The 144,179-nt window shown below is 42.7% G+C and overlaps 6 protein-coding genes across 6 annotated transcripts in view; 2 read left to right on the top strand and 4 right to left on the bottom strand.

The window, feature by feature from the left end:
* Window positions 1-4,248, top strand: part of hnf4b (hepatic nuclear factor 4, beta) — a gene marked incomplete at both ends in the record, with an annotated part of 10,703 nt that extends 6,455 nt beyond the window's left edge. The window contains 6 exons of the mRNA XM_079997260.1: window positions 813-968; window positions 1,073-1,160; window positions 1,771-1,923; window positions 3,229-3,486; window positions 3,635-3,754; window positions 4,136-4,248. Of these exons, the coding sequence (XP_079853386.1) occupies window positions 813-968; window positions 1,073-1,160; window positions 1,771-1,923; window positions 3,229-3,486; window positions 3,635-3,754; window positions 4,136-4,248 (888 nt within the window). The remainder of the gene's footprint in view (window positions 1-812; window positions 969-1,072; window positions 1,161-1,770; window positions 1,924-3,228; window positions 3,487-3,634; window positions 3,755-4,135) is intronic.
* Window positions 4,249-34,241: 29,993 nt separating this feature from the next.
* crispld2 (cysteine-rich secretory protein LCCL domain containing 2) lies at window positions 34,242-46,496 on the bottom strand. Its single transcript, XM_079997902.1, has 15 exons — window positions 46,358-46,496; window positions 44,304-44,689; window positions 43,256-43,374; window positions 42,574-42,706; window positions 40,732-40,847; window positions 40,144-40,244; window positions 39,831-40,025; window positions 39,656-39,716; window positions 39,487-39,553; window positions 39,255-39,385; window positions 39,064-39,107; window positions 38,896-38,968; window positions 38,579-38,654; window positions 37,246-37,376; window positions 34,242-35,827 (listed from the first exon to the last, which is right to left on the bottom strand). The coding sequence occupies exons 2-15, from the start codon at window positions 44,601-44,603 to the stop codon at window positions 35,776-35,778; spliced, it is 1,599 nt and encodes a 532-aa protein (XP_079854028.1). The 5' UTR covers window positions 44,604-44,689; window positions 46,358-46,496; the 3' UTR covers window positions 34,242-35,775.
* Window positions 46,497-52,143: 5,647 nt separating this feature from the next.
* On the bottom strand, window positions 52,144-79,788 carry usp10 (ubiquitin specific peptidase 10). Its single transcript, XM_079998180.1, has 15 exons — window positions 79,618-79,788; window positions 65,939-66,007; window positions 65,448-65,493; window positions 65,011-65,070; window positions 62,277-63,491; window positions 59,772-59,863; window positions 58,768-58,877; window positions 57,871-57,929; window positions 57,682-57,785; window positions 57,191-57,290; window positions 56,608-56,788; window positions 54,245-54,410; window positions 53,314-53,458; window positions 53,082-53,147; window positions 52,144-52,813 (listed from the first exon to the last, which is right to left on the bottom strand). The coding sequence occupies exons 1-15, from the start codon at window positions 79,636-79,638 to the stop codon at window positions 52,626-52,628; spliced, it is 2,622 nt and encodes an 873-aa protein (XP_079854306.1). The 5' UTR covers window positions 79,639-79,788; the 3' UTR covers window positions 52,144-52,625.
* A 1,501-nt stretch (window positions 79,789-81,289) lies between these two features.
* On the top strand, window positions 81,290-83,432 carry marveld3 (MARVEL domain containing 3; the record flags this gene model as incomplete). The annotated part of the gene is made up of 3 exons (XM_079997259.1): window positions 81,290-81,546; window positions 81,994-82,091; window positions 82,297-83,432. 3 exons carry the CDS (start codon window positions 81,290-81,292, stop codon window positions 82,887-82,889), a joined length of 948 nt encoding a protein of 315 aa, XP_079853385.1. The 3' UTR covers window positions 82,890-83,432.
* A 5,106-nt stretch (window positions 83,433-88,538) lies between these two features.
* Window positions 88,539-127,398, bottom strand: phlpp2 (PH domain and leucine rich repeat protein phosphatase 2; the record flags this gene model as incomplete). The annotated part of the gene is made up of 19 exons (XM_079997559.1): window positions 127,390-127,398; window positions 124,727-125,007; window positions 123,614-123,747; window positions 112,972-113,162; window positions 112,247-112,372; window positions 110,373-110,527; window positions 99,807-99,953; window positions 99,208-99,438; window positions 97,241-97,443; window positions 97,062-97,122; window positions 94,565-94,660; window positions 93,497-93,652; window positions 92,571-92,771; window positions 92,197-92,359; window positions 91,981-92,111; window positions 91,230-91,343; window positions 90,349-90,543; window positions 89,982-90,213; window positions 88,539-89,825 (listed from the first exon to the last, which is right to left on the bottom strand). The coding sequence occupies exons 2-19, from the start codon at window positions 124,999-125,001 to the stop codon at window positions 88,539-88,541; spliced, it is 4,098 nt and encodes a 1,365-aa protein (XP_079853685.1). The 5' UTR covers window positions 125,002-125,007; window positions 127,390-127,398.
* Window positions 127,399-133,149: 5,751 nt separating this feature from the next.
* The window catches only part of ap1g1 (adaptor related protein complex 1 subunit gamma 1), a 36,937-nt gene continuing 25,907 nt past the window's right edge, over window positions 133,150-144,179 (bottom strand). The window contains exons 6-23 of the mRNA XM_079998154.1: window positions 143,944-144,020; window positions 142,464-142,559; window positions 142,266-142,346; window positions 142,077-142,175; window positions 141,910-141,965; window positions 141,675-141,788; window positions 141,439-141,579; window positions 141,072-141,126; window positions 140,697-140,819; window positions 140,514-140,603; window positions 137,176-137,300; window positions 136,880-136,984; window positions 136,603-136,747; window positions 136,150-136,276; window positions 135,845-135,949; window positions 135,283-135,443; window positions 134,771-134,869; window positions 133,150-134,334 (exon numbers count right to left, since the gene is read on the bottom strand). Of these exons, the coding sequence (XP_079854280.1) occupies window positions 134,233-134,334; window positions 134,771-134,869; window positions 135,283-135,443; window positions 135,845-135,949; window positions 136,150-136,276; window positions 136,603-136,747; window positions 136,880-136,984; window positions 137,176-137,300; window positions 140,514-140,603; window positions 140,697-140,819; window positions 141,072-141,126; window positions 141,439-141,579; window positions 141,675-141,788; window positions 141,910-141,965; window positions 142,077-142,175; window positions 142,266-142,346; window positions 142,464-142,559; window positions 143,944-144,020 (1,901 nt within the window). The 3' untranslated portion in view covers window positions 133,150-134,232. The remainder of the gene's footprint in view (window positions 134,335-134,770; window positions 134,870-135,282; window positions 135,444-135,844; window positions 135,950-136,149; window positions 136,277-136,602; window positions 136,748-136,879; window positions 136,985-137,175; window positions 137,301-140,513; window positions 140,604-140,696; window positions 140,820-141,071; window positions 141,127-141,438; window positions 141,580-141,674; window positions 141,789-141,909; window positions 141,966-142,076; window positions 142,176-142,265; window positions 142,347-142,463; window positions 142,560-143,943; window positions 144,021-144,179) is intronic.

Here is a 144,179-nt window from a genome sequence, read left to right as displayed (position 1 = left end):
ATATCAAGTCATTTAATACTTGAATGTTGAATGGAGGATCGTGACTTTTTGATACATTTCCTTAGGGAATTTATACTTTCTACTACCAAAAAAAAAAAAAAAAAAATGCCTCGTCTGCTTCATAAAAGCGCTCAGAGGAGAGAGATGGTAATGATAAAGGCTGCACTTTAAATAGGCGGCTATTAAATCCCACTGAGATGCTGGCTGTAGGCTAGATTCAGTTACTCCTTAGAAACTACTGGATCGCCGAGGGACCCCATCTAATCATAGACTATTTAATTGAAGCACCGGGTCTGGGATTGTCTGCCCATCTTCAATTACCTTCGAATGCTTAATAACAACCATATTCCATTCCGCTCGGGAACGAATATGCACAGAAATGAATGAGTGACAAGCGGACGACCGATTGAGGTTGGAATGTTTTCCGTCTCGGTTTTTGGTACATTCTATCCTGATGGCTGCCGTGGACGAGGGTAGCCTGACCGTCCGTCCGTCCGTCCGTCCGTCCGTCCGTCTGTCCGTGTGTGCATTCGATTTGGTCTCTGGGAATGTTGCCTGTCTCGTCCTGCTCACCCCTACTTTTTAAGACTCGCGTGTGCTGCAAAGGCTCCATACGCATACTGCGATCGCAACTTTTCACCTTTCCCGTCTCTGGTTCATCTCCGGTATCTGACCTCCGCCCCCCGCACTCTCATCACACACACACACACATACGCACACACACGCGCCAACACCTTTTCTTGAATTCATTTCCACACTACTGTCGCACCTATATGAGCTGTCATCCCCTTCTTTTGCTTTGCCACGCTCAGTTCCTAACCCTGGTCTCGCCTGCGAGTTGTGACATCAACGCCAAGAAGATCGCCTGCGTCGGCGACGTCTTCCAGTCCATGAAGCAGCAACTCCTTCTGCTGGTGGAATGGGCAAAGCGCATCCCGGAGTTCTGCAACCTTCCCTTAGATGACAGGGTACGGACGGAGACTCGCTGACCAAAATGATAGTTTGGGTTTAGCTTTTTTCGCCAGCTGCATTGGACTCACTCTTTCTCTTGCCTCCGTCCGTGTCCGCGCAGGTCGCTCTGCTACGGGCTCACTCGGCAGAACATCTCATCCTGGGCGTGGCGCGGCGCTCTCTACCTTACAGCGATCTCATCCTTCTAGGTTAAATACACTCATTCCTGTTCCGCTGTACAAGCCACTTGTCCTCATTGTTTATGCACATGGCAAAGACCTCCTCTATGGGTAGAAAACATTTTAGCCTACAGATTAATGAGCTCACAAAGCTCCCCATATGAACTGATGGAAGAGAAGCAGCCCCCAAACCACTGCTGTTCCTACGAGCTATTCGTAAAAAAGTGAAGAAGATAAGCTCAGACTTCATTGGTTATAGCGCCACCTGTCAGGAGTTTAAAGGTCTCATATTTTCTTTCCAATCCCGGCCACTTTACATGATTCAACAGAGTTCATTTTGATATGAAACATGCCATTTTTTTGATATGCAATATTCATAGTGACTTTTCAAAGTTGGGGCCGAATGCCATTGAAATTTTGTTTCATTCCAATGTAACTTCATTGTCGTCGCGACACGGCGAAACGTGCATGTACGACAGATTTTACATTATTTCCAACGCCATCATGGCCAAGCATTTGGATACACTAGAACCAAATAATATAGGACCTTGAATGCTGCACTGTTTCTAACGTTGCTGTTTTCCTTATCTGCCGTGTATCTCAAACACATGTCCTTTCTTTTCTTTTTTTTTTCTACCAGGTAATGACTTTGTGATTCCAGTAAGAGGTGCCGAGTTGGAGGTGTCCAGAGTGGCTTTCCGTATTCAGGAGGAGCTGGTCAGGCCTCTCAGGGAGCTGGACATCACAGACACCGAGCTGACCTGCCTCAGAAGCATCGTCTTCTTCGCTCCGGGTCCGCAAGCTCCGTCTTTTGTTTCTCTCCTCCCGAACACCTCTCTCCTCTCAGACAAAAACACAAACATCGCCAGGAACATTTTACCTCATGGTTCTCCCCTTTGGTCATTTTCTCCTGCTCGGCCTTGGCACTTGACGGTTAGTCTGGCCAGTCTGGTCTCACCGTGTCGAGGAGAAAACTATTATTAATACCAGGGTGTGGTGAGGTGGTGGCTGGCAGGGAGAGGTGTCTGTCTGCCCTACTTGAGTCGCGCTGTGATTATAGCTGCGGAGCCAGGCTGGACGGCCACAGGGTCCAGGAAGTGGAGGAGTGAACCGACTCTGCAGATGCCGCAGACCCACCCAGGCACGTGACCGAGATAGAAACGCGCCAAGCTTTCTATGACAAATGGACAGAGGGAGCTCAGGAGAAAACCAGGGGCTTTAATCTGTTTTTTAATTCGATATGTCAGGTACAGGGCGTGTCTGTAGGTAATGCACGTAAATGTATGAGCGAAATAGTGTAGAGTCAAGTGGGGCTCAGGGATAGAGCTGCTACTTCAGCGTTGGGTGAAACAGATGCTGCAGAAAACCCTACGTGACATTTCGTGTTGTAATACATTGTGGTTTTTTATTTATGTTTTGTATTTTCGACACAAACGAATGGGCGGGCGTCATTGATATACGGAGATAAAATATGACAGGATAATCGGTTGACGAAGGACAACACTGTGCTCACCAGCCCCCTGCTGGTTGGCAGCATGTAATAAATGAAGCTGCAGACAGCACGGCACATGGGGACACATGATCTGACCATCACCCTGACTAGAGTACGAGGTGAGCAAGATGTGAGCCCTATCTGCTAGAGCAATGCAGGAAGAAGAAAAAAGATGGTGGAACCCTTTTGCAAAAGTGACTACCGCATAACGAACACACCATCAGGTAAATGCCGTACAAACACTGTTTGGTTTGTTAGGACGCTTTATAGATCCCTTTTCTATCGTTCAGCACTGATGCACAGACTGGTAATAAGGGTTGTGTTGCATTCAGGCAGGTTGTCTTCAAAGTGAAGGCGGTCTTTAAGGTCTTTCAAAGGTCTTTCAAGGCGTTTAAAGTATATGGAAAAGGTGTTGTATGTCCTGCTAAGTGGGGTCATACTGTCTGGGTATGGGGAGAAGAAACTTGTTGAGATACAGGTTCAGATACAGATTCCCTTAAATCCGGCTAGACTGTCTATATCCACCAATACATCCTCAGTTGAATTGTGCTGAAATCCTATGAATTCTCTTTATTTCTCTTCTCTGCTTCACGTTTCCCCTCCCAGACTGCCCGGGCTTGGAGGGCCCTCAGATTGTGCGGCATCTGCGGTTCCAGGCCCACGTGCTGCTAGAGGGGGCAACCTGCGACCAGAGGGGTCGTTTTGGGGAGATCCTGCTGATGCTGACCCCCCTGCAGAGCGTCGCCTGGCAGATGGTGGAGACGCTCCACTTCGCACGTCTCCTGGGGGAGGCCCAGGTGGACAGCCTCCTGCTGGAGATGCTGCTGGGGGAGAGGGTCGCGGCGGGCCAGGAGTCAGACACGGGTAGGAGTCAAGCAAATGGAAAAGCAAATGGTTTTTGTTTTTTTCTTGTTTGTTTGATAGTCTCATTTGTAGCCTGACTGGCAACCACGTTATATGTGCTTATCCTTCCAGTTAAATAAAAAGGTGTCTACGTGCTGACTCTCCACAGGCTCTCATGCTGACTTCCTGCTTCCTCCAGACATTACCCTGACTCCAGAGCAGCTGTGTGCAGACGCTGCTCTGACCAGCAGCTACACCTCTGTCATCCTGCCAGTCCCAGTCCCCGCATGTCAGCATCACTAAAATAATAAACTACCTTGCATCTTTATTTGAGTTACAAAGTGCGAAATGTTATTGCAACACATGAGGAACATCTGCGTCCTACTCATTAATAAACTATGTGGCTTCTAGAGATGCTGAGTTAATAATAGTCTTATTAGACTCATTCTAACCCAGTCTCTCTCAATTTGAGTTAATCTTGACCTTATGTTGATGTCTGCCCAACCCTAAAATAAATATAATCTCTTCAATATGAAAAAATGTTGAAAAAAAAAAAATGACTCACGCGCCGATGTTGCTTACTCGCTCGATTTTCTTCCTTTTGACTAATCTAATTGAATGCATTGAATGAGTCGGACCTGGAGCCAGTGCTAACATCTGTCTCCAATAGATCTTCCAGAGGCTTCTCTGGTGCCCACGCAGACTGGCACCGGTGCCAAGCTGACCACAGTCCCCGTCCACTACATGCCAGCGGCACCTGTAGGCCTACCCACCTGCCTCTGAGAGAAACCATCCAAGCGACCACAGCGCTGCGTCGGGTGCACAGAGCAAGCATTCAGCGACAACAGCAACAAAACACATCCAGACCTGTGGATTTAGCAACCGTTACATTAAACTGTAAATACGTTATACGTTTGGATCACCTTGTTTTGTGTGTTTGGATGTTAAAAGTCAATGTAGTGGATGTACAGATGAACTAATGAATGCATAGATCATCTTCATAATGAGAGCACAATTAGAATTGCATTATATTCATATACATTCTGTTGTGATTGTCATTTTAAATGTGAATAAAGAGCTAGATCAAATTTTAGGTAGTTAATGTGGTACGGGTCATGTTATTGATGGTGTCTGAATTAAAAAATAATAATAATTTGCGAAAAAAAGAAAAAAAATCATATAAATGTCGGTTTTTAATCTAACGTCATTGCGAACCTGGCAGCGGAGACAAGGGTTCAGTAAAGTTGTTTCTACTTTTTATTTTTATTTTTTTAAACTATGCAGGAAATCAGTCAGCAGGGGGCGCCAGAGGTCTGTTTATAAACTGGCCCTGTCTGCTTTCTCTCAGGAAGCACACCCCCAGAGCAAGGTCCAAATTAGGATCTGGTCAGAGCACGATCACATTCCAGTTGTTTAGGTGGAGATGGTGGAGTAAATCCAAATCATGTCTGACAGATCCGGACGGAGGATATTGATTTGAGGTAAATGATAGACCGCCGCTCACACGGGAGCCCCGGGGGGATCTGTTGAAATATGTGTCGGTGAAGCCACAGTGCCATCCAGGGCCTTTGGAAGTGCAGCTGTGGCAGGGTTGTGTATCACAAAATAAATAAATATCACAATAGTTTTGACCTAATAACTCAACATTTACAATTAACATTTGATATTTACAGACAATAAATATTTGAGAAACAGTCATTGGTTATGTGGACATTATGACCAAGCAGGTGGAGGCATTGAGTAAGAACAGTCTGAAGTTCAGAAAATGGCATCGTGATGAATATTATATCGACGTATCATCCAGCTCTAACTGCCTCTGTCGGTGGTGGGCTTCCTACAGAGCTGAAGAAATGAACAGCCATGTGGACGCCCACTGAGGGATGAAGCGCCGCAGGGTTTTCTATGACTCAGAGCTGGAAGAGAAGGGGTTTCCTGCATTAAGAAACTCTCTCTCTACCTCTCTCTACCTCTACCTCTCTCTCTCTACCTCTCTCTCTCTCTCTCTCTATCTCTCTCTACCTCTCTCTCTCTTTCCCCACCTCTTTCTACCTCGGGGCCCGTGGGGTGGAGAAGCTCCATTCCTTGACGTTGTCCGGCCAGGATTTTCTGCGTCCGCCTCTTTCGCCTCTCCTGTTCTGCAGCACGGGTGGTGATTAGCTGTCTTACATATATCGTTGTCCTACGTTCCACGTGCGAGATGTGGAGCATCCATCGGTCGCACTTGTATTTTTGCATCTGCTGCGAGTGTCCAGTCTTAGAACGCGGCGGCTCTCCGCACGCCCGTCATTGTTCACAGTCTGCGTGGACAGCAAAAGGGCGCAACCCGTCGGCCAGTCGCGGACGTCGTCTCTTCTCCAACTCCATTCTTGGCCCTGGCTACGCCGGAACCCCAGAAATCTTGGCCGTTGTCGCCAGAGGCATCGTCGTCAGAAGTCTTGAGATTGCCGAGCGTCCAACTCTCACATCCATAAACAAGAGTGGAGACGACCGGTGACTCGTCGGGCCTGATCTTCCCAGGGAAGCCGACGGTATCGCTTCTCCAGATGCGGCTTAGCCTTGTCATGGCCGAGGTTGCGATGCCAATTCCCGCTTTGATTTCTTTTGTAGAGCCGCCGTCATTACTCACGAAGGACCCGAGGTATTTGAGTTCCTTCGCCTCTCCCAGTTTCTGCCCATTCATCTTGATGTTGACTGTGTTTGTTGACTGTGGCTGTTGACTAGAATGTCCTAAGTGCTAAGTTCCTGGAGTTCTATTCCATCTGTTTCCAATGTCGTCAGGGAAACGGAGGCTGCGTACAGGTCTTCCTCCAATGGATACGGAGGTATGGAAGTCCGGGGAGAGGAGACACCCTCGACGAACTCCGACGCCGGTCTTGAAAAGTTCACCCTGGCTGTTTTCGACGATAACTGCAGTGCTTGAATCTTTATACAAGTGCTGGAATGACTTGTATGATGTTATTGTCTGGTGATTAACCTATTTTTAACCCCCGTACTGCCTCCTCCACTTCGGTTTGAAATATTTGGTTTTGATGGTGTTGGCCAGTATATTGGGGTCTGGTTTATCTCAAAATTATACATCCTTGTCTTCAATTATTGTGGCTGTAGATTGCACACGTGTTTATTTTCACACTCAAAAATACCAGATCCATACACAAATAGAGCATGCTATATATACCCTTTCTTCCTCTCAGAGTGCCGGAGAATGTATCCACAGCAGCGTCCATAATCTAAGCAACGTGTTCTCTGTTCCGTCATCTTTTCTTTTAATTTAGGAAAAACAAAAAGGTCCACATCCGCATGCACAGAGGCTCTCACGACGCCGTGTTATCTTCCTATCAAAGAGCAGCAACACGAGAGACCATTCTGCGACCAATGGTGGAATCGCATGTCAGGCGTTATATAATATGACATTATGTAATAAAGTAACCTTAAATCTCTGGTCGCTAAGTGGCACATTGTAATTGGACGCATATGAGCCCATTCCCTACTGTACGCACGGCTCGAGCCTTTCCACAGTTCACATTTCATTTACACGGCAAGTGTGTCGGTGGGCCGGTGCTTGGATCCCCGCAGACCCTCATACCTCTCACTGGAAACGGAAACATCACAATAATAATAGTGGACGTGAGGCTCCCAGAGCACAGAGCGGACCATTGTACTTAAAAACACAAAGAACTTATCCAGGGAACATCGGAAATGATCAGAAATGAGCGAAGTGTGAATAAATAAAGAGAGTTGGTTGAGTGCGGTGCTTGGACTTGTGACGCATTTCAAGAGAACATCCAATCTTTCTTTTTTTTTTTTTTTTTGCAGAGCCTCCTCCTCCCATCACCTCAGCTTGTCTCCAGATCTCTGGTATTTCTACTCCTTTCCAAGTCACTTCTACCCCCCCCCCCCCCTCACACATGTCCCAAACTTATAAACGCCAAGAGAAATAGTTTAAATGTCACCTTTAACTGAATATGACGCTCGTGTTCTGCCAAAAACAAAAAGTCGAGTCTTTCAGCTTAGCTGTAACAGGAAGTGAGCAGCTGCTGTAGAGACACGTGCACATGCACTGGTGGAAGAAGTACCGATGTACAATATATACATTATGTATATATAATACATAGCCAATACTTCATATAATACATACGTACATGTAATCCTTAATATAATACATATCCAATGCCTAATATAATACATAACCAATACTTCATATAATACATTTATTTATTTATTTAATGGGTCATATAATGCATCTAATACTAATACTCCTTAGTAGTAATACTAAGTAGAACTATGAATAAAAGATAAAGGCAAAATTCTTTCATTCATTATTCTTCTGAGGTCAAGAGTAATAAAGTAGTTATTTTAAATGAGGATCCGTGACGTATGCTTAATACCCTAACCTTGGTTGTGCCTATTGCGTGTATTTAGAGCTGTCCAAATAATAATAATAATAATAATAATAATTATTATTATTATTATTATTATTATTATTATAATTTTGCTCAATCATTAGTTTCCATATGTATACGTTTTCATCCAAACTCAAGGGGAATTTTGTGAAAGAAACTATAGAAACTGCCCATTTGCCGAGTTTCCATCAGTTGAGTTGAGGAAAATGAACGGTCTATCCCAATCTTTATATTCCAATATCCAATGCCAATTTACGGCTGTTCTTCATGACGTGTTTGTACTACTACACCATCAAAGATTTACACTAAGATAGTGGCATAAAATAAAAAGTACATAAAATTGTTAATCCAAATGATCTGTATGACAATTACTCATTAACTAAAATGTCATGATCAGAACAACTTTAATTGCATTGCTTATATGAAAATAAAGTCATTAGTCCCCTAAAATGGAATTCGTCAAGTACAATGATTTATTCAAAGTACTGCGTCTTACACTTTTGTGTGAGGTGTGAGTCTAAATATCGTTATTTGTCTTTAGTATGAGAGAGAGGGAGGGGTGCTGAGTGAAATTTATTCACTATTTCCACTTGTAGAAGGACACATGAGCCCAGCTGGAAGACTTTGGGCGGGCCTTCTGTAAACAGATTTATTGCTCTGTTTACACAAATCTGTGTTTGATCCAGAAAGAGAAAAGGCCTCTCTAAAAATCACATGTATTAAATTAAGCTCTTGTAGGCCTCAAAACGACATTTTGCAACCTTTTTAAAGTGGAGAGGTGTTTTTAACTATGTAGGGCTTGGTGTGAATACATTACATTAAAGGAGAAAAACGGTAAAAGCAACAAACAGGCCACTACAGCACTCACAAGCAGGCAAAACATCCATTTTTTTTTTTAAAGAATGAATGTCTCAGGAACAAACTTTAAAAATTCACAAATAAATAATTGAGTCAGAGTCAAGCCCTCACGCATTCACTCATTCATTAAGTAGAAGAAAGAAAGACTCTCATACATTAAGCAAATAATTTGCAATGGATAGACCATAGTTTTCCCGCTGGTTGTCCTGTGCTTCCAGCGATAAATCTTGATTTATTTTTTTTTGTTCCCCCCAGAATGGGAAAATGCTTAAATTTTGTTTTATATTTCAACTTTTTTTTTTCAATTTTGTGTAGAAAGGGATGACTAATATGGTGTGTTTTGTGGAAGAGATTAGGAAAGGAAAGTTCACTCTGAGGAGCAGGGAAGGACTTTTTGTCTTTGAGCAGCCACTCACTCACTCACTCACTCACTCACTCACTCTCTCAACCACACACACACACACACACGCGCACACACACACACACACACACACGCACACACACACACACACACACACACACACACACACACACACACAGACACACACACACACACACCCACGCACACGCGCACACACACACACACACACACGCACCTGTATTAATTCAGACTGAAGCAGCTTTGTAACGCTGCTTATTTACGGCCGCCGTGCTCCTCCAGTATCAGTTTGGAGTTCCAAGAGAGCATCTGTGCTGCGGTGGGTCCGCTTTCCTTCCCCGGATTGATCCGTCGGACCCGGTAGAGGGAGAAGGCAGCGACGCGTGCCGAAGTGTGCGCGCCCTCTCAACAGTCAATATCCTCCTCGGCATGCTGATGGCGGGCGGCTCAGAGCCACAGATCCTATCTTCACAGAGCCCGGCAGACGGCCTGTGGGCCACGGATTATCTCAGGACGCATCATGAATCAAAGCAAAGATTTCTCTCTTTTCGCAGTCAAATGTCGGGCAACCACCGCACTGTTTTGGCCTCGGTGAGAGGTGGAGTGAAGAGTGTGTCTTGGTCCGGATGTTAAGGTGCTGGTGCTGGTGGTGATGGTGTGTGTGTGTGTGTGTGCGTGCGTGTGTGTGTATGTGTGTGTGTCCCCGTTCTGCTTTGCCACAGTATACACACACACACAGCCCTCTTATCAGTTCTCCTCTTCACAGCGCAGGCCGGTTGCCAATTTTGAGGGTTTGGACTCAGTTGCTGCCAAACAATTCCAAGTGTCTTGGCCTGTGATGGTGCTGGCGTGAAACTTTACAATTGCATAATGTTTGAAAAGGACTGGTAGCTGCCAGACTTTGTTTTAGGCTCTATTCAAAAACGTAAACTCATGAGAATGTGTCCGGGTGGAACATGCAGTCTAAAATATGTGACACGTCACCAAGACGACGTGATTTAAACCGTTACCGTTGTCATTCACCGGGTGGGAAATTATTCAAATCGGACACAAATCTCCGACTTGAAAGCCTTTTTTCAGCAACATGTTATTAGTAACGTGGAAACCTCTCAACCTTGTATTTTTCTATTAGTCGCAACCAAAAATAACATTTGAAACGGCATTTACGACAAATTACCGAAAAACCTACGAGGCGCCTTTTTATAACTTCTCAGATACAAATGAAAGAGCAAAATTGCGGTCGGCCCAATTTTCTAATCATGGGGATAGTATGGGCACATCCCCGCAGCCCACAATAACAACAGTAAACATCTCAGAGTCGGTGGCGGGGGATAATTGCCGTCCTTGCAGACCCTCGGAAAGAATGACAGAGCGATGAGGAGCAGGCGGAGAAAATAAGACGAGCGTGAAGATGTAAAGAGAGAAAAAATAAAACGGGATGGTCGACGGTTTTGAGCCAGAAGACTGAAATCCACATAAACCGAGTGGGTATCGAGTGGGTTTGCTGATGTAACGGCTCTGCGCTGGCGGCTGGAAACACAAGAAACAGGCGGTGGGACAGAACCAAACACTGCTGAACCGGGTTCAGCACCGCCAGGCTGCTCCAGCTCTTCTTACCAGGGGATTTCCACCACAACCCCTGGCCTTCTGACTGGCTGCCTGATAGAAAGCTATTCCTATTACGCTCACCGACTCAGAACGGATGTGAACCCATAAGCACGACAACTAAAACAATCGGGTAAGAAGTCAAGGTCCACAAGGTTTATTCCAAAAACAAACAAAAAAAAAAAACAGGCAGGGGTTGAAACCAGGAGATCAGTCAGAGAAGGCAAACTTATCTGGCAGAGAATCAGAGTCCAGGAAAAGAGGCAGAGGTTCGGACGGCAGGTACAGGAAACAGGTTGTGGAGCAGCAAAGCCCAGCATAATGCAAGAGACAATCTGGCAGAGAACAAAGGGAAGTGGACTGGTATTCATACTGGAAACCAGGTGAAGGGAAGGGAGTGGCAGCAAAGCAAAAGGGAGTGGGCAGATCCGAAATGACATGTTGGTTAGTGACATGGCATGAGGAAATGACTAGAAGTAAATAAAACATGAAAACAAATACAAATACTGGGAGAACAGGGAGGATTCGCGACAATTCCAGCACTCAGTTGTAAAGATTTTGAGTGATGGTGAATATCTATGGTAAACATTTAGAATGACGGTGACCATTTAGAGTGATCCCTTTATTTGTTTGCTATTTGTTTCTTTGTTATGCGAGTATCTTACCAACACAAGTTGTAGTGAGCACTCTTAACTATAATTTGTATTTCATGTTGTTTAAAGTGGTATTCCATTAGATCCTCTATGTTGGGTAGATTCCACTGCAAGTCCCAGAATACCATCGATCCAATCAAATATGGGATCTTTTGACCAAATCTTTCGGATTACCACTTTAATAAAACAGGAATGCAGAGATTTGCCATTCTCAGTAATTTAGCAAGGTATCTTGACATTTTTGTACTACAATCAAGGATTTCTTTAAAAAGAAAGATCGTTTCTGAAGACCTGCTGGCATCGGGCGGGGAGGGGTTGACGTCCGGGTGCCCTGCGCTGAGCACACCCGGCTACGTGGATGGGCGCTTGGGGTTGCCTCTTGAAATTTTAGCTCGGCTTTTTTCCGGTTTGGCGCCTCATACTACTCACTACGTCACACTGCTATATCCCACCACTGGTGAGGAGGGCAGGCAGCACGCACGTCAAAAGTCCAACCACCGCGCCCAGAAGATAATATATGGTTCCAAAGACACCAGGGTTTCTTCAGCTCTCCTTCAGACTCTGGTTGTCTGGGTCTGATTTATAAACAACACACACACACACACACACACACACACACACACACACACACACACACACACACACACACACACACACACACACACACACACACACACACACACACACCACCACCACCAGCACCTGCTTTGAACACCCTCCTGGTTGCATTCCTCTCCTTTCCTCCTTCATTTACTGCCATAACTATGACAGGAAGAGGCCACGTGACCAGCTGCTGTTCCAGTTTCCCTGGACATAATTGACTCTGTTTTTTGATACATGTTGTTGTAGGATGTTTATGTTTTTCCATGTATATGTCGTTTGTTTCTATGTTAATTTGTCTCACCCGTGGTGATTCTTCCCCGCTTGGAGTAGTAATTGATGATGATTAGTTGTTTATAGACCAAAACCTGGTAAAATAGTTCTCCAAAGAGGGGGCTTGGTGGTGGTTCTGTGTAACAAAAACTGTGCTCTTGTCATCCTGCACGTCATCCACATGACAGAGTTATTGCAGCAGTTCTTGATGATTTAAGAATTAATAAAGAGTTGCATTGCAGTTTGAGAACTTGAACTCCACTTTCAGACTAACTCTGTCCTCTATGCAATGCCATACAAATACTGTTGTATGTCTAGCATGCTGACAGCACATATTAATAACAATGATAACAATGAATTAACAAATTGCTTAATTAATAAAAAAAACTGTAAAGGCAACTAAACATACATATATATATATATATATATATATATATATATATATATATATATATATATATATATATATATATATATATATATATACTGTATATAGTAAGTTTGTATCCACTATCACAAATGTAATACAAGAGAACAATAAAAATAAGTTATCGGGGCATTTTGATGGGAAAAAAGAAACGAAAAAACATTAAATATGGAATTTAAAAATAAATATACTTATGGATTACCACTTTAATTATAATAAACTTTGTGGATTACCACTTTAATTTAAATATTGATATTTTGATAATATAAATATTGGTTTAATGAATGGAGAAGAGCGTGCATGCACTAGTTCTTCAAGATGATTTGACTGCTCAAGCAGCACATACCAACGGTGTTCCCTTCATTTCAATGAGGGACCGTGTCTATTTTGGTTTCACAAAATCATCTCTGTAACATTAAAACCAGCAGCCAGAAACTGCAAAACTTCAAGCCAGAACAAACCAAAGGTGTGCTCCTATTTCAGCCTTTAAAACTTATTCAGGAACAAAAAGGAATATCATATTGTTCTTTGCATCAACCCTTTACACCCATTCAGCCAAAAAATAAACAATTATCCTGTGTCAGACCGAGATGTTGAGTTTTCTGCTTTTTAAACTCATTTTTCTGAAGCTGGAATCTTCTCCCAGTGAACTGTAACCTGACATAATTTTACCTAGAACTTTGGAGAACGCTTAGTAGCTCAAGTGGAATGTGATTTAAAGGGCCCCTTATCTACAGCAACTAATCACTATCACTAAAATCACTAATAAGCAATTCCACACCCACTTTATGCGTGGAGCCTACAGTATGTGTGATATTCCTTTACTCACTATTTTGAAGTTTCACAAGGTTTGGACAATCATACCTCAGGTTTAATAACTAATTTGTTTTGCAAAACAAACTAAGGTTTGTTTTGCATCACCCCAGTTTGGCATTTTAGGAGGAGAGATGTGTTTGGTGTCCAAACAATTACGCAGCATAGACAGTATTTGTAAAAATAAGATTAAAAAAAAACCACCTTATTAAGCTAGATCATATAATTATTTTATATAATATTATGACTTAATATTTATTATTATGAATATTATAATATTCATCATAATTTATTATTATAAATCGTATTATTAGGGGTCTAGCCCGTAGATGTAAGTGAATCAATCCACATGTAATGAGCAGGTTCAATACAAGTTCATCGGGTTTGTTGCACAGTGAACGCACATTAGACAGGAATATTCCGGTAACTGTGAAAAGTCCGCATCGGCGGAAACTCACGACACATCGACGCACCGACGCACCGACGCACCGACGCACTGACGCACCGACGCTTCTCCCTCTCCTTCGGTGTTTTACTGTGTACAAGGGACAGAATGTTCAGTAATTCCACAGATGTAGAGATGAAAGTGGGAAATAAACCCGACCTTCACCGACGAAATGTCATTCAGCGAGCGCAGAGGTTCCCAAAAACTGGGCCGTGGACCACACCGGGCCAAGGGCCATTTCACACTGGGCCGCGAGAACGTGGGCGATCTGCTCAGCAGCAGCTGGAAACGGAGTAAATTAAATAGATGTAGGGTTTTTATTTGATTTCTTTGGAGAAAAATCTCTGTGTGTAAGTGTTAAGTGTGAGGTATTGACAAGTTCTTCCATAATAATTCTGATGCCAAATTAATGTTAAAGTTCCATAAATGTTGTCTGCATTACAATGAAGACAAGTAATCTATTCAACTAAATTTTCCAATTGAAGATTATTAACAGAAAAAACACAATGAAGTACTAATCAAAACTAACATTTACTTATTACATTTATAAAATGAAATGTATTTATTGTTATTGTTATGTAAAGTAATTACAAAGTTTGTTTTGTTATTGTTCCAGATGCCAAAATATAGCCGAAAGTTGGCATTGGCGTATTTGAGAATACATAACAAGTGGTATAAGGATGCCGAATTTAACAATGAATGGAATAATCCACTTTCCAAAATGAAAGAAGATCCAAAAACCACAAACAACAATAATGAATCCATGTGCATTGATAATATTGAAAATGCAGATTTTGGTTCAGAAGATGAAAATAGTGATGAAACATTAACTGAGAAATAACAACATGAAATGCGTGCGGACACATGTTTCCAACCAGATATTGTACAGTAGGTATTAGAGCAGCACTTGGATGAAGTTGCGTCTGTAGCACCAGCAGAAGGGAACAACCCTGCACCATTATTGGAGATGAAGCCAATGAAGCAAAATGTTTCCCTTCTTTTCCCAAACAACAATAGGAGCATTTCATATCTGTTATCATCCAAACTCTCCAAACTCAGCGAACAATGAAGAACATTGGCGTGACATTGAGAACACAGTCACTCTGTAACATCATGAACCAATACTTTATAAATCCAAGGTTCGTCTCTGAGTGGTCGTAAAAATTGAAAAATTGTAACTCCTGCTACATTGCACGGAATCCGGAGAACTGTAATACGTGTCGTGTATGACTAAACTGGACCCTGTGTATTGCTGCCTGCAGCTATATATATATTATTATTATTATTATATATTTTTTTCAATGTATTTTAATAATAGGTTAAATATGTTTCCTAAAGACAAGAGGCCACAATTAGTGCTTTCAGATGATCGGATCAGGTCCAAAATGTGGCCCCTGTCTGGGCTGCAGGTGGGCTCACATATTATCAGAGAATGAACGATGATGACTTCATAGTTTCCTCCTCCAATCAATCAGGAATTACACAACGTGCAGCTGCAGCTCCTGAGATCATGAATTACTTCTGTGACCGAAAAAAAAAGGTGTTGAAATATCTTCATCAAAACGCAAACTGCAATAGTAGTGTAAAACAGATTGATCATGAAATTGCAAATTTAAAACGCCATAAAAAATGTTTAGGAGAGGTGTAAATGTGGAGCGCACTCCCTTTGTCGGACGATGCATTGTTATAAATAAGTGCTACAATGGAAGCCATGATAACGAACTAAATTCCTCGACAACTCCAGGCCATCATCGGTAACACTGCAGGCTCATTACCGCCCCTGTTAGACCTTCTACGTTTAAATGCCGTGCCCTCTATTTTTCAAAGCAAAGCCCTCGATGGAAAGTTGGATTTGGCCCAATGCCAACCTATTATAATTTTAACTTTTCACATCAGTCATCAAAATCCTCTTTGAACTGCGAAAGCCTTCCTCAGTGGGGCTGACTGCTGCTTCTGTGGTTTCTGTACGATCCTGCAAACCTTTCTCCACCTGGATGGGGGATATGTATTTTTCATTATTTTTTTGTTGTTTTTGTGCAATCTCAGCAAAATAAGCCAAAGCAGCGTTGAGACTGGACAGGGTGATTTGGGGACGCGGAGGCAGCTGTGTTTACCTGAACACGGCTGGATGGATCGTGCTGAGCTTCCTCCTTATTTTCCTGTTTGTCCAGAATCCACAATATACAGTTTTGGAGAGAAGAGACACTAGAAAACACACGCACACACACGCACACACACACACACACACACACACACACACACACACACACACACACACACACACACACACACCGTGGGGAGGTTGGATGGGAGGCAGCGGGCGTATGCCAGGGCTGTTTTTTGGCAGGAGAGCGCACGTGGGGGGGGATTAGTGGGATGGACCACCTGATTACATAGACACTCCAGTGGGACGAACCCACAGAAACCCCCCCCCACTACTCCTACTCCACTACCCATCGCAGGGTTTTTCCACTGCAGGTGAAAAACACATTGGTTCACTGAAAATCTGCGGGGTTTTTTTTATGGGATATGCTCTCATGGGGTTTTTTTGAAGGGACAAATCTTCCAATATGTTCATCAGTTTCCTCAAATCAAGGCAATGTGTTCTGCTTCAGGGATTGGGCTTTAATAACAAAATATGAAGGAGCAAGCTTTAAAATGTTGTGCTCTGTTGTTTTTGGAGAGCAGTAATTTTTTAGTTTTTTAACCAAGTATTTTCCCATCTCTAAAGAGTTGAATAAATATGCACGGCCAAGTCGATTGTTTGTTTGCCATTTGAAAATGTCTGGGGTTAGTGTAGAGGTACAAAAACAACAGGTACATGATGTATTTTAATAAAGTTTTAATTCATGAGAAAGAAATCAATGGTGTGGGAGCCAATCAAATAGTGTGGGAGCTAAAGATTGGACTTTCACTCCAATATTACGTCAAACTGGCAAAGAAACTTCCAAACTCTTCAGAAAATTCTCACTTCAACACATAGAGGAATTCTCAGAACGCCGTAGCGCTGCCAGTCCGCTGCCACCTCCTCTCAACACGTACAGACGCCAAGCAGCACGGGAACTTACACCTCAGGGAAATTCACTGGGAGAAATTCCACTGAGGCCCTACTACATGAAATCCCTATTACACAGCTACAATGTATTTCAATTATAATACTATTTTACAATTATAGTACAAGTACTACTACTGTTACTTCTACTACTGCCACTATTTTGCAAATATATTCCTACTGTATTACAGTTATACTACTACTACTTGTCATGAATCCTCCCTGATCTCCCAGTATTTATATTTGTTTTCCGGTTTGCCATGTCATTAACCTCCACGTCATGTCGGATCCGCCAACCCCCTTTTGCTGTGCTTTGCTGTCAGTCCCTTCACTTGATTTCCTTGATTTCTCCGTCCATCCGTCCGTCCGTCCGTCCGTCCGTCCATGAATGGCGCGTCATGGATCACAAGTTGCGTTCTCTTTCAGTTAGAAAACTGAGGAACATAAAAACATGATCTTAAATAAAAATACAGTTTTGGAGAAGCGGCTTAGAGAAGAAGGGAAGCGACGCAAATTGGCGGAGGTGGAGACGTCACACTTATAGTGTGACATTGTTTTGTGTCTATAATTAGCACAATTGCTTTCAATGCATATTATTATATTATTTAAAATTATATAGTTATGTTTATAATGATATATTGAGGAGGACAACTTTCTATTTTTCCAAAGAAGTGGGGGTCCGGATCCCCATCTCCCCTGTGATTTAACACATTCACTTTTGAAATGCAAATCCTGACATATCCCACCGAGAGGTCACAAGTGGCTTTCATGGTAACCCAGCTCACGGGATGGGCTCAAGACTGGGGTACCGCCAAGTGGGAGATACAGCCGATGAGTTTTCCCATCGACTTTCGGACCCTCGCAGCACAGAGCGATTGGAATTTCTGACGCCTTTTACCACGGACTTTCTGATGTCACCAAGGAATAGCATGCGGCTTTGGGCCCGCCAGCAGATCTGAACACTCTCATCACCACGGCCATCCGCATGGACGGACGTCTCCTGGAGCGAAGGTGTGAGAGGAGCAGTCCTGACTAGTGATTCCCGAGGTCTTCTAGGACCACCAGCATCGCCTCCTCCTTCCTCCTACCTCGAGCACCCCTAGTGACTTAGCAGACCCCATGCAGCTCAGCAGGACCGAGCTGTCATCAGTGGAATGACAGTGCCGCTGGAGGGAGATCTACTGTCTGTACTGCCAGGAGGGCCATTACGTGTCCAACTGTCCGCTAAAAGGAGAGGTTCATCTGTCAACCAGAGGGCACTGGTGAGCCATGCAATCCAATCCGAAAGAGCCTCTTGTCCCCCGTTCCTTGCTCAGCTGGGATTGTCCGAGCCATCTCACACAGTGTCTGTTCTCATTGACTCTGGAGCTGACTCTTGGACGCCCTCCTGGCAGAGCAATTGGGCATTCCCCGGGAGCCTCTGTCGAAACCCATCGACTCCAGAGCTCTCGATCGTCACCTTCTCTGCTACATCACTCATCGTACTGTTCCTGTACATCTTGGCCTGTCAGGTAACCGTCATGAAACTCTTACATTCCACCTGATAGCCTTTCATCAACTACCATTGAGCTTGGGTTTCCCCTGGCTCCCTTGGTTTCCCTTGGACACATAATCCACAGATTGACCTGGGAACATTTTACATTCTACAATGGAGTTCATATTGCCACTCAGTACAGTATGACTCAGATCTCCTGTCAGTAGTTCTCCTCCTCCCACAGAATTCCCTGACCTCTCTAGCGTTCCTCTTGAGTATTTGCTGCTGAAGAAAGAGTTCAACAATGCTCAGGCCATCTAGCTTCCACCTCATCGTCCCTACGACTGCAATATTGAGCTTCTTCCTGGTACTATGCCCCTGAGGAGTGGACTATACTCCCTGTCTATCCCCGAGACAAAGGCCATGGAAGCCTTCGTCCAGGAGTCGTTGGCAGTGGATATTATTCATCCCCTTCATCTCCAGCCAGATCGGTGTGGGGAAGGACAAGTCACTGCGACCCTGCATCGACTACCGTGGTCTGAACAATATAATGGTGAAGAACAGGGACCGCCTTCCATTCAAATCTTCTGCTTACGACCTCCTGCACTCCAAGGTCTCCTTCTTGGGCTTTGTGGTTGCTGAAGGGAACATGCAGATGGGCCCAGCCAAGCTTCAGGTGGTCGTCAATTGGCAGAAGCAAGAAGTTGCAGCAGTTCTTGGGGTTTTCCAACTTCGACAGAAGGTTCATCCAGAACTATAGTCTGGTGGCGGCACCAGTCATTGCATTGACCTCCCCAAGTTCGGTGAGTTAAAGAGACAGTTCACCTCCTCACACATTCTCAACCTGCCTGACCCCTCCCGTCAGTTTGTGGTCGAGGTGGATGCCTCAGATGTTGGCATAGGGGCCATAATCTCCCAGAAATCTGCTGTCAACCAAAAACACCCCTGTGCTTTCCTCTCGTAAGTTATCCCCTGCAGAGCGAAATTATGACATTGGGAACTGGGAGTTGTTGGCAGTTAAGATGGCGGAGGAGTGGATGCACTGGTCTGAGGGGGCAGAGCAACCATTCATTGTCTGGACTGACCACAAGAACCTTGAATAAATCCGGTGAGCCAAGCGGCTGAATCCCAGACAGGCCAGGTGGGCACTGTGTTTTCTTTTGTTTTTTGTTTTTTGTTTTTTTTTAATAATCGCTTTGACCTTTCTCTTTCATACTGCCTGCGGTCAAAGAGCACCAAACCTGACGCCCTTTCTCGCATCTACCAAGTGGAGGGTCATGCTTCACAGCCAGAGGAGATTCTGCCCTTGACCCTGCATATGCAGTGTGGTTACCTGGGAGCAGCAGAAGGTAAAGGACTGTTTCTAACCGCACATCTCCCAGCACTTGCCCTGATAACGGCCATTTTGTGCCAGGTTCTGCGGTGGGGACACTCATCCTGGTTAGCTTTCCATCCAGGGGAAGCTAGGACTCTCTTCTCCGACAACATTTCTGGTGGGAATCCATGAATCGGGACACTAGGGAGTTGGTGGCCGAATGGCCTGGATGCTCACAGAACAAGAACTCCTGTCAAGCTCAAGCTGGTCTCCTCCAGCCTCTTCCCATTCCTCATCGTCCATGGTCCCACGTCTCTCTGGATTCCCCGCATCAGAAGGTAACACTACAATCCTCACTGTGGTGGATAGGTTTTCCAAGGCTGCTGACTTTATTCTGCTGCCTAAATTCCCTACAACCAGAGAGACAGCCAAAGTCATGCTAAATCAAGTGTTTAGAGTGCAAGGCCTCCCGAGAGAGAGTCACTGATGGGGGGCCTCAACTCATTTCTGGACTGAGTTTTGTAGTCTGGTGGGGACCACAGTCAGCCTCTCTTCAGGTTTCCATCCCCAGCCCAATGGCCAGATGGAGAGGATGAACCAAGAGCGGGATACCACACTGCTCTGCATGGTTTCATGGAATCCAACCTCATGGTCCAGGCAACTGTTCTGCGTAGAATATGCCCATAACACCTTGCCCAGCTCTGCTACTGGCCTCTCTCCATTCCAGTGTTCCCAGGGCTATCGCTCTCCTCTGTTTCCCAAGCAGGAGCGCAAGGCCAGCGTCCCATCTGTTCAAGTCTTCATCTGGTGGTGCCAATGTACCTGGCGGCTGGCCCGTGCCACTCTAGTACGTACCTCTGACCGCTATCGGAGGTCAGCCAACCATGACCGCACCCCAGCTCCCGCCTACACTCTGGGACAGAAGGTCTGGCTCTCTACGTGGGACTTTCCCCACCGGGTTGAGTCCAGAAAGCTGGCCGCATGCTTTTTAGCGCCATTCCCAATAGCCAAGATCATCAACCCAGCAGCTGTTTGCCTGCATCTTCCTCACTATCTCCGCATCCATCCCAGCTTCCATGTCTCTCGACTCAAGCAGTATGAATTCAAGACCGAGCTTAGCACTACTATTATTACTATACTACTGCTACTATATTACAATTAAACAACTACTGGTACTATTTTACAATTATACTACTATATTACAAATATACTATGACTACTACTATTACTACTATATTACAATCTACTATTATGACTGCTATACTAGTCAGTGGCCTAAGTACTGCTTTAACATGGCGGTGCACATTCGGTGGTCTGGGGGTCCTCCCCCAGTAGATTTTGAGCATCTCACTTCATTTCCTGCATTCTCATGACATTTTCTGCACCAATTTGTGCCTTTTCTGCATCAATTTATGGTGGGAATGTATTTGTTTCAAAGTAAAAGTCCCCTGCTTCAGAATGCAACTCCTTCTGACCTCTATACTTCATCAACATTCTCTAAGCAAACATTGCATCTGTAGTGCTCTTTCTTGGAATGAAACCATACTGCTGCTCCCTTAATAACACCTCTCCTCTTATAAGTTCCTGCTGTGGCTTATCAACTTTATACCTCTCAAGTTACTACAGCTCTGCACCTTATTCTCAGCCTTGTTCTTGAAAATCTACCCTTCTGTACTCCTCAGGCAACCTCTCACTTTCCAAGATTGTGTTAAACAATCTTCTACTACTCCTATATTACAATTATACTGTTGTATTATAATTATTCTACTACTAATACATTGCAATTACACTACTACTACTACATTACAATTAAACTACTACTTTTACATTACAAATATACGACTATATTACAATTATACTACTACATTACAATTATACTATATTACAATTACACTACTGCTACATTGTAAATATACTTCTGCTATATTACAATTATACTACTACATTACAATTATACTATATTACAATTACACTACTGCTACATTGTAAATATACTTCTGCTATATTACAATTATACTTCTACTACTACATTACAATTACAGTACTACAACTATATTACAATTATACTACTACTATTATATTACTACTGCTATTATTACTACTACTACTATTACTACTACTACTATTACCACTATATTACTTCTAGTACTACTACTGCTACTATTAATTAACCGAACCTTGTTCATTTCAAAATCAACATTCCAATGGTTACTACCACTACAGTGGTACCTCGACTTACGACTGCATCTACTTACGACTAATCCAAGATACGAGTAGAGATAGTCGCGAAAATTTGTATCGACTTGCGACCAACTGCTCCAAGATACGGGCGTGGAAATTTGCAGTTGGCGCGTCGGTCAGACAGTCAGCAGTCAGTCAGCGGGCGACCTACATCGTGTGTGCATGTAGTTGGTGGCTTATCGATATTTTTTTCATATTTACTGTGTTTGTGCTGTGTATTTTGTTTATTTTCACCCTTCATGATTTCATAAGTCATATGGGAAAAATGGCTTCAACATACGACTGTTTTAACATACGACCGGTCTTATAGAACGAGTCACAGTCGTAAGTCGAGGTACAAACGTATTATATTACAGAACAAATATACTACCACTATATTACAATTATACCACTACTATTATTATTATTAATTAACCAAACATGGATTAATTTCAGAATCAACATTTCAATGGTTACTTCTACTATTATATTACATTACAATTATAATACTACTTCTACATTACAATTACACCACTACTACTATGTTACAATTACATCACTACTACTACTACTACTATATTACAATTACACTACAACACCTACTACATTACAATTACACTACTACTACATTACAATTGCACTACTACTACTACATTACAATTGCACTACTACTACTACATTTCACTACTACTACTACTACTACTACTACTACATTCAAATTACACTACTACTACCACATTAAAATTATCCTACTACATTACAATTACCCTATATTACAATTACACTACTACTACATTGCAATTATGTGTTATGCAGATGTTTTACTGTCAGTAAAGTACTATGTAACATTCAGAAAGTGTAGTAATAGTATTAATAGTAGAAGTAGTAGTAATAGTAGTAGTAGCACCACAATATTCCTCATGCAAATTGTTCTTAGAACAAATAAAAATTGATATTCTTAAAAACTCCAAGACAATATTTAATCAGCAGAGAATTAAGAGACGTCCCTCCCCGTCGCCTTACGTAACAGTCTGAGAGACTCATTAATTTGGGAGAATGATCGATGGCACGAAAACAGAGCAGAGCATCAAGGAAAAATTCACAGAAGCGCCGAAGCTGCCAATGTCGAATAAAAAATGTTTTTTCCTCTGAAGGGAGAGTAGAGCCACGGAAAGAAGCAAGAAGGAGTGAGGAGGAAGACAGTGACAGATGGTGAGATGTGATGCACCTACAGGAAAGACTTCTTCATCAAATCACATGTGGAATGTGCTCACTCTTCATATACGTAGGATTCCCGTACGTTACGTCAGTATTTCCATGTCAATAGATTGTATACATTGTCTTAGGCCATTTTTAGGACAAACAAATACTCCTTAGCAATGTACTTGCCCCCATTTTTTAACCATCTGCAGCTTTTTCCCACCAGAACAAATAATGCAAGGTTTCGAAATCTGGGGAATTACGTCGGGTCAGCCAACAGAATAGTCAGACATGGGGGACGATGGTGCAGCGTAGCAGCAGTAGGTCTATAAACAACTGAACTATCACACCACTTTGAGGGGAATACCGTATATTCGACCTTAAGTGTCTTGTACGTCACGGCGATGATAATATTTCTTTCCCAATTGAGTAATACCAGAGAGAAAAAACAGAGATCATACGGGATTTCACTTCATATCACTCAATATTTGTTGAGGTTTTAGAAAATGGACTGGCATCAAGTTCTAGTCTGTGTTTTATGATGTAAAATCAATTTTATTAAAAGGAAAATACACTATGTTCTGACTCTGCCAGAGTCTTTCCATTTGTTTTCCAATGAGATATTTTGGAAGATATTGTATTGTGCTGCGCTGACACAAGCTTGCAGATCTATCACCCGGAGAGACGTCCAGACAGCTGACGAGAAACAGAATACTCCGAACGACCAGTCGAATCGCTCCAGTCAAACAGTCAAAATGGGAGCAGCTGTTACCGGCGGCGTTTTTTGGCGAGAAGCGGGCCGACGCCTGACCCGTGGCAGCGGAATGACTGGAAAACCTCGATAACCGCGCAGGCGTCCAAATCCTCCTCGCCGCGTACCGTACTACGAGGCGCCCGCCCGACAAAAAAGCCCAGCGAAGATCGCGAGCGGGAACACATGCACGTGAGGGACGTTGAAGGAGCGTCCAGGTGCACGAGAGAGAAGGAGTTCTTGTTGTTGCAACGAGAGAGGATGGGCTCCGCCACGTGAGAACGTTGCGCGAGGGAGAAGGGGCTCCGCGCAAGGGAGGTCGAAGGCACGTTTAGTTCTCGTGAAGGGGTGGAACAGCTGAGCCCTTGAGGGGGCTCTGTTTACTCGTTCTGATTCTGTTTCGCAATGACAAAACGCGGTGATTTGAAGCAGTACTTCACTGAAATTAAAACCCGTGTGCCGCTTGCTGAAGAGATCGTGCAAACACAAATTATAATGACCTTAAGCACAGCCGTCGTTTCTTGCAGCGACACATTGAAATGCTATCAAGAATGAGGGACACTATAGACAAGGGATTACCTTTAGTCTTAACCAAGTTCAGGTTCAAGCTCACCGGCTGTACGACACCCATATTCACATATACAGATGCACAGTCACTGCACTGAGTCACTGAGTCCAGAAACACACATACACACACTAATCCATAAGATTAATAATAATAATACAAATAAAGTGCCCAAATGGGCAAATTGCGCGTTCTTGTTCGTTAACGTTGCTCTGTGTCAAACTGGGATCATTCCTCAGGGAACTGACTCGTCCTTTCTCGCGCGGTAACTCGGTCTCTCTCGTGCTCAAGTGTGTATCACCGTTTCCTCTTTTAGCTCGGCTTTTGTCGGGTTTGGCGCCTCATACTACTCACTACAACATCCCACCACTGGTGAGGAGGACAGGCAGCACGCACGTCAAAAGTCCAACCACCGTGCCCAGAAGATAATATATGGTTCCAAAGACACCAGGGTTTCTTCAGCTCTCCCTCAGACTCTGGTTGTCTGGGTCTGATTTATAAACAACACACACACACACACACACACACACACACACACACACACACACACACACACACACACACACACACACACACACACACACACACACACACACACACACACACACACACACCTCATTAGTGACAGTGGAGTGCAGGGGGGAAGAAAAACCTTCGGTTCATGTTTTACACCACGATAACATATTATGGCTCTCGTAACAAGAACCAGCGCACGTCAAAAATGAAAATCCTGATAGGGAGGGAAATCAAACATAACCACACTGAAAAGGTAAACACGGCAAAAATTCATCACAATTCCCCGGTGTTCAGGCGCAAATTAGGATAAGCTTTTAAATAATTAGAACCTGGCATTTTAGGCACGCATCCGGTCGTAAACCACGTTGTCTGAGCTGGTGTGTTCGCACAGGCCCCGGGGAACTTCAGCGTTCTTGTGAAAGAGACACATTGTGGGAATTCTTTCAGAACCACCAACACAGTGGGCTCTCTCTCCCGGTATCTACCTACTGACGGACGGTTCCGGATGCAGGACGACGAAGGGGTGCAGGAAAACCTGTGCTACACCCAGCCGTCTCCGTCTGGGAACCAAACCTTTCTCAGGGACCGCACCGGGCCAGAGAGCATGTGACTTCCCAAAGCATCGGACAACAAATCCATCGTCGGCTCGGAAGGAATTCCATTGGGGCATTGAGAGCGCCCTCTGCCCAGACCGGGTGACATTTATTTTGGCGCGAGCGCTCTGTGCCATGGCATCGTGACATGGACAGAGCATCATGGGAAAATTGGCCCCGGTGCTTCCACTCTTGCGGACTACCATCAGCCAAGGTCAATAACTGCACTCGCATGGATGACGCTAGAATGACGATGAACGGATGAGGAGCTACGTAACCGATGGAGCCAATGAGTAAAAAACGGATTACATTCAAGTGATACGATGAATGCTGCCATACCGAATACTGTCACGTTTAAATGGAAACACGTCCCGTTTGTTTTGCGTCCACAGACCCTATGAGAAGCTTGGAGAAGCGGCAGCGTTTCCTGGAATAGAGATGGAATAATTTGCCACAAGCATAATGGGCGACTGACTCTCTGGGGGTGCATGAAATTGTTTTGAAGTGAAAAGAGGAGTATTTGACTGTGGTTCTATGAAAAACAGCTGCTTTCAGGATGATGGTTATGATTATTTTGTTCTTCGTTGTGGTTCTCTGGTTAAATTGCTCAGAGTTTACAGTTGGAACATTTGAAAACCTTCTAAAAATATTAACGACTATTAACCACCTTCTAGCCCATGGCCATGATTGCTTATAGTGCTTAAATAGATGCATCAAAGTTACTTTGACGAAGTCATTGTAGTCTGTCACATTGTAATGTATAGATTATAATATGACAGCGCATGCAAACTACAGAGGACACAGAGTATTCATATTCAAGCTGAAAACATGGAGCGAAAAGGGAGATACTTTTAGACACTGGACTACCCAAATGCTTAACAATAAATAGCTTCATAAATTATCCACTTTTTGGCTTTGTCATTTGAAGATCATCATTTCAAGATTCATAAATGTTCCTTGGCGAACATTAGACCTGTGGTGGTAAATCACGTTGATGCAGAACACAACTGATGATGCCCTCATTCAACCCCACACACAGTAGATGCACCGGGAGCCCAGTCTGATCCCAAATATATCAAACCACTCTAATAAAAGACAGCACAGGGTTCTAAAATAATAAATCCTATCAACCCTAACCAGGTCTTTGCCATTTCTCCAATGGAAACTTGGGGCAAAATTTACGACCAGATTCAAGGGAATGTCACGGTTATCCCTGCGCCAGCGCCCTGAGATTTAGGCCCTACGCCGTGTGTGCATCAACACATCTCTTGCGGCGTCTGTTACGTAAAATATGGATTCTTTATCACTCGGCTCCTCTCCTTCGCCGACGGTGATGGATGCGTCACATCTGCGCCGCGAGCTTCTCCGAGTGGCCTCGTAATTAATGGCGGTTATGTAAACTGGAGGTTCCGAGTTACCGCTGAGGACACTGTTTTTCTCGGAATGAGGAGAAGGTCAAAGGCGTAGGGGTGAGTTTCCATACCTGCTGGAGTGATAGCTACCGGGGCTCTTCAATTTGAAGGCGTTTGTCTTCATCTCTTGGAAAGAGCCTGACGGAGACACCGGGTGCCAGAGGGGCCAGATTTATCGTCAAACCTCCCTGATCCGGCTCATATTGTACTCCAAATGACAAGGCCTTTGAGAAAGTGTTGTTATATAATGTAATATGCTGTATTTACTCACTAATGTTGTAGGACAGTGGAAAAACAATAAAGGATGTGGTGCCGCGTCGAAGTGAGGGTTAGAAATCCTTGAGAAATACTGTATTCGTATTTTATTCCCCTCCAAACTTTTTTTTTTTTTCGTCGCGAGGCCGTGATTCACCCTCGTCGAGTCAGCCGTTGTAAGCCCCATCCTCTGCCCATAACGCCCGTGTTTACGCATTGTTTTAGAGCTTCCAGTCAGAACATCGGACTTGAGCCGAAGGAGCCGGAGTCCTTAGAAGGCCGGGGTCAGCCCCGTCCCAAACCCTCAGAGCCGCTCATGGACACAAAACTTCAACAAACCAGCGTTTCCCCCTGAGAGAGCCACTCCGCTCTACTTCAGTCGCTCCAATAAAGCCGTGCTGTTTAAACACACAATAACATTCCCCCCGCACAGTTTGTTTACTTCTGTGTAACTTTCCACTGTTCGGTCATCGCCGGACAGAAGAAAGAGAGAGAAAATACACACAGGAACGAAACTGCAGGGTTAAGAGTTGTATCGGCTTTAAATGTCCAGTAAAAAAAAAAAAAAAAAAAAAACGGGGGGCAGCGGCCAGCGGAGTGTTTACAGAAAAACACTCTAAAAGCTTTGATCCCATGAATGTGCTGCTGCATGTGATCCTGAAAAGAAACACTGGCTCAATTATCTGTCCCTTCTTTTTGTCCTCTGTAATGAGGCTCCCCGTGTTGCCTCATGTTTAGGCTGCTTTATCCCGGAGCGGCTTTATGTAACTGTTGTGTATGGAGCCAAATATTCCATTGACGGGTTACGGGGTATACCATAGCCTACATACCATGTGCAAAGCCATGTGTGAGGAGATAATGAGGATTCTGTCCCTAGGGAGCACATTATGAAAATATTAATAAGAGCAAACACTTAGGACAATGTGTGTATATTAAAATAGTAAAATACATTATAATGATGAAAAAAGATACAAGAAAAACACACAAAAATGTCCACTCCATTTTACTACCAAGAAACAGCCGGCATGGACAGTAATAGAGCCAAGGAAGTCTATTCCATCAATTTGTCATTTACTATCTATGATGTTTTCCAATGTTATCTATTTCTTGATTCAGACTAATTTCATTTTAACTTTATCTGCAGCGCAAACTAAATAAAACCGCCTCTGCCAAATAATTACAACTAAATTGCACTCAATCTGGATGCCAGTTCCTAGTTGACGGGATGTTTGTTTTTCCTAACTTTCCTAATGTGTTTTTTATCTGAATCACAGCAACACAGTTTTGTTCCTCAGCTTGGAAAACTTGTGTATGACACAGCAGTATGTTTTACTAGTGTATATGACATTGAAACAAATTCATCCATAGACATTAACTGTATTCATACTGGTTAAATTAAATTTATGTCGTGCTTACACCAAAAACGTGGGAGTGCTTAACGGGGGGAAAAAACACCGAGGAGACAACGTGTCCTCGTCTCCACTCATCAGACCGTGGGTCCTAATCGCAGCATTTCCGAGAACAAGAGAGCTTCATGAGGGAGCAATAAAGGCCGACCAAGTCAGCGTCTGCGTGATAAACAATGAATAATAAAAGGGGGGATCTCTTACAAACGTATGGAGTGAATGGGAGAAGGTCACGGAGGTATGACTTTGTTTAGTTGTTCCAGTCAAGATCGGTTGAGTAACCAGCATCAACAGAGATTCCTCATCGTCCGGTGAAGAGAGGCCTTTGTTCTCATGTTGAGGGCTGGCGGGGGGTTACCCTCATCTGGGCCATTATTTCAAACCATCTCTTCCGGGGAAAACAGTCAGTTATGAGGAGCGGCTGCTATGATGGGAAGCACCATATACAAACAAATACTGCAGCTTACAGGAAAAACGTTAAGAAACAGCATCAGGAAATACGTCGCTCAGTGTTTTTAATGCATTAAAATCAAATCTATGCTTACTTACAAGGTTTCAATATTTTATCAATCTGCTGTAATTGCAAACTTTGCATATCAGATATTTGCATGCTGTGTCAGGCTTACAAAGCCAGAGTTAAATGAAGATATATTATAAATACATAGGGAATGTTCAACAGATGTTTACCCGAAATTCCATTCTGGTTGTCTGTTAGTTTTCAATTTTAATGTTCATTTGTAATTGTATGTGTGGATGCATTTTTCTGTATGTAGAATCTGTATTTTGAAAATTATGTATTCTTGTACGAATAAAAAAGGCAAATAAATGTGTCCATAAGTTAAAACCAGTCTGTCATATCACCTCAAAAGGCTTACTTATCTGGAAAACAAATGGAAACATTTCTGGAGCACGGCTCACTATTTGTCATGGTCTGTCATTGAGAAAAGCTCTCCTACTGAACCCCAAAAAATAATTTATCTTTGCCTTCCTGTTTTTTTTTTGTGTTGCTAAGATACATCTACAGCCTGAGCAAATCTATAGACCACCATAAAACGGAACATATGATGTGATTCTAGGGGTTTTTTTTTCCACACAAATCAACAAAGTTTATCCGCCACTAATGCCTAACAAATGTAACACATCATCAGGACATATTGCATAACACAGTAAATCATCTATAATGAACAGCGGCGTAACCCCGATTTTTACTCTGTTCTGGTCCTAATATCTCTACTATTTTACATTAAAACACCATAGGCTGTCTTTAATCAGTTTTGGGGGAAAGAATACAAAGTTTAAGTATGCATCTGCCAGTCATGAAGTCATACGAATGTCACATAGTCAAGGTGACGCAAATTCAATGTGATGTTTCATCTTAAGATTCAGATAATGTTAACATTGAGATAGGATTGTATGTCAATTTTAACTGTTCATTTTGAGATTTTATCTTATTTGATGTGTGCAATGAGCATTCCCTGTGCTCCTGTGCAACTGTGACACTGGATGCCACGGATAATATTTAGAAAGCTTGCACTACAAATGTATGTAATGAACAGTTGGAAAACCTCTGTTTTGTGGGCTGGTAAAGGTCAGGACAGCTGAAGAAGCAAGTGGCGGACAGTCACCATGATCCTCACTTCATCATCCCTACTGCGGTCCATGAGTCATGACCAGACCATAGACCAGACCATCATACTCCACAGCACTTATCACCACTTACCATAATTACAAATGCATAAAAAAAAAACATTTAAAATGCGGTAATAAGTCAAGACTTTGTGGATTGTGATGGTCGAGGATTCTGGCTGAAAAAACACACAAGAAGATGATGAGGAAATTCTGTAAAAGAATATCTTTCTGCAAACTATTGATGAAGAACCGATAAGAGATGCCCCACTTTGTTTAACACAGGAATTAAAGTCCGCCTAGGCTGATGTGCTTACCATGTGAGGTGATTTTATTGCCTGCACAACAGGCATTACACATGTACATAAAATAGTTTTTGCTTTTGGTAGTTCGCTACAAATAATCTAACAAGAATGAGGTTTAAATATACTTGCACGGTAAAACTGTAACACAAGCAGGTTCAAATTATTTACCAATAGCTCCCATAATGGTACACAACCATATGGTTGAAAGTGAAATTCCCAAGGTATCCGTAAACCGAGGAATGAGTTTAAGAGTAAAAGGGTGTAAGACTCATAAACTGCAGCCTGACCTTGAGCTTTCCGAATTACCACCTCCTACACAGGCCCTGGAAAGTAATAAAATAAAGGAGTATGATTAAAAACACAACTTGAAAGTTATGTGTTAAAGACACAAACATTTCACAACTTGATTGCACATCAGCGCACATTGCATTCATTGCTCCTCTGATGGATGAATCGTTCAGCACTATCGCCAACGGACAGCAGGTCCAATCCAAAGTCACGCCAAATGCTGTATTCTCTACGATACATGTACAGCCCACTGCACAAAACACAGCTTCATCCAAACATACAGAGCGACCACAACACCAACGGTATAGGCTAGAAATTCATAGACTAAATAACGCATGGTGGGCAATAGCGCCAGTTGAGGTTAAGTACAAACACAGTGAATTACAGTAAAAATGAAAAACAAAAAAAGAAAAAAAGAAAAGTAGATCCAGTGGCCTCTGGTTTCAGATTTTTTTTTTTTTTAATAAGTAGACATTGCGGTCCATGGCAAGGGTTCCCAAAATAAACTTCTGTGTGGTTTAACATTTAAACTGACGAAAAATGGCAAATCCAGAACAATAAATGTGCAATCAGTCGTGGAGTTGAGTAAATATATTTTCTAGGAAAAAAATTTAAACAGGAAATAGATCAAATATATTTATAATAAATTACAATACATTTTGCTGGGAACCCCCTGCAATTCCTCCGAGTCCCCCTAGGGGGCTGCGAATGCCACTTTGGCAACCCCGGGTCTATGGTTACAGAAGAAGAAAAAAGACAGTAGACACGGCGGTCCAACTTCACAAGTAGGCCACAAAATGGCATGAGCACATAGACACATGTTTGAGTCACCCAGTTGGATGATCTCTTGCCTTGGCTGGTTGCATATTTACAGAATAGGGACAGCCCGAACAGTCTTTGAATAAAACGTCCACATCAAGTTCCCAATCTGAAACTTCATCCTCCCTCATGCTGGCAGACTGGCCTTGGATCAATTGGGGCTTAGTTTTCCAATAAAGGCCCCGGAGTTAGGTGGGTTTTCCACGTGCGATCTGACGAGGGCTCTTTCATTCGGGAACATGTTTGCAGAAGCAGCTCTCACAGGAGGAAACGGCGCAGCGCAGATGCTTCCATGTTAGTTTATCCTTTGGCGAATGAAGCTTTCCTGCCGGGTTTCTCAAAGTGCGCGCAGAACATGTTTGAACTCGTCACCGGGTCTTCACCTGAAGCAGACGGACTTCCCTTTCTGTCCTGAAACCTCTTGGTTCGTAACCTGCAGGCTCTAAGTCCCTGAACCGGCTGTGTTTCCTCATTTCATCAGAGTTTGAACATCTACAAAGTACAGACTCTCAGGTGTCTTGGCCGGAGCTGACACGGTGTCTTTAAGAGCAGACCAGAGTAGCATCAAAGCGGAGCAGATCCTTATTTCCGAAGTTTGGCAGGAAGACACTCGATACTGTATCACCGCCTCGTTTGTTGGTGGTGTTTTCTGGCTGGGTTAAGAAGCAGAGTCGGGTTGGCTCGTACCACAAACCCGGTCGCAAAAATGGTGCAGAATCGAGCTTTCACACACCCAGGATCAGACGGAATATGGTCAGCGCCGGGTAATCCAATTCTAAGCAACAAGGTACCCGTCCTAGCGTGAGGCTGCAGCAGGTTTGTTTTCTGTGTGTTCTGAGGCGTAGTGCGATGGGTCGAGCACATCCTCAGGACATTGGAAGCATTGCGGTAAAAGGATTCCCAAAGTGACACTGTGTGAGTAATGTTGGGTTGTATTTTACCATCTACAGTACCGCAGCGTTAAAATGTCTCCAAGTTGTAAGGGAGCGAGAGGGGCTGATGGATCCTGGAGGCTTTGGAGTTCCTCTCTACTTGTACCAGTGGCACGCTAGCACTGAGCCAAAAAAAAGAAAAAAACAATCTGTTGACTACAGTAGATACCGAGAAATAGAGAGGAGCAGACACGTATCAGACAAGGGGGCAAAGTTCATTCAAGGACAGGCGAACTGTATGTTGGACTTATTCCCCAACCCTTCCAACCGCTCGTTTTCTGTTCTCACAGCATTGTGTGGTTGAGTGTAAATCTTTAATCTCCATCTAAGATGGGAGTAAAACAGTCATCACAACGGCCGGTTGTTTATCAGTAAAGGTGGCCAAGGCCTGCTCCAACAAGGCCTCAACTGAAACTCAGCATCTGTCCCTAATAAAAGCCCTTCAAGTGTGCAGTGAGTTACGGCTGTTTAGTACATTGCTTTCTATCCTTTTCTTTCCCTCTGTCGCTTCTTTTTTTTCCCCCCCTTGGAACTTGGCTCTTGTAAAAGTATAAAGTAGTCAACAACTTTATTATGAGCTAGAGACATGAGGTTCTGCAATGTCGACTGGGGAATAGAGTTTCTCAAAACATGCGCGACGCACGCAGCGGGATGGTTGATATGCTCCAAAGGCTGTTCAATTGGAACATCACGACTCGGGTTCCTTTAAGGAAGTTATTGTTTTAACTCTGCAAAGATGTTTTTCAGCCCCCGGTCCCATCGTTTGCGTACCCGCGAGAAGCCGAAAGCGGGTTCAGAGCATGTTCATGGTCAGGAACTCCTTCCAAAGATAATGAACCGAGACTGGGTGGCCTGGATCTCCATTTCATTCATAATGTTCAGGGTTGGATACTTACTCCAGACGCTTGGTAGTCTCTCTTATCTCTTCTAATGAACATCTAAGTCGCTCACCATTAGATGCCGTTATCTTCTTAGGTTGGACAGTGAGATGTTATTTGATACTTTTGCCTCGCGCCTAGGACTCTGGATGGGTTACAGCCTTTCCCGGCACCATTTTCCCAGTGTTTTCAATACTCAGGATTGGGAGCCGTGTGTGTGTGCTACGATGTTTAAAAAAAAGAAAATGATGAGCCCGCCCAGACAAAAATATGGGTGCCAATAGGACAGAAACGTTACTTTTGGCCAAATACTTTTGATCATCAATGATATTTACGGACTAACACTTTAAAATCAATATACTTCTGGAGCACCAATTGCAGGTGCAACGCCAAACCTTTCTGGGTTCGGGAAATTATAGCTGAGTTCAAAAGGAATACTGTTGTCAAACACAATATAGTAAATAGTGAGTTGTGAAGTTGTGTACAGTAAATAGAAAAATAGTCTTTGGAATTCTGCATTTCCCTTTTGTTTCTAGTGATTAATACTTCTAGTTGAGCTCTATGTGGACAATAGCTCAACAACGGGATTTCTATGCTCACGTTGAAGTTATGGGGAGCAACATGATACGAGACACCAGATAATAACAGTGATATTATGATGTAATGCTCACAGTGACTTATCGCTTTGTCATTCAATTCACACAAATATGTTTGGAGACGTGTAACTTAACTTTATTTTCAAATTGTGCAAAAAAAAAGTGAATCTATTTCATACCTCTATCAAAGCCGTACAAACACACTCACTCATTTTAATTATCTTACAATAAACAAATGAAAGTATTTACAAACCATGTCCAGAACTGTACAAATCTTTTTTTTTTTTTATATGAATTCCCATACAAGACAAAACAAAATACTACCATAGCAATGGGACTGAGGTAGCATACAAAATAAATGATTAAATATGCTTATGGGTACAATAGGAAGTTTTTTTTTTTTGGGGGGGGGGGGGGGGGACTAAAGTCTTGAAGTTGACATTGAAAACAGCGTGTTAGTCTTAAAAGGATTCCACCTTAAACCCACCCAGGACTGAGTAAATGTCCATGGTAATACAGTATCATACAGGGTCACATGCTGATATCATTGTCCCTTTCAAGCCCCTGAACCAACAAAATAACCGTGACTTCATCATAGCATTGCTTGAAATGCAGGTACAGACAAAAATATTGCATCGGTTTTTGGTAGAACGACCATACAGAGGACCATTTCTTTTCTGATTGGAACTAAAATTTAAAAATGTGAAAAATGCTTTGACAAAAACATGAACAATGGTTGTACCAATAACGTCGGCTTATAAAACATCTGGTGTAATGGAACACATTGCAGGTACACCGAATATTTCACAAATCACTCCTGTGCATGACCCGCAACTGAAGCCCGCTGACAATAACACATTTGGATGTTTCAAACAACTGTCCACTCTCCATGCAAAAACAATGAAACTTAAAAACAAAAAACAAAACAAAAAAAACAAAAACATTCGTTTGTCTTAGGTGAGGACACATTTTTACATTTCCCATAAATTGAATTTAGCCAAACACTGATCCTTGCAGGCTGCAACAGAGCCCCGTTGCTGACACAATAACATGGGTGTAACTCTAAAAATTATAAATACAATGTAGATCTTGATCAAGACTCACATTCTGAATCTGCACGGTGTAGAAAACCAAAGAATAGCAGATGGCTATGAAATACAACATGAACAACAAAGAAAACTGTTAATGTAAGAAAGTCAGATTAAAAAAGAAAAAAACAAAAATATATATCAAATACATTCTGTACAACATGATTAAATACAGTGTGATCAGTATACATTCCTGTGTATGAAGACCAAAGGTTTAATGTGGAAAGACCATGAATGTAAACATAATATCTACAACCATTTCTGATTTTAAACCAAGACATCGATTCAGCACCAGCTGTCCAATGGACCTTGATATAATACGACATTCTGCATTCACATTAGGAGTCTCGAAAAAAAAAAAAAAGATGTCGGGATCTGCATCTGGATTTACGGGGGAAACAAAAGTAGAGGAGTCCACTGTGACTTCGAGTGGATGGCTGCTGTTCAAAACGCAGGGACAGATGTGTTAGTGACGTTGCCTTGGTTTCCAACCTGCGGGCACTTCCTGCTCTTTAAGAGCAAACGGCGGGGGAACGTCCGGTCTTTGGACTCGTAGGTTCGGAGACTCACACTCGAACTGTGAAGACTCGGAAGGACGCTCCCTCTGTGTTGCTCTTACTGCAGTGAGAGAGGATTCATACAGTGGAAGTTACTCTTGAGGAACGGCGGGAAAATGCGTCCATTCGTCGAGTGAGATGCATTAACTTATTACCGAGATGACATTGTTTTCCAAGCCTGTGGAGACGGTAATTATTCAAACGATATTATCATGCACCATTTGTGTATTCCTGTACAACTGTCCAATTTATACAACTGTTTAAAGCGCGAATGGCGTCAGAGATCTTTCTGAAAATAAAGATAGGATTCAAGAAATATGCAAACACACTCAAAAAGGGTGTTTTCTATGACTAATACGAAGTTTAATGCAATCTCGGTGTCTTCTTTGGATTAAGAAATCTTCCAAATGGCATATTTTGTATTAAGTAATTCTCCCATGTGTGGGCCAGCAGTGGGGAAATTACAGGAGGGATATTGAGAAACTCAGACATTGGCTCATTGTTACCATGGTGCTTGCTCTGACCTTTCCAGCTTCCATTCCGGACTCCTGTGCTGAGCTACATGACTTTGTTATTAGTTCATTAATGGAAAGACCTTGAAGCTTGGCCATGCCCAGTAATGTCAGGATGGGCCAGTCATCTCGGTTTCAGATCACAGGTAATTATCTTCATGGGGAAACATTGACTCAGTGGCTGACAGCTTTTCCATCCCCGAGTAATTGGATAGGCTGTGATTACCACCGAGCTGGACTCAGGTCCAAAATGCCCGTCCCGCTGCCCCCCGTACATATTGGCAGATGCCACGGTCTCGGCTCTCCACTGACCTCCTACGTTTGGAATCTGAGTGGACCTTTTGGAGTTTTACATTCGATTTTTGCAGCGCTCAAACTAAGATGATTTTGGACACTCAGCAAATTTCACACTGAAATGCCTCGGTAAAGTAAGCAAGGGTTCCGTGTGTGGCCCAGTCCGCAGACCAAACCACACTATTACTTCTAGGACCCTACGTGCCAATGGATGTGGCCATAAGAGCTTTCATGACTAAGATCTGGTCTAAACCCGACCACAGCACTGAGGGCGATGCGAGACCTTGGTGTGAGGGGAGCGCACCAGCCACGGTCAACCATGGTCAAATCAGGATATATCGATTAAAATCACAAGAACTATATTAAATATATTAATATATTAGTGCATCGTTTGTCGAGTAAGTTTTGATATTTTAAGTGGCTCTTATTATATCCAATTTATAAGGACAACATTACATCTGATATGAAGTAAAACCCAAAGATAGCCTTTACTTTGCTGCACTTCACTAAATTATTCTGAGAATTATTATCGAATTTTGGGAATAATTGGCAATCATTGAACTACTAAACTTCATGAAAAACAATGGGGTGATGAAGATAAAAATTCTCATCTGAGCCACAAAGCAATGAGATACTGAGTATATATTGATCTGCAGTTTGATATAAGCAGTACCTTTCAGACTGGACGCCGTTTTTCAGGACTCCAACGTAGTTATTTTTCTTCTCCAGGGGCAGAACGTCCACGTAGCCCCCGACCGCTTTGATCACCCCTGCATGGATAGCAGCTCTACAGATACTGGAGCCCTGTGGGAGAGAGCGCAGCAGTAGGAGTAAAGAAGGTTTTTTTTAATTACTATTATTATGATTGTAATTCAATGTTAATTGGAATTCTTTCATTTATCAAGGAGCAAATATATTCCAAACATACAACTGCAGTTACATTTGTCTCTAATTATGGCTCTGTAGTAACATGCCGTCACACAACTTCATACTGTTGGCCCCCACCAGACGACCAGATAATAAAAACATAGCACAGTTCCCACATAGTCACACACACACACACACACACACACACACACACACACACACACACACACACACACACACACACACACACACACACACACACACACACACACACACACACACACACACACACACACACCTCCAGGCACGACAGACCATAAGCTCTTATCAGTCGTCTGGAGCGGCCTCATTCATTTCTCCCGTCTAAACACTTGTCCAACTTCCACTTCCACATCCACCCAGCCAAACACCTCAGCCTGATAATCACACTGAACCTGTCGATCACCACTCAACTTATACAAAACTGAGGAGGAACACCTGAGTCAATCGGAAAGCCTCGCTCTCCTGCGTGCACTTGCCCCTATGAGCCATAGTGATCCCTCGCCATGCTCTGAAAGGCCTCTTAATTCAAACCACAAAACTGTTATCTTGTTGGAAATCTCTGCAAAATGGTGGTGTTTTTTTTTTGTCTCGAACTGACATTGAAAATAACTGAGGTGACATCTCAACAGTGACGGAGTGGAGACTTGGGGTTTCTTTGTTTAGGAACCCGCCCTACTGAGGTCTTCCCTTTCTCTTGTCTCTTGCTTCATCGTGGCTCAGCCATTATGTGTGGTCAGGCGCTGTAATGGCAGACACATTGTTGGCATCGTGTGCTCGTCTCCAGCATTACTGCCATCCTTCGCCAAACCATGTTTATACAGTTAAGAAACTATCCATGGCTGCTTTGCACCACAAAGCCTGCGTGGTCTCTTCAAAACTGCATGGGGCACGGACCGCACTCGTCTCTCCAACATAAATCATGTCATGGATCCAGAGATAACTCCCTAGAGAGCGGATGCACGGAGGCCGTTCTGTTGGGACAGGATGAACCTGTTGACCTCTCACCGCGGTGACCTCTCACCCCGCAGCGCCTTCATTGACCAACACAGGGTTCCTTTTGGAATTTACTCAGTGTGGGAATAAGGGGGGTTACTTACATCTGCGTAGATGCTATTCCCAATAACAGGTGCCCAGTATGAAGGCTGGCTCTTGCAGTTCTCCGGACAGAAGACTCTGGGACAGAATATGGACCATCATTAATATGGACCAATAACGAAGCGTGTGTGTTTCGGGCAGATAAGCTGTTTCAAATAAACCTTGTCATATTGTTAGGATAATGAAGCACATAGGTGCTATGTAATTGCCTTAAAGTTGATTCATGGATATATTCTTCTTCCTACAGAGAACACTAACAATGGGGCTATTTACTACATTTTTATAGCAACAGTTCAACAGTGCAGATGGGAGGAGGCACCTTGGGCAGGTGGAGGACGATTTTTTGAAGGGACAGATTTCAGCCACCGTGGTGTAGCAGTCGACGGACATTTCTGACGGAGAGAAAAAACAAACACTCGTAGCGTAAATACAAATACACAGATGAGACCGAAATACAGGTGAAGTTAGATTCGGTCCACGCTCATACCTTCCACTTTGGCCACCACAAATGCATTGCCCGGTTTATGTTTGCTGTAAAAGAAACAGAATACAATTCATCAAAAAAAATCTATGCTTGTACAAAGATCAATCCTCATAGGAATTGTGAGCCACTAATATTGCAAATGAGATGCATGACGCTGTGTTTGGGACTGCTTGAGATCACGCGGGGCTGTCTACCTGAGAGATTCAACGCCATTTTTCGCCGCTCTGACAAAGAACGGAAACTTGTCCATTCTCGTGATGTCCACCAGACCGCCGTCGTTATCAATGACGCCAAAATGGATGGCGGAGCGGCAAATACTTGATTGCTGCGACGGGAAAAGTTGACATTAATTCAAAAACATAAAAATAAATGATTGTATGCTGTAATGTGTTTGTGTAATGTGTTGAATGCAAAAGACGGACTTACCACATCGTAAAAGAGAGTCCCCCAAACCTTCCCTTTCTTATTCAAGCAGTTCGCAGGACAGTTGTATCTGTAGGTTCACAGAAAAAAAGGATGTACATTTGAGAGGTGAGTGAGGTGCAAGGAAACAATGTACAAATCTAACAATGAACCGCTGCCAATATAAACAGACCTGTTGCAGGTTGCTCCTCTGCATTTATCTCTCACTCTGGTCTCACACTTAATGTTCTGAGCTGCAGAGAGAAATATTATAAACTTATTTTAAAAAAGCATAATAGAAAAGTGTGAAAAACAGAAGGAGGATGGCCTAAAACCATGAAGGAGTAGCTCCATATCCCTAAAGATACCTAGGAAGGTGTTGCTGGGGGTCTTAGTGGAGGGAGCTCGGGAGGGCTTGGGTTTCGGGGTGGAGGGCTTGGGCGTTGGCTTCTTTGGCACGGACGGTTTGGGTTTAGGGGCCGGTTTGGTGGTCGTGCGAGGGGGCAGAGGAACCTGAGGCTTCTCCACCTCATTCAAGTCCTCAGACTCTGAACGCTGAGTGTCTGGAGAGGAGAACGAGAAGGGATCACGGCAAGTTCGGAACCGAGCGAATAACCACGACGAATAAAAAAAAAGTGACTTTTACGATGAAGTGTATAGTCCAGAGGCCTTGTTCCCTACCCTTGTAGCAGAGGTTGTTCCTGCATCCTCCTCCGAAGCTGGGAGGGCACTGGGAGCAAGGTCGCCCATGTTGGTACGGAGCCTCCCCAATCCAGTTGCCCCTGGAGAAGTACACAATGGACAGCTTGAGTAAATGGAAATTAATCATCGCTCAAGCGTTGCCGCACCCTCGGTCATGCAATTATTCCAGCGCTCTTGCATATGATCGACACTTAATGCTCATTAGTCCCAAAAGCTAATAAAAATACTCCCCGTTGCCTCTCTGGTAATAACATGCGAAGGGCCGTCTGGAATACAAGCGCCTGTTCAGCTTGTATTTTTCTTTCCCCTTCTTTCATTATTTTTCTATTCTTACTTCTTGAGGAATGCTTAATGGTCTCAATATGTCATGCATACTTCTTAGGCAAACACTTGACATTAACACTGGACATACAGAACTATTCTCCCTCACCACATATCTGTACCGGCGCTATACCGGTTAGAAACTGTAGCACATGTTGGTACAGTTAGCACGGAGAATGTAAACAAGACTCGGGAGAGCGTGGATGTTGTTGAATGGTGGAATGTGAGAGGGAATATTGATCTTACTTGGGGGAGTAGTTGCACACGAGGTAAACGGAGTTCTCCCAAATGTCTCCCCACACATTCATCCTTGGACACACATGCACGGCACACCCAACTCGGCTCGTGGTTGCCCAGACCAGCTATAAAGAGAAGAATGTGAAAAAAGTCCCTGTGTTAGCAGAACACAGTTGCTGATTAAGGCGGTTCTACAAATGGGAGAGGAGAGCCAAGAGCGGCAGGCAGCAGAGTGCGGACATCTTTCCCCTCGCCGTCACGCCTGACCTCTGGCGGCCCTTCGCCGGGTCGTACGAAAGGAAGTGGCTGCCACACAAGAGTGGCAATCGGATTAATGGGGCCGCAGGGGCCAGAAGAAGTATCTGCTCCCTCGCTTTGCTCCAGTTAAACGGCCACATCATGTGTGAGCGCTTTGTTTCTCTTGAAACCACTGAAGATTATCATCAAATAGGAAGCAACGTTGTTTATCTTTTTGGGCAGATTTTTAATTGAAACATTGCATTTCTACTTTAGGTAAAGATCTTCTCCCTAGAGGGCACTCTAGAGACACAGAATCATCACTGAATAATAGCAAACCACCGTGGCACGGTGGCGCAGTGCATTGCACTGCTGCCTCACAGCAAGAAGGTCCTGGGTTCGATTCCCGCCTGGGGCGCTGTTGGCACCGTGCTCCGGCGGGTTATCTTCCAAAACAGGAGCCTTTCTGTGTGGAGTTTGCATGTTCTCCCCAAAAGCAGAGGAGCCATTTCACCGGCCACCATCAAAGCATGTGCGTGTGTGTGTGTGTGTGCAAGCATGTGTTGTGGAGTGTCGTGTGACGATTAAAGACTGTTTCTTCTACCATTAGGGTCCAGAACGCTCCGCCACGAGATCTTTTCGCTTTCTAAGGCGCGTGCACCCCTTTCCTGGCAATACCATGCGTGCAGAGTTCTGATGGTTAAAGCAGCGTGACCCGTAAGTCCAGAAGGACGCTGCCGAGCCCACCAGAGGTATCTGAGAGTCAGACTGAACTTATGCAGTGTGCGGAAATCAAAGACAGACAGCGGGCGAGGATGCTCCAATGTGGCACCGCACTCTGCCCAGCCTCTTCAAAGGAAATTAGGTCAAGCAGCGAGAAGACTGGTATGTCTGGGAATGGCTCCCAGATGCGGGTGACTGGGGTCTCAGGGTGGAGGCGGAGCTTCCCTGCGCCTGGTGGAGGTTTGTTTTGGAAACGCTCATCTCCAAATAAAACGTTAATGCCGAGGAGAACCGGTCCTTCTTTTCCTCGAGGTCTAGTCTCTTTACTTTGTTATTTTCTGATGTTCCCCCTGTATCCTTTCCCGTTCATCTCTTTGTGTCATGCTCACATACTGGCTTTCACTTGTTCCACCACCTACTATTTATACTATCAATATGCTTTTTTATAAGGACCCCTTGCTGGCCATATTTCAGCAGTACAGCCTCCTGGATGACAACAAACGTCAACATTAAAGGCTGTTGTCCACGTGGCGTTGTCAGCCCCACAGCAACACCTGTGAGGCTTCATATGTCTTGGATGAAGAAACACCCCATGAGCTGATACTGAGCAGTTACCATAATCAACATTCAATTTGATACTCGATATAATTGTAAAAAATAGATACATTTATTCAAATAGCGAAAAAAAGGTCTCCACTTGGCAGCGAACGTGTTTCTTCCCTCCCACTGTGTGAATCTGATGCATACGTTTGAGTATTCTAATTATTGACACACAGCTCTCAAAACCTTATAAGTTGTTAAGTCCTTTGCAAAAAAAATAAAAAATAACATATATATATATATTTTATTTTTTTTGTTGTATTTCTTTCATTTTTCAAGCCTTTGTCACACCTGGGTATAATGGGTGCACATGGGCCCAGAGCAGCGATCGGGACACCAGGGGTTGCACTCCTGAGGGTAGGGGTAGGTGTAGTCCTTCACCTCATCATACCAGGCCTGGACGTGGTAGGCTGGGGAACGGTATCTGCAAACACAGAAACAAATGATGTACACAAATGGACCATCACACACACACACACACACACACACACACTCACTCACTCACTCCGAAAGAGCTTGCAATGCACTACTCCAGCCTCCCTTGTCCTCCCCCTCTCTCAAACAATCACTCTGGACTTGACTTGCTACAGCTTGTTCTCCCCCATAACAGGGTGAATCTGATCAGGCTGAGATGTTGTAAACATCTCTTTTTACGGTATTGAAAGGTGCTGAGAATATAAATGGCCAATGGCTAGGCGGTATGAGAAAAAAACAAAACATGGCAAGGTCTCTGCAAACGAAAGACGGGAAGAAGATACTAGAAAATCTGCCGAGGGACACAGAGTTCTACTGTCAAGGAGAAATATGCAGGATACACCGAGAGGCACACACATGCACACACACTCACAATCACCCAGTCATTCACACATTTTCCTGGATAGAAATGACTAACACAGGCTGACATCATTGCCTGCTGCATGCAAACATACCGTATGCTCATACATCGTGAGGGGACCCTGTAGGAGAGCCTTACCTGCCCCAGTGAACAGCCAGGTTCTGCCCGATGGACATCAGAAGGTCCTGGGGTCCATGTTCCCACTGGCACTCCTCGGACCAGTGCGTAGCAGAGCGCTCCAGCTCATCATCCCATACCTGAAGAGGACACAAACACTTAGAAACCAAAAGGCCCATTCGAGGGCTCCGCTCTGCCCATCTTCCTTCCACGGAGAGGAACCAGAGCTGGATACAAGAGCATTCAATTTAGCCTGTGTTATCTGGAGGGGAGCAGCTGCCGTCTGGCCTCGGTCCACTACAAACCACCGCCAAGTTGTCAAAGTTTCCCGAGAAGGTTTCATAGCAGTGATGAGTGAAAAGAGTGTGTCGCTCCCACTACAGGTGGGATGAGTAAAAAAAAAAAAGAAGGAAGAGGAGATTCTGTGTACGTGTGTGTGTGGTTCATCACAGTGGGGCTCCACAAAGTGCATCTCCTCAGTAAATTTCCAGCGCTTTTGGTGGTCAGCAAATGAAGCGACACACAAACACAAATATTAACACATGCACAAGAACATGCACACACACATACATACGCTGTTATAGAGTAAGTTTGTTCACTGAAGCATGGAAAACCACAAGGAAGAGTGAAACCCCAGACCCTTTCCTATCCCAACCAACCTTGAGACACACAGACCACCACTGTCCCACTCAGGAACACCTAGTGACTTTGGGACCCGGTGGGTTTCCATCTTGCTCCCTGAATCCTACCCCCAGATTCTGAATGTACTGTGAGTCAGGTGGAGGTTTTTTTTAGAGGTCATTGATGAAATTATCATCCCCTAAACCTTGATCATGACAATGACGGGAATCAAAATCCCATACTTTTATCGACTCAATCAAATTGCATCAACACCAAAATATTCTGTGGTATTCAACGAGGAAATTTCGATTTCCAACTAGTTCATCTCTCCACCACCAGGGTGGAAAAGATTAAACTGAGACATGATCATTTAATGGAGAAATATTTCCAGTATAAACTCAAGGCGTCGGTATCAGTCGGAAACAGGCCCGTCCCACAGTGCACTCACCATGTACTCCATGTTGGAGGCGGTGGGGTACACTCCTCCCCTCAGCTTGTTGTGCAGCTGCAGGATCTCCTCGCGGTCTGACCAGCGGATAGCCCGCCGGGTCCTGCCGCCGGCCGAGTCGCCGGTGCTGTTCCGATCGGCCGCCGCCTCCTCCTCCTGGTAGCGGCTGAGCAGCTGCCTCAGCTCCTGGGAGTCAGGCAGGAAGAGGCCGGCCGAGTCCCTGGCGCACAGCAGCAGCAGCAGCAGGGACAGCGAGAGGGAGAAGGCGGGAAGTCGGGTCATGGTTGCAGAGGAGGTCATCTCCGCTCCTCCGCGTGGATGTGTGTAAGTGCACACGAGTAAACTCTGGAAATCTTTTGGATGGCTCGGCTTCCTCCAGACACGATCTGTGGGGAGGAAACATTCTTTGAGTCCCTGGCTTGCTCTGTGGGCCAACAAGGCAGGGTGCAGACTGTAACACAAGGCCTAATGTAGTACGCTCCTGCTCAAACATGCAAAGCCACAGGGACACACAGTTTGGAGCATTTTTGGGTCATAAAATGTAACCAAGACATAATATACGGCCCCATATCATTCAAGTCTCAATCATTTGTTTCATCAGCTCAATCTTGTGAATTTGGGTGGATGATGACAATTATTTTTACTCGCATGGAACCACTGTATTATTCATCAGAAGGCAATACAGTAAACCAGTGTGGATGCACTCGCCATTACGAAATGCCATCATCATGATGTAGATAACAAAATGATTGTGCACATTGTAAGGATCAATTACCCAATTTGATCATCGTAAAATGGCTTCTCACTCAGAAAATTCACTTCTCACAGAATGTGAGATTCATATCCTGATTAGATCAGGGAACATGCCTAAAAAAACATATCTTTGTATTAAAAGTTGGTAATTGTTTTCTGCCATATTTCGTGTATTTGGGTGAACAATGTAAGTTAAATAGAAAATTGATTGTACTCAGAATTGACAGCACTACAGATGAGATACAGCCTTGGAAACTGTCCATATTAAATGTTATCGTAGAAGAAAGGCCGTGACAATCCAGAGGAGAGAGAGAGAAACAGAGAGCCATGATATCGGTAAAAAAAACAAAACAGAGCAGTCCTCACACCGGCGTCTCTATCCCAGGATCCTTCTTCTCTCTCCTCTCTCCCCTCTCCCTCTCCCTGGCTGCAGGCAGCCTGAGGTCTGGCTCCGGCTCTGAGTCAACATGCTGTGCCAGCTCTGGGCACCGTGAGGCCGCCACGCCCTGCTCCCTCTGCCCCTTTTCACACTTAAACTCAACCACCTCTCTCTCACCGGGGCCTTCTCAGGGCTTTCATGAATTTTGTACCCGAGTGACAGACGGCACAGAAGATAGACACTCTTTAAATATACAAACGCTTTAATGTCCTCCTCTGGCAGGGACGGTGCATTCTGCTCTCATCAGGTAGAAGGAGAGGGACTGAGCTATGTTTACCCAATGATGCAGCTCACTTAAAAAGCCAACTCATATCTACTGCAAACTATAGTCCTGAAGTCATACATTATTAAATGTATTTTACTTGTTGGCTTTTTCATTATTATTAACAATATTATTTGATTGCCTTCTCTTCATGTAAAACACTTGATTTGCATGGTGTGCATGGAAGGTGCTAAAGAAATAAAATGTATAATAATAATAATAATAATCAGAATTATACATTATGATTATTATTATGAGCCACACTCACAGGGATTTTGCCCAATTATTTTTTATATACAATTCTGTAGTGCAGAATAAACATGTAAAACTGTCAAGGCAAATGTTTTTATATAGCCTTTAATCACAGAATAGTCCTAAAGTCAAAGCCCATTTCATTCTAAGTGCATGGCAGTTTATTCAAGTATTATTTAAAGTGCAATATCACCCGGAGGAGTCTCAACACACTTCACAAAAACAGAACAAGATTGCCTGCGAGGGATTCACTTTAGAGGGTTGCATGCGGTATCACCCTTCCCACGGCAGTTCTACAGGATTATTAATCAAGAGACGACAACATAAATACTGCATCAACTTTCTTACCCGATGTCTCGTGTTATTATCCAGTGGCTTTGAAGTTCCAGCCTTAGGTCCCCCCCCCCTGTTCAGGTGTTAGGTGGAGTTAGACGGTGTTCGGATGGAGTTCCCGGAGGGCAGGAGAGCTTATCTATGCCCTCACTTGGTCTACAACAGAGCCTTATATAGAGAAGGGGGAGAAGGAAGATCCCTTCCTGAGGAAAGTTCCTCCTTCTCCCCACTCCCACTCCCCTCTGCAGCCTCCCACAGCAGACTGTTCCTGGCAGCAGCAGCACTCCACGCAGCCCCAGTGACGCTGGAAGGAAAAGTCACAGAATGTGAAACTGTAAATCCCAGAATAAACGTGCCTTGCCGTTTTATTTGCGTTGGGGCGGCTGACAGTGATTATTACTCAGACCAACATAATGAAAAGTCACTTGGCACCCAGTGCCAATGGAGAACACTGACGCACTGAGCAATGTGACACGTTGTAGTAACCGAGCTGCGGGATCGACAGCGGTAGCTCGACTTACGAGTGCGTCTGCTTACGACTAATCCAAGGTACGAGTAGAGAGTCGCGAAAATTGGTATCGACTTGCGACCGACCGCTCCAAGATACGAGCAGTCAGCAGTCAGTCAGTCAGTCAGCAGTCAGTCAGCGGGCGACCTACATCGTGCGTGCACTTAGTTGGTGGCTTATCGATATTTTGTTTTTCATATTAACTGTGTTTGTGCTGTGTATTTTGTTTATTTTCACCCTTCATGATTTCATAATTCATATGTGAAAAAAATTGCTTCGACATACGACTGTTTTAACATACGACCGGTCTTATAGAACGAATCGTAAGTCGAGGCACCATCCATAAGAATGTTGTTTTTTGTTTTTTTTTTCCCTGGCACTTTTTAGGAAATAGCCATTCAATGTATTTGCGTTCCTCGCGTTCCTCTATAGTATGGTTATTTCCATTGTTTCCCCAGCAAGAATGCACAGATGGGGCAGATCCAAGAAGCGAAAGGCAGCTGTGGTGAATTTGATAAACCAGCAGCCAGTTGTGGTCAGTGGGCGCCAATATCAACGTTCCCCAAATGAGTGACTGTACAGTTAGACTGCAAAGGGCAGTCTAATGCAGTGATTCTTAACCCGGGGTGCAAGAGCCCGCAGAGATCTGGCGGCGAACCAGGTTTGATTTTGGAAAGTTGGGAACCCATGGTCTAATAGATGGACGCCCAATAATCCTTCAAAGAGCATGAGGTCCAGGACATATATTTGGGATGAGTAAACGGGGTGTAGTTTTGATGCAATTGAAAGCATTCCCATGGCCAATTAAAGCCAGACGCCATGTCAAAAGACGCGGTTGCGAACGCACTGACTCGCCGATCAGTGGCAAAAGGTGAGAGTCTGGGAAATATTTTTCCAAATAATTTCCTGACAAAAGCCATTTTCGGGGTGAATTCCACATACCATTAGACTCACCGATAAGTGAACGAAAACCTGTAATTTAGAAGATTAGACATTCCTTTGTGTTGAATCACCTCAGGTTGTATTTACACAGCCAATAAACTAGCCAATAAACTAAACATATAATTACTGGTATGATTATCATGATCATTTTCAAGTCCGGTCTGTGTATATTTGATGGTTATATTGTGTTTGCCCAGATGAAGGTGTTGTTTTTCCTCGACCTTATCTTCATATTCACCAAAGCATTATTTGGTCCAAAATATGAAATAGGAACATGCATAACAAAGTTGTTGCATAAATTGTACATCCCTTTTACCCTTCTATTCGTTTTGAGGAAAATGTGTGCAGACCCCGTGTACAGAAGAGGAAGTATAACACTGCTTATAAAAGAAAGCAGGTGAAAAAGAGGAAATTAGTAAAAAAAACAACAAAAAAAAACCATGTGCTGCTGCAGCCCGGTTACTCTGGCAGCAGGTAAACTCACACATAAAGCTGTGGAAAGACGTGGATAGACTGATTGATGGTTCTGGGAACATCTTGAATGGCAGACTGGCACGAGGGGGAGATGCCTGGCATGCAAGGGCATCAAGATAAAATGATTCTCGTCAGCGAGCATAGCTAAAAGAACCACATAAGCAAAAAAAAAAAAAAAAAAGACGTGTTTTGAGTGTGCCCGGCCTTCTGCTTCATTCCTTGCACCTTTTAGAACCGGGTGCTGCAAGCTCAAAATGAACATCTCCAGTTGCATAGTTTGCTTGGGCCAAAATAAATAGCTCTGAACATAAGAAAACATGGTGCCTGTGTTAAGTTGATACGGGAGCAGACTATTTATGTTCATACAACATGATTCAGTCACAAATAAAAAAAGAAAAGCTACCGTTGCAAGCCAACTCCAGGACTATTTTGGATGACCATCTCAATTCCAAATTGTTTTCATTTTTTCTGCAAATGCCTGATGCACAAAAGCATAGTGCTGAGGCACAATAACACATGAATGGCAATTAAACTAATTTGTTTGCCATTTACTTGCTCCATGCCATGCTTGAAACCACTAGAATATAGACGTTCCAATAACAGGTTTCCGCTCAAAACAATGTTCAACATGGTAAGAACCAACCACTCAAAGCCTAAAAAAAAGGGTTGGAGCCCAGGCAACTATAAACATATATAATTTGTGAGAGGTTGAGAAAGGCACTTCGGAGTGTAGGTGGTCTATCAGTGGGTGTCCAGTGTTGTAATTTCCTCCATGCCGTGGGCCCACAAGAAGATGATCTTTTAACTGTGTTTTAAAATTAACAAGAGCATTTCTACTGTATTCAAGTTCGCGAGCAAAACCACACTGCATCTCTGCAGATGGCCAAAGTGCAGTTTGGTAAGAATTACTGCAGGGGAGAAAACCTGACTTGGCGGATTCTTCAATAATGGGCCAGCTTCCTGAGAATGAAACCCTCACAAGTTTATCCACTGCGTCCAATACAGCATTCAGGGCACCAAGGCAATCCACCAGACCAAATGAAGTGGTAGGGGGGTTACATTTCGGAAATATTACACTAACCGTATGCTGGCGGGAGAAGCTATACTTGAGTAATGTTGGGATTTATGCACATTTAAAACGGAAGCTTGCAAATTATAAAAATAAGCAAAGACGTCAAGTATCAGTTTCTCCTTTATTTCATTTGTTTTGGTTAATTGTGCACAATGTTCCGTAGGCCAGTTCAAGGTGTAGAGACTGCAGATGTATTATAAGAAAGCCAAGTAATTGTCTGACTATGCTTCATTAGCAAACTGCGTTTCGCACAATCTTTTATTTGAACAATAAAAATAGTAGAACGCTGGAGGTTTGAAATAAACTGACAGATTGACTGATGATTTTGTTTTTCAGGTCAATACCCCCAACAAATTCTGGCAGACAACAGTGTTAGGAGCACACATTGAACAGAACATCATCGAAGCATTTTACCAGCACGTTACATGACCAGTCATAGGACCAAGATAAAATTGTGTACAACAGAAAGTGAACATACTTGGGCGCCTGGTTTTAAGAAATCTGACAAGGAATCTATGCAAACCAACAATGTCAATCAGTGAGAGCATTAAAAACGACAGTATTGGATCCAAAATGTTTGAGCCAAAGTTAAGCCATCACATATTCATAAACAGAACATTTTCTGTATGGAATGAATCATGCAGATTTTATAGAGAGTCTTGGCAAGATTGAGTGAAGGACAAAATAAAAGTTCTCATGAACGATTGGAAAGCAGCAGGGTCATTATGTCCTTTGGTTCATCTGGTAAACTTTTTGAAATTAAAATACACAATAAAATCATATAGCGCTAAATTTGTATTCAAGCCAATTCAAGTTAAACATAGGCTATACATTTAAATCTATGTAAGGAACTGACCAAATTTTGAAGGAAGTTTGTTTTAAGTAGTCTGTAGTTATACTATACAATGAAAGATATGGTGTCTTAAATTATTCACTATTTTGAGCAAATTAATTATTGGGTTGTTAAGATATGTTCATACACCTGTAACAATGCATGACGGCGATCAAGAAGAGGTAAAAGTGACCGCCAACTCTTCTGCTTGTGGCTACACCCCAGAACACCCCAATACAATGAAATACCTATTGAACGTTTTGTACCTCGTTTCATTTCAATGTTTACTAAATGCAAAGAGGGACAAATCCCCAGAAACAAAGTTATTGTGGGTTGAGGAAAATATGCAGAGATCTTCTCTTTGGAAACAAGTTCACATGGTCAAGGACATTGAGCAGACAGGCTTACCTGTGGAGAAGCTCACTAAGAGTTAATACTGAGTCCGACACCGGATGGAATGAAATGGCTCATTAGCAAAAAGATCAAAATATTAAATATGGGTATTAAGGAAAAGAATATCAAGCAAAAGTGTTAAATTTTATTATTTTTTTGTGCTTTAGCTCAGGTAACTGTTTCCAAATAGCAATTCCAATGCAAATATATTTCAATCTGTAAGGGGCGCAATGACAAAAGCAACATTTCTAGCAACTCAAAAACAAACGACAAAGTAGAAGAAAAAAAAACAATCAATGATGATGCAATATCAATGTATTGTACAAAAGCCATCATAAGCTACTTTTGTGCACATTTTGGGGAGACTATTTAGAGCTGAACACTGGTGTAATCCCACTTCCAACAGTATCCAACTGCGTCTTGGATTCATAAAGTTGAGCTCCAAAACAGTAAATCTAGAGGCCAGGTGAGTTCCCCAACACGTTACAGACATTAGACCTTCAGATGCTGCCTCTGATGGGATCAGAATCAGACACAGAGCGGAAAAACAATACAGAATGAACCTAAGGCAGCCCCCTGTTTCTGCTGAGCGGGGGGTAAAGGAGCAATGTGGCTCATAACTACATTAATAGGTCACCTACACAGATGGAGCTAGAATTACAACCGGGGAAAATAAGGGCAAATGAATAAAGGGATAAGGAAATGTTAAGTCATCTAGGGCGGGTTTTTCACAAACGGAATCTGTCTTTCCCTGGTCGCCTTCTGTTCAGTGCTAAAACTCCAGGAGCTAAACAAGATGTCAGTCACCCCGGTTAGACTTTCAGTTTAAACTTTTAATTCTTTAAATATCTGCAATAATGTGCATTTGCATGTCCATATCTTTAATTATATATCAGTTATAGTTTGTCCGCAGAAGCTTTATTTTTAATTCATCTTTTTTTTTTTTTTTAAACGACGTAAATTCTAAAGAGCGTTGAAGAATTTTAGACTTCTAATTCTAAACGGGAGAAACGAGTTCCTCTTGAGCAAGGAATCTGTTAGGTTTCTCATTTCAATCTCGAACCTTAACTCTTGGTTTCCTCTTTTCGGTGGTTCGAGTCTTACCAAGGACCGGAAGCTTCAGAGAAGTGAGGAAATGGGGACGAAAGAGGAGTTGGTGGCCGGAGGAGGATCTTGCCTTGGGAGCAGAGACTGGTGATAACGCAGTGTAGTTTGCTGGTGCTGGGCCTTTCTCAATGCACTACGGCACATTCCAACAGGCTGTTAAAACTGCTGAAAATACATTAGGCCAACAGTTCTCCCCACTAATAGGCAAAACTCTGATAATTCTAAGCAATTTCCTTTTCCAAAAAAGACAAAAAGAACAAAAAAAAAAAAAAAAAAAAAAAAAGAGGAAGGTTATCCAAGACAAAAGAACTCCCAGCCGTCCAACCGCAGCCTGGTGTGATATAGTTCTTCCTGTGTGTAAATACACCGTTCCTCTTCTGAGCCAAGTAGCGGACTCAAGAGGTGATTCTCAGGTCCCAACCTACCACCCCCCTCCCTCCCTCCCTCCCTCCCTCCCTCCCTCCCTCCCCAGATCCATACCAAAGCAGTCCCTCCTTTCGGAGTCATTTAAAAAGAAAAAAAACAGCAGTGGTGCACAGAGAAAGAAAGCAGTCACTGGGAACTCTCAACTCTTTGAATGCAGCTTGCTTCTCACCGTCAAGAAAAATAAAAATAACGGGGGAGACAAGGAACTATGTGAAGGAAAAGCTGGTTCTCTGGAAAGCAGGGACAAGTAGGGGAGAGAAAAAAAATCTTGCAAGAGCAGTTGGGCAGTGTTCCTGTTCATTAGTTTGGTGTGTGTGTGTGTGTGTGTGTGTGTGTGTGTGTATGTATGTATGTATGTGTGTATATGAAAATGTACATCTGTGAGTGTCGTCGAGTGCATTTTTTCGTGTGTGTGCGCGCGCGTGTGTGTGTGTGTGTGTGGGTGTGTGTCTTTGTGACTGTAGAAAGGTGACCATTCTTATGTATGCACATGTATACGTGGGCATTTTTTCGTGTGTGTGTGTGACATCTACAGCAGGTCCACCCGGCGGTAGTACAGCAAGTAGGCGGTGCGCTCGGCGGTCTGCTTCACCACGTGGTACTGGTTGATGACCTTCACTGCCTGGTCGTCGATGCGCAGCCAGCCGTTTAGACCAATGTGGAAGACATCCGTAGTGTAATGGCCGCCTGTCGCGCTGTTTCCGTGGTGATAGACAACTGTCGAGGTCACAGCGATTGAATAGAGAATCAAAACGAGCTCTTATGCGTTTTTGGTTGCAACAATCGCAAAAATGGTGTGCAAAATCCCGGTATACATCCAAGGTCAAATATTATACAATATGAAGTCAGTCATGTTCAACTACATGGTCAGTTTAAGTATATATCAGACTTGGAATCACATATCTCATACCATACATCATGAGACATTTCACAAGATAAATACTAAGTCAGCCCTTAAGGTAACCATGCAGATTTCCAAACATACCTGCAAACAGCCTGTAAGTTCTTTGGCCTTTCACAACTTTGCTCCTCACTCCAGTGGACAAGAGGTCTAAAACAAAATTGATCGTGAGAATGAAAATCAGAATTGACCTAAATTGGTCTAGTTAACAAAAGTGACAGCCATGGAGTGACGAGTACGTACGCCATGGAGTGAAGAGTACGTACTTAAAATAAACTGAAAATATTAAATACACTCAACTTGAAGGGGTCCATACCTTTGCTGATTTCCAGGTCAACAGGGTAGTCAATGTTCTTGACCAGTTTCTGGCAGCCTCCAGTCTTTTCAAACACAAACCTCTTGAGGTGGAGCACCAGCACTGGGGGCAGCTCTTCCAGAGTCACTCTCCGACTGATCTCGATCTGGGGAAAAAACAACATTGCAATGGAATTACAGCGGGACAAAGATGTTGCCCTTAAAAGCAGGCAAATTAATCTTTAAAGTTGATCTTCGATAGAAACAAAAGAAGAGAGAAAGAAAGAATATAACAGGAACAGAACAGACATTTCAACAAGCACTCAACATTCTGAAACCCAGAAGCCGCTTTAAGGGAAGACTCAAATTTGATTGGGGCCTGTGATTCGAGTGCTTAAGACAAAGTTGACTGCGCTCCCAACTTCGCCATGTCTGAAACACTGTGGATAAACTCAACTAGAAAAATGGGTCCATCTGTAACAAAACCCAGTGCAGACACTCAGCTGTAGAGCAGATGTTCTGACCCACAAGAGTTGTCAAAACACTGGAAGCATTTTCTCACTCGATGCACTCAACAACTTGCACTTCGAACAACATATAGATTTATTGGAACACGTGTTCAAAGTTACTGATCAATGCATAACAAACTACGTAGCTGGAATCAGCAACTGTTGAAAATATAAATCAATGCGATGTAGAAAAGGACCAACGATGGTTTCAACTTATTTACTTTTATGTTTTTACACTTCAAAGTCACAGCAGTTTACAATACTTATTCTTCCGATGACCATAATTTGCTGCAGCAGGCAAAAATGTTATTTTATTGTGTTGATCTGTTTTTCATTGAGGGTTTTTTTTTTTCTGGTAATCAACAAAGTTATAAACACAGAATGAAAATCACACCGATAAACATGACAATCTAAATGGTATCTTAAGAGCAGACACACACACACCTCCTGCTTAGTTTTTGAAGTGTAGCCCTGGACCGACTCTCGCGCCACCAAGGTTTCCAGCGCCTCCTGAACAGTGCGAATCTTCTCTGACTGGATGTCCAGCTGAAGGGTGAAGAAGGGCTGTAGAGTGGCTGACTCCTTAGAGTTCTGTTGATAAACCACCGATCTGGGGGGGGGGGGGGGGCGGGGGGGGAGAGACAACAAAAAGGTTGTCATGTTGAGGTGGTAATCCATACGACCGTCTGTTAAAGTTGACATTAAAGAAGATCCACACCCACGGCAAGTAGTCTTGACATTCTGTACTCTAATTGATTAAGGAGAGATCCTTTAAAAAACAGTTCAGATCCACCATGACTAATTCAATTTAAGACCAATAAAAAAAAAAAAAAAGTATGTTTCATCCTATAGACAGGAGATGTGATTCCATGGATAAAGATCCATGGAATGTAGTTCACCAAAAATTTATTTTATTATTACTTTTTTTTTTTTTTTATTTGGGCCATCCTCTGTCCGATGACTGTCTTGATAGTTTTAGATAGAATAATTAGGAAAGGGAAAATGTGTTATATAATATATTGTGTATATAAATGTTGGATTTTGTTTGATGTTCTTGATAGTAAATAGTGTACTTCTTGGGGTCGACACACAGTAGTGATTTGGCATATTGTTATAGGAGTTTTGTTAAAATAGTGGTGCTGCCATTTTCAAAGATACAGCAAGTGCTTCCTGTGGTTTAGAAGTCATACTAAACTAATTTGTGATTCATGATGATCGGCATCATTAAGAAACAAAAGGGCTGAAACTAAAAGTATCCTGACCACATCTAGCCAACGATACTGGCAGCCTATTTCAAACTCATTCAGGACTGATTAGTTTTTGGCAGTTGAAGGAAGAACAACTTGCTTACTCTTTGCCTGAAGTCACTCAGGGGAGGCAGACCAGACCCCTAAAATCAGCTGGGTCTTATTGAGAATTTGTGGGAGCAGCTGGGAGGGGAACAGATTGAGGCCTAACATTTTGAACATAGACTACATTTATGTCAGCATTCCAATCAAAACATGAAGTGTGAAAGCAGAAACTAGAGGCATTAAGTTATGATAAAAACCGAATGCGTTCAATGAAAATTAACTTTAGAAGAACACATTTGTTATTTATGGTGGGGAAATGCACTATAGAGAAATATGAATGTTTCATTACACATGTCTATTAGCCTATTTCCAAAACGATAAATTGAAAGATTTCATAATTGAAAGACAGTTATGACACATTGCCCCCTCAACAAAAGGGATTCCTCTCCAAGGCATACCTTTTCTTTTATTAATTCCATGTTAATCTGATTGCATCACTTGATAAAAAACACCCCGGTACTTCATATCCCCGCAGGTGGCTGGCAAAAATAGAGAAAATATGGGCAACCAGTGCTGCCCTGGAGCATGCCAGACTAGAACCTCACGGAGCATGTTATTTAGGCTGGCTACTCCCTCGCAAGTTCTTAACTTTCAGCTACTTTTGTGATTATTTGTGAACGTCTGCCCTGTGCCCTGCTGTTGAGGCTGCTGACCCAAGGCGAAGCACAGTGTGTTATTCCAGAGGAGCTGCGGTGCTGGAGGCACCGTGGAGCAGCGCTGTTTGTGATAGCACCGTAAACAGAGGTTGAAAGCTGGAACCAGAGGCTGTACCACAAAGACAGTCAGCCTACTAGGATAATAATGGCACTGTGATGGTCTTGTTCCTATGCATTACCCTGCGCTATTGTGACGCTGCCAACGAAAAGAGAAGCAAGGTCGGAACTGCAACCATAGTTCTGAGATTTAGAATTGAGGAAAAGAAGCTGAGCGGCGAAGGAAAAAAATACTCAGTGGCTTGTCAACAGACTGGTTAAAGGAGCACTGTGTAAGATTCTCCAGTGTTGCACCTCCAGCTGTTTACACGGTGAGTGAACAGCCCTTGAATTGTAATAACTTTCTTAATCCATCTCCCTTTTACCAAACACTGAGATGCAAGTGCTACATATGCAGAGGTCAATTGATAACTGATAAAACAAAAATTATGATTCAAATGAATAGTGATAAATAGGAATAGATGTTATCCTGACCAGGCCTCATTCTCTGCAGGTGAATTTAAGTGGTTCCAACAGTGAATTGGACTCAAGGGTTAGCCTCATACGCTTGCAGGGAGGGGAAATTTATATATTTATTGCAATTTAAGGTTGTTTAATCACTGTAAACAGCAAGAAACGCTAGAGAATCTGACAAAATCCTCCTTTAATGGAGAAAAAAAAATGGTGGGTGTCAACAACCATGGCCATTTTTAAGATTTAGATTGAATAACAAAACCTTAGTCACTGAAAACTGTTTGCATACCTAATGTGTCCACCAAATATGTCAGTGATGGGTGTGCGGATAAAGTCTGCCTGGCGTGTGATGGAGGTCTTGTTTCGGGGGCCAACCTGCTCCCACTCATCATCACTCCCCTCATCCTCCTTATCAGCAGCATCTTCCTCCGGACCTGGCTGAGCCTCGGGGCCATTGGGCGTGGGAGCTTCTGTTAAATTCAAACAGTAAACGGTTTAAGACTCTAGAGTACTTATGTGTTATGTAGTTAAATATGGGTGAAAGTTTATATTCATACATTTGGAGACTTTTATTTCTTTGTTTGCATTTATGTGTCAATATTTAATTTGTGGAGAATGGGGTGGATATGAAAGTAGCACATTGTATCCATAAAGATTGTATTTGTATTGTTCTCAAGGATTATTGATCAGTCTTTTAAAACAGCTAAACTTTTGACAGTATTGCTTTTAATTGAATTGTGACCCCTGTATTGCTGTAGCACATATCGTATTGCCATCTCCATTAGCATAAATCAAGGCAAGGAAAGCCAATGGAGCTGTTAACAGTCTAGATCCTGATCCTTGTATTCTCAACGGCAACACAAAGTGCTTACTCTCTTCCTGAGGCAAGATTAATCTTTTCAATGCTAGCATCTCCTCGTGCAGTCCGTTGAGGGTAAAGCCAAGGTACTCCTCTGCATCTTCTTGTCGGCCCTGAGAGCACAGCACACAGTCATCATCACCAATTAAAATATGTTGTCCATAGTGCATGGTCTGACTCGTATGCAAAACACACAGACACAAGAGAGAGAGAGAGAGATAATAAGACTCATTCTTGACAGGTGAGATAAGATAAAACCCCTTGAAAAATGCTCAAAAACTAATTTTCTTAATATTAAGTCTAATTTCATTTTTACCATGATTCAGGTTTTGGTCAGTGTGTCTCATGAGGTTTTCTGTGTATATTGACAAATACCTGCACTGGGGGGCACATACTGTTCAGCGACTAAATGTTCCCGAACACAACTTGAAACGGTTTGCAGATAAGAATTGCTGTTTGCAGCGATTCTGTCATTGCCGAGACATAACTTCAACAACAACATACCTTCTCAGAAAGACTTGATTTGATGAGAGTGAGGAGTCTGTAGATGTACGTTGGCTCGAAGGGAACACCTGGTCGAATGTCTTTCATCACCTTGTCACCGGCAGCTGCGGATGTAGAGGTTAAACAGGACATCCTAACGACACCAGCAGAAATCGCAATTTTACTACTGCATGCAGTCAACATTCTTACCTTGTTGTTTCGCTTTAGATGGTACTGGCATGTTGTTGAACTCGTTTACCAGCCTCACACTGGAAGGTACAGAGAAAACAAAATGAGGCAAGGTTGTTGACAAACAGTTAGATTAACAGTTGTGAGAATTTGCACTAGGGATGCAGGTGATTAACACATTACTCTTTGGTGATTATCACATTGAACCATCTGCCTGAAGACAAAAGTAATTTCACTTGGAAAGAAGAAAATACATAAAAACCCACAAAGGCCTACAGTACATCCTTGTTCTTAGAACTTGAGTGGAGACAATAAACAGCACTGAAAATTTGGCAAAATCCTGAAAGAGGGGCTGAAAGGGAAAACAAACAAACAAAAAAAAAAAAAACTACAGGCCCCAGAGCATGTTATGGACATTTCATATATAAAAAAAAAAATCATTAAATGGTGAAAATTATGAGATGAATTAACACTGCTTTCTAGGCTTTGGCATTTTATATTCACTCAATTTCAGAGAGTGCTAGTCTAAAGTTTCTGCTTGAAGAAATAATTTCTGATAACATCTATTTGTTTGCTGTGAAAATAAAAATATTGGTGTTGACCTGCAAAATAAATTGTAATCTTTATTCACTTATCAAGTGGTGGTATGGTTTATTTTGAAAACCAAATATAACCTATCCTTTTATATTCTATGTAGTACTTTGTTAAAATGCCTTTACTGTGGGAGACAAATACTTACATAGTAATAGTAACATAGCAATAGCATCTATTTTGCTATATTACCAATAACTATTCATTATTTGCGAAGTGCAAAGTATAATAATTTAACAAGATACTTGATCAAAGTTAAAAGTAGAAAAATGTGCATCCCTAATCTGCAAAAAATACCGATAGCCAATCAGTGAGCTTGGTACTTACAAGTTGTCTATCATGGGTGTGGAGGTGCATGGTCTCTGTGTTTCATTATGCAGAGGAATGGACTTCATGAGGTGATACATTGGGGGACATGCAATCAGAGCCTGCAGGGTCTGAGCACTCCAGAGTTAAGAGGAAATGTTTGTTTACAGTATTAAAACAAAGAAAAAAAAAACATGTTAAATCACATTCTCCCCAAACAATGATTAGAGTGCATCAAAAGTAATGTACAATCTTTAGACCTTGCATTAGGAAAAAATATACATTTTTTTTAAGTGTATCTAAAAAAAGTGTATCTGACATTCTGTCATGATTGTATCACAGCAAAATGCAAAATTATTCCTGACAATTACATTTTTCCACGTTGCCATCACACTGGGGTAAAAGTCTTTTTAATTATCTCTGTGTAAAATGGCTTGATTAAACATAATCATGAATAGCAAAGGTCTGTGGCATTTTCCTGGCTTCCCCTTATGCCGCGTGATTAAAACCTAGCAATGAAAATTTCAGTCAGTACAGTATCGTTTTACTCTCAACTCTTGTCAAACAGCATGAGACCTGGCATCATGAAACAATGTAAACCATATTTCCAACAAATTGGATATTTGTACAGAAACAAAGCTAATTTTCCTATATTCAGTAGAAAGCGGGTAATTGAAGGCTGTCTTGTCTGTTTTGGATTATGGTGATGTTTTCTATAGACACGCCTCTCCCTCCACTCTTAAACCTCTAGATTGAGTTTTATACCACCCTAAGAATTATTACTAGTGACAGTTATTTTTGACTGTTCTGTTGTTTGTGTTTGTGTGTGTATTTAACAGTTTATTCTGATGTACTCCTGTCATCACTGTAAATGAGGGCATGCCCTCAATAATTTGAGAATGAATAAAGGTTGAATGAATGAATTTCAAATATAACAATGGAAAAAAAAAAGTACGCTAGCCTAGACACATAATACAGAGTGTTAACAATAAGCCATTTGGGATGATTACTGAATAAAAGGATACAGCGTTGATATAGCACCAGTTTCCCTTGTTGATCAGTCCTCTCGGTTGCAAAGACACTGGTTTGTGTATCAACTTCACATTCTCAATAAGTTCTGGGGATTAAAACAGTTTCCTTTAACATGTATCATACATGTGTCCAACATTGTACATCTGTGCCTTAAGTATCAGTGAATGCATAGGAAAAAAAATATTGGTTAATTTCCCACATTGATTTTGTGCAATTGTGTTCGTGAACGTTAAAAACAACAAAATTAACTAAATCACACCAGCCCCTTTTACACAGCCTGTTCAAGGTGCGAATGTTGCGCCATTATTCCACCTGACCACTCTGTATAAAAGGTACGAAGACGGAACGTGGGGGGCATTTGATCCAGTGCTGAGCCGGCAGCGGAGGTGGTCACAGAGCCTAAATGACGTCTTTGTTCAAGTTCAAGAGATTATTTGTCACATACATATGTGAAAGGGCAGCCAGCATGCCCGGACAAGGGTGTGATATTTTGATGACTTGTTATGTGTGTGCCACCGTGACTGCTGCATCCACATGGACATGGATGATGGCAAAACGTAAGTCATGTGAGTGGACGACAGCGTGACAGCAGCCAGGCAGAGAACACTGGTAACGGTACGCGGCATTAGCCGCGTGCCGTCCTGCGCGATGGAATAACAGCCAGATGTTTTGTAGGAGCTGAGCCGACTCGGCTGTGCATGTTTGCTGCGGCTGCCTGTCGGTCTTGAGTTTTGCACTGCAGTGACAGAGCCAGCAGTATTCTTTGGATTATCGCACTCAAATGGCTTAAATAAAAACAGTGGCTTGATATAAAAGTATTTTTTTCTGTTTATTTATTCCATGGAGGCTGTTGGTGCTTGTCGTGAGGAAGCAGATGGAGGATTTGGACGTGGTGGTGCATGTAACGCAGATGGTCCGGTGATTTAGTTGCGGCTCTTAAGGTTATTGTAACTTAAAAAAAGGATTAAATATGAAAAATTAATAACGGTAATAAAAGAAGGGCTTCTACTGCTAGTGGAAACCAGGTGATGAGCTATTGATCACTCCAGGTTGATGTCCTCTCCCTGACGCGTCACACTAGAGGCCAGCGCTGGTGTGTTACACGTCTTGCCCCAAGATCCATGTCTGAGAGTCCGGGAAAGCCGGCATGCTATCTAAACTCACACATGGGGGCAGCATTATGACGCCTTTGTTCGGTTCAGTGTAAAAAGCAAAACCGTGATATTGACGGGTCATGTTTACGGCAGAATTGCGGGATCAACATATAAAAGCGGCTACAGCTCACAAATGCCCCTTTGCTCATTGTGCCTCATGGGACAGTGGCACCACCAGCTGGGAAGAGCAAGGAGATGTGCCACGCCTGTCAAGTGAGGCAGTCATTCAAAATAGAACCTAGTATGCCCATCTACTGGCCAGGTTTACATAAACAGAGAAAACCCCAACAAGATTATTTATGTATACTGTGTAAGTGTACTCAAATACTCAAGTACAGCTTGTAAGATCCAGAGTGCAAAGAAGCCTCCAGGGACAAGCATAATTAATAGGTCGTCTTAGCCAAGCCAACTGCATTTCTTTACCTTCTGTTCAAATTAAACAGATAAACCCAAAACTCCACTGCCACTCCACTTAAAGAGCACATTGTGGAGGACTGGAATAAATCTCCAATTTAATGCAGACCTCAGCTGACATGGTTGGGTTGAACAAAAGATTGTAGTTTATTTTGGGCCATTTGACCTAGCGGAATCAGTCTTATGTCTAGATTCGGGACTTCCTGTGGAAACTTGACTCTTTCCACTGTAAGGAAATTTATTCCCTTGAACTGTATATAAGATGCGGAACAGACACTAAGAGCTGAGATACAGTAATGGACCAACCATTTTACATAAAAAATAAATAAACATTTAGCTTTTCACTTTTATAGGCCTCACCTGAAAACCTTGTTTTCAATGCACTTTCATTCAACTGCCCATCCCACATGATGGGTATATCCTTTTATTTATAAGTAGTAAGGAAATTCAGATATGTCTATTTTTCAAGATTAGTAGTATTTCAGGGGGGTACAGCGGCACATAAACATTTGTAAACCATTAAATGGCTATTATGCTACCAACACCTAGTGTCAAATAGTTCTTATTAAAATGAATGCATAATGCAAAATAGAAGGTAAGGAGTTCATGACACAACAATAAACTGCAAAAATCAAGCTAAACTGTTACAGCTAAGCTTTGCTCCACTTAAAATGGCATAGAAGTAAAACTTGTGTACAACTTTGGTCATAGGTTGTACAGGGAATAGACAGCCCATAACTATTGCAATGCTGCCACCTAGTGGTTAGAGAGGGAAGGAAAGTAGACAAAACAAATCAATAGCAGATAAAGCAATGATGTATGTAGCTACAAGCGCAACAAACACAGAAGTTAGCCCAAACAACGTTAAACCATCCCTTTAAATTTTTTGTATTTTGTTTTAGAAGGGACACTGCAAGTACAATATATTACCTGCGAGTTTGGGGGCCATAGGATCCTCTGACACATGGACAGGGCTTTCTTTGACTTCGCGACCCTTTTCAGGTTGCTCTGGCACAGCAGGGGAGGGGGGCACAACTTCCACAACATTCTTCACCTCCACAAATGCCTGAGGGCCCCCAGGCAGAGGCTTGGATTTGTGAAAAAGACTAGCCCAGGATTTGAGGAGGTTGGTAGGAGGGGCAGCTGCAAGGACAGGAGTGAGTGACAGCTCTACTGTCGCTGGCTGGGCCGGGGAGTCAGGCTGAACGAGTTCCCCGGTCTCACAGTCATCTTTGTGTCCATCTGCACTGACAGCAGAATCAGATTCAGCTAGCCCATTGGCCACACCAATATCTACGGCCTCCTCCACCTCCTGTTCAGTAGTTGCAGTAGCTGAGGGGGTCTGAAGGCTGGCCACAGACAAGGGAGGAAGAGGGGATTTGGGGCATGGGCTGTGTGTACCTCCGCCCAGAACTACAGGACTCGCCAAATGATCTGGATGCTGATCTGCAGTACTGGGCCCTTCTGTTACTCCACTGCTTTGTGAAGAGGATGAAGAAGAGGAAGTAGCATTGTTACCATCTGATAAAGAGGCAGCTCTGCTCATTAAGTCCAAAGAAGAAACATCAGGGCTAACACAAGTCCTCTGATTGACTGTAGTTGTGGAGGCAAAATTGGCCGGGGCAACTGCAGTCGTTACCAAGGAGAGAAGGCCAGGGTTGGAAAGTTCAGGCCCTGATATCGCCTTGCCAACCACATCATCAACACTGTGGTTTGGGGCACCCAGTGCATGTCCATTCACTAGCCCCGTCACAGGCATCCCATCTGCAATTGTGCCGCCACCACTGTTGTTCCCCGCTGACCCTTCCAGGTAGTTGTAGTATCCTGGTGGTCGTTTTTTCTTTTTCTTCCGTTCTCGCGGTCCAAGGCTGCCGGCGACCCCATCCATGTCCTGACAAGCCTGGTGATCGTCAACAGCTGAGGCCTCAGAGTCAGGACAATCCAGCGAGTTGAAGTGCACTCCATCAGGTATGTCAGCTGCTTTAGTGGATTGCTGGGTCTTCTGGGCCGACTGGCAGCCCAAGATGAACTCTGGAGCCTGGGGATTGAGGGTGCTCGATACCTTGTATAAAGAATCCTTTACCCCGACAGGATCAGACGCCATCACCTCATCCACACCAAACTCAATGTGCTGGTAGTCTTCTCCTGTGGGTAACATCAGCTTAGTCAGTTAGTTTGCCGTGGTTTGACAGGCGGCATGGGTACATCATTCGGTGTCTCAAGGAATCAATAAAGTGGAATGTAATTTGAGTGGTTCCAGATACAAAAAAGTAGTGTTTATAAAGATGTGATTTGCTTAGGAATCTCAAAAAGATTAGGTTGGAATTTTTATCATTCAGAGAGGTCCATGAAAAAAAAAAAAGGAAAAGTTGTGTTATCTAGGCCTAGAAATACGACATCTATCTGTATTTAGGAGTGTCAATTTTCAAAAGCATTACCATTCTATACTTATCAGTAGTGAAAATGTTCTTGTTTTGTAGAAGTACACCATTGTAAACCTGTTGGTTCCTGATGAGTTTTAATACTTGACGTAATTGCTGCCATTGTTTCCCAATCAACTTAATTTATCATTTGTTCTACAGGAAATTCACTCAGGTCAAGCAAAACCATCAATTAAATTGTAAAAACTCATATCAGAACCAACTCAACAATGGTGTACATTAGGTGGAAAGTCTACTAAAGCATTTTAAATACAGATACCCATAGACCGTTATTGCTTATGAAAATTGACATTTCTAAATATAGATGTACATCACTTAACCAAAAGTAAGAAATATTCTGGAGTTCTGGCACAAGCAATCAGCCCAAGTGCACTCAGAACAATGACTTAATAAACAATTTTAAAGCATTAACATGATAAAATGTAAGTAATGAGACAATATATTTACCTGTGGGTGTGGAGTGGGTGTATGAAGATTTAGACAAACTTATAAAATTGATTCATCTTGATTTTTTTAATAAAATACATTAACAAAAAAGGGACATGGAGGGCCCAAACAACATAAAACCATCCCTTTAAATGTATCTTATCACATAGTAACAATATGTTGCATATTGGATTAAAACAGCGAAAATGTATGCATTAGGTAGAGCCCAGTAGAGAGTGAACAAAAGGAAAACATTAGTAAGTGCAAGACTGTTAAAAATCATCCAAGTGCACTTCACTATGATGCAGCTAAGTGGTCATACTTCACAGCCGAGGTATTGCCAGCCATAGTTAGACAGTATGATTACTTCCTCTATGGTATTAGAAGCCCCACTGTTAGTGTTCAATAATAGGAATAGCAGTTCAAGTCTGTATGTAGAATGCATTAAAAAAAAAACAAAAAAAACCTAAACTATATAAGTTTAAATCTGTGCATAAATGTTAGCAACCACACAACTATGCCCTTGTCAGTCTGGTTAAGACAGGGCTGCTTAGCTTTCATAAAGGAATCACTGACTTCAAATTACAGCCCTGCAGTGGGGGCAAAGGAGTTTGAACAAGAGAATGAAATGTACTTTACAGTGTCAGAGCATGCAAAGCTCTATGGATTGTACAAACAGGCAAGAGACAGAAAATATGGGCAAAGTTTAGAAAGCCACCAGTTAAAAACTGAATTTGAGTTTATAAGCAGAAGTACGACACCTAATCAAGCCACAGAGCGTCAGACCCCAAACTCACCGCAAACCTGCCGTCTCATAGACTCCATAATGTAAGGTACAGCAGGAGTGCAGTGACTTCCTAAATAACCAATACAAATCAAGGTAAGGATTAAGTGTCATATGCAAGAGGTTGCCACTGAAAAGGCGGCATATCGGGTGGCTTTAATATATCTGAAAGACGATATTATCTTTGGATATTACCTTTACAAACACTCAGAACCAGTTTATCCTGGCCTCAATTCCAACTAACTCAGGCTTCAAGTTATTTTTTGAAACGCAAATGTGAAATGAGTATTAAATTAAGGAACACATTTATTTAGCACCTCAGAGTAGGCAGTGTCGTCTTTAGTTAGAAGATATTTTATGTTTCCTGAGACACAAAACTATATAGCAAAAAAACAAACAAACAAACAAAAAAAAAAGTAGAGCAAAATAATGTGCATGCAGTGGACTTACCGGAAGACTGACTGACACAGGGGACTTTGTCATTGAACGGAGGAAGCTATAAGAATATTAGAAATAAAAATAAATGACCGCTTCAGACATGAATTGCAGTTCTTGGAATTACATTTTCTTTTGAATGACTTCCTAAATTTCTCAGAATTCAATTGTTCGTTCATAATTCAAAATCGTTAAAAAAAAAAAATTGTCAACTTTGAATATGTAACATGTATATCGTTTCCCTGAAATCTGTTTTTGAAGACACTTTAAAAGAGATTTAAAATCTTATGCAAAAGGAGATTAATAGAAAATGGCTGTCAAATATCTATGGTATAAAACTAAATACATGGGAAAAAAGTTTTCTCAAGAACAGTATTTTAAATGTAACTGCCGATATTGACACACACGCACGCACGCACGCACGCACGCACGCACGCACGCACAGATTCAATTTAAAGCACACGTTCTAAAATGTCAAAGTTAATGAATGACTTTCTTAACCTTACCTCAACATAACATCGTGGAGTTACAAAGAACTGATTGATTTCATCAGGGCTAAACTCCCCGAAGATGTACTGTGGGAAGAAATGACAAAAATAAGATAAGTGAACCAAAGTTTAAATAGGAAACTTAAAAGCAATTTTAAACAAGCTGTGGCATAGAAAACAATAAAAAAATAAATCCTGAAATCAAATATAACATTTAGATAAAATAATCAAGCAAAGAGGCTAAAAATCGAACTACATTTTAAACCACTTGAGGCTGTAGGAACTCCCAAGTGCCAAAACTCACAAAAAAAAGTTTCTTCAGTGAGACAAAAATGAACAATTAGTTTGCATTAAGTAACAGTGATGTTTGTATGGGCGGATATTGGTATGTATCAGCCTCTCACTTACACATTCATTCACCATCCGTTTTCATGAGGCAACAGAAGCCTGCAGTCAGATTATATCTGACCGGCATTTATCAAGCATCCCACGGTCCTCAGTGGGAGGCACACACATAATAAACCAAAGGCCAGGCAATTTTATCCCGTCGCCACAATGTTAAATATCGAGCCGACAAAAGCTATACATTTTGAACAGCTACAAATGTTGCCCAAAAACTAAGCGCAACAAATAAATCTAATCTTTGTGATGTCACAATTCAAATTAAGAGCAGCAAAGCAATCCAGTCACAGATAAACAGAGCTCAACTGTGAGTTTCCGGATGTGAAACTCAGATTCCTATTCTGAATCAAGGATTTTGACTATTAGCCATAATGTCCTAACCAGCCATGGTAGACTTACCACGAGGGTATGAGAGTCGCAGAAAAGTGTCCACATTACGCACAGGTTCGTTCCATATGCATTTGTTTCCGTTCCTTAAGGGGACGTGCGAAGTAAACTAACACAGTGTTCTGGCGCGACATCGATGGCACGCGCATCTTTGGTACCGTCGGCGTGGGAGACTGGTGCCCAAATTGCACCCCAATCGCTCCCTCTCCGTGCCCAGGATGGCACGCTAGGTGACGGCCTATATTGTCAAACGGGAGGGCTGGCCCTGGACTGCCCTATTACATTGTTTAACAAAAACAAACAATCGTTGGCCCTATCCAGATCTTCAGCCAGTTGCAGGTTGTTAGCCCGCTTGTAGTCGACAATCTCTCGCGCTGCTCCACATCTCTTGTGTTCAGCCTCTCATTGGGGTTCCTCTGCACCCGCTTCAGTTCTTCCTTGTGACCAGACCTGAAGCTCTCTTCTTGTTGAGGAGGCCTTTTATGTCACTTGTCTCAGGCCTGTAGAGGCATCCCTTACATTAGCATATAACAGGTCCAGTTTGCCATTTTGTTTATCAGCCTCGTGAAAATCAAAATTCATCACAATGCAGATAATCGGCTCCATTAGTCGGTCGACAATGAGTCACGATTCATCTTGTAGTTGGTTGTCTTGGTTCCAGGCTTAAAACTCTTTCCTGAAACGTCAATGGAGTGAATGAATGGGAAAACATGACGAGGTTCAACTTCCTTTAATTGGCTTGTAGCAGAGAACAGCAGAATGACTCTAGTTAACATTAGTAACTTATTTTTACATTAATGAAAACAATATTCTTGAGGTAGTGCACTTGTTTAAAAGCCTCTGAGATTGTCACATTCAAAAGGCACTAAAGAGCAAGTAAAAAGAAAAGCAGAGCAATCTTATGCATTTTCAAGTAACAAATTAGTAAAATAAATAAATAAAATACATGAATCTAATGGAAGTTCCTATTCTTATATATGCAGACCTGCTCTCCAGAGGTGAGTGAGTGACACCCCTATACACTTTCACCACTGCCCCGAAAAACAACTTTAACTGTCCCAAAGTGAATGTAAACCGTCCCACAATCAAAATATTGTTCTAAATGTTATCCTTTTACTTTGTTATTGTCATCTGTAGTGGTTATTTGCATAAAAACATACAATGCAAATGATTAGGAAATAAATTATTTTATTTTAAATATACGCTTAAAAAATTGGCATTAATAGTTTTAATTATGTATTATAAGCTGCTTAGAACTAGTGTTGGGAAGTTCAACAGTGCATTATTCCCTCTCTAATATCTATTTTATGTTGCCGTGAAAACAAATGTCCTTCAAGGAATTATATAATTATTACAATGAAATCAACTATTTATTCAGGTACTACATTTTACAAGATAACATTTGAACACACTGATAACGTTCTAACGTACCTTCGCCCAATACAAATTTTTAGAGCTTGAACACGTAATGTAACTCAAAGCAACCTCTAACAGCAAGAGAAGAGACCCTCAGTTGTAGTCAGCCCCTGTATTGGGGAGAAAAATATATACTATCGCTATCGATGCGCAGTCAATCCAATTTGTAATTTTGTAAGTAACAGGCAAATAATAACAATGAAATCCCCGAATTCCCCTTTCGATCCGGAAGCGTCCCGCGGGAGATCTATGTTCGTCCCAAACACATTTTCTATCGTCTCCGGGACACCATTAGTCAGGGAGCCTGTACAACACACTTATCAACAGTTTACTGGTCCATTTTGTTTAATGCTTCAGTGACGTTGAAGCATTAAACATGTCGGTCCTTCAGGTGCTTTGCTAAGTTGGTTGTGTTAGCACTACTCTGTAGCATCGCTTGCATATGGGCTTGCTTGTGTCTTTTGCCTTTCCTTCTACATTGGCCTCAAATACAAAGTACTTCCAAAGAGCAGTCCGGCTATTTTCCTTGGAAACCGAAAATGGTCGCAGAGGTTCTGCACTTGCCATCTTTAATTACCTAACAGTGTACCACAACTTCGGAGCGAATGAGGAGTGACGAGAGGAAGACAGGAGTGAGAGGGGGCGGGGCTATGTGGGCACTCGCTGTCAGAAAGAAAAGAGCGAGAAAGCGCAGCTGGTATCGATACTGCGGAAAATTTGTATTGAAGCGGTTTCAAATATTTACATGTACCCCACAACGGCAAAGAAAAATTAGGTTTGTAGATTTATTTTTTTTGCATATTAAAAAAAATAATTATGGAAATATCACATTTACATAAGTATTCAGTTCCGACTCAATACTTTGTCGATGCACCTTTGGCAGCGATGGCAGCCCTCTTGGGAATGATGCTGCAAGCTTGGCAAACCCGTATATTCAGAGTTTTCCCCCTACCTTCTTCTCTGCAGAAGCTCTCAAGGTCGGGGAAGTTGGATGGGGAGCGTCGCCGCACGGCCAGTTTTAGGTCTCTTCAGTTCAATTGGAGTCCGGGCTCGGTTGGGCCACTCAAGGACATACAGACTTGTCCTGAAGCCATTCCAGTGTTTTCTTAGCAGTGTGCTTAGGTCCTTGTCTGTTGGAAGGTGAACTTTCACCCCAGTCTGAGGTCCTGAGCGCTCTGGAGCAGGTTTTTAATCAAGGATATTTTAGCTGCGTGCATTTTTCCATGCGTCTCTTTCCATCGATCCTGACTAAGTCCCCAGTCCCTGCCTCAGAAAAAAATAAAATAAATAACCAGCATGATGCCATCACTACCATACGTCACTGTCCAGATGGTACTGGCAAGGTGATGAGCGGTGCCTGGTTTCCCCCAAACATGCCGCTTGGCAATTCAGGCCAAGGAGTTCAATCTTTCACCATGGTTTCATCAGACTAGAGAATCTTGTTTCTCTTGGTCTGAGAATTCTTTACCTGCCTTTTGGCAAACTCCAAGCGACTTCCGTCTGGCCACTCTACCATAATTGTCTGACTGTTGGAGTGTAGGCCGGTTGGTCGGGGGGCAACTGGGTGGGCCCCCAGCCGCTGGTGCTGGGTGGTTTCTGGCCTGCAGTGACCCAGCAGGGCTGTGGAGAGTCCCGCCGGGTGCTTTCCAGGGCCCCTGGGTGACTGCTCACCGTCGTGGATGTGGGTTGCTGTGTGGGAGGTGGCGGTCGCCTTACTCCCGCTACACGGCTTCTCTGCAGCGGGTGCCGGGGGTCGTGGAGGGGCCGCACATCTGGATGTTTGCGGGGCTCAGTTTGCCGCAGGTGGGTTGATGTAAGGGTGCCCCCGCCATGCGCACTCTGCTACGTGGGTGAGCACTTGGGGTTTGTGGCCGCCTGACCGCCTAAATCAGAACTAATTGGTACAAGTCACTTGCATTCACTGGTGCGCGCGCGCTCTCTCCTTCCCCACAGGTATCACAGGACGAGGCCATGTGCCGTAATGGCTGTTCCAATTTTCATCAACTTAATCATGTTTTGTAAAATACATGTCGTCTGGTGTTTCTGTCTTTTGTCGAGGATTGTTGTTTGTCTACGATTATCTATCTCACCCGCGGTAATTCCCCCTCCCCCCCTTGGGGAATTAATTGTTAGTTGTTTATAGATCAAAACATGGTAGGATCGTTCTCCAAAGAGGAGGATTGGTGGCGGTCTTGTATAACTAAAAAGCTATGCTCTTGACATCCCACAGGTTCTCCACAGGACAGTTATTGCAAGCAGTTCTTGGTGATTAGTGGCAATGCAGGTTGAGAATTTGAACTCCATTTGCAGATGAACTGTCTTGGACACAATGGCATTAGGGATGTTAATTAATTGGCTATCGATTACTTGCTAGCTAATAAGAATTTAATCGATTAAGATTTTGTCTTATCAATAAGCACAGACCAATCTGCAATCTTGTTGTAATTGTATCAACGGGAGCTTTTGGGCCGCAGGGCGTTTCGAGAATGAAATGTCCAGTAGAGCAGGAAGAAGTTAAGGTAGATGGAAGCTTCCGGAAAAATGACAAAATCATTGCTGCGTGTAAAAAACGGGGGCTTCTCGATGCCGAGGAGGAAACTATTGTTCTTCTTCTTCCATTAAAGAATGATGGAGACCACTGTGTTGGTGGGGACCTTCAATGCCGCAGCCTTTACGTTTTTATCCTTCCCCAGATCTGTGCCTCGACACAATCCTGTCTCACGGGTCTACGGACAATTCTTTTGACTTCATGGCTTGGTTTTTGCTCTGACAGGGGACTGTGGGACATTATATAGGCAGGTGAGAGCCTTTCCAAATCAGGTGCAAAAAATTGAATTTACCTTGCGAATGCACATCTCATGATTATAGCCATATTTCGCTGCGCTACTCCTCCCAGTTTTTGAGTCACATACATGGCATATATCAAAACGACCGGATCAATCACGACAAGTGTGCCATAACTTTGTGCAGACCTGCCAATCTTGGGAAAACATTTTGAGTACAAAAATAGTGTAACAGGGAGTCTGTGGCGCTAGATACTGCAGCGACTCTAGCCATCTCGTAACGAGGCTCATCACATTGTATGCGAGCTACTACAGAAACCCACATACAGTATACTAATTAATCTCATCAGGGTATACCCCTTGAAATGCATCATCTTGTTAAGTTACGGAACATGTTTACAAACTAGAGGCGCACCGATTGCAATCTTCTTGGCCAGTTCAGATTCCTGATTTTTCCCTGAGGTCTTACCTGCTGATTCTGATTTGGGCTGATTCCAATTTTCATTCACCTGTTTATTCATAATAAAACAGACGTTAATATATATTTTACATAGTTGTCTGATCATTTTGAGTTTATATCTGCAATCGGAGAATTCAAATTTCCTTAGTATTTGGTCTCATTGGGTATATCTGCTGTACGTCAATGGCAAATACATTGCGTGATCTGATCACGGTCACGTGATAGAACAGCGGCAAATACGGAACACCGCTGAATCGTCAGTTAGCACAATAGTGGGATTGCCGATTTTGACACTGTTTAATTGTGTTCATTATTCACTAAAACTGTCCCTCAGTTCTAATAAATAATATATGGAATGGTCACCGAGTTCCAATAAAATAGAAAATGGGACTGTCCAACTTTTTATCACGAGCAGAGCTCGTGCACCATGAACCCTAGCAGATGCTCCGCTGTAGTGACAGCGATCTAAGGCCGTCTACACAATTTCAGAATATTGTCATATCCGCGATATCGTGTTGTACATGTACAACAAGTACATGAGCACTTTATGGGGCGTGTAAATTTGATCATCACACAATGAGATATATCTGACACTAATCAGTCTGTCACCGGTCATTGTTTTGTATTTATTTCTTTTTTGTGATTAAACTACAATAATATTGTTTTTGCGTAGTTTCAGCTGGCAGTTCATACATGTGTATTTTAACCAAAAATTGCGTGATTGGTACAAAAAAAATGCATGCAGGTTGGCAGGTCTGCTTTGTGGAAGGTTTTGGCCAGTGGCTCACTGAATATTACGTTGGGGTTTTTTTGCGAAAAAATATTGCCCAAGAGCAAAGTTAATTTAACAGAAAAAAGTTGTCATGGGAACGTATTAGGGGAATTTCCAGATATATGCTCCGCACAAACATACGTGCGTACAAACTTGAAATTTCATGTCCTATTATTATCAGACATATGGCTTATGCTAAATCTGCCAGCACACTTAAGTTGCTCACGGACTACATGACCTGACGTCGCTGAGGTGTTCACACTACAATTGTACAATTAAATTGTTTTTGTCTTGCGGACGTAGCAGTGTTCAAACTACTTGTTACATCCCAGATAGGGGTGTTTACACTTAATGATCCTACACTCGGCGGGAGAGTTGAGACAGCCGCTGTTTCGCGCAAATGCGCGCAAGACTTGACGAGACTTGGGTATTCTCCATTTGACTTTGCGAAAAGTAAACAAATAACAAAATGGAGCTTTATAATGAACAAAGGTTTGCTGTTGTAGTGGAATGTCTGCTCATTTATTTTGTGCCAACAAAAGAAAAAAAGGATAAGTAAATTTAGAGTTGGGGCTGGTGGGGAGACTGACTGACTGTATGGATAATTTCTTCAAATGGAGGTTAATTATAATAAACATACATTTTTATTATAAATTAAGTGCTAAACCTGTGAAGTTCAAGTAAAATACCCGACATTCCATTATTTCAATATACTGGATTCCATATACGCTTCTATATTACTCCACCCCTGGTTTCCCCTTATTGGCTCCTTAGCTGCTACATTTGTCCCCTAACTACATGATCGTGTGTCCCTGAGCTCTAGAGCTATTTAAAACTACACAAGCTTTGTCCCAGAGCTTCAAGCGTGCTAGAAAACCTCCGGAGCTATGGGATAGTTAAAAAAAGCTGTCTGCGACAGGTCCCAGCGTGTTGCAGACCAGTTCCAACTATACGAGTGGCGGTGGCGGAAATGCGCTGCGCAGGATGCCGATGTGGAGCAATTTGTCCCAGAGCTCAGAAATTTGTCTGAGATAGCCAGATCTGGGCAAATATTATGTAGTCTAAACAGAGTATTAAGGAGAAATTCATCTTAGAAACCGGGGCATAATCCCATACCATGTTGATAGCAGCTTTAGTTACAACGACACTGCCCATTTTGTGTGGCTATTTTATTTTGTTCTTTTAATCGCTCACATGCATGTGTATACATTTGCCTTTTACTCCTGACAGCAACTCCCCGGAAAGCTCAGCTTTGTGACATCACAAGGACAACACGCGATGATAATGATCCCCATTTGGCACAAATACCCGGGGGTGGGGTCACTCAACGTGGAGTAATGCAAGAACCAAAATGTATTATATTTTGTTGTTTATCATTGTGTTTAGCGAATATTGACATTTTATGGCAATATTGCCATTGCTATATCACCATTCATATCTCCACATTTTTTCATATATTGCAATTTTAATTTTTACGATTTTTATTTCATTACTTTATTATTATTGGTTATTATTTGATGTAAATTGTTGCTGAAACCGCAATTTCCCAGCGGGATTAGTAAAGGATTTAAAAAAAAAAGTTAACTTCTTGTCAAACTTTCAGCACGATTCCTAGACAGACACTTGATAAATAAAAGCCCTGAAGTAATCATTAAATTCAGTTTGGCTTAAGCCATTATTAATTAGCACATGAACCAATAATGCACTAGATGAAAATATGGCAAACTGTTTTACTGCTCAGCATTGAATCACTTTTAACAGACTCTTGCACATCGAGCTGGCAATGTGAATGTAAGCATCAAAAGTTGATCTAATATGGTTTCCCATAAAAAATTTCAATTGTCTGTTCAACAATCAGGCACATCATTTGTTATGTTTGCACTTCCAGTTCCTGAAAGTCCTATGGAATGCATTGCTCATTTCATGTGTCCCTCACTGAAGAGATAAAGGTTGTAGTCTGAACAGTAAACATTGTGTGGAGATAGGGCTGTGACGGTATGAAATGTTTCTTACCGCGGTTAAAAGCAACATATAACCTCTACTGCACTTTTTTAGTCAGTCAGTGTGCTTTACAGTACCACGGGAATTCCTTTTTTGTCAGTCATTGTGAATTACAATAACGACATTAAACAGAAAGCTTACAAAAATGCACAGGGATAACATTTAAATTAGGAATAATAACTAAGGGGAAGTATAAATATATTTTTATATGTGTGAATCCTTTGCGTCCAGACAGACAGCTTCCCATGCGCCCCGATCATATTCGCATTGAACAGCCGAATCTGATTCGACTGACAAAATTCCGAGCCAAGTACAGCCCTACAAATACTTAATAATCAGGGACACACACAAGAAATCCCCCATGTGTTTAATGGAGTGTCCCCTCCCCTTGCGCACGGCTCTCGAAGCTGAAATGAGGCGCGGGAGTGGACTTGGTGGCCCAACTGAAAGTTTCTCCAGACGTTGTTGAACACAGGACGGAAGACAGTCAATGATTGAGTTTATATTTTATATCGACCTGTAAATTTCCTTGTGGTAATCGTCATTCACAAGCGGAGACCTGTGAGATAACACCCTAGTGACCACAAAATCCCTTGGATACAAGAGAGATTACCCCCGCAAGCCAAAGAAAGTACCTCACTGTTTGATTGGTGTTGAAAATCTTCAGAAAAAAACAAGTACCGAACAGTGATGTTCTACCTGCTCACCTTGTAAGCAAGTAGTCATTAAATTTACTTTAGACACAAACTCAGTTTATTTGTGAAAAATAACCATTGTTTAGAATTGTTTTATGACAATATGCATTAGCATGACAGAATAATGAAGGTATTAGGCCAAACCATTAATGGCATAGTCAAAACATTTGCCAATGCTCGCATTAGATGCAAGTACTTGCTCTGAGAAGACAACCTGCTTCCCCCTACTGTCTATAATTAACTTAATCCCATCTTGTAATTGGCAAGCCTCAGCACATGCTACCCATTAACAAGAAAGCTAAATTTAAGTTCACTTTTTGACAATGTGGTTTATTATGAAAAATCAATCCATGTTTTTTTTTTTCGAGGGCGAAAAAACAACAAAAACACTTTAGTACCAGACCAGACCTCCTGGTGCATACCACCACAAACCTGTCGTAATTTGGATGAACTTGTTTTAAAAGTACCATCCTTTTCTGTTTTTTATAGTGGTAGTTGTCCACAACACTGGAGAAAAGGTATAATGAATTCACTATCCACACTGTTAATCCTCTAGCGCATTAAACGTTGAGACATAAAAAGGCAGACACAGAAAAGTGCAACTCAAGCGTATGTACCTCTTTGCAAACGAGGCCCCACACAAGGTCCTGCAATGCTGAAATGGCACTATAAGCGACAAACAGCCAGCTGTAATCCAATGGCCTCTGGATGGCTAATACAATCACAACAGAAAGAATGTCCCTTTGCCTCTTTCTACAGGCATGCCACACGTACCACACTAAGCTTTCCTTGCCGTTCATTTGAACTGAGGATTACGACATGAGCCATTTGTATGATTTCAATGCACTACAGTGACGTCATCACCCCATGCTTCTACAGGGTGAGAACTACAGAGAGTGACCAGGACAAGACAATTTAATTTTAAGATATACATTTAAGAATAGTGGTAACGGAACGTAGTTGATCCGTATAGGTCGCCCCCCCCCCCCCACGATTCCGCTCGCATGTGAACCCCGGATGAATTGCAAAATTTAACCATCATAGCGAAATGCAGTTTTACTGCTGCTGCTGGAATCTGATGATTTAAAAAAAAAAAAATTTTGTGATCGGGTGGTGTAATTATGGCGGCTCTAGAAGTGGTAAAAAAAAGACAAAAATACAGTGCAACAGTGGGGTTGTGTGGGAGTGGTGTGGTTTGAGCAGCCACACCTGTCCTGGGCCTAGGTAATTGGGCCCAGGGTAAGTGTGGCTGTATATCTGTTGCTCGTTAAGAACAATCAAACCCCCCCCCACACACACACACACACGCACACACACCAGGCATGTTCCACCTAGCCCACTCGCTAAGTTGGTATTCTACCACATCATCTGTGTCTGTGCCTGAAAGGACCCTGAAAACGCCACGTGGGTGGCATGTGGCAGGCGGAACTGCCACGGTAGACAACACGGTATTTGGCCATGTGTCTCCTAAAATTCAGCTACAGTCTGTCACGAATTTAAATTTTGTGCATTACTAATCGGTGCCGAAACCTGTTGATCCAAAATCCAAAACAGTTGCAGCTCGAGAATTAATTAACATGAGGCGAGAAAAAAAAATACAAATACAGCATGGGGGGGGGGGGGGGGGCGGGGCAGAACTATAGTGGTATAAGCGTTGCCGTTCATACCCCTGGTACCTGGCAGCTGATAATCACTGCACTCAGCAGATGGATAGTCAAAAATAGGGCAGAATATAGCAGCATTTAAAACAAGGTTTAGTTTTTATTTTTAGTCATAAAGGGCCAAGACGTATTGCTTAACCAACTCTGCGTTTGAGATGGTGGAAGGTGCATTTCCCAAATTTCATAGGAGCTGCGCTTGTTTATCTCCATTGCTGGCTTGCATTGAGCTAACACAGCTTACATGTAGCCTATCAATACCCCGGTTCTGGATACACAAGAACAAAATTGGTATTTAATTTCTGAATCTGGGTAAGAGACAAAAGGCAAATCTCCCCCAGATTTTCCAAGCTAGAGTAACCCTTTAAGCTCTGTTATATTGAGGGGGAATACTGAAAAAAAAATAATAATAATTATGGTTGGATTCTTTCCACTATGACTACTTTGATAACTTCTCCCCTACTGTCCAGCTTGCATACAACTACCAGAAACATCAGACAGGTGTCACAATACACACTTCCAGTGGATCAACATTCCTTGAGCACTCTCACATGGTGTTTTAGCCTGCTCACAAAACTGATACTCTAATCTGAAATGGCATTTGGACTTTTTCAATGGTTCAATTGGACTTTTCGATGTTCCCCCTACCATTGCCATCATCTGGCATGGCACATACTAATCCTGAAGACCCACCCACCAACCTCCCAGAAAACAAATGGTTAGCATTTAAAGCATTGGAGATTTTCAGAAGAGCAATCTAACTCCTTGATCATCTTCCCATGACTTAAGCAAATCCATCCAAGAGACTCACTGTTGACAGTGCCACTGTCATGAATGTTGGTGCTCACCTACCAGCATGTTGCTTGTTTTTTGTGCTCAGTCAGATTAGTCATGATTCCTGTGTATTTAATCGGATCAATACATTCAACGTACAACACCATGCACAATACATACCACTGAATTACCACTATTTAAAGCATGCTCACAAGAGATGTTAGGTGATGGAACAGTTATAATTATAGTGAGAGGAAATCACTGTTTGACAGTCATCGTATTGTAATTTATTATGCAAGACGCTAGAGTAGGGCTGCATGATATGAAAAATGTATGAGGAAGAAAACTGTTAGTGGTGATCTTGGTGAACATATAACATAAGATATCAGGATGAAAGTGAAAAACTGTCATTCCAGAAATTAACTGGCCATTCCAAATTCTGAGAGAGTAGGAGCCAACTCCCCATTAGGTGACTGTGTAAAAATTGCAAAAGAACAGTATAAAGTGCACTTTCCAGTCCAAGGTCACAATTCCATGAGCGAAATGGCTGCACGGAATATGCGACAAGTATCAATATGTTGTAAACTTTTTTTGTGGACCATGAATGACTAACGCAACACAATGCATAGCATTATTACATTCAAAAACTCAAACTCTACATAGTTCTGCAAATAGACTGTACAAGGTCCCCTATTTTTAGGTGTGGTTAAACAAGAACATAATACTTCATTGAGTTTAACTTTTTTGGTTTCTATTTGACACTGCTTGATGCAGTTTACTTTTGAGTAGAGCTGTCACAACTATTAGATAACCGCTTCATTATAATTATTTGGTGAGATGGAAATCTTTGACAAACAGTAAGATTCCACAATCACGTGTCCATCCAAATTTGAAAGGGGATTTTTTAAACCAATGTAAGGAATGAATAAATAAAATGTGAATTTTATGAGTTCTCTATTCGTTGTGTTGAGGCAAATTAACTATCTACCTGAATTTGTATGCTCCAATGTTTAATGCCAATAGATTCCTCTTCTGCAACTTTTACCTGTATTATTGAAAGGAATTTTCTCTCACTATTATTGTAGCATAAAATGGACCAAAAAAAAAAAACCCAAGACCATTAAATTGTTAATGGAAATTACTTGTGTGACAAATAATTGTCCTTGCCCTAAATTTTCCTCTTAATTGGTATTCTGGCTATTTTACCCAGCTGATGAACAATGTAATTGTCATATTTGATTCCACTGCCCCAAACCCCTTGAACTCTTACCTATCCCAGACTTTTGTGAACGAGCAGATAGTTGTTGATAAGTTTGTAAGTTGTCAACGAAAAGTTTGAACCCCCTGTGAGTCAAAAACCAAAAGATCACTGACAGCCAACAGACAATGTGGTCTGACGAGGTGTGTTTAGTTAACGACTTTTAATCTCTCTCTAAACACACAAGCACGCCTGAGCATGCTCTAGAAACAGGCTTGTCCACATGATGGCAAACTTTTCCCTGGAAACACTACACCAACTTGTTAGCTAGCATGCACAGATACAATCTGCTAACCCGCACACGTCATTTACACACACACACACACACACACACACACACACACACACACACACACACACAGTGCAAGAACATCTCTGACCTCACAATGGAGAAAAGTGCTTTTATGGATCATAACTAGTGTGGAGATCAGCCCCCTTTCGGCGGAGGGGGAGGCCCTGTTTGCATAAATCCCACCAATCCAAAGCTGCTAATATGGTCTGATAACGCCGCACGGTACCCCACACCAGCTGATGGAGTGTTAATAAACTTACGATCTGTTCATGACCACGGAGTACTTCGCACCGTGTGGGGGGTTTTAATGTGGATGCGGCCTGCAGCAGCATGGTGCAGGTGGGCCAGGCACAGAAACGCAGCACTTTTTCGGGGGGGGGGGGTGTTGGCGCTCACGGGACACCTCTTAGAAAGAGCGTTGCCATTTAATATAACTGCATATCAGCACCGTTGACCGAATGTAGCTCAAATATCCCATTCATTTCCAGTAGTAGGGCTCCCACTTGAGGTGAACGGGGCCGACGGGGCCTGTCAGCGTGCTGCTGTTTGAATGGGAAGCGGGAGGGGAGCGCTGCCAAATACTCTGGGGAAATGTAAAATGTCAATTTCAAATGACACAATACACATTGCGTGTTATATCGTGTGTGTAGCACATTTTGGGGGGGGGCAACGTGATTCAGCAAACCAACTTAAAAACAAAACAAAAAAAACACACAAAAAAAAAACAAAAAAACAGCGTGAGAGGCTAAGGCTAGCTGCTAGCCTGCTAGCTAAGATCAGCTAAGCTAAGCTAACTCACCTGGCTGCTGGGAGAAGCCATGCTCCCGGTGAAGATTTTCTCTCCCCCCACCACCCCCCAAAAGACAAGACGAAAACTCTTCCCGGGGAAGGCGTGACGGGCGGTGATGATGGTTTGTCAAACAGCGCCCTACTTCGACGTCGCTTCCATTTGGCCGACGTCGCCCTGACAACTGCTCCTCGGATCCTTTTTACAGCCCGTCATGCTGCTGCTGCCTCACCGTCGCCGCCATTTCTGTCCGCCAGCGTCCTGCTCGGTTAGCTAGCCCCAGCGCGCTGTGGGCACGGGACTGACAGGCGGCTCGGAAGAACACAGAGCGACTTCCGGTGGGACGTCACAATAAGAGTACCCCCCCTCCCCTCCCCTCCGAACCTCTCGTCTGTGTGGAGTGAAATGTGTCGTTTTCGAAAATCCACAGCTGTAAAAATGTTTTGTCCTCGACTAAAATGACCCTTAAATATATCCGCGCAGGTGTAAATTATTCATAGTGTCATAATATTTATACAATATTTACATTAATTAGCCCCCCTGCCTTAGCCTAGAAAAACAGTTTGTTCGTTTTGTTTTTAAATCAGAGCTACAGAAAATACATGTAAACATACATAAAATGACGAAAGCAAATTCAATAAATTATTTTTTTTTAATTTTCAAAAGTTCCGCCTGCTCTTGGTTATGATTCTGTTTCAGGTATTTCGTGTTTTTGTTGGAGCGTTAATGCGGTAGTTGAGAGTTCAACCTGCATTCACCTTGCGCCATTCCCAGTTATGACGGAACCGTAAATAATCCAAAAATAACACCTGTGACACTTTGCTGTTGTTAAAATTGAAAAGATACCCGACAATAACGGCGTAATAATATAAAAATCGTGTTTCAAAATGACAATGGACATTTGCTTTGAAAGGCGTTCGAACCTCGACGGAAGCGTTTGGGTTGAGTTTCCTGGTTTCCGTTTAAGCTCGTGCTCGCGCGCGTTCACTTCCGGTTCAGACATGAGTCGCAAAATGTTTGCTCAACGGTGGAAGTCCACCTTAAATCCAGAGCACGACAACAATTGAGAATATTATGTAAATAAAAATATAACATATTATATTATATATTATTAACCAAAGTATAACACAATGACAGTAATATATCTATATATTTGCTTTTTTTCGATAGGACTGAAACACTCACGAAGCTGCGAAACGATGATAATAATTTCACTTTCAGGCGAAAATAATTATCTCTATTACTATTTTATCATCACTTTGTTTTTCTATTAAATATTGATTTAAAAGTTCGTCGTCTACCATAATTGCACTTGGTGTGCGAAAACGCCTGAATGCTGCCAGTGGGCGTGGCTTAGAACAGGTATCAGGTGGGCGGAATCGCCACGAAAACACGACTCGAAATACAGGAAAGGCGCCGTTTTAACACAGGAAAAATCAAAACGCGCATTTATTTGTCCTAAAGGCTCCCGAAGGTAGACTATCTTCATCTGTACATTTTACATGTTTACCAATTGCAGTCTTCTGAACCATGGGATCCTAAATGTGTTCCTAAATGTTTTTTCTAACGTGTTTAATTGTGTAATCCTCTCTACAAGCGGCCACCTGGGTTTTGAGGCCCATCACCTTCCAACCTATTGATCTTTTATAAATGTGTTTATTTTATTAATTTATTCGTTGTCCAGATGCCAGAACGAGACAGGGGCCCCAAAAGTGATGCCTATGCCGCCCACCGCGGCGGAGAAAGGGCCCGGGGCGCGCCACGCCCTGCAGAGCGCCATCAACCCCATGACAGGAGGTTTGCAGATGATGGAGACAGGGGCCGGGGCGACGTGAGGAGAGGAGAGTCGCCCGGACGGAAGGAGACGGCGAGGGCCGCCTCCGCGGGACCCCCCGCCCACGGAGACGGCCGCCACCCGGGTGCGGGGCCCTCCGGAGGGTGGTGAGAGAGGGTTTCTCTAACCGTGGGGTGGAGGGGACTGTTCCTGGCGACCTTCATTGTAAGGCCGTCATGTTCGCCTCGGCTCATTATTTCTCACATGACGTGCCGCCTGATGGGAAAACAAATCAAAGTAACACCAGTGTTAGGAATGCACAGTAGTGGAGTAAATAAAAAGTACAGGTATTTGCTTTGAAATGAAGTGGAGTTAAAGTCAAACGTCTCTGGAGACTGAATATACTTCAGCGAGTACAGATACATGCAAAATGTACTTCAGCGCAACGGCTTCCTAATTGTTCCAGTGTGAGAGTGTTTTGCGTTGCGTTCAGTGCGCGTCATGCACCAGGATCTGATCGCCCTCCGGATCAGCCGATCGAGATGAGCGTGTGCATCGATACAGTAAAACGTGTTCTCCTTCCTACGCAAGCATTAAAGTTGCTTTCTTTGCAGGTACACGGAGGCGCCCACATTTTCCTCTGAAGGAGAGCGTCACAGCGTTCAACACAGACAAGCTCTTTACAACCTCCGATACATCTTAACCTCCAGAGGCAAGTTATTCTTTTTTTTTTTTTTTTTTTGTATGAGTTATTCTGTTAAATGTAATCGGAAGTTAAAGACACAGGCGTTATCAGAACTGTTTTGATTTCGGCAGGGTAACAATATGATGTAGGGACTGGGAATGCGTCCATATTTTGTTCAGTAGTGACATCTATGATTGTGTTTCTAAGCCGTCTCTTTGTTGCTCCGCCCCAGGACTCTGCCAGGTGATGGAAGTGTTTGTGAATCTGCTGATAGTCATCTGTGCGGGCGTGCCATACAGCAACTTGGGGGGCTACCGAGACCTGGCCAGCCTGGGGGGCCTGTACCACTACTACTACGGCGGAGCCAACGCCTTCACGGGGGCCGACGCCGACAGGGTGAAGGAGCTGGATCGGCTGTTTCACGAGCTCAAAAGGCCTCCGTACGTCTTCACCATGGCCTGCGGCGGGGCCCTGATGGCCTACGCCTGCGTCATGCTCGCCCTGGGGGTCTTCAGGGTGCCGTACCGCTGGCCCCCCGTCCTGCTCGGAGAGGCACTGGCGAACCTCCTGATCGGCCTGGGCTACGTTCCCGCTTTGGCCTTCTACTTCCTCAAGCTCCAGGACACCTACAACAACTCCATCTGCAAAGAGCGAGAGCAGATGTACGCGGATAAAGGCCACCAGGGCTTCAAATGCCAGTTCCACGGGGCGGATATCGCAGCGGGGCTCTTCGGGGTTCTGGGAGTTATTGTTTTTGTCTTTGGCGCCGTATTGGCCGTCAAAGCTTTCAGATCGGTGCGTGAGTTAAAGAGAGAATTACAGTAGGACGGTCATTTTTTAGGTAAATCATTATTCTACGATTGAGCAAAAGAACAAAAGGAGTGAAGAGTTGAAACCTGTGCACCTTTTATATAATGTATTTTTGTATGCCTTTCTTTATTATAGGTTTTTTATATATATTATAGCTATTCTTAGAACTTCGATTGTTTACATAAATTGGCCTTATTTACGTTTTTAGTTTACATTTTTGGAGAGTACTCTTCAGTCTATCTGTGGTTAAAAGATACTCTGAGGTCAGCTCTATTCTTAACCCTAATGGCAGGAGGGCTTTGCTGTATTTTAGTTTCATTAATTTCTCACCAAAAGCTTATGTCATCTGGTTATAAATACTGGTTAAGATTACCAAGATGTAAGACTGTACCCTAGAAGAGCCAGTAAATATACTGTTATTTGTGTATTGACTTGGCATAATGACAAAGGCTGCACCTTTGATGAATAAGTTTAAATAATCTCTCACCATATGTTTACCAGATTTCATGATGCTGAGTAACTGTGAATTCAGTTAAATGTCTTGTCATTGCTTGAGGATACTAGTAGCGCGTGGTTTTGCTCCAATTTCAGATAAATGACAAAAGTGTAAATATATCCTAAATAATTTTGGCTCACCAAAAAAATGCAAAAAGGACAATTAAACATGTTTTTCACAGTATAATGTTTTATTGCTACTTGGCTTAAGGTTAATTACAAATACAGCCTTCCACTTAAAACTAGTCATAGCAGCATCTTAAATAAACACCATCTCCAAGCCACAAATTCAATGGAGTATAGCTCGTACAGTACAACAAAAGTGCTCATTTTATTCATACATAATAAACAAAAAAGGAAATCTAAAACTATGAACACTAAACATCATTTTAGCAGTATTGTGCATGCTAAAATAACATGAAAATGTTAATGATAGATATGTCCAATCTTTTACAAAGACATTCCATTTTGTGTGCAATGTATTTTATATCGGTCTATGTATGACATGCTTTTCAACAGTATCATAGTAATTAGTACCTTTAATTTGAGGACTCTAATAGGAGACGTTTTGCCACATATACCCTATCATTTGAAATCCTGTAGTGGTGAAGGAAATATAAACCTGCGTTAAACAATGAAGTACAAAAATAAATATCAGCTTCTTGGCATTGAGATAAAATATTTGAGCATTTCTAAAAAATAATGTACAGAAAGGAACGGTGAGATTAAATAATGGTTACTTTGGTCACATGTTAAACTGGATTGGTTTCCTGCCCCGGGAATTACAGAGATTCAGTTTGTTACACACAACATGCAGACGTACTGTCGGTGTGTGGTTCGCCTCGTTACACACACACAAACCCACACACACACACAAACCCACATGTGCACCACATTTTACATACACGTACAGATATCATGTCGCCAGATGAGAATCATTCAGAGAAGAGAATCATACACAGAAAATACAGAACCTCTCTCCCGGCAGATGATGAATGTTATCCATGACTCCTCACTAATTCACTACAGAATTAAAGGGAATACTCCAGGGCCGTCCTCCCCCTGGCTGTATCTACACATACAGGCATATATGTACAGGCACATGGATTCCTATATTGAAAACAGTATTCTTGATATATATACCTCTGGAAAGTGAGTAAACGTTTGATCCTGTACAGCATGGCAGACACGGGACGCAGAAAGTGAGATTGGCTTGAATTTAAAAAAACATAAATCACAACCTGCTGTAGATGTGGAGGCAGTGCTCTGATTGGCCGATGCTCTTCTGGTTGCAGATGACTCGTCTCCACTTGACGTGTTGGATTTTGCAGTGTAGTGTAATGCGGGTCTGACTTGGCGAAGTAGGACTCGACTAGGATGACAACACATCTTAGAATCGAAAGTAGAAAAAAAAAAAAGAAAGAAAAAGGACCAGACAAACCGGTAAAAGAATAAAACAATGCACTTATTACTTTTTTTTTTCCGCAAAGATGAACACAGCATCAATTAATATAAATTCTTCTGAAACCTTAATAAATAGATCTTTCTTGTTTTAGGTAAGGTGGAGGGGAAGGGGATGCACAAGGTACAGCTGATAGTTTGCATATTTTCATGAGGGAATTCACAACATGAGTTGTGGGCCATAAAAGTTCACATTTAAGTCAGTCTCACTTTACCAAAAGTTGACAAGAGAAACGAAACGCCATGTGTGCGCAAATATTTTTCAAGATGTGCGACTGTTTGTTTTGTACCCTGTGTAGAAGATTCAGATTCTGTTCTTGTCACAATCAGAACATCACAACTTGCATAATATCGGACTCCCCATCAGAGATCTGATCCTCAAAGTAGTTGCAAGCAAATGACCGACGTGCTGTCCTGATTGTTGAATTTTGTATTATTCTGTTACAAATCCCAGATATATTAATCCTAAAAGTCAACAGCCGGAATGACAGTGTCCTATTTTTCACGTTTTTGGATATGTATTTAATTTTTTCCATTCATCACCACCTCCACCAGTATATCAAAAACAATATACAAACTAGTGACAAATCTCTTCATCTCCTGAAAGTTACTCCATTGTACCATAAAACAGCTTTTGCAAAAGATCCTCGTTTTACAGAATTGCTCCATGGAGATCAAAAAGTACTGTATCTTACTTCTTAGACGCCATAATAAGGCACAATGGAAAACAATGACAACGTCAAGGTTACTGTAGTGTGTCCATCCGGTGCCGCTGACAGGTTTTTTCCTTCGTATTCTGATGCACTGTAAGCTCAAGCAGTTATCGAGCAAAAAAATAGCAATACAAATGACAAGAATCATGCATTATTTTGAAAAAACCCAGTTAGGAAATATTGCACTTTACATCAGTTCAACTATTTTAGTAGAAAAACTTAGATGCAGTTCTTGACAGTTATGTCAGAATGTAATCGTCATGATATGTTGTCATGGTAACCCAAGGTAGCCTTTGAAATGTGTTCCCAGATCAGGCCGCTAAATTTAGAAATTTGATTCAAGTAATATCAAATGAAATTAATCAAAATATTTAAATTTGAAAAAAGCCTTTTCCGTATCGTAAAGTTCACCCGGGTGCAAATGGACAAATTATACATCAGCGCATTTGACCTCACTTTCTATTGGCTACATTCTCTTTGAAAGGACATATGTTGGTGAAAGAGAAACAAAAATGGCCCAAACTCCAATCATAAGAGTCTATGTGCATTATAAGAAATATAGATAATACAAAGTGCATTGAAGAGTGTTAAAACATTACAGGAACGTACGTTTGGGAGAGAAAATTTACAAGGCTTCAAGACTGATTTCACCAATCATTCCTCCTTCGATGTTGCTAAGAGACGTAAGCTGAGAGCATCAGGTAATCGAAACAAGGGGCATTTTGAAATAAATGCAACATAACTGGCCGTAAGGAAATGTTGAAAGGTCTCACTATTATACATCAGCTGTATAATAACAGCACAACACTCATTCATTAATATATCAGGGAATTTAGATATCTTAAGCATTTATAATCAACAAACCTTGGCATTCTTTGAGCCGTAGTGACCAAGTTTTCACAAGTGGGCTGTGAAGCAATGTATGAATTCAAGTTTAAACTGAAAAAAGGTAAATGATAATTGAACCACAACTGTAGGTTCATGTTTAATCATTTCCATTAAAAAGGGAAATATAGTTGGCCACACATTCTGAGATGACTCAACTATAAAAAGGACAACAATAACTCTTAAATTGAACTCAACAGTTTTTGCTCTCCTACGTATGATCATATCATCTATGTGAATAATGGAAATGAGAATAATCACAATTGAATCGATAATCAAATCGAATGATCACAATACATACAGCTTCCACATGATTTTCACAATGACAAGTCTTACAATGACAAGCCAGATCATGGGCTCGTGGAAAGTGAGGTGTCGGATAGTTGAACAGGAAAGAGACATTTGTTATTCAAAGTTGGGTCCAAAAAAGTACAGCTGAGCCTGACGGTCTGGGTATATATTAGTAATTACAAATGGCAAACTTTGGTGCATAGCATCCTCAGAAGGAAACAACAATGTTGTTCTGAATGGGTAAGGGTGGCTCCAGGACGCTGAATTACACTATTGATTCTCCTTGATGTCGTGAGCCTCATTGGACAAAACCAAGTGGTGATGGATGAGCCCCCTTCATTGTCAAATTGACCCTCCTGTAAAATAGCATTCAGGGACATGGCAGAAATGTAGAATGGCTGAATCTTTTTGCTGTTAATTGTTTGCAGTATTATTTCTTCCTTCCACAACCTCTGAGTTAGGCTTCTAGATTTGTGGTCTAATGGATAATTCCATCATATTATATGTGCCAGTAGCATTGATGCCAACAATTCAAGCACACTCGGGCACAAATTCACAAAAGGATTGCACGGCTTTTGTGACCGCTAAACTTGCGCAAATAACACATAAAGCAACCATCTAATTCACAAAGCACCCACAAACAGTGAAATGCACCGCTAGCTGCGCTATGCATATGAAAGCCCAAAGTGCCATGATTTGCCTCTATTTTAACACGGTTTACTTTATAACGCCGCTTTTTACGTTTCAAAAGCTGTAAAAAACGCATTTCCACTCAGCAGCAAATCTTCATGGGCGTGTTTGCGCTGTCACAACATTAGCGAAATAGATAGCGGGTGCAACTGATGGCAATTCATGGTGCTATTAGCGCCGCAATCCATTCTTTGTGAATTCGCCCCTCACAGTGCTACACAGCAATGAACTGTCTGCAAGTTGGCTGTCATTGGGGTTCTTCAACTGAATCTGATATTGTCGACGATACCTTTCGGAATGATTATACACTTAAACAGAAGTTGAAAGCATTAAAAAAAAAAAAAAAAAAATCTGTCAAGGGCTTCAATGTACATTACTGTATCAGCATAGGTACTGTTTGACTGAACGAGACCAGGCAGGAGAAGCCCTGGATGGAGCACTCAGCTGGACAGCAGATGAGATCGGATGTAGGGACACAGGAAAAGAGAAGCAGCTTTAGCAGTGGGAGTCTACTTGGGACAGAGCCACTCCCCCAAATACTATGAATACTCTTTTCCTCAAAACAGATGGGTTTTGAGGGAGCTCAGTGCTGAGTCATCTGCAGTAGGCACTTCTTTTTTTTTTTTTTTTTTTTTAACCTTTGAGTCGCAGGGCTTCTTTCCATGCATCCACTTGGGATACCTAAAAGATCACCTATCAATTGCCCAGAACTCTATTTGTACACACCTCATGGATTGCTGACTTTCCAAGTAAAGGGAAATGTTGCTGACATTTTTTGCAATGTTTAACATGCAAAGTGCTGCAGTTCAGGTCAGAGCTATTCTGCCCAATCACAACCAGCCGTTTTTTCATGTCATTCATGAGGTGCGGTGTGTTCTGTCTTGCTCTTCTCTCAGATACTGATAAGACTGTTCCACTAGATTCAGACTCGACCTCTCTCATGATGATGGTTGCCCTTATGTACGGCAAGGATCCTCTGTATCTTCCTTGTAGTCATTGAAAGTCTAAGTTGCAACTTGGGCTGGAGAATCTCACTGGTACATATCTTCTTTGCTTTCTTGGCACGACACGGTCACAGGTTGGCCCCGAGGTGGGCCCCAAGGAATTGCTGTGCTTTGGCCTTGACCTTCTACAATGCTGTATCATAGACCTCCTGCTGCATCATAGGAGCAAGGTTTGCAGGGGTCAGGTCCTGCCGCTGCAGCATGGGAGCAGGAGGGTGCGGATAATCCCATATCGGGTCTCGAATGATAGGGGGTGGGGCTAGGACTGGTGGGCCTGGGACTAAGGCTGAAATTTGGCCTTTCAGCTGCTCTCTAACATCCTGCTCCAAACTGGGGGGCACAATTAGCTGGTCCTCAGGGTCCTGTTGTGCTGGGGCAGTGAAGTAGCCAGACTTCTTCTTGGGAGCCTCCAGGGCCACCTCTATGAGATTATGACTGTCCTCAGGCGCTACCACGGAGCCATTTGATAGCTTCTTTCCAAAGAGGCTAGAGGTGGAGGGGGACTTCTTTAGGTCCGAAATTTCTCTCCCACAAACAGCAAGCAGACAGCCGTTAGTAGCCGATACCACCACGCTGTTCTGTCGGCGAATCTTCCCAGCTGAGTAGTGAGGGCCCCGTTTTTCAGAATCTAAATCTTTGGGGCTTTCAGGGGCTCCTGAGCGGAGCTGGAAAGCACAACAGTGAATGTCCACCTCAACCTCTAGCTTGCTGCCATTGGAGATCACACCTTCTAGTGGAGCTTCGTCATCACTGTCCAGTCCATTGTCAGAACGGTGACTAGAAAACACAGCACAGGAGGGCTGTCGCTGGAACAACATTGGGTGTGCCCCTGGCCCAGCGGAACCTGGTACCATGACTCCACAGGGCATTGCAGCAGGGTGCAAGCTACAGCGTCTCTCTGGACGTGAGGCAGGACCTGAGGACAGCTGCTCATCAGAGGCAGTGGAGCCCGCTTCACTGCCCACCTCCGAGGCTGACGCCTCACTGCTGAACTCAGACACAACACCGCTGCTGGAAGAAGGGGTGACTGGGTCACTAGGGCCGGGGATCACTGTGATAGGCAAAGTCAGTGGAAGGGGGGTCCGTGTTTCACTCTCCGGCTCACAGGTGCAACTGTCCTCAGCGATATGCAGCGACACCACCAAGGCCCCAATGTTGTCCCTGCAGCCATAGCTCTGAGCCAACGTGCACAGCTTCTTGGCAGCAGCACGAGGGTCCCGCACAGCCTGAACGGTGCACACCGCCTCCTGGTAAGAGACCCTTTCAAAGAGCGCTCGGTTCCCAAGTATCAGGAACTCATCCCGGGAGCAGAGGGGCTCGGTGTGTACCCAGGGCTTTGGCGACACCCAAGGAGACAGATAAGAGCAACCCAGCAGGCGAGAGCAGCATGTCACCCCGCTCACCTTGTCATCCTGCAAGACAGAAAGACTAGCTCACCTGGTGTTCAGCGCAACGACCAGTAGCTCAGCATGTTATAATACAAAACACACCCTATATTAGTCCTTAAAATCAAACTCTGCCTCAATGATTCATATGAACACAATGTGCATATATGAGTTGTACATTACCTCTGTAATAATGGCTTTGCTGCTCTTGACTCTCTCCATTTCCTCAGTACAATTTTCCAGGTTGAAGACCTTAGAGAGCGCTAGAGGCTGGCCATTCCGGCACAGCACTGCTTGGCAGCTTCCTACATTAGCCACAGTCAGGCTTAAGTAGCCCCCCGCCTCCGAAGGCTCATGGTGAATGTAGCAGAGTAGAGCTGATGCACCCAGTTTCTGGCCAGCCATGCCCAGTTTCCTTTACCATATAAAAACACAAAGCTACTAATGAAAAACTCCACACATCAAGACCTCAGCAAGAGTGCAACATAAAGTCTCACTAAAGTGGTAGTGTAATACGAATCAGTCAGTGTTTTACAGTATATAACCCTACCTGTGTGAGGTGAGGAAGGTGTTGCACATGTACACACTGTCCACATTGGAGTGCTGTAGTTCCTCTAATAGTACATCTCCCATGGTGCATTGCAACAGGCGAGGTACTTCCTCATTGCGGTCTCCGTCAAAGATGCCATAAGCAGCCACGGTGCCATCACCAAACCGGTCGACAGCCAGCACAGACACACACAATCTGGGTCCAACAAAAGAAAAGGATTGTCTGGTGTGGAGATGGGATGGTTTGAGAAGCCACACCTGACCTGGATCCAGGTGATTGGGTCAGGGTGGCTGCATACCCGTTTCTCATTGGTTGGGCTAACGAGCAACAGGTTAAAACCCCTATCTTCACACTCACTCAGGATAGGAGCCCGTGTCATGATATGTTCTATCTGCTCCTGGGATAATTCCAGCTAGCCCACTCCCCACAATAAACTGGTGAGTACAACCCACCGTCTTCTGTGTCTCTGTGCTGGGGGGCCCTGAAAACATCACTTGGGTGGCGTGTGGTGGCGAAACTGCCATACTGGCACCTGAACAGGGACTCTCTGGCACAGGGAAGGGGCACAGAAGGGCTGTCCGAAGACGCCCAGGAGCAGATAGAAAATGTCATGACACAGGCTCCTATCCTGAGTGAGTGTGAAAATGGGGGTTTTAACATGTTGCCCGTTAGCCCAACCAATGAGCAACAGGTATGCAGCCACCCTCACCCAATCACCTAGATCCAGGTCAGGTGTGGCTGCTCAAACCATTCCATCTCCACACCACAGATTGCATAATTTTGATATTCAGGGACGCTTCCATATACTGCTATTACTTACACACAGAAAACTAAGAACATTGATGATACATATTTCCTTTAAAAAGTGTGATCGTACTTACTTGTTCCTTTGACCACTCATCTCAGAAAAACCATGGTTCCATCGGTTGGAGGTTCCAACTGAGTCTCCTGCCGTAACGGCTGACTTATGGTCCAATTTTAGGGTGGTGATATGGCTAGAATAAGTGCGTTTGGGGGAAATGCAGAATTAAATACCATTTTCTCAGCTTCTTTCTATATAACTGTAACTCATTTAACATATCAAATGACTGACGCGTATAATATAAAATGTGTTTCATTATTTGTGAGACAGTATATTTTAACCTGAAGCCGACTTTAGTCTTACTCTGGATTATTTTCTTTCAAATGCATTAAATGGTAAATGGGGTACATTTACAGTATGGCGCTTTTCTAGTCATACAACTCAAAGCGCTTTACAGTGCATACCTCACATTCACCCATTCACACACACATTAATGACTCAGTCTTAATGATTCAATTCAACAAACTCGAAAAACATGAACTACTGAACTATCACTATTATTAGAAGAAACAACATGCCATCAAAATGCCAGTCAGAACACTGCAATTTGATACTCTGAGTAACACGGTTATTATCAAAGGGCGCGCACACACACACACACACACACACACACACACACACACACACACACACACACACACACACACACACACACACACACACACACACACACACACACACACACACACACACACACACACACACACACACACTTTTCATAGCAGGGGTCGAAATTAAAAACTGAAATAAACTGATTTATTGTGGCTTACCTAAAGAGGTTTAGGGTTTTGTTCTCCAGCATCAAGCTGTTGTTTCCTGTCAGGTCCATCTCATGAAGCGTCGGCGGCAGAGAGTCGGGGAGCAGGATCTCTGTCAGCTGGTTGCCACTCAGGTCCACCACCTACACAAACACATTCATTAACTTATTCATTCATTTATATGCATGAACAAAGGGCGGTTGGTTGGAAATTAAAACAGGGTCTGACCTTGATCTCCGGCAGGTTGAGGATCTCTGGGAAGACGCTGATGTGGTTGGAGTGTGCTGTGAGCGTCTGGAGCCTCTTGCAGCTGGACACGGTGGACGGGATGGTCTTCAGCTTGTTGCCGCTGAGATTCAGCTCCTCCAGCAGCTCCAGCTTACTTAATTTACTAAAAATAAACCAATGAACATGAAGACAGACCGCGGAGAACAGCCAGAGCTATATAGAGATATATTAGGACCAATGAATGCTGTTACGTTAAAGTGGAAATGCATCGAGTGCGCGTTGCGCGCACCAAATAAAATTATCTTACGGATTACCACTTCAACTCATTCAACTAGATATTGTCATTCACTGATGTGTGAGCGTGGGTACAGCACCTGGCAGGGAAGGAGAGGAGCTGGTTGTAGGCGATGTGAAGGATCTTCAGATTCTGGTGTCCTACCAACAGAGAACCACAGTTCTCATTCAGCTTGTTCCCTGTTAGATAGAGTTCCTGGAGTGTGCTGAGGCTCTCCTCTGATTGGCTGCTGGGAGGAATCGTCTCCAGGGAATTGGCTGACACGTTCAAGTATTTTAAGCTGGGAAGCAGAGAGGAGAACATAGAAATGAGGGGGTGACTCAGTACTAAAATATTTCGTACAATGTGATAACAATTTCACCCTAGATGATGGTAAAATTAAATTACTGAAATTGCATCAAGTTTTAGTAGTTTCCTTAAACTAAAAAAAAATATATGTGACTCAATAATGTTTCAGATATCACAAGATTACATGAGTTAAAAAAAAAAATAACTTTTATTTAATGTTAAATCATTGTAGCATGACTCAACTTTTAATTCAAGTTCAAGTCTAGTTGATATCATTCACAGAAAGCAGCCATTGAACCCTATACAGCAACCAGATTGAACCAGAACATATGACATATTTTTACCCTTGTTTAGCCTTGAGTAGAGCAAATCTAAGAGCACGGTGTTCACCATAATAAGAAACACCCATTGGACAATAAGCAGTGAGCATAATCTAACTAACATCTAAGCATTAACGATAGTAAAATACATGAGCGCACTTAAAGTGCTAATGGGCGCTCTGTGCATAAATCTCATGTTACATCCTAAACAAGTTCCATGATCCACAACCTGGACATCACACTCACTGCACTATCCCACCCAGGGCTATGATGGAATCGTATCATGAAAGAGGGATGCAATATTTAAGGTTTAGATCTGAGGTTGTAAAAGCAGCCATAAGGAGTTGACAGAAATGGGAACGAGAGAAGAACGAAGAGGGGAGAGGGAGCGACTCACTTCAAGGCCTTGGAGAAGAGGCTGTCGGGAAGCTGGAGGAGCTTGTTGTGCTGGAGGTCCAGGGCTTCCAAGGGGACGTGGTCAAGGAGGTCAGGCACTCTCTGCAAACGATTGTTCCCCACGAGCAGCTTCCTCAGGCTCATACTGTTGAGTATTCTTTCCGATTTAGAAAGAAAAACAAGCAACCGGTATCAGCTTCCATTAGGGACTCCTCCACTCACTCACACAGAGGAGGGTTTTAAGTTGTGGTTGGGGGCACATTGCCCCAATTATCAACCAAACCTCGGCCGAAATATGAAAAACAAAAATAATTCAGCCCACATTAACTTTGCTTTAAGTAAGAATGGACTTAAAACACAAATTTGCATCCAGAAGCAATCATATTTAATATTCTTCTTTTGAATCTTGCATTCGAAACCGTCTGCATTTGTAAATTCCTTCGAAGCAAATGTGAATAACCAACTAAATGTTCCACCTGTAAAACACTCGCTCAAACACGCATTGTCATTTTTATTTACATGTTAATCTGTGTTCACAGACCCCACGTGCCAACTGAAGGCCGGGTGAGTGAAAACAAAACTGCATATCTCTGGTACGTTATATAACTTTGATTTGTCGGCGTGTCTCTCCTGAGATATGAGATAGAGTCCAACAAGCTCTCCAGACCGCTGGCTCCATCAGATTAACGCATCGACTCTCGAGCTTCTTCTGCTTTCTAAATCAACGTCGAAACCTGTTTGAGTAGCAGCGAGCCGGGAAACCACGAGCAGGAAATTGGTGAGATTGAAAGATATGACTTCACCTGCTTTTGACACTGTTCTCTTTCGACACTTTGTTCGTCGGTTGCAGAATGACTGCAAATGCTTGAGTTGGCTATGATTGATGAGCCGTCGGAGCTGCTCACTTTGCAAGAAATTACTTGCCACATTACGTCTTCATCATCATCTCACCATGCATTTCAGAGTCAGGTGAATTGGCGATTCAAAGTCTTTTGGGAATCTACAATGAATAACCATCATACACCCCCACCGCTGGCTAGACATGAAACTCTGTGATGGGGAAACGTACCTGGAAGGAAGTTCTGACAGGAAGTTGTGTGTCATATCCAACACCTCAATCTTTTTGCTGTCGCAGACCCAGTCTGGAAGGTACTCCAACAGGTTCCTGTCATCACACACACACACACACACACACACACACACACACACACACACACACACACACACACACACACACACACACACACACACACACACACACACACACACACACACACACACACACACACAGTGGGTAAAGTACTGTAAAGTTTCTGGGCTAGGAATGCTAATTTCCCACAGTGCCGATGTCCGTCTTGCTCTATGACAGTGCTTGCTGTGATGGATTCCTGTGATTATTGTATCTGTCGAGGTATTTCGAGAATGAATACGGGACCAAGGGTATTAAGACGACAGGTAAGGATGTGTTCTGAGGTTTTTTCTACTTCACAGGGAACAAAAGCTTCACCATTTCCCCAGGAGTAGAGGTTGGAATCCTGGCTGGGAAGTCTAGGACTGCCTGGACCATAATGTTTAAAAGATGCTCTCAAGTGTCTAGTGTTAAGAAGGCGCCAAGGTCGCTACACCCTCCCTCCCCCCCGGACATTCTTTTCACACCATGACTCTGCCTGCAAGTTCCTGCTGCTCTGAGAGGAATTGTCTCATATCTTTTAAGTTCAATCCAAGGGTACTCTGCAGACTGGTAGAAGAGCCAAACTTAAGACTGTAGGCGTGTGACGCTGTTGTAGACACAACACAACACAACAACATTGTGATGTCTTACCAAGATAGCAAAGGTAAAAAAAAAAAAATTCTAAAAAATAACCCAAAATCCAAAACGACATCCCCTGATATCAACACTCATTGGTCAAAATTCAGCATTCGGGCAGAATAAATATTGTGAATAATTATTATATAATTCTAGTAGAAGTAGTAGTTGTAGTAGTAATATATATTTTTTTAGAATTGTTTACACACTAAAATTGGAACATGAAACGCAATTACTGAAACCCATGTACCAAATCCCTGAACCAAGTCAGCCAAAAGATGGGATGGGAACAGAACATTATTGGCCACCGTGGCATTGCGAATGTCCCCGGACGGCGCTGAGGGAATATCTCCATGTGCGCAGCCTTTAGCCAGCCAGCCTTGGTCCCTGCAACACCCTGGAGACACGATATGGCTTCCCCATTCCAGCCGAGCAGAGGGATGGACCAGAGCAGCCCAATTATGTTGTCATCTGGGATAACGTGAGTTTCCACCACTCTGGTTCATTGACCACCCACAATTTATTGTTCTTTACCTCCAACCATATTCCCCATTCCTAAACTCAATTGGAAAGCTTTTTTCGGCATGGCGATGGAAGGTCTATGAGTGCCAATCCCCTTGCACTCATGCCTCTTCTCCAGGCAATGGAGGATACATGTGGTGAAGTTGATGTGGGGGCTTTTCGGCGGCTGGATTAGTCACTCCAGAAGATTTTTTCCCCCATTGTTTAGCCAGGGAGAATATCCCTTATGATGTAGATGAGGTGCGGTGGCCAGATCAAAATAGGAGATAGAAATTAGGCTGCACCCTAATTTCTTTTTGCATTTGTTTTTGTCTTATTGTGTTTAAAGGAAAAAATATTGAATGTTTTTCCTGGTGGGTATGTAAAAGTGTTCTAAAATACTGCATTTTGGAACAATTGTAAATAAAAATGTTTTAAACTTAACAAGCTTAAGCTCGTCTTTTATTGTCACACACACACACACACCACATACATTATGTGCAGCTACAGCGGCCAACACTCACATCGAGGCTTGTCCTTCCTCCAGGGGGCAGGCCATGAGCGGTGGGCAGCTTGCTGCGCCCGGGGAACAAATTCAGCGTCCATCGCTGGTCAGACGATGTTTCTTGTGCACGTTTTTAGTCAGGGTTCTTATATGTTGTATGGAGGAAGCCCCATGTGAGCACAGGGAGAACATACAACTCCACACAGAAAGGCCCCTAATCAGGAGATAACCCACCGGAGCGCGGTGTCAACAGCGCCACAGGTAGGAATAGAACCCAGGACCTTCTTGCTGTGAGTCAGCAGTGCTATTATGTGCACTGTGCCACCGTGCACATAATGTTTTGTTACTGTATTGCATTTGTGTATGTGTAGATAGATAGATAGAATCAGAATCAGAAATACTTTAATAATCCCAGGAGGAAATTACTTTAGGTAGATAGGTATACTAAAACCTACTGATAGGATATTCATAGTAGTGTTTTGTGTCGAGCACATGAGTATATTGTTGGTTGGTTCTATTCATATGATGTCACGTGTGTGTCATTTTGATGCAAAAAAAAACATTATGGAAAGAGATAAAACAGTTTTGAATGCTAGTGTTTGCTTTTGCGAGAGAATGTAGAGTTTTGCTTTTTATGTTTGTGGTTTTGTGTTTAGAGTTTTGGGTAAATGAGCCCAAGATTCAGAAAATATGTGTAAACATTTGTAAAAAAAACGAACACAAAAAATAGATAACAATAATAGTAAAACTCACCGTGATAGGTCCATGTGTGTCAGCTGGTTTGGCACTGGGTAGATGTTGATGGCACTCAGTCCTACAGGCAGATTTAAACCCCTGTTAGCATCTAAAGAAATTCACATGCATGTGTAATAATCAAACACGGTACATTATAGGAGGACAGGCGGTAGTACCAGGGACTTAATTTCACTCACTGTTGTTGCCGGCGCACAGTGTCCTCAGGGTGAACCCGCTGAGCGTGAGTGTTCTGATGAGGTTGCGCTGGCAGTGCAGCATCTCCAGGTTGCAGACGGAGCTCAGGTCCAGGGTGGAGAGGCCGTTGTCCCTCAGGTCCAGATGGACGACCTGATTCACTGACTCCAGAGTCTCGCTTTTCACCCAGCGCAGCCCGTTCAGACTGCAGTAACAGGGCGGAATACTCAACGTTACACCCTCCAAAAACATCCTCACTCCTCCCTGAAGCAAAATAAAAACAAACTGGTGTTAAGAGAACGCTGTAGCAGAACAGGGATATTCATTACTGGGTTAAAATGAATATAAAAATCAACATAAAAAAATGTTGGTGTTAATTCTGGTTTCTTATATTTGCCAAAAATCACAAAACAACAGCAATAAAACACAGTTGACAGTGGGATTTGAAGTAGAAGAGATTGCACAAAATAAACAACTATTTTTAAAATGGCCTAGATTCACTACTTATTACACAACCCATGTATTTCACTACTGTAGACAGCAGGGGGTCCGCAGCAAAATTATTATTTCATAGATATTTTTATTTTATAGGTTTAAATATGTTTTTCCACATATACATATTTACCAATATATTTACATTCAGATAAATACTCATACTTAGTGGACTTCATAGCAGTTTGATACAGGTAGAGGTAGCACATACAGCTCAGCCATCATGGTAATTAGTTTTGAATAGAAATGTTAGAAAATATATACATAAACAAAAACAAAGCATGTCTGAGTTTGAGAATAATATGAAACCATGTTCATTTTAGATATTATTTCCTAACACTTAAATACGTAAAATAAAATCCGCAGGTGATGTGACAATAAAGAGAAGAAAATGTCAATGCCATTTTAATCTCATACCTGTCAAGTAGTGCAGCATTATAACACGATAGGTAAAGATCAACAGCCTCCTTCATATGATTTGCACTCATCTAAGCAGCGCCTCTATTTACCTCATACAGATCCATTCAGTTGGTAAGAGCCTCTCAAGTTGAGGCAGATGAAGGACAGGAAAAAAAATGTAGAGAAACACTTAGAGGATGGCAGAAGTTAATGTCGGTCTAGTTTGACATGTAGGAGATGCAAGAGGAATGTTGTTGGTCTTGGAGGGTCAAGCTTTTTCAGTCAGATCATGAATTTGAGCTAAATTGAATAATAAAAACTATTATTTGGTAATATGCCGGTCCTCTTCCCTGTCTCCACTTCACTATGATGTACTGTATAATGCATTACTGGGGAAGTTGTTTTGGGTGTTAATAGCTTAACCCATGTTAACTATGATCCAAAAATATATTACAATTTGAAAGCAAGCATCTGGCCATGGCATGATTTGTAAAGCACAACAAAGAGCAGGAGGAGGGCAGACAAATAAGAGCGCATTTCATCTGAGAATGACCCTCATTCAGATGCTACAGTCACAAATACAGAGCTGGGAAAAGACTGTAAGCCAGACATTTCTTTCCTCGGTTGTATTTGTTTTCTCTGCAAACTCTAGTATTTCTGTATTTATCTTTGAAGCAGGAAGATTGTGTCAATTTATAATCATTGTGTGTGTGTTTCACCTCCTCTGGCAGAATTTCCTGTGTGGTGAAAATGTCCCATTCCTACATCTTAACTCTGATTCCACGCTTCTCGGGGTGTTTGACACGCTTGAGAATCTATATGAAAATCTTCAAGCCGAACGAAAAATTAAACAGACAGACAGACAGACAGACAAATAGATACTTTATTTATCCCCGGAGGGAAATTACAGATTTCCCTATCATAGTATAATTATTGTATTGATTGATAAATGCGCCACATGTAATCGTAGGAGGGAAATGAGAGAGGGCTAGAAAAAGATGAGACAAGTGTTCCAGTGAACGACACGTCAAAATAAACTGCCTCTCTACTCGCAGCTGCTAGTTCCTGGGCTTCTCACCGCAAGTCAACGTTCTTGAGGTGGCTCATCCTGCCCAGCGTGCTCAGCTCCAGGTTCTCCACGCGGTTCCCGGCCATGGCCAGCTTGTCCACGGCGCTCAGCCTGGCCAGCACGGGGGGGATGTGGGGGAAGCTGTTGAAGGAGAGACCCAGGCTGCTGAGCTGCGACAGACCGCCCAGCTCCTCCGGCAGAGAGCTCAAGTGATTTCCATCCAGGGAGAGAGTCTGCACGCTGAAGGACGGGCAAAAGATTGAAAGCCGATGATTTTTTTTTTCCCCCCAATTTGATTTAACTAGGAGGTTCGCATAAGTTCCAAATTAAGTACGGCACGTAGACAGCATGAAAACCAACCGGGTCAAGACGTATGACTGAATCCGGTTGCATAACAATACATCTGGTCCTTATTCGCCCTTCTTCATTCAGGGGATTATTATGGTTAAACTGATTTGAAATCGCAGGCCTTGATAATGAACACAAATCTATTCAGTATATAAAAAAAAAAAAAAAGTCAAGGTCCTACTTCTTATGAAACTATAAGTTTTATGAAACTATACGTTTCATAAGAAATAAAGAATGCGCAAATCTTCATGCTGTGTCACCTTTGAAGGTTGCCGATCTGCACGGGGACGGTGTGAAGGCCGTTGCAGGAGAGGTTCAGCTCCGTAAGCGTGAGGATTTCACACACAGACTCAGGAAAGACGCCCAGGCGGTTGTGCGACAGGTTCAGGCTTTTTAACTGGGAGAACCTGAGGAAGTGGAAAAAAAAAAAAAGTGAATAATGTCAGTATATGCAGCACTGTGGCTGAAAATGAGCCCAAAGCGACGTCTTGATCTGTCTGTAGTTAATCCTGATTAAGTGGGCCATGGAAAAAGTTCTCAAGCCAAAACATAGTTTCATGTACTCTCTGTGCTTCCTCTTGTAGAAGTTAATCGGAAAGTTAATCTTCTCTTCTCTTGTTAATTTGTAAAATAATAAATACAATTAACAGTAACAGTGTGTATTTCCATTAAACAAATAAGAATTCTCGCTTGTGTTTCTAACAAAGGGCTACTTCAGTTCCAGTTTAATTCTTGTCATTTTCACCGGGATAAACTGAGAGTGAGCATGTGGAAAAAAAACAAAACAAAAACCAATCGGAGTAGACAGTCTGCCAGCTCCAGAGCAGAAGTTATGCGTGTGCTTGCAACGTGCTATGAAGCTTTTGACCTTCCAGCTCAGATTATGGTCAGTTTCTGAACTTGACCGGTTCCATAATAATACCTGACAACACAGTGCACTCCCATACCGAGTGGATTGTCTGCTCTACAGAACCACTTGCAAGGCCAGCAGTAAACTAAACTTTATGCAATTTTGTCAGAAAACCAGGGTTCGCACCATGAATGTGAGTGAAAGTATATTCATCACAAATGTCAACTAGAAGATTGGGAATTGTTTAGATTACAGCTTGAAAAGCAGCTGAATGCTATGTAGAAATAGTAGAAAGGGGTACTTCCTTCCTCTTAATTAATACACTGAAATTCATTCATTTAACCTTTACTTAAATTCTTGGGAATACAATTGAGGGTAGCCTCAATTGTAAAAAAAAAAAAAAGCTGAGATAACATTAGGGGGCAATAATTAAATAAAAACAATAGTGTAAGTTAGTGTAGTGAGAAGTAGTAGTGAGTTAGATAGGGTCCGTAGTTCAAATCCAGTATCATCGCAATATAAAGTTGTAAAAGATAAACAGATACCAATGTTTATTACCCCTTTCTGTTCATATCTATCATCAGTAATACATTCGAGCACAGAATGATAGACCGTGTCTAGGGGTTTAAAAGTGGAAGGAGCAGCATTTCCATCTCCATTATCAAACACTGATAGGAAAACTGCTTTAACAATCCTTTTCCTACTAATCAAAGGGAAGCTGGTTCAATTTCGGTAAAATAAACCATTATTTTCTCTCGCAGTTTGCTGGCAAGATTGTCTACATGGTATTAAAATGTAAACTTCTCATCAAGCCAGATACCAAGATATTTATATTCAGTGACTCTCCACTCTCCACAGTGGATATATACACTAACCATTATAATCAATATTTTTGGCTCTAGTAAACAGCAGGAATTTAGCTTGATTTGCATTAGGTACCAGTTTAAAGGGGACCTATTATGCAATAATATTCACTTTTCAGTGCTTGTGCGCATACATTTGGGGCTCTGATGGGCCTAACAACACACAAACTGTGAAAAATGACAACTCAGTCAGTTGTTTGTGAGCCGTCCATTTCAGAAAAAATGCGGTGAAATAAGCCTTTGTGATTTGTGCCTCGGTCGTCCGTCATTTGTGACATATTAGAATTATTACCACCCCTCATCTGAGTAACTTAATAAACAAATCTTTCTAAAGAAATCAGAATTAATACCAGCTGTCTGTCAAGGAACTGCAGACGTAAGTATTTAAAAAATAATTCTGCTGCACAGATTAAAAAAATAATAATAATGTATTGAGACACAGACTGTAGGCTGCGGTGCACGATCCGTTGCGTGTTTCTCCAAACAGAACCAATAAAAATTGTTGTTTTTTTTTTTTAGATGTATTTATTTATTTTATTTTCCGCCGTTTACATGAAACAAAACATTCCCATGTCCAAGAGTCGCGGTGCTGTGTCCATGTCTCCCACAAGCCTGGAGCATGGCGACCAAAGTCGGAATTAACTTTTAAATTTGGCTTCGTAGATCTTATGAGTGAAGATTCTGCAACTGGATTGCTTATTACTCAAATTTGTTCAGAAACAGATTTTGGTGGACTGATAGGGTGAAATCAGTGAAAGTTATGGAGTAAACACAACGAAACCAGGAAGCCATGCTCAAACGCCATTGTCTCACAGAACCCAGTATGTTAGAGGTTTGTTAGAATGGCTCTAATGCATAATCTGAGTGTTATTTTCAGAAAAAAAATTCTAAAACATGTTTTGGGGACCTCAGAGACTTCTATTACCTTGTCTAAAAAGGAGCATAATAGGTCCCTTTTAAGATTGATAAGAGCTTCCAGAAGAGCACCAAAGGAAAGTTGTAAGTTCTCCATGGCCAGTTGTACAGAATCAGTGGAATACACAACATTATGGCTGGACCGGTCATTCATTTTTTGCTGCTGATTGATCATCACCCAATAACCAAATCGATCGGTGTTTTGTTCATGAAAAAGCAGGATGAAGGCAAGTGCAGGGGGGTGGTGCACCTGCCCCTTTGCCCCTCAATGTCCATGGTGCCCTATTTATAAGACATGTTTTTTACTTTTATTTTTTTTTGCGTAAATGGGCATCGAGATTCAATTGGAAACAAAACAGCTGTATTATACTGTATGTGGACTAAAAAGGGGTTCCCCAACCCGACAGACCAATGTTTTAGTCGGATAGTTGAGGGGGGGGGGGGGCGGGGGGGGGGGGGGGGGGGGGCGTCTCTCCCAGAGATGCACAAAGACGGAGCTGAGTGGAGAGCCGAGTAGGGTTTTTTTTCCTTTCAAAATCAAATATCAATTGTCAACTTTGGATAAAATACAATAATATCGGCCCAAATAATATCCATATTTAAGCAGGACACATTGTGTGGTTTTAGTGGGAAAAAGAAGACTGACTCCTTTCCCGACATTATTTATATAATCATGGCAGGAGAATAACATGGCAACAACTGTGTTTTATTGAGTTGAATGTTCCAGAATAAATAACTTTAACCGCTGGGAAAAAGAAAAAGAGAAAGTCCAGAAAGCAGCAGGTAGCGGATATATTTTCTTGGCAAGGTATGAATATTCATGAGGTACACATTCTGAATGTGTCCTCATTGGTCGAGTCCAAATTAGTCCTTATTATTATTATTATTATTATTGTACAGCAGCCCCTTATTGTTATTGTAAGAGGAAAAATAACCCCATATTCTTGGAATTTTGAAGCCTAAAACTATTTGGGAAACCAACCTCTGAGTAACACACCAACACGCTTCATGTTTTGTTTGAACTGCGCTGTGACAAAAACTTTGTTGCCGAAGTTTCATCCAAATTGATCCACATACGGTGCAGATATTAGCAAAAAAACGACCAAAAATTTCGCCATTTTAGGGCCAGAGTGCCAATACGCCAGTCCAAAGAATGACCAACCAGGTTAAAACTATCTAGAAGACATACTTCCGGGTAGGCTAGAAACATGGTGATGGTGTGATTTAAACGGCTGTATAACAAGGAACTCATGGTTTAAATTTCATCCAAATCTATCCACCTACGGACAGTAAGATGCTCTATATGATGACCTCAGAGCGTCTTACTACACTGCTCAAAAAAATAAAGGGAACACTTAAACAACACATCCTAGATCTCGATGAATTAAATATTCCAGTTGAAAATCTTTATTCATTACAAAGTGGAATGCGTTGAGAACAAAATAACATAAGAATGATCAATGGAAATCAAAATCATTAACCCATGGAGGCCTGGATTCAGAATCACGCTCAAAATATTCTGTGGAAATTCCCCCAAGACAATTCAAAATGAGGCTCAGTAGTGTGTGTGGCCTCCATGTGCCTGTATGCACTCCCTACAACGGCATGCTCCTGATGAGACAACAGATGTTCTCATGAGGGATATCCTCCCAGACCTGGATCAGGGCATAACTCAACTCCTGGACAGTCTGTGGTGTGACGTGGCGTCACTGGATGGAACAAGACATGATGTCCCAGAGGTGCACAATTGGATCCAGGTCTGGGGAACGGGCAGGCCAGTCCGTAGCATCAATGCCTTCGTCATGCAGGAACTGCTGACACACTCCAGCCACATGAGGCCAAGCATTGTCATGCATCAGAAGGAACCCAGGGCCCACTGCACCAGCATATGGTCTGACAATGGATCTGAGGATCTCATCCCGGTACCTAATGGCAGTCTCGGTACCTCTGGCTAGCACATGGAGGTCTGTGCGGCCCTCCAAGGATATGCCTCCCCAGACCATCACTGACCCACCGCCAAACCGCTCATGCTGGAGGATGTTGCAGGCAGCAGAACGTTCTCCACGGCGTCCCCAGACTGTCACGTCGGTCACATGTGCCCAGTGTGAACCTGCTTTCATCCGTGAAGAGCACAGGGCACCAATGGCGAATCTGCCAATCCTGGTGTTCTCTGAGGAATGCCAATCGGGTTGCACGGTGTTGGACTGTGAGCACGACCCCACTTCTCGACGTCGGGCCCTCATACCACCCTCATGTTTCTGACAGTTTGAGCAGAAACATGCACATTAGTGGCCTGCTGGAGGTAATTTTGTAGGGCTCTGGCATTGCTCCTCCTTCCAATGGGAAGTTCTGCTTTACAGGCAAACATGGACGGTTGTTTTAAAGACAGGAGGGCTGGGCTGTGTGGACAGCATAGTGGTTGCTTCGTGAGACGGGAAACCAGGAGAGGACAGACCAAGGGGAGCCCATGCTAAACTTGGAAAATTGTGCTGCCTTTCAGAGAACCCAGGAAACTGTAAAACGCACCCAACACGACTAAACTGCACCATGTGTATTGCTGCCTGCAGCTATATATTATTATTAATGTTATTATTTCTACATAGTCCACTGCGAAAGGGAGGTGAGGAACAATGCTGGCTTTGCAATGCATGGTAAACTCCAAAGACAGCGCACGACAGAGACAGCCCGATTGTTGCAGGGAGACCTGGCTTTGGTTTAGAAGGATCGTGTGGCGTTAAAGCATACAGTACATGAAATAAAATTATTTATGTATATATTATATAGGAAAGGTAGATTATATTATAAATTTTAGAAAAACATTAACAACTGGCAATAATGAGGGTTTGTAATAGATGATTTAGCTCTAAAACCAGATTGGTGCAGACTTAATAGGGAGTGACTTAAAAGAAAAGACTTGAGTTGGTGTTTACCCAAGATTCCACGATTTTTGCTCAGCAGGACGGTAATTATTTAAGTCAACTCTATCACCTTCTTTAGGTAAATGAATCACGTTGGTCAATATCCAAACACTCGGAAATCTGCTTGTTGAGATAGAAAGATTAAATATGCGTTAATTGCCCTGTGATAACTGGTGGACACACAATGAACATCAATAAGAAGGGGGCCTTTTCAAATAGATCCTCAGCATCAGCAGAGTGTTTATTGAAGTCTAAGCAAATCTCATTCTGTTCTGAAATCAAGCAGTCACCATATTTAATGTGTGTAGGTAGGGAATTAGTGTTTTTGTTTGAGTTTACTGCTGCCCACAATTTTGCTGGGTTTGAGTAGGAGCTGGGAACCACTGTAGGTCTAAATAAAAATTTGATTTGGCTTTTCTCACTACTGAAGTAAATTTATTTCTAAGTTGCCTCAATAATAGCCAGTGTAAAGGATCCCCTGAGTGTTTGGCATGAGACCAGGCACTTGTTCCTCTCCGTAAGCAAAGCTGACAACTCGTGTGAAAACCAGGGTGCTACTCTGTAGGTTTTTTTGAATGTTGCTGAATGTTTTTTGGTGCATGTTTATCAACCGCTGAAAGAAAGATTTTTATGAAAAAGTCAGGTGCCATTTGAACATCTGGGATTTGTGGAGAATGTCAGTTAAAAAGGCTTGGTCACTAAAATGTGCTCAACATTCCAATGCTCAACATTGGCATACTGAGGCAGTAGATCTGCTATTGCGTCAAAGGAACCTAGATCAGCTACATCAAAACAAGAGTTTGCACCATGAAGATGAATGAAAGTATATTCATCAGAAATGTAAACTAGAAGAGTGGGATTTGTTTCAATTACAGCTTGAAAAGCAGCTGAATGCTATGGGATGCTACGTATAGTGAAATAGTAGAAAGAGGTCGTCCCTTCCTCTTCACAAATATACTGCAATCACTGAATGCATCAGCTGTCTGGACACTTTTCCAGAAAGTGGTTTGTGACTGCAATTGACGCGGTAAAAAGGTGTAAATGATAGGATGACTTCATGCAGGGTGTGTGTTGCATCATCCACATACACTAAGCGGTGCTGACCTCGCACACACCCAGATGATATCAGTCATCAATGTGGCTGCTGGGAGTCACAACACATTAAAATATGCACTGCACGCCTTTCTATCTAACTATCCACCATCAATCAATCCACCAGCTCCAATATCACAGGATCTCTTCCGAAGCTACGGTAGTTGGTACGGATTCGGTATCTTTATATTTACTTTTTTTTTTTAAATAAATTTTAAAAGTTAAAAGGTTTAAAAATGTTTTTATAGTAGTCTGTCATAAATAACTAGTGAAACGCTCTGTGTGTATGACTGTGGGGGGTGGAGAGAGAGGGGGGTTTAAGGTCATTGGTGGGTTGTTATAATCTGCACAAGTTCATCTGATTGGAGGGGAGGTGTCCAGGGTAGAGAGTAATTCAAATATAAATTTCCATTCATTGTTTATTTATTTCTTCTTCTCCTTTCGGCTGCTCCCATTAGGGGTCGCCACAGCAGATCATCTGCCTCCAATACCTTCTGTTCTGCGCATCTTCCTCCCTTACACCAACCGCCTGCATGTCCTCCCTCGCCACATCCGTAAACCTTCTCTTTGGCCTTCCTCTTTTCCTCCTTTTTGCCTGGCAGCTCCATCCTCAGCATCCTTCTCCCAATGTAACTCTCATCTCCCCTACATCTCCCCTTCTCACTGGGGCCTGATGACAAGCTTTTTATCGTGGCACGGTGGCGCAGTGCATTGCAATGCTGCCTCACAGCAAGAAGGTCGCTGTTGGCACTGTGCTCCGGGCAGGTTATCCTCAAAAATAGGAGCCTTTCTGTGTGGAGTTTGCATGTTCTCCCTGTGCTAAGATGGGGTTTCCTCCACCTAACGTCAGTAAGGACCCCTACCAAAAACATGCACACATCATCGTCTGACCAGTTATGGACACTCGTCCCCGGGTGCGTCCACGAATGTTGCCCACTGCTCCTGGCTGCGCCCCCGGAGGAAGGACAAGCCAAGGATGGTTAATTGCAGACGCCTCATTTCACTGGCCACCATCCAAAGCATGTGTGCGTGCATGTGGTGTGCTGTGTGACAATTAAAGATTCTTCTATTCTCTCACACATGTCCAAACCATCTCAATCGCCTCTCAATTTTTCACCAAACTGTCCATCCTGAGCTGTCCCTCTAATGTACTCATTCTTAATCCTGTCCATCCTTGTCACTCCCATTGAAAATCTCAACATCCTCAACTCTGCCACCTCCAGTTCAGCCACCTGCTATTTTGTCAGTGCCACCGCCTCTAAACCGTACAACATAGCTGGTCTCACTACCGTCCTGTAGACCTTCCCCTTCACGCTTGCTGGAACCCTTCTGTCACAGATCACTCCGGACACTCTTCTCCACCTACCCCACCCTGCCTGTACTCTCTTATTCACCTCTCTCCCGCACTCTCCACTGCTTTGGATGGTCGACCCCAAGTACTTGAACTCATCCGCCTTCTCCACCTCCACTCCTTGCATTCTCAGCTTTTTGCCGCCCTCCCTCCCATTCAGGCACATGTATTCTGTCTTACTCCTGCTGACTTTCATTCCTCTTCTCTCTAATGCATGCCTCCACTTCTCCAGGCTCTCCTCAACCTGTTCCCTACTCTCGCTACAAATCACAATGTCATCCGCGAACACCATAGTCCACGGAGACTCCTGCCTGATTTCGTCTGTTAACCTGTCGATCACCATTGCAAACAAGAAAGGGCTCAGAGCTGATCCTTGATGTCCTTTTCTCCTTCCTGTCCAACCTGCGGCGGGTTATCTCCCAAATAGGAGCCTTTCTGTGCGGAGTTTGCATGTTCTCCCCGTGCTCACATGGGGTTTACTTTCTTCATCTCTCTGACTATCCCTTTTCTTCTTCGCCAACCTCTTCTGCTCTATGCTCCCCTGTACTTCCTTATTCCACGACCAAGAGTCCTTGTCTTCCTTCCTCTTCCCACATGATACACTGAGTACCTTCTTGGCCGTCTCCCTCACCACTTCTGCAGTTGTTTCCCAGTCATCTGGTAACCGTTCATTCCCACCTAATGCCTGCCTATTGCCTACCTCCCTAGATTGTATGCAACACACTCCACTACCACCACTTTGCAGTCACCTCCTGCATAAGATGTAGTCCACCTGTGTGCACCTTCCTCCACTCTTGTATGTCACCCTGTGTTCCTCCCTCTTCTTGAAATACATATTCACAATGGCCAATTCCATCCTTTTGGTGAAATCCACCACCATCTGTCCTTCCACATTCCTCTCCTTGACACCATACATACCCATCACCTTCTCGTCACCTATGTCTCTGATCCCTTCGCCAACATGCCCATTGAGATCTGCACCAACGACCACTCTCTCTCCCTTGGGGACGCTCTCCACCACTACAGAATTATTCTCTCTCTTCCATCTCACACCCAACTTAGGGAGCATATGCACTGACCACATTCGTTATCACCCCATCAATTTCCAGCTTCATGCTCATCACTCTGTCCGACACTCTCGTCACCTCCAAAACACTTTTGACATATTCTTGCTTCAAGACTATCCATACCCAATTTCTCCTGCCATCTACTCCATGGTAGAACAGTTTGTACCCGGCCCCGATACTCCTGGCCTTACTCCCCTTCCACCTGGTCTCTTGCACAGATAGTACATATACCTTCCTTCTCTCCATCATGTCAGCCAGCTCTCTCTCTTTACCCTTCATTGTGCCAATGTTCAAAGTTCCTACTCCCAACTCTACTCTCCTACCTTTCTTCCTCTCCTGCTGTCTCCGGACACGCCTTCCCCCTCTTCTTCTTCGGCCGACAGTAGCACAATTTCCGCTGGCACCCTGTTGGCTAATGGCACCAGTTGTTGTCGTTGTTAACCCAGGCCTCGACCGATCCGGTATGGAAATCAGATTTGTTGTCCACATGCTTGATTTGGCATGGTTTTTAAGCCGGGTGCCCTTCCTGACGCAACCCTCTCTATTCATCCAGGCTTGGGAGCGGCACTGATGATACACTCGCTTGTGCACCCCCAGTGGCTAGATTCTATTGTTAATATATATATATATATATATATATATATATATATATATATAAATAAAAACATAAAAAACAGTACTAAAGTTTGTTATTTTTGTGTAGAACCGGTACAAACAGTATTTTTCCACACATAAATAATAATAGTAAAATAACTTATTGAATAAAACTTCACAGCAAGACCAGTGCGTGTATGCCTTTGCTTTGTGAACCTGAGGTGACAGTGGGTGAGCTGCTTTCCAGCCAGGGCACCTCCCGGCCCCTCGGATGGACACAGCCATCCGAGGGGGTTATTATCCAAATGGACACCTTGATTGATTGCACTCTTTACAAAAATATTTCTATGTAGTTTTATCTTGTCTCTATGGAAAAGGCTCACGTGGCCGCACAAAGTTAAAAAAAAAATAGACGTCTGGCGCAAAAATAGAGAAACGCTGTGTGACTCTGTGCAGTCCCCGCTCGGCTGACGTGGCTGGTGGAGCTCCAACGGTGGATTCAATTGGAAGCAGCACTTATGGCACACATCCCTCGTACGTTGCGCCAACGCATCCGGTGGACTTCTACCATGATATTGAAATAGTGTAATAGTTCACGTGTGCGTATTGAACAGTTTGATAACATATCATGCAGCGTCGCATCCTAAGTGTGTGTGTGTGTGTGTGTGTGTGTGTGTGTGTGTGTGTGTGTGTGTGTGTGTGTGTGTGTGTGTGTGTGTGTGTGTGTGGGTGAGCGGTCGCAAAGTGAACCAAAGCCTCTTTGACAAAATACTGGTTGAACTCTAAAAGCTTTTGGAGAAGATAAAGAGATACGATCTGGACGGGGCAACTCACTTATCTGCCTGAAAAAACTTAAGCCGTGTGATAAGCAAGAGAAAGAGCACATCACATGCCACGCTTATATAATGAACACCACACTAATCACAGATTTTATGCTGCTAAGAGGCTCCACATTAAAACTCGTTGGACGCTTTGGGTGGATGATAATAAGTCCAGGTTATGTCCCCACAGTAGCTGGATCAGCCATCATTCCAAACAGATATTCTGAGGTGTTCATGTCCCTCCGCCAGCCTGTCAAGCCGGAGGAACGGACTCATTATCTCGCTCGAAAGGGGTGTGGTCACAACGGGACCCTGGGGCCTGGCAAACAAGGCAAACAAGAGGGAAGCAAGGTACCTGGGCAGGTTGAGCAGACCTCCAGGGCCGTGGAGGCTCATGAAGTTGTGTCGGAGGTTGAGGTGGGTAAGGTCCTGGCTGTAAAACAGATATTCGGGCACGGCCTCCAGGCTGTAGCATGACAGATCCACCAGGCTGACCGTCTGAGACACCACCTTTACAAACACAAACAAGCAAAATGCGCTTTTAATAGTCCAGTTGTCTAGGACAGGGTTTCTTGTTTATTCTTTTTCAGACCAAGGACCATCAATTTCGTACGCATGAGGCCACGGACCCCATTTAACAATAAAATGTTGTCACTGCCCAATCTGATCCTAATTTTTATTGTTTAATATGATTTAGTCCAAACCTCCATATTTGTCTATAGTATAGTTACAGTGATACGAGATGATGAGAAAATGTGATCAAAACTGGTGGTTCAACTGTTGATCATTTTTCAGGGGGAACCCCCGGAACCTCTTGTTGGGGGTCCCCGGACCCCATACTAGGAACCACTTCCTCTATTTAAGCTATTTATGTACTAGGTTACATAATACTTGAATAGGTCAAACGCTCTTCAACTGAAGAACATCATATTGTCCTTTCGCTTACTTTTGACGGCACACACATGTCAGAAGACTGGTGACATCATCTCATTCACCTACACAAGCACAACGAACACCATTTATTGTTTATCTAATCGAATTGATCATAATGCAGCGTAGAAAGGCTTTGCTGCTTTTTCTCTCTCATTACTCATCACTCACTAACAATACAGGACCACACACTGTGGAAGGATCCAGGAAAATGGGCCAGCTGCTCAGTAGAGCACGCTGTCACGTGAACACCTTTACAGATGACAATGACAGAAAACATTTATTTACCACTGGTCGATACATCTGACACCTACTAAAATGTCCACAGCAGGGATCAGTGATATATATAGTAAATACTACAGTAAATATATTTATAGTATATTATAATATATTTATAACCTAGCATGTACACAATATATTCATACATATTTTTATATTTAATAGTACAGTTAATAGTACAATTTACTGGATATAAAAGAAAGAGTGTGGCCTTTTGGGATTTCATTTTGTCAACATGCTCCTTGAAGCGTTGGCACCGTGCAAACAATTTGCAAAGCACTTCGTTCACCAACTCACTGGCTTGCTTACTCACACACTTGGAGCGTACGCGCGCACACACACACAAAATTGTGCAGCGTAGCATATAAACTGGCCCAAATCCAACCAAAACCCACATCAGTTGTCAAGCCCCATCTCCATAGAAACTGCTCAGTCTCTGTCTAAAAACAATGTGCTAACAGGCTACTCTAACCCAGTTATCGGCAACGCCGTAGCAGAGTGAGATGCTGGAATGAGCATGAATCTGCAACTAATGGGATTTCCGTTTTTATTCTTTCAGCTTTTTCTTTCCAAGATTGCGTTGTGTTGGTTTTGCTCCGGTGGACGGAAGCCGCTCGCGGCCAGGAAGGAGCTGGGACACGACAATCATTAATGAGGACATTAGAGACACAGCAGACTCGGCAGAGCAGACTCAATAATTGCCGTCCAATTGACTTGGCGGGGACCTGACAAGTTTGTCTGGAAGGCAAACAGTGTTCAATACATATGAAATATTAGTGTAGACCATTTCACACCCTCTCATCCACACACAGTACTTAGTTTATACTAAATACACTTGCATCTATAGTGAGTACTACTGTAAAAGTTTATGTCATGAACACCTCATAATAAACTGTTCACGCCAGACACAAAGGCTTCCTTTCTTCACTGGTACCAATCAGAAGCATTTTGTGCAAACACGGTGACATATTATATTCCTGACAGAACATAAACACAGCTTTTATTTGGGACCATGCTCACTTTGGATGCCTGGCGATGCCATCTTTGATAGTCGGCCAGTGTGTCAAAGTTCACAAAGTACGTCTGGGCCTGTGATCCAGCCGAGCTGAACATCAGACAGTGCTGTCTTCTCTTCACCTCCTCCACCTGAATAATAGGAGTAATTCATACCATTTTGAGCAAAAGCATGCGAATCACTCATTGTGGCAGCAATGACATTGTTGTCACAGTGACTGCAATGTTGTTGCTAGTAAAACTATAAACATTATGAACAACTTAACTTGCATGCTACCTTTAAAATACAATTTTCAATTTCATTCAAGAAAAGGAAGACAGAAACACTAACAATGCACAAGAAAAGAAGGACATATTTAAAGTAAGCCGTAATTTATATAAAAAAAGTCGTTTTTAGATATATTGTATGACAAATATGCTTACTTTTAAGCATTTACAGTGTGCAGGTATCAGGAATTGTTATTAATTTTAAAGACGCATTCGTGCAAAATCTAAGAGTAATATCCGTCAAACGCAAACTTTTTAATCAGACAGTTGTTCTCAAGCCCAATATCGCTGCACTGGCTCCACTCCGGAAGTCCATCCTTTTGTGGATGTATCTGCACTCGGAGGGGAGTCCGGGATCTTTCCCCGTGGTGAGGTGAAGCGTCTGCCTTTGAAAGCAACGGCTACTCCCCACCCCACCCCCACCATCCCACCCCTGCCGACCTCGGCACTCCCCGCGCTCTCACCTTCCCTCCCACGAGGGGCAGGATGTGCATCTTCCCAGTGAGGCTGTCTTTGACAGAGGCCACGATGAGACAAGTGCCACAGAGGATGACCTGCCGCTCCGCCCACTTGTGCAGCTGTGTCTTCCCCTTCCTCACGCTGAACACACCCTTCAGCAGTGTCCGCTCCTGCTGGTCTGCGTTCACAGGACGCTCTGTGGGGGGGAGGGGGCGATGCACGAAGAGGTGAGGTAACGTGCACAAACAGATCTAATGCCGGGAGTAATTAGGAGCGTGTGTTTTCTCTGGCAAGTGAACGGGGCAGGGAGGCTCACGAAGAGTGAGATCACCCGGACACGTGCAAATCCATACGAAGTTCCCTTATGCATTAGTCAGTTCATTATCACAGCCTTTCCAGGGACACTCCAAATGTCAGCACTTAGGGTGGAGAATGCTCAATTACCTAATGTACTCATCTCCCTGCATGATAATAATAATAATTTCTGATTTTACCTTAAGACAAAAAAACATCTAACCCACATTTAAACCCATTAAGTCAGTCCAATCCTGTCTCACAAGACCATTATGAAAAAAGAAAAAAAAAAAAAGGGGGATTAAGGTTCTGCTACATCTTAAACTCCAAACAGATGAGGGAACTGAGTATTCCTCCCTCTCAGATACGACAGCAGACTTCCAATTATACTTTTCAGTTTGTCACCTCTCTTGTGAGCATTGTAGGTATAAATGTGTGTGTGTGTGTGTGTGTGTGTGTGTGTGTGTGTGTGTGTGTGTGTGTGTGTGTGTGTGTGTGCGTGCGCGTGTGTGTGTGTGCGTCTGTTTTTCTTTGTCTCACTCAGGTGCATCCATCATATTGATGAATGACTCTGGATTTTGTCACCTTAAACTTCACTTTTTTTTACCCCAATCTAATTATGCGCAGGGTTTGCATTGCAGGAAGCCTGAGTTGAACAGCACTCAAGGACACCACAGACAGCAGGCCTGTAGTGTCTGCCGGGCTTCAAGCACACTCAGGTTAATAGCAGGTCAAATAATCACAGAGGACACGCCGCCTCGTCCTCTTCTGCCTTGTCTTTCACTTCTCTTGAAAATGGCTAATGGTGCCAACTGAGGTTATTATTATTTTGGCCTCCTAGACCTCTGTCTGTTCTCTATCCTCCGGGCGTTTTACCTCGGAAGGGCTTAAAAATGAAAGCAACCAAAGACGAATTCCAACCTCTGTAAAATAATATTGAACAATAAAAAGGTTCCATTTTACAATACAATAAAATAAGAAGGATGCTATATTTTTCACAGCCAGGGATACTTGGCGAGAATCAGGGAAGCCTCATTTGTCTGACAACAAATTGGCCGGCAAAATCAATACCGGTGTCTGATTCTCAGGCTTCCCTCCACTCAAGCTGAGAGACAGTTTTCACAGTGTCACAGGAAAGTTAAAAGAGAAGACACAAAAATATATCACCTCCTTCCATCCACCCATCCATCCATCCACCCACCCCCCCATCCATCCATCCACCCACCCCCCCATCCATCCATCTTCATTCTTCTTAACTGAGTGCTGGTGGTAGTAGGGAAAAGAAAATGTGCTTTTTCACAGTGCTCATCAAATGGAATACTTCCTCTTCGACCAAACCCCATCGATTGCTCTCAGTTTGTATTTTCGTATACAGGCAGTCCCTGGGTTACGAATGCCCGACTTACGAACGCCCGTACTTACGTAACGACCTCCGAAAGACCTATTTAAAAAAATCGAGTTGCATATACAATGGTTCGTACTTACGAACGGGCGGACTACTTTGCGTGACGCTCAAAACACAGAGCATTTTCAGCAGTTTGTCAGCCCAAGGAAGGACAACACCATGCCTTTGCCACTCTCTCTCTCTCTCTCAATTATAAATACAGTGCAGTACTACAGTTACATTTCCATTTTTAAATAGTTACACTACCAGCCTGTAGGGCTGGATCCCCTGTTGATATTGTTCGGGAAAAAATCTCTGAATTTTGAAATCTAAAATTATTTGAAACTGAAGAACGACAGAAGCTACTAACACGGTTGAGGTGTCGTTTGAACCATCACGTCACAAACATCTCGTGGTTTAAGTTTCATCCAAATCAATCCACATATGGAGTGGAAATTAGTTAAAAACCAAACAAATTTGACCCAAAGTATTCAGCTGGTCCTGCTTGACTGACATGCCACTATTCATAAACAAAATGAACGAGACGAGAATTACATTTAGACGCTTTATGACGTCATTATACTACTAACTATAAATCTGCAGGTTCTGATTCAGAATGTCCATTTGGACCGTGTCGAGTGTGCAGTGTAGACTCCGTCACTCTGTAGTGGTTATATATTAAAAAATATGCATTTACGTGTATACATACAGTATGGCGATCTGTTCGATTGATATTTTATCTCTGTGGTCCCCATTACTTTGCTGGATTAATGAAAAATCCAAAAAAATGTTGTCCACAAAAACTTGTGAGCACGTTGAGTCGAGTCCATTCGAACATGCAAGTAAGTGATGCGTTCAAGATCTAGTGAGCCATTAGAAAAATAGCAGCCGTGCAATGGTAATTACTCACAGAAATACCACAACATTTTCCGTATTTCATGGAAACAAAACTTATTGAAAATGTAATTCACAAAAAAAGTCACCACTAAAAGGACGTAAGTTTGACTACTATCGTAAATCTCCGTAAATACGTAAACCTACGTAAACACGACACATAATTTACACACGTGAGACACAACGTCACCTGTCGTCACTGAGACTGCACATGTATTTACGTACAAGGTAAGTTATAACAATGACAAAGTTTGATTTAAAGTAAAAAATAAACAGTTGTTTTAAAGAAACGTCATCTATAAACAGTTTTCTACAGCTAAACTTATCAAACTTAAATGAAAAGACAAATTAAATTATTAAGTATTGACAAGTTCTTCCATAATAATTGTAATGCCAAATTAATGTTCAAGTTCCATAAATGTTCTCTGCATTACATTAAAGACAGTATTATATTCAACTGAATTTTCCAATTGTAGATTAACAGAAGAAAAAAACCCCAGAGTATTAATTAAAACTAACATTTATTTTTTATAATTATGAAAAAACATGTTTTTATTATTATTGATATGTAATGCTATTAAAAAGTTTGTTGTTGTTGTTGTTGTTCCAGACGCCAAAAATAGCTGAAAGTCAGCGTTGGCGTATTTGCGAATACATAACAAGTGGTTCAGAAGATGAAAATAGTGATGAAACATTAACTGAGAAATAACCACATGAATGAGTGCGGACACATGTTTCAAACGAGTTGATATTGTACAGTAGGTATTAGAGCAGCACTTGGATGAAGTTGTCTCTGTAGCACCAGCAGAAGGGAACAACCCTGCACCATTATTGGAGACGAAACCAATGAAGCAAAATGTTTCCCTTCTTTTCCCAAACAACAATGGGAGCATTTCATATGTGTTATCGTCCAAGTTTGAGTCACACCGATCTACATTTGTATCAGGAAATACTGATGAAACCTTACAAACTCACTGAATATTGAAGAACATTGGCGTGACATTGAGAACACAGTCACTCTGTAACATCATGAACCAATGCTTTATAAATCCAAGGTTCGTCTCTGAGTGGCCGTAAAAATCAAAACATTGTAACTCGTGCTACTTTCCATAGAATCCAGAGAACTGTAATACGTATCTAACATGACAAAACTGGACCCTGTGTATTGCTGCCTGCAGCTATATTCATTAGGGGTCCAGCCCGTAGCCCGGCATAACACAAGAACACGGTTTACGTCTTGTTTGAACCGCACTGAAACTTCAACCTCGTGAAGTTTCATCCAAATCGATCCACATACAGAGCAGATATTAGCGAAAAACCGGCCGAATTTAGATCGATATTACAGAGACGAACCAATGCATTTGACACCGGAATATGTCCAACCCGGCTAAAACTACCTGCAAGACATACTTCAGCATAACCTACGAACACGATTGAGGTGTCACAAGGATCTCATGGTTTAAATGGATCCACATATGGAGCAGATATTAGTGAAAAACCGAACAACTTTGACCCAAAATATTCAGTTGGTCTTGGTTAACTGACACGTCTTGTTCTAAAATTAATGAGATCATGCGCGCACGCACGATCTCATTAATTTTAGAACAAGACGTGTCAGTTAACCAAGACCAACTGAATATTTTGGGTCACACACACACACACACACACACACACACACACACACACACACACAATATCTTTCTTATATGAGTATGTTTCTCACTGTTAAGCCATTTGAAGCTTTGTGACATGCCAGGACTTCTACTCTGTGAGGCAAGTCCTGGAGATAAGTTAAGGTAAATTTGATGTCGGAGGATTTAAATGTATATTTAATACAACGCAGACAATTAATTCTATTATATAATTATAGAACCCAGAATCGCGATTGTGGCGCCGCCCCCTGCGGCCGCCTGCGCAAGTGCCTTGTGTCGATTACGCACATTTTAGTATTTTTAGTATGTTTTAGAGCTTATTGTGCGTAAACACTGGGTGTCATGAGATTTCACTGCATATATGCATGACCGTATGTATATGTATGTGACAAATAATCTCTTGAATCTAGAATTGACGCTTTATGATGTCATCATATTTAATATAAATGTACAGATTCTGATTGAGAATGTCCAGTTGGACTGTGTCCAGTGTGCGGTGAACACGCCGTTTCATGTTCGACGTTACCAAACTATTGATTTACGTGTATATTTACATAGCTTCTGATCTGGTAGATGTCAGTAGATATGTTTGATGGATATTTTAAATCCGTGGTCCACATTACTTTGCGGGATTCATGAAAAACAAGAATAAAAAGTAATCCTTAAAAATTAGTCAGTGCGTCCACTCGAAAACGCTGAAATGTGCGACTGAGTGATGCTTTCAAGATCCAGCGAGGAGTTGCAAAAATAAAAGCCGTACGTATGTATCTTACTGAAAATGTAATCCAAGTAAAAAACTCAACTCAACTTTCCAAAAAAAATTATGTAAAACTCAACAAATAGATGACATGCCCGAAACGGCACCAAACAGCCACCCTGTGTCTGATAACATGGTGAGTTATAACAATGAGATGTTATAACTGTTATAACGTTGTTGTGGTTTACAGGCAACCATGGACAGTTGTTGTTTTAAAGACAGGAGGGTTGCGCTGTGTAGACAGCATAGTGGTTGCTCCGCAAGATGAGCAATCGGGAGACGACAGACGCAGGGGAGCCCATGCAGCTTTTAACATAAACTCTGAAAATCATGCTGCCTTTCAGAAAAAACAGAAAAACCTGGGAAACTGTAAAACGCACTCAACACGGCTAAACTGGACCCTGTGCATTGCTGCCTGCAGCTATATTAATTATTATTATTTATAATTATTACTGTATTATTATATTTAAGATGTTTTCAGGTAAAAGCAGTTTAAGAGCAAGGATAAATAGATTGGTTTCTGAGCAATTTAGGTGAGGGATACCCAAGGGGTTTTACCCAAATGCTGCAGATCATTTAGTTTTGTCCAAACTTTGACTAGTGTTAAAAACAAATAGGAAGGAAAATGGCTGGAGAGACGCCTCATTGAGGGATGCAAGATTACACACAGAATCCCTTCTGATTAACATCATCTGTCAGAACCGGAGCATAAACAGTTATTTTGAAGAAAGTTCAGGCCTTCGACCGTGTCACAAGTATCATCATAATCCACAGGTTCAAGCCCAACCTTCCCTTCTAGTTACCCCTTGCCAAAAGCTTTGTTTGTGCAGGAGACACGGCAACACATCTGTAATAGGTCTAAATGTCAAATCTTGATTATATAAATTGTGCAAGTAGGACTCCCTGAAGTTGTCTATTCAGACCCACATGTCCTAAAGCCAAACACCAAATGGCTTCCTTCCACTGTGGACCAAAGTAAGCGCGAATGATTTACCAGAGAGCTGGAGACTTACTCTAAATAAAGTACACCAGAACTAGAAGGCGAGATGAGAGATATAACGACGAGATATAAATAATTTTTAAATTCTAAAAGGGAGTAACAGAGTGGACGCACAATTGAAAATCGAGTCTGTCAAGTCTGTCAACAGAATAGTAGCAAACTACTGACACATATGACAGAGCGAACGGACCAGAGAAAATACTAAATGATCGTCTCCTAATTTCAGTATTCAGTAATCACCGACAATCTGATGATCACCGATCAACTCACACACAAACTAAGCTATAATAAGGCAATAAAAATGCAGTTTCTCCAAAACAAACAAACAAGACTCTACATGAAGGTCAGTGGGGCCGTTAGTTGCCAGGGAAACACAATTTCCTCAAAATCAAAGTCCAATCCAACCTGGATCGCTCCTAGACCATCTCTAACAACCATTGATTGCTCAGCAGAAAGGAGAGTGAGGCCGCGCCCCATTGGACGACAACACTGGCTGGTCCCAGGAGCGATAAAGCGAGTGTAGTGACATGGAAGGAGGCATTGCATAACGGTGCTCTGCTCTGGGATGATTTCACCCAAGTGCTGGGAATCCTACGGAGCAGGCACGGAGAAAGGCCGTCGACCGAAAAAAAAACACTCATCATCCTGGCCAACACTTCCTCCTCGGGGAGGCGGCCAAGCCGATGGGACGACAAGGCAAATGACAGATTACAGACCCCAAACGGTTGCGGCCCCGTCTTGACAAGGACCTGGTGATCCAGCCCTAAGATCTCACTGCATAACAAGCGCCTGGCGATGAACCTCACAAAGTTGGCATGTCCAAATTCAAAGGGTTGGGTTCGGCAATTATGAGCCTATATATAAAAAGACCGTCGAATATTTGCAATGCCTGCGTCCACGGAGAAAACTGTCCTCTGAGTCATCTGAGGTTCACAAAACTACAGATGCTAAGCGTCGGTAAGCCTAAAATGAGGAGTGAAAGGGATGAAACATCGGGTGACTAATGTTCTTTGTGGAGCCAACTAGTTCATGCAATGGACCCATAAAGAAATAGGTGCTCGCTTCAAATTGTATTAATGTTAAAAAGTTTAAGACAGAGAGAAAAAAAAGGAGTAAAAAAAAATAAATAAATAAAAATAAAAAAAAGAAGAAAAAGCTGAAGAAACTGAGAAAAGAGTAAGTGAGCGTGACTGGGAAACTCATTTAGGGAGTATGTTTGCTTAGCAAGTGACTCATTTTAAATTGTCACAAACAGGCACTCTTAACAGCCGTCAACTCTCTAATACAGTCTCCTAGGTTAGGGATATCTCTATAACGGGAGGGAATGATTATCTGTTAAAAGTATATTTTTTGCCATATAATAAGGTACATTTTATTGGGCTTGTTTGCATTACATCCATTTCCGCAGCATCCAGCAGGAGGTCAGTGGGGGCAGACACAAAGTCCAGTTTGACTCCGGATGGCTCCTCTTTGGTGGGTAATAACTTTCACAAAATCCACCGCTTAATTTGCTTTCACGGGTGGAATTCAATATATGCTTCCAAAAAGATGGGCCGGCAGCTCAGTAAATCATTACGACCCCGCTGAACATTCACTGTCACACGCTAGGAACTTGCGTCGTACAATACAAGAACATCTTTGATATGCGCAAGAAATTAGAGCTCCTTGCCTTATGGTGACCTAAAAACAAGCCGGGAATAAGAAGTAGTTTCAGAAAATATGATGTTCTTATGTGAACACTCATCTCTTCGAGCATTATAATAATGTGTGCATAATATCTGGCTCTAACCTCTAAGATTAGTGTTATATGGTAATGTACTGTGTTACACAGTACATACCGTTTTATACTGTAATATAAAACCAGCTTACATTTGCCAGGTAACCACAATGTGAATAAGAACAAAACCTTCCATGGTTATTTATTACATATAATCATATAAACTAATAATTTACTCACTTTCAGTTTCATGTTACATGTGAATGTGGTTATGGCCTTGTGCCTTGCTTTTAGTTTTCAGAAAGTGGGTTTCAGAATGATCAATATCTTATTAGATGCCTAACACAGCACCCCGGGTGATTTATTTCCCTCTGCCGAGAGTACGAGCTGAGAGGAGAAGAGAACACAGCAGCTTGAGGCCCCAGACCTCGGAGATCAGACTGGAGCGGAAGAGCCCGTTGGACCAGCACCAAACCTCACAGCGGTCATCCCTCCCAGATACACACACACACACACACACACACACGCACACGCACACGCACAACCAAGGAAAACCATTAGCCCTGGGCTCTGTGAAGCGCTTTTCACCAGTAATGTACTTTATTAAATCAGCATTTATTAATGTTCAGTCTCTCATCTCGGCTCGTTCTCCTCTCATCTGCTCGCCACAGCAGGAGGCTGTGTGGGCAGCGGGGCTGGGGCTGCGGAGACGTGGAGGAGGTTTATTTTCTCAGCAAACAGACTTTTGTTTGTGCTCATAAATTGAAACGTGCATTGTCTTGGCACCGTCATGACAAGCTGAGGACTACCTTCGCACAAATGGGCTGATGTAGTGGGGACTGAAAAAGCTTTGTTTTGGCCACAAAACTCTAACAGATGCATTCCATGCAAACTACGACTGTCAGGATGAGGAAATCTTAGTTGGTGATTAATTGTTATACAAATAATTGCAATTAGCAATTTCATTGTCTTTTTGTTCATTGAATCCCTCTATCATGGTATAAGGCACTTATAATGCTAATAATAAACATCCATCTCACAAAAAATAAAGGGACATTTATTGACATTGAACGTTGGAACATTTTCAATGGATTGGTAAGACAGTTCATTTGCCTCAACCTGACTACTGGAAACAGACATAATTCACCTTCTATTTATCAGGGAATTTCTAACATTGAATCAAAAAAAAAATAATAATAATAATAAATAAAAACAAAACACGATTACCTCACATTAACAGGTTTCTGCGAGATCATGTCAATTGAACGTTCCCGAACACGAACACGTAGTGGGGTGGGTGTTCACCGCGGGGATTTTAACCAAGCTATGATATGCACAACGTATACGCAGGTATGGTTTTGGTACTAAAATCCGACTGGAAGGAATAAGTTCTCCCTCTCTGCCTTGCTGAGTGGCCAGGAGGGCTTGGGAACCCATTCCGTCTCATCCCTGCTCCGCTTGGTCCATTTGGTCCATTTTTCCGCAAGATGATAAAGGGCAGGTGGCCGGACCACTGATCACTGATGGCCAGAACCTAAATTATTTTGTATTACACTAAACTACGAATGGGAGGGTTGGATGGTTTTTTCAATATACCACAGCAAAATACAACACTAATTATGTTATGTTTCAAATCTAAAATATCTCTATAACCCTGTTTGATTACCCTGTACCCCGGATTATTTTTTGTGGTAAACAGCCTTCTATTCAGCACTGGCCATAAGTATCCCAAACGAGCACGTGATGGCACTCTGTTTCTGAACCTGAAGTATGGCCGTATTTTACCTTCATGAAAAGTGTTGAGGGGAAATTGCACAAAGATGGCGACACTATCTTAAGAACATGGTAAGAAGGTAGAACATTCCAATTCCTCATCAGTTAACTTCTTAACCACTAACCACCGCCCCCTGCTTTATAGCAAACATGTCAAACAAGTAAAGTTGGGTACCGTTTTACAACCCAAAGAGTAGTAGTTTCTCTGACTCAGAAGCAGACAAAATGTGTTGATTTCATCATTGATTTCAGTTTCTCAAACATCTTCCTTTGCCCTCTTTGGACCAAAGCCTATCATTTCTACTAAAAGCAGCGTTAGAGCTGCCGCAAACACCAGGGCCCAAAGGGAGCAAAGAAAGAAGTGTGTGTTATGCATGTTTGTAATATGAACAGCATGCCAACAAATCACCGCAATGCGAATTAATCTGCCCTCCCTTCAGAACGCCAATGAAGTCAAGTAAAGTACATGGCCACAGTGTGTGTATTGTTTCATATATCATGAACGATGACACGGAGTGCTCCTCTGCTTCTGGGGTCAAGGCAACGCAGTGACAGCTGCAGGTTTGAGATCCCCCCAGAATAAGGGATGGTGTGTTTAGATTGCAGGTGACGGTGGTGATGTATGTGTGTGTTTTATAGCGTCCTGAGATAAAGGTGGTTAGGGTTAGCACGCTGGACGCGGCTTGAGAAAGTATTCCCATCCTTACATGGAAAGCTGCAGGTTTATGATGGGTATGAAATGGATGCATGGATGGATAGATCCCTATGGAACTCACTCACTTCCCAGGAAAATACAACTAGTCAAACAGGCCCAGTGCGCTGTCAACCTGCAGCAGGCTGACACGCTGGTTCACAGTTTCATCCTGTCTGGGCGCCGTGTGCGCGTCCCAAACTGTGCAGACGGCGTACAGCGAAGCAACGGCAAACACTCAGACAGACAGCCCTTCCCCACGTGTCGTCGTACCGTTTTGCCTCGTCTTTAACTTTATACGAAACAAGAAAGCGGTGCACGGCGACATGTGTGCTTGAAAACGTGAACTCAAATCAAACACCCCATCAAAGCGGTCTGTGATTCAACGACCGGCGAATTCAATATCTGGACGATTACATATGATCTCGGGGTTTCGGGTTGACCGGGCACATTTCCGGGGTTGCTCCCTCGGGTCAAAAACTCACCGCTGTAGAAGCGAATCATGCAGCTGAGGTCGGAGTCGGCGGCCTCCCTCTGCACCCGCAGGGGGTCGCTGTAGCCCATGGCCGTCAGGTAGTCGTACACCATTTGGAGAGGGCGTTCGGAGGGATCCAGCCTCCTTCGGGACAAGGAGAAGGAGGAGCAAGAGAGAGAGTGTGTGAACAGCATGCGTAAAGACACCCGCACGCGCAAACCTAATTACAAGTCGGTGTGACTTGATTTATCATTGAAAAGTTCGAGGTGTGTTATAACCCGGTCGTCAAACGAGGGTGGCAGGACACAGAAAAAAGGGCCATGAAATGTTTCGTTTCACCTTTACGCTGCGTCTCATTTTATATCTCGGATAAGAAATCTATTATCTAGTGCCGTTACGGCAATCAGCCGGTTAAGAAGCAAGCGGTCTTATCTCCCTGCAATGCAAAGTCCAGCAGCCACAGGGAGGTGGAACGTTTTGATTTTCAAAGGGTATGGATGAACCTACATTTCATCACTTAATTGACATATCCCTGATGATATGGAATCCAGGTGTTATCAGCGTTTTCTTGCCTTTATCTTTATTGGGCCTGTCACCCTTCTTTTTCTACCTGCAAGTATTTATGCATCGAAGGCTCAAAGTGTAATCAGGTCCAGATCACGGGTTCCCTGCAATATCTCACATAAATTAACTTTCAACCAGACCTTCTGGTTTGAACAACAATGGGCTTTCTTTTATTGGAGCCCAAAACAACCTCTCTGATGGCTGACTAATTGACTTGCTGAATATTGCCAGTTAGCATGACTCTGCAAAAAAAAATTTTTTTCGGGCAACATAAGTTTATCAAAATGTCCCATACCCTCCTGTTAATCTGCAGCACTCGTCCTCAGAACGTAATTTGCATTGCTTAGTTTCCTACCTTAGACCTATAGGAAACATTATTAATCAATCTACATAAGCCTCCTTTCCCTTTGACAACCTACTTTATAGCCATAACCTATTACTCAACAAACACTGAATTCCCTGTTGGAGCATAACTGTATAAACAATCTCATAAACAATAACGCAGTGGTTAATATAACTCACAGACACATAACATGGCTGTATTTTATCTGAGCTTTACCTGAGAAGGTCTCCGTGCAGCTGAACGTAGAGTCCGTCTCCGTCCCTCTGGGTGAGCAGCTCCTCCACCGTGGAGCTGGTGGAGCAGAGCACCAGCTGCAGGTCGACCTGAGGGGCGGAGGAGGGTTGGGGGCCGGGGGCCGGAGGCTGGGGGTCCGCCGTGCCCCCGTACAAGCACACGCAGCCCCGCAGAGCGTCGCCCTTCAGCCAGTCACGCTCCCGCGACCCAAAGCGGGTCTTCCGTGTCACAGCCCCCCGGCTGCCGAGCCGCTTCATGTTGCGCTGTGGGATGCAGACACGTGTTGATTCAAGCTATGTTCGGAATCCAATGTCCCGGTCGGGGTCATGTTTCGTGTCCTGAACTTAAAGCTTAACCTTAGTGCTGAAGAGATAAACACAACTCATTACCATTAAATCTAGTGATTTTTTTTGTCGCTTACTTGCCACTTGTGTTCATTGAATGGGTTCAAATTATTCTGGGATTTTGGATATTCTCAAATCCAAAATGACGACGATAACCGCCTGCTTACATTCATCCGGATTGAAGAAATGGTTTCATTCACCCGTTGATCAACTCCGGATACGCATTTACCGAGACAAAGCACACTCTTCTTTCATTTGTTCAGTTTTAAAATGCATTTTAAAAGCTTCAAATGACGTTATTCTGATGTGGCTTGTTTGGGTGCAATGGGACGCACCGCTGTGTTGCGCTCTTGACATGCACCGCGGCCAATCAATTTAAGGGCAAAGCCGCCCAGTTACCAGTAAGGGTGCTTCGGGGATGGGGCCCAGGCAAACGGTCATTATTATTCTCCCATGATGCCGAGCGGGCAGCAGCGACCTGAGCCACCGCCAGCGGCAGAGACTTGAGCCCCGGGTGCTGCTTTAGCTCTGCGCTCTCATGGACTTCCAGACAAAGACGTAATATTCATACGCGGAGGCCCGGGTGCACCCACCGAAAAAAGAAAAAAAAAAAGCACCGTTTCAGGCAAACCTTTTCCAATACGCACCATCTCAATTTTTTTTTGACCCTCAGCCATGAGGACACGAGAAGCACGGCAATTAGGTAACTAAAGGAGCTCAAGTTATTCTTTTTGAAAGTGCTGCAAAAGCGATGATCAAGATTAAAGGCTTAAAACAGCCCCTGAGCTCAAAGTAAAACTCCGGCGCGGTTCGACAAACGGCGATTTGACTTTATTCCAAAGTGAGCAATAGTCTGGTCTACTTCAAAATCACCTCTCGAGACTATTTCGGCGACCGCTCCTCAAACCAGGGTGACAGAGTGAGCGGCCTCGCGACACAAAATAGAAACGAGAATAAAAAAATTAAAAAAAAGATTCCGACGAAGGGATACTGGGTAAACAAGGCGGTAAATGACTGTTTGATCACTTTCTTTACTTCTCTGGAGCTGCTCGGCAGTAACGGTGAACTGTGCGACCGCGCCCGGGTGGGAGTGTTTATGACTGTGTGGATATGGGGATTTAGAAGTTATTAACCTCCGCTGAGTAGCCTGACCGGGTACTTTTAAATCAATATTGTTTTTTAAATGAACCTTGACGTCTCCCTCACAGTTCGGCTTTGGAGAGATCTCCGATCGTTCTCGGGTCGTTTGTCCGGTCAGTTGCATCTACTGCGTCGTCTAGACATTTGGGGCATTAACGAATGTTGAAATGACTTTTTTTTTTTTTATGTCGATCTATAAAATGTTATGTACAGGAAAAAAAAAAATATATTAGGACTTTTAAAATTGTGCCCCATAGACCGGTGGGTCCCAAGGCGGGGGACAGCCAGGGGTCCTTCAAGGGGGTCCTCGGGGTCCCCGGCAACAACCACTACTATCTGAACTTCACCATGAGAGAATGTCCAGTATAATAACGACCGTTTCCATCATCTTCTCACTGTGGGTGCAGGAAGAGTACGGAAGTTTTCGCACCTGGCACGAAAGTCTTTTGAGGGTGGTATCAAATTCAAGGTCCCTTTCGACTCGAGCGCGAAGAAGGTTTTTGAATCACCGACTGACTCGGACGCCTTGAATAAACGGAAGTGGTGTGAGCGTTCGCATGAATGGGAAGAAGCGGCGCTGCCGATGTCAGGGGTCTCGGGAGAGACGCGCGCGCACACACACACACACACACACACACACACACACACACACACACACACACACACACACACACACACACACACACACACACACACACACACACACACACACACACACACACGCCGCGTCAGGACTGTTTGCAGGGGGAGAAGACGTTATCACGAGTCGCATGCAGTCGTTTAATGCAAACCAAAACATAAAAGCAAAGAACATCCGTTAAAACACACCTAGGCCCGTGTCTGTGCACGTAGGGACAGTATGCAACAGATACTGTAGGTGCAGGTTCCCTCTCGCCCTGTCGAGCGGCCACGGTGCGAAAACACGTTATCATGCATGGCCACTTAGGGCTTCGATATATATTTTTGTACTATTGACACGCGTCATAAGCGCGAAGGAGGCGGCGTTTACATGTTCAAATCAGGGTGTGAAGTGCCGTCATGGCAGCTGTAACCGCGACACACTGTGAATGATGGGACACGCATCGTTAATGAACACACACACACACACACACACACACACGTCTGAATCCCGAGCTAAATCCCAAATAAACCTCCACCTGCCTTTAGCACGCGGATCTCCGTTAGAACGCGGGCTCGGGCAGCGGTGCGGTCCCGGTCGCCGCGCTCTGCCGCCGCAGCAGCGGTAGCGGCGGCGGCGGCAGCCCGGCAGGCTCCGGGCGCCGCCGCGTCGGGCTGGGAGTCGGGCTGCTCTCCCGCGTCGCCTCCTCTCCGGTTCTCGGAGGCGGCAGGAGCCGTCGCGCCGTCCTCGTCCTCCATCACCGTGTGACCACGTGGCTCTGCTCTCTATTCGGGGGCGACACCGCCCGGACTGCTCGTCGCGAGGGACGGCGGCTGGGAAATTCCGACGCACGCGGCGGCGGCGGCGGCGGTGGCGCGACTGTGGAAACGCATGTCGTGTCGCTGCGACGACGCCGTCTAGAGACTGGAGCCCGAGTCCGTTTGATAGGCCGACTGTAAAGACTGATCAATAAACATTTTAGGGGGGCGGGGTTAGGCTACAGTTTGGTATCCAATTAGAACTGATCAATAAACATGTGAGGGGGCGGGGTTAGTCCACCTCGTATTCAATTAGACTGGATAACTGATCGATAAACATTTAAAGGGGCGGGGTTAGGCTACAGTTTGGTATCCAAGTAGAACGGATCAATAAACATGTGAGGGGGCGGGGTTAGTCCACTTCGTATTCAGTTAGACTGTATAACTGCTAAATGTAACGTAATAATAACTGATCGATAAACATTTAAAGGGGCGGGGTTAGGCTACAGTTTGGTATCCAAGTAGGACGGATCAATAAACATGTGAGGGGGCGGGGTTAGTCCACTTCGCATTCAGTTAGACTGTATAACTGCTAAATGTAACGTAATAATAACTGATCGATAAACATTTAAAGGGGCGGGGTTAGGCTACAGTTTGGTATCCAAGTAGGACGGATCAATAAACATGTGAGGGGGCGGGGTTAGTCCACTTCGCATTCAGTTAGACTGTATAACTGCTAAATGTAACGTAATAATAACTGATCGATAAACATTTAAAGGGGCGGGGTTAGGCACTTAGTTTGGTATCCCAGTAGAACTGATCAATAAACTTGTGAGGGGCGGAGTTAGGCCACTTAGCAATCAATTAGACCTATAACTGATCGATCAACATGTGAGGGGCAGGGTTAGGCACTTAGTTTTCAATTAGACTATAAATGAACTAAACCTGATCAATAAACATTTAAAGGGGTGGAGTTAGAATACTTTATATATATATATATATATAAAATATCCAATTAGACTATCTATATCAATTACACACATATAGATAACCGAATGTGAATATTTTAATGAAAACATCTTTGAAAGACGTTGATTTTTTCCCCCAAATCATCCTGGAGGCCGGATGGTTCCCTCTGTGGCCTGACGTCAAACGTTGAAGGCAGAAAGATAATGTTGAGGCAAATTGCCTCCTACGCTGGTTTTATTCAAGGAGTTAAGTTTGGTGGGCGCCCGCTGAGCAGGTTTTGTGACCTGTTGAAAAGGCAAACGTTGACACCCTCTCACATAAATCACATTGTGAATACAGAACGTATCACTCGGCACTTAGTAATTTCTTCAGCCATTAAAATAGGGGGTAAACTTCAGCAACAACAAAAAATAAAAAATCCTGAATGGTTGTTTTTGGCAGCGTAACAGAGAAACAATAAGCTCTCAAGAGAACACGCAGCACAGCATTAAGAACTTCAAACTACAGAACTGCAACTTTAAACTGAGTCTAATCACAATCCAAGCGGAAATCCCAAAAAATTAAAAAAAAATCACCATCATGCCACGCATTTTAGTTGACATTTTTATTCTCTTGATCATTTTCTCCAACCCAAAGACAATAATACACAGCATATGTTGAAAATATCCCATTTAATAGTTTACCTTTCATTTTTAATCACCACCACAATTCATATTTTCAGTCTGACATTCACACGCACCTTCAAGACACAGAACTCTGACACAGCTCAAGATGTCAAACTTGACTTGGAAAAAGTGAACTTTATATCCCCACCCACCTAACAAATGAAATAGTTGTTTGTTTTACAGTCATGGTAGCTTTGGGGGGGTACATACAGAGTTTCAATCAATAAGTACAATGGATGCAGTTTTGATTCAGTGGGTTCATTTAATACAGTGGAAAGACGCTCGTCCAAGCTCTTCGGAAAAAACAAATTAATCTCCCTAAATACAGGAGGAAAAAAAAAAAAAGAAGACTCATTATGCACTTCTTCCATCACGTGGCCTCTCGGAATCCTCTGCATTAACTGAGCACTGGCCATATATGACTGGTCTGACTGATCGTGGTGTGGCGGTGGGTTTGAGAGGTTTGATTCTTTTCTTGCATTTCAAAAAGAGGATCGGGACAAAAGTAGAAATGACATTATTCACTTACGGTCTCACATGCAGCTCAGAAGCTGAGGGTTGAAATTGCAGCCCAAAAAAAATGGAAAAAACAAACAAAAAAAAAAAAGCCCTATAAAGACATGAACATACGCACCATTCCACTCACACAGCATCTTTATTCTCACACTCACACACACACACACACACACACACACACACACACACACACACACACACACACACACACACACTTTGAGTCTACTCTTCTCTTGTAGTTACATTGTCAAGACCAGTAATGGAAGGTTCAGTTCATTCGCACATTAAAACCATATGGGTCACTGATAAGATGATCCAATATGATTATATGGTTACATACTCGTGAAATACAACACAAACAAACCAAAACTTCCAAGGACAAGGTGATGGTGTGAACCTTTCTTCCCTTATCCTGACAGTCACCCATTTTAAACAGCTCCCCCATGTGGCAATCTGCTTCTAGCACAGGTCACATGCAACCCTGGATGTCTTTGAGATTCAACAGCACTGCAATAACTTAAATTTAAAAGATCTTCTATACACACGTTTTGACCCATCGCTGTCAGAACACAGCAGTGAGACCAAGCTTATCACATATTCCGGTTGACATCGATTCAAGTAAACAGAAGAAATGTTTGCGAGAGCCAATCACGGTCATTTTACAGTCAGGTGGAGACCAACTCAACCAAATGGCTTAAAAGCCAAAAATGGGCATCCTACACCGGCAACATGCTATGACAAAGAATATCACCTGCAATTAAGCAGAACAAGTAATGACGCAAGGCAAATCAGTGCCTTGGTGTTAGTCACACACAAAAGGACCCGACACGGGATAAATCATACTGCTAAAAGCAAGTCTTGGGCAGATATTTACTTTTTTTTTTTTTTTTTTTTTTAAGCATTAATATTTTTATTCCAACCTCAACCTGCGGACAGCGAAAGTCGTGGATCAAGCTCTGAATGCCACCCTGTTGACTTCCAATACGATTGGAAAAGTGTGCACATTATGAGGGTGCTATGAAAGACACTGGGCCAATCAAGAGGAGGACAAATGTCAATCATCTGTTACTTAAAGATATGTATTGCAGGCAGGTCCTCTATTCATTACGTTGCTGGCAGATCAGATATTCATTTGAGTCGATAAATCAAGGGTGAAGACCAGGCTGCGCGAAACGTAAGGCCAGAGGAAAAGGGTTACATCTTGGCAAAAGACCTGCTCCTCTGAAGGAGGGATGATGGATATGAAACCTTTCCGAGGGGCAGGGACGTGGTGCCACACCTGTGACGGAGCCGTGCTCAGATTTCTCAGTAGTACAGTACATCACTCAGACAAAGAGGGAAAAAAAATTAAAAGAAATCACTTCAGACACACCCCCCCACCTAAATTCAACATCTAAAAATAACCCGAAGAGCAGCCTATCAACTCACCCCCTAACTTTTTTAAAGGAAGTAAAAAGACGACAACTAATCAAACAATATGACGAGTATAGTAAATCAAATGCAGCTCATTTGCATCTTTAAGATTTTTTTCTTTACATATATGTATACAATTATAGTCCCTAGCTAATCTTTGTAAATTTTCACATGGGATTTATTTTATTTGATCAGCTTTCGTTTGTTATACAATTATATACAATGTACAGGCAGCAGATCATATTCGTTTTACAATGAAGGTGTGGTGATACATGTACGTCTTTTTAGACCATGTACTCGACTAGATCTATCCGGACAATATACATTGTGAGTAATTGGAAGCTTTAGAAAATGGTTGGTATCTAAAAAAAGGATGAAAGATAGTACAAGAGACAAAACTGTAAAAGCCCTCAATATGTACAGAAAAAAGCCAATATAGCATTTGTCAACAACAGAACAAGTTAAATTGAATGTAATAATTTTCTCCATATACACATACCATAGCTCAAAAATATTTCCAAAGCTAAATAGTACCTCTGATTTGGTCATAAAAGTTAGATAGTGAAGCATAGTGAATATAAGTATACAGGCGGTCTCAACATCCGAAGATCTACACAAAGAGCTGCTAAGGTCGTGGAGAAAAGCAATGGGATGTAGAAACCACGGAACGAGTTTCATACAGACACTCCCCCGTGGTTGCAATCCATGTCTAAAACACAGCTGCGAGCCTACTGTGCAATTCAGTTAACAGAAAGACAAAACATTGTGAGGTATTAAGGTTAATGTTCTCGACGTCGAGGTCGGAGCTCTTGATTTGGAGACGTATGAGTGCCGAAAAAAAGGAAGGAAAAAACAAAAACAAAAAAAAAAGAAAACATTTGGAAAATAAAAGTCGTCACCAAAGAACAAACGACCCCAGTACCTTACTAAGTCACCCCAAGTCAAGACGATAGACGTTTTTTCTAAAACCAAAACAAGAAAAACAGAAAATTATATGTACTTTCGAAACTTCATGTGGCGTTTTCCTTCATTTGACCAGATACAGCTTAACATGCAAACCTCGATAGCAGTTTGTGAGCAGATGAAACGTGGTGTTATAGCTGACCTGCTGCCTGAGCGTGGCTTTACCTTTATCGGACTCGCTCAGCTATTACCTGAAAAGGGGACCCACTTCGAAAGGAGATAATTATTGTTTTTAGAGCAGGTGAGTCACCTTGTTATAGAAACTCAGGGGTGTGGCCAACTGGTTTTTAACTCATTGCGGGGTACAGACGTGCTAAGGCTGTTTTATTTATTTTTTTAAAAGACAGAAAAATAAAAGTTATGTGAAATGAATCATTGTTAAAACCATCTGGCCGGTCTTCTTAAAATGGAAAAAAAATCCCCCTCCCCCCGACTAGGACGTGAACCCCATAACACAGTCAACAAAAAAGGATACTATTGCAAATCCAAACCCATTAAGAGTTGAATAGTTAAGGGTCTTCTCATCTTGTTATGTAAGAAAGGCACATCACTTTGATATCAGGCATAAATAGTTAAGTCAAATAACTGCAGGGAAAAAAAAAAAAAAAAAAAACCAAAACATACCATCACAATAATAGTGCCAAAAAAATATATATATATGTCCGTCTCCCTTGAAGAAGAGAGCCATGAAGGAAAGGGGAAAACAAAGGAAAAGCTTTCAGTGCATTTAACTACATTCATAACAGACTTCATTTACATGGACCTGCATCGTGAGCAGGTCCAGCCGAGTTAAATAGAATTGAATTTGTCTAAATCATAACTTAAATCTGCGTGGATAACCCCATGCTTGTACAAAGCATTTTGTTTGGAAAACGAAAGGAAAAAAAAAAAAAAAAAAAAAAAAAGCAAATTTTTCTATCTCAAAAGAACTAAATCAATCTACTGGTCTATTAATTAACCCGCAAATGTTTTAGTTTCTGATAAGCCTTCCATGAAACCCACAATGTCAGAATGTGCCAAACAACTGACAGTGGAGGAGAAGCCACAAATAAACCTCAAAGAGTGAAAAATCTGCCAGTAGACCTGGAGCGCGTCGCTTGAAAACACGAGCGATCCTACTACGCACAACGCGGCGCTGATCCGCTCCTTGACAACGGTCTTCCTGTAAAGATTTGGGATACAGACCCACCGCCAGGATCTGGAAAGCACGTCCAAGGCTGCCCCCGTAGCCTGGACAGCACTAGATGATGGACGACGCCTCAAAAGTGAAATCACTGCGGCAATAGAGCGGGGCCAAGGAAGCTCACCCTGAATGTCATGGCACGCGTTTCCCGTTGCCATCAAATGATCAAAGCCCTCAAATTGAAAATTCCGAAATATATCACAAAAAGGAAAATTGAAACAAAGTGCTGATTCAACCCCCCCAAAAAAACAAAGAAAAACCCCCCAAAAAAAACAACAACTGGATTGCTGGTTCAATCAATTTTTTTGGGGGGGGCTACACAAACTGAGTTTCGAGTTGGTGAAGTTTAGTTTAGTACAATGTTAAATTGAATACGATTGAATGGGATTTCTGATTGCCCAAAAGCATTCGTCAAAAGAAACTGGACTGCAAGGGTGAAGACAACAGTGACCAACAGTTCTCTAGTGAGTGAAGAAAGGTGGAGCATACCATAGCAAATGCATGGGGGGGTGGTGGAGTTGTGTGTGTGCTTTTGTGGGTAGGGCGCTGCTGAGAAAAAGAAAAAGAAATCGAACTCCAACGTGAACAGAACGGGGTTAGTCGATGGATATGTTTCTCCGATTTTTCTGGTGATGTCACAAGTCAATAAGGGTCTTCCTAACATCTGTATTCGTGGGTTGTTTTTTTTTGTTTTGTTTTTTCCCCTCTCCCCTCGTTTTTTTTTTTTTTTGTTCGTTTTTTTTTTTGTTTTTTTTTTCCTGCGTTAAGATGTTCCACTGCGTCCCATGCAACTCGAGGTGCAGCGGCCTGCGATGAGGTCACAGGGGGATCCGTTGAAAAGAAAGAAGGGACGTTGTGAAGGATTCGTTTTCATAGTTTCCTCGGGGGTGGGGGTGGGGCGGAGCCAGGAGCTGCTCGTCACTGCCAGGACTGAGGGGGGAAGTTATTGACCTCAGCCAGGTCTTGCACAGGCGAACCTTTGTGGGTGTATGTCAGCTTGATCCTCATTCGCAGCTGTTGCTGAAATAATTTGAGGACATTAATTAGGGCTGGGTATTGGCAGGATTCACTAGCGATTCAATCCCATATCTGTGAGATGGCTTGCGAGTCCATCTTGATCTTACTGATATTATTCATAAAGAGAACTGCTAGCAACGTTTCATCTAATGTACATGATACAAATATTCTACAGAAAATACAATAATTAAATTGCGGCTACGGTGGCAATTATATTAAGCGGGGAAATGGTTGCATCCAAACAAAGTATCAATGATACTCTCTTCAAATCGATTTGGAATTGGAAACATAATTTAATCGTAAGCTATGTATATTGGGTATCATTTTTTATCACTACACCGACACCTTAAATTCCGTCTCCACCATGAGAGAACGATTTGCATTTATTTTCAAACTAAGCGGTCTTGTTGTCGCTGAGTCAAAGGAATGAAAGGTTTACCTTCTGTGGGTTGAGAACTCTGATGACCTGCGTGACGGTTCCCTGGTTGAGCGCTGGGACAACGTTACTGCTGGGGGAAAGCAGCTGCAGCTGGAATGTCTGCCAGACGCAAAGTCACAGTTAGAGCCGTCACAATTATTACATCATTGTAATAGTAATAGTTGCCTGATCCAATTATTTGGCGAGATCCCGAGCTTTTTGCAAAATCATTCGATTCCACAATCCGATGTTTCCATCGAAAGAGAATAAAAAAAATAATAATAATAATAAATGTTGAAAATGTCACAATGAATAACATTTTTTTCATGCGAATAAATGGCTCTTCTGCAGTGAAACGCAAAAACTAACCGAACAAACCTTACTAACAGATTAAGAACAATTTTAATTAAATGTGCCTTAAAATGATTCTGTTCGAATAAAACCTGTCCACAATCTCTGTACCATGAAAACTACTTAATTAATCGTATCAAACAGTCAAAGTATTCCTCTCCTCAAGGACATGATCGTCTTACCTTTGGTACTGCAGCCTGAAAAACAAAGTCTGTCATGTCGGCCTCAGTCGAGTTGGAAGCATGGATGGTGATGACCGCAATGTTCGGATTGGGGTTGGCTCTTTCAAATGTGAACTCTATTTTTAGCCCGTTCTTGTTGTATGCCGTTATGGATGGGATACCTGAAGTCACCAAGGACATTTCAAAAGGTGAGGACACTCATCTTACATCTTAACATTATTAAAAACAAACTGGGTACAGGACCAAAAAGGAATTCCAAACCGTTGATAAGAGCCGAGTACTTCCCAGAGGTGGAAAAATTCCAGGTTTAAAAAGTCAAAGTTCAGCCATGTCTTTGCTCCACTATGCACTCATCCGCTGATTCCACTCATCTGTTGGACCTCTGGGTTGTGCCAATTAGCAAATACAAAAGGGTTGGCTCAAATTCCCGGAGTGGAATTTTACCTTCTGAACCCGGACATCCCACCTCTTGTAGTTGATATGACATCATTAGAGAGTGAATAGCCGTTTGAATCAAGTAGAAGAAGCAGAGAGGCACAGAAAGACGGGGTTTTGCTCTCACCTGCAGCTGCAATGTCATTAAACAAGGTCTGTGAGGAGAGGCCGTCCAGGAGGAACGGGGGCTGGGAGGGGGGCTGGGAGGGAGTGGGAGCAGGGGCGGGGCCACCTGGGGGGAGGGGGCAGCACACCGGGGTCATTAGGGTACAGGGTTCCATAAAAAGATCCAACTACACACTGAATGGCGCTGAGGGATATTTATGAATGACTCGACTCAACCTGAACAAACCGTCTCCAACCAAACCCGATGATGGGCTTTTTTTTTTTTTTTTTTTTTTTTGAGGGGGGTATTTAAACCAAGCCTCTTACTGGATAGTGAGAGGTCCCCTAGCAGATCGAGCAGCTCCCCTCCGGCTGAGGCTGGCTTGGTGGGCAGGGCGGTCTGGATGACTGGAACCACATCGTTGCCGCCCAGCAGGTCTAACAGATCATTTGCCTGGAGGACAGAAAACAACCACAGCTGGAGATGAGGGTTTTGCATGTCTACTCCAGGACGGTGTTCAGTTGGGCTGCGTATTGGTCGGGATCTCACGGTTCGATTTCAATACAAAGGGTCACGTCTCAATCTGATAATGAGATGGCTCACGATAGGATTCTATATCGATACACCGACGTTTCATACGTAATGAGAATTGCTAGCAACCTCTTCAGCATGCCATCTGATGTGCATTACACAAGTTCAGTCTACAAAATCCATTCGGCTGTGAATTGTTGATGGGTGTGCACTGTTTAAAAGTTTGTGCGTGCGCATCCATCCCTCACCTGGTTGGCTGGCTGCGTGATTGGGGGCGGCAGATGTTTCGTATCTAAAACCGATGGCTCTGCCTCCCCATTGGTCTGAGCAATCTCCGTGGGGCCGTTAGAGGAGCTCTTCTCCATGATGGGCATTCGCTCGAGCAGAGCTGGCCTGCAGAGAGGGAGACGGACTCTCAGCGATGTCTTAAGAGAACCACACATCCCCCTGAAGCTACACTGATCATTTTGACCGACTAGCGAGATCTGCACTTCAAATGTTTTGGTGAAGACGTTGCAGCTTTACCTCATGTGGTCGTATTTCTTGAAAAGCGCGTTGTACTCGACGGCTCTCTGCTGCAGCTCGACATCGATGCTACTTCCATATATGGAAACCACCTTCTTGATTCGGCTTCGGTAGAAAGATAAATGAGTTACATTTGAACTAAAGTGTAATGAGAAAATATGCAATCCATGACATAGTTAACAGTAAAACTGCCATTATAACCAAATTCAACACTTATTCAAAAATCAGGGCTAAATATAAAAGGTCAAAATATTTTTCCATGTTATTCGTTCAGAATTACAGTATTTAGAACATACTTAACACTGCTGAATCGAGTGGACAACTTCATGATGGCAGTGAGCGAGTAACCTCTGGTAACGGGTGTGGACAAGTTGGACACGAGAAGACCTTCCAGCACATCAAGGACCTCGTCTTCAGTTACCTATGGCAAGGAGGGAATAACGAAATGCATAACAGTCTGACAACCCAGTGACTTGGGCGTCCATGTCAGGCCCTCTGGCATTCAGCTCAAAACTTGAAATGTGCAATTTGCAACGTTTTTGTGTTTTTTGAAGTTTGAAATTTGTAAAAAATTTGCAAGTTAGAAAAAAAAGCGCAAAATCAGTACTTTATGACACACTGCCGGTGACGTTGGATCTGTCTTCTCTGGGAAAAGCAGACAAGTTTAAGAGGTCCGTTGATGTCGCCATTCATTGGGAAAGTCAAGGCAATTCAGGAAAATTGCAACCTCACATAAAATTTGAATTTAAATTAATTATTGCGCTCGCAAAAAACAGCACTGACTGGCATTCAGTGTTTACCGAAGGTTTCGCTCACAGTGCAAGTACAGGAAAACATTCATCGCGCTGTTGTTGCATTTCATAGATTTTGTTATGCGACCACAGTAAGTCTTCTGGGAAAACAAAAGAAGGAAATCATCGTGGCTTTAATACTAGATAGCAACCATGTGACCAAGTCCTTCTCATCCAAGTCCAGTACAAGTAAGTCTCAAGACATTTGGTCCAAGTCTCAAGCAAGTCCAAAGTTATTTTTCCTTTGGCAAGGCAAGTCACAGGTTCTGTCAAGTCCCAAGTCATGTCGTCACCCCCTAAGATACTGCAGTCTTACCTGCAGTATCCAGTCCTCATAAGGAGACAGACATGTTATTAGTACCTGTGTAATCATTATATTATTGGCCTATCTAACCCGTTCAAAAAGTATGACAATGAATTGAACTTGTATTACTAGAATTATTGATATTCAGTGAAATAAATGTAATCAAACAAGTAACTTTATAAAATCTTATACATTTCTTAATTTCTTCTCAATGAAAAAATATTCCCTCCCCATTACATTTAAACAGCGAAATAGTGACAGCCAGACAAAACATCAAACGTTCACATTCCACCCGTCTGTCTGCCTGCCTGTTTGCAGAATATCTCAAAAAGTGATGAACAGATTTGCACAAATTGATTTGATTTAAAAATGATTGAATGACATTTTTGAATCCGAAAGTGATTATTCTTGGCACAGTCGGGCCATGATGATCTGATCTGATCATACTGCGTGTTTGTAAGCAGGGGGAGGGCAACGAGTGCTTCTTGTTGTATAAAACAAACATCAGGTAGCGAGGAGCTTGAAAGACAGGGGGCTGCTTGGAGGCGCCGCAACATAATACCGACCTACTATACCAGTACCAATTGGGATAAGTCATGTACACTCACCGGTGGACATCTTACACACACGCACGCACACACGCACACCTGCACACCTGCTCGGAGTGCACCCCAGCAACCTGGGGTGCTTTCCTCTCCTTTCCTCCCTCATTTACTGCCATAACTTCTACAGGAAGAGGCCATGTGACCAGTTGTAGTTCCAGTTTTCCTGGACCTAATTCAGTTTTTCAATACATGTCATCCAATGTTCATGTTTTTGTGTAAATGTTGTTTGTTTCTATGTTTATTTGTCTCACCGTGGTGATTCTCCCCCTCTTGGAGTAGTGATCAGTTGTTTATAGACCCAAACATGATAAATAGTTCTCCAAAGAGGGGGGTTGGTGGTGGCTCTCCATAACCAAAACTGTGCTCTTGTCATTCTACAGGGCATCCACAGGACAGAGTTATTGCAGCAGTTCTTGATGATTTAAGAATGAATAAAGAGTTGCATTGCAGGTTGAGAACTTAACTCCTCTTGCAGACTAACTCTGTCCTGGATGCAAATGGCAGACAAGTACTCTGTGTTGTATGCCCAGCATGCTGACAGCACAGATAAGGGGGGAGAAAAAAAAAAAAAAAAAAAAAAAAAAAAAAAAAGAATGACAGGGAGGTCATCCAATCATGACAATGCCCAGAGTGCGTTTGTGTACCGAGTAACATCACACTGACACTTGTAATGTAAACATTGACAACGTAACGTAAACATTTGAATATTTTATATTTAATATTAGGGCTGTGCAATATGACGATATATATCGTAAGATGATGGAAAAATTGTATCGTCTATATACATTTTTGGAGCCCAACTGATGCCACATTTTTAGGTCCGATGCGAATCCCGATTTTGGAGAGTCCGAGCCCACTGATTACCCAAGTTTTGACCGATATTTTTCCAAAAGTGCAGAATTTCAAAATCAATATGAAAAACTTTTATCTTATTCAAGTTTCTATAATTAAGAACATTCAACTTATAACCAAACAAATAAATACAAATAAACACAAAGAACTTTTTGATAGATACATTTTTTTTGATGATTTGAAGATGCTATTAAGTAAATTTGTTTTATTTTTGTCCAGAGTTCCATGAGTTTTCAGAGTTTCACATGAACGCAGCATCCCTTATTGCTTGGAGAGCCGTGTCCATGTCTTAGCGCGAGTGTAAACAAATATGGATGGTTTCATAATGCCTAGTTGGGCTTATTTTGGTGAGTAACTTAAAAGTAGTGTAAAACATAAGTACAGGATAAATAATCAGTGTTCTTTTTGTTTGTTATACTTGTCATAAAAAAATCGGGAAACATTGGCTGGATAAGTGCAGATCCCGATGTGGTCAAAAAGTCAAATAATGACAGTCTGGCTTTTTAGCTTTTCTATCACTATGTTGCAAATCAGTGGCAGAACTGCTTTACGGCAATATGTGACATCATTTGGAGTCCCCGTGCTTTAAGTTATCTGCAGGTGCGAGCCAATATAAACAAACATGGAGGAGCGGTGTGCTTCGTGGACCAATTATGGTGCACGGAGCTTCGAAAAAAACAAAAACAAAAAAAACCCCGCACCATCTCTTGTTTACAACTTTCTAAATGCCAACTTGTGTTTGATAAGGAAATCTTGCACGATGGCAACATGCATGGATGACGACAACATTTGGACACCTGCTACCAAGCTGCGTCCACATGAGATGAGGGGGACTACCGAGCCAAACAAAGTAGCTTTTTGCGCGCAAATCGCGTAAAGGTTCAAGGTTTCCGTGAATGAAAGTGTCATGTCTCAAGTCAAGTCACGAGTCTTTAACTTACAGGTTGAGTCTCAAGTCATTTATTTTCTCCCAAGTAAAGTTGCAGGTAATCAAAACAGTGACTCGAGTCCAAGTCACAATGACTGGAGTCCACATCTCTGCTAGATAGTATAGAAGATAAAAGATAGTATTCCAAGTATACCTGGATGGGTTCTTCTTCTTCACACTGTCCAGATACCAGCAGGTCTCCATATTCTCCTATACACCAGGAAGACACCTGCACTAGAGGTTGCTACGGAAAAGTGACACAAACAAGCTTTCACCTGACGTATTCCTCCGTATGGCTTTATTTTCTTTGATGGAATTACACTGGAGATGCGCTGACCTGCGAGATGTCGTCCAGAAGGGCCTTGTAAAGTCTCTGGACAGTGTAGGCATGCATCTCCACACTGTTGGTGATGAGCTGGATGAGGTTTGGAACAGAGTCGTCTCGCACGTAGCTCCCAGCCTGGAAGGACAAAGTCCAGATTTCAGTGGGCAAAGAAAGGTTTATTCTTAATAATTCAAGAGAACCTCTGCAGTAAAAGTAACGCAGAGCTGATGAAATCATCATCTGTAGCACTTGAGGAAATCCTCCCTCAGCTTTTGAATGGCTTGCAAATCCCTTACGGTTGTCGGCAATGCAAATCAATTCCAATTGAACAATGAAATACTGGATATTGAAAGCTAAGGAGGATAGTGGCAGTTGGAGGATACATACTGTAGTCAGGACTCTCATGATAGTGTCGATGTGCCATCTTTTGGAGGGTGCATACCTGAAATAAAGGGGGAAAAAAGTCAGCTTTGATGCTGTCAGAAAATGAATGAGCTCAACAGTGTCAACAAACTACTCATGGTCAGAAATTCAGATAATTCACAAGTTGCTGAAGAAAAAGAACATTTTAATTGATCCGTCATAATTGTAATGCTGTATACTTCTTCCAAATACCAAGAACAATGCAAATAAACGACACTCATTGGTTTCGATTTATAAAATAAAATGGAAGTTACATCAGACCAGTGCTGCACAGCTGAGTAGTGCTTTTAAAGGACTGTGTGTGAAGTGTGTAAAAGTTTTTTGTTTTTACTTCTCAGCAGCTAGGAAGACTCCTGATGCGCAGTCTGCTTTGAATTCCGGGTCACAGGAGTCCAGAAAGTAGAGCAACTCCTTCATCATACCTCGAATATTGTTGCCATTCACCAGGGCAAAACTCAGTTCCATTGCACGTCTGTATTAAGACAAAAAAAAAGGGGGGGGGACTAGAAAGATCCAAATCATATCAAAAAGGAAGGAGGGTAATGTCGGTCACATCTGATGTCTCACCTTTTGATGGACACATCCAGGTCTTTCAAACAATCTACGATTGTGCTCCGATGCCGCTGCACTGCATTGTGGTCCGTTTGTACTGTCTTTAATAGCGATGTCAATGCCACATATCTGCAAATGTGTAGGTCACAGAAACACAAATGCGGTGAAATTAAGATCAAAGGTTTGATTTTCAAAAAATTAAGTCCATTAAGGCAGGGCTGTTAGTGAGACAGATATTTAAGCGACCTACCTAATATTTTTGTCATTGTTAAGAAGGAAGCGACCAAGGATGTTTATAGCCAATACCTATAAAAAGACGGGACACACACACACACACACACACACACACACACACAATTACATTAAGTCACAATTAAAAAGTTTTCCTAAAAAAAACAAATAATATAATCAACTCACCCTTAGTCCACTTTCTGATTTGATGTCCATTATAGTCAGTACAGTCTCATAAAGGATTGCATTGCCTACGTTTTTACTTGTCTCTGTGTTGGTCGCCACCTACAAATTATGCAAAATATTTATCAGTAAAAATAAAAGTTCAATTTTTTTTTTTTTAAGTGGTCCAAAATATTACCCTTTAAAACTAACCTGTGCAAGAATGTCATTCATTGCTTCACTGGAGTCATCATCACTCTTGCCTAGAATTCGCAGGAGTCTCAATATCCGCACCTAAAATTGTGGAAGCACATGACAAGACATACGCGTCAAGATAATCATTTCTTAATTAAAAGGGAAAAAAAAAAAAAGAAAAAAAAAAGAATGAAATGTCATTTTGTGGAGCCTTACCTGCAGAAAGGGATCACTAATGCCAGACACATCATGCTCAGGAGAATAGCCAGACATGATCAGGTTTTTCAGGATTCTCACCAACTGTGGAACGAGCTGAAGAAGGGCACAACAGGAGAGAAAAGGAAAACTCAACTTTATTCAAAGTCTGAATCCTTGTGACATTTAAGTACCGTATATTCTGATTTTAACTGAAACGCTCATTTAAAACAGCAAATGTATTTAAAAGCTAAGGGAGATAAATGTTTACTTCTAACTTTAATATAATTCACAATCTTTAGCTTACATGGATACATAAACTTTCAGTTCAGTAAATGATCAACATTCTTATTTAAGTATAATCGGTGACTCTGACTTTATAAAACATAATTGAGCAGTAGTTAAAAAGTACTCGTAAAATAACCCCAAAAAAATAAAGACCTCTGTGAGTATGTTAAATGCCATGTATGTAATATTTACACCAGAGCTCCTCTAATGAGCTACACACTATACAACTAACCTGTGAGGTTTTATATTTTCATAATAAAGGCTCTGCACTTCCTCACTTAGCTACAATAAGCTACGTATCTTAAGTTTTCGTTTTGTTCAAGGTTCCCCAAAGTTATATTTGTAAAACTCCCTGAGGCATATAACACAACATACAGCAGTGAGACAGTAGGTGACATGACACACAAGACATCCTCTGACTGTGACAGATAAATTATAGATTATCTGTGCCTGGCGATAACACCTATGGTGATCAGTTGAAAACAGGCCCACCACATTGTGTTCAACAACAATGATAAAAATGAGTTACACAGTAAGCTCGAAATGACAACTTTACAATTGTAAGAAATGCACCTGATGAATGGACCAAAAGAATATTTATCGTTTAAAAAACAAAACCGTAATGAACATTTTACAAGTCCAAGAAACCAAAGGTGAAAAGAAAAAAAGTACAAGAAATGACATTACTAAACACAGCTTTGATCACATTTTAAGTGGCTGAGTGAATGATTAATAGTTATCGCATGCACCAGCTATGGAATCAGAATGTACTCTTACCTTCTCATTCTAACACAATGCAGGAATTGTAACAAGGACAAATGACAGAAAAAATATGAGGTAGATGTTAGGGAGGGGAAACTGGAAATTGTTCATATTCAGAGAGGTCAAAATGTTTCAGTCATGGACATGGGTGGGTGGGCCTTCTGGCACAACATTTTTTTTTCAAGAGTCTGAAAGGAGGGATACAGTACTATTTGAGATACAAGGGGGAAGAAAAGACAGCGGTAGGAAATACGGACTTGAGACATAGTTTGAATGCAGAGTAAGCCTCACGAGGAAAACGCCGCTTTCAAAGCTAAAAACAAGTCGATCTATCTTAGCTTTAAAGAAAAGAAAATATGTACGCAGAGAGAGAATGAAATGTGAAGAGAGCCCAAAAAGTACAAATGCAGAGCCCAATCAGAGGCCCTATCTGTGTTAAAAATGCGCATACCTTTCTGAAGTGGGACAGCATGTCCGGACTTCTTTCACACATTTCAGTGAGGAGGACGACTGATGTGTGGAGAACACCTGTAACCATAAATGAGGTAACGTCAGTTTAAGAATTACTTTGTGATATATATAAATGTGACAATATGCATGAAACAAAAACAGTGTAATAAGAACGGCCAAAGAAAGAAGTCTTTAAAGCAATGTGGATGTTTCACAGAACACTTGAATATATAGTTA

The sequence above is a fragment of the Zeus faber genome (assembly GCF_960531495.2).
Source record: "Zeus faber genome assembly, chromosome: 3".
Lineage (NCBI taxonomy): Eukaryota > Metazoa > Chordata > Actinopteri > Zeiformes > Zeidae > Zeus > Zeus faber.
The sequence above is the reverse complement of the archived record's forward strand: the minus strand, read 5'-3'. Positions and strand labels throughout refer to the sequence as shown.

Coding starts and splice junctions, on each gene's coding strand:
- crispld2 (XM_079997902.1), bottom strand. CDS start 44,603: ATGACCTCCTCTGCAACCATGACCCGACTTCCCGCCTTCTCCCTCTCG. Junction 40,026..40,143: donor GAACAACCTCTGCTACAAGG/GTAGGGAACAAG, acceptor TCTCCTCTCCAG/ACACTCAGCGTTCAGAGTCT. Junction 39,554..39,655: donor AGAGGAGCAACCTGCAACAG/GTCTGTTTATAT, acceptor GTGAACCTACAG/ATACAACTGTCCTGCGAACT.
- usp10 (XM_079998180.1), bottom strand. CDS start 79,638: ATGGCTTCTCCCAGCAGCCAG. Junction 57,291..57,681: donor AATCAAGTCTTTCTGAGAAG/GTATGTTGTTGT, acceptor CTGTGCTCTCAG/GGCCGACAAGAAGATGCAGA. Junction 52,814..53,081: donor AACTTACAGGCTGTTTGCAG/GTATGTTTGGAA, acceptor TGACCTCGACAG/TTGTCTATCACCACGGAAAC.